We start from the raw sequence: 137,110 nt of genomic DNA, 5'->3' as shown, positions 1-137,110 counted from the left end.
TGGACGGGGTGCATGGGGTGGGGGTGGACGGGGTGGAGGGGGTGCACGGGGTGGACAGGGTGGGAGGGGTGGATGAGGTGCACGGGGTAGATGGAGTGCATGGGGTGCACGGGGTTGGGGGGTGCACGGGGTGGATGGGGTGCACCGTGGGCAGGGTGGTCAGGGTGGTGGGACAGATGGAGTGCACAGGGCAGATGAAGTGAACGGGGCAGATAGGGTGGACAGGGTGCACGGGGCAGATGGGGCACACGGGGTGGGTGGGGTGGACGAGGTGCACGGGGTGCATGGGCAGTGTGTAGCCAGCACCTCACAGAGGACTGGCCGCCCAGATCGGGTGCTGGGGGCCCGCAACACCTTTGCTCGCATCTGTTTGGAGCGAGATTTTCACTTTGTTCCCAGTGTCTCCCAGGGTCAGTGACAGGGGATGGGGGGTGGGGAGGGGCAGCTGCATGGCGGGAGGGGGCCTGGCTGGAGGTCAGGTGGGCCCAGTGCAAGGGACCGACAGGGTTAATGTGCAGCCTCCGCTCCCACCATTATAGCTCGGTCATTAAAACTCCATCTCCTGCCTGTGTCCTGGCCCTCCCGGGGCCTCCCGGGGCCTTTGTCTTACTTTCTAAGGCTCTGACAGGATCAGGGAGGGTGGGGGCCCCAGGAAGAGAGGGGGGCCTGTGGCATACAAAACCCCCGGCCCCCTGGCCCCCAGCCTTGGCGCCTCCTCTGCCAGGATGCCAGCCTGGAGCCACTCCCAGGATGCCCTCCTTGGGGGCTGGCACGGGTCAGGCTGGGCGGGCATCCCCTGAGCCTAGCCCAGGACAGATCCGCCCTGGCCGCACCCCACGGCCACCCCCGAGCTGTTCCCAGGCCCTGGGAGGGTGGAGAACCCCCCGCCTTCCTCGATTCCTCGTACTCGGCTGCAGGCTGCTAGGAGCCGGGTGGGGGTGGGGGGCATGTGGCCAGGCGGAGGATCCGGACAGGGGGCGGGTGCCCAGGGACAAAGCTCGCCTGTGATTAAGTCATCTGCCCGATGCACCCAGCCCAGCCAACCGCAGGTGAGAGCCTGCCCACACGCCTGGGCTACTGCCATCAGCCTGGCCCACTGGCCCTGCGGCGGGGGTCGGTCTACCCCACCGTGGTCGGGGTATCTGCCTCCCACTACCCTGCTGTGGCCTCTACTGCCCAGATGCCTGTCACCCTTTCACCCCTCCCAGGACACTTTGCCTCAGTGTACCCGTCTGTTCTAGGGACCACTGGAGAAGCATCTGACGTCCTCTCACCTCCCCCAGGCCTGAGGCTGACACCTGCAGCCCCTCCTACCTGCTCCTACCCTGAGCTCCTAGAGCTGGAGGGCTCAGGAGAGCCAGCTGGGGTGGGTGCAGGGTCACCCTGCTTACGCGCGTGGGAAGTCCCTGTGCCCTGGCTGCCTTTCCTGCCATTCCTGACGCTTCTGGGGGCCTCTGCTGGGCTGGCTCTGCCTGCCCCACCTCCTGGGAGTTGAGGGCTCCCAGGTGCCCCCCACATCACTTGGAGGGAAGATTCCAGCTTGGTGGGGACCCTGGGGGCATCAGGGTTGGGAGGCTGTCTGGGCACCTGAGGGACCTCAAGAAACTCGTGCTCTCTCACAGACCCCTAACACCAGGCCTCATGGGCTCCACCAGGCATTCGTGGGCTCCGACTCCAGCCACAGAAGAGCTTCCCAAACTCGGTGCCCTGGGCACTCTCCACTCGTGTTAGAGCAAATGCCAAGCGGAGAGGCCTCCGTGCTGGGTCAGCTCCTGGCCCCTCTGTCAACTTGTCCCTAAAGTGGGGGCATGACCCCCTCCAGTGGGGAAGGCTGAGGTGCAGTGGGAGGCAGTGGCGGCTGGAGGCCCAGGCCTGGCCCGAATGGGTGACTGGTGGGATTACAGCTGTCGGACTGTGGAGATGGGGTTTCAGGATGGGGCGGAAACTTCCTGAGATTTGTTGCTAATCAGGGCCCAGGGCAGCCACGGTTTATCTTTGCCTTGGTCACACAGTCACAGTCTATCTGGCCAGCATTCTGGGAACTGGGGAAGGGTAGGACAGCACCCTGGCGTGGGGCAGGGGCCCTGGAAACCCCACCCAGAAGGGCCCAGCTGGGCTGTTGAGAGCCTGGGCAGGCCCTTCCTTCTCAGGGAAAGGGCAGGGGGCTCTGTAGGCCCTGGGGGCCAGCCCGACCTCAGCTCTGGGGAGCCTGACGGGTGGTTGGAAACTGGCCTGACCGCCTCAGGGTCCTGAGTCCCTCTTCTCCCCAGTGAGCTGCCCTGTGACCTGGCGGACAGGTAGGCACCAATGAGACACACAGAGTGGGTGCCAGGGAGGGAGGGGCCTTCTCCCCACCTCCCGCACCCAACTCTGTGCCTACCCAGAGGGAGGGGAATGGAGTGGTGGGCCCGGAACCTCACCAGGACCCCACTTCCCATCCCAGGAGCCTGCTGCTCCCCCATGCTTGCTGGGGATCCCGGGCAAGCTTCTTGGTTTAAACTTGTGTTTCTCCAGTTCTATCTCAGCTGGCTGGGGCTACAGGGAGGCCAAAAAGGAGACTCTCCTCACCTGCCTCCGCCTCACACCCCACCATGTATCCTGTGGCCCAGACCCCAGCAAAGGAGCGCACAGGGCTGGCCTGGGGTGGATGCTGCCAGTGGCTGCTGACCTCCCAGGCCACCTGGGCCTTCCTGGCCTGAGCAGTCTCCCGGAGCTGCTTCCACTGGCCCAGGGCCTGGGAGTGCCCCACACTCGGGCAGGGCCCTGGCAGCCGAAGGGAGGGGCTTTCTGAGCCAGTGCCCTTGGGATGTGTAGGGAAGGGCTGTTGTACTGAGGTCACACGTAGTCTCCCTTCACCACCAGACAGGAGAGGCCTCCCTGATCGTGGTTTTGGACTCAGGGCTGAGGCGGCCTGAGCTATGCAGGATGGCTGGAGCTCTGTGGTGCTCACTGTGGCTAGATGTTGCTTGGTAGTGGCGGGCATCAGTGGGGCAGATGCTGGTGCCATGACGATGTCAGCTCACCTCCATTCACCTGCCCAGGCCTGTCCAGGCTGGGCATTCCCAGAGCCCTAGGCGAGGCTGAGGCACCCGGGGCTGTGCCACTCCCCTCCCCGCCCTGTTCCAGCCGGGGCCTGCCTTACACTCCCTGCCTCAGGGGTGGTTTCTGGAGGGGAACACGGTGTCCTCCGAGACCCACCAGGCCCAACAGATGAGAGCGCTGTTCCTTCCCACAGCCCATGCCCAGTGGCCCCAAGTGGGCCCTTAGCTTCCTCTTCTGGCTCTCAGACCAGCGCAGCATACGGCGGGTGCCCACGAGCTCCGACTGGGCTCCCTCAAGCCTTCTGCCCTCTTGCCCTGCTGCCCGCTGTCCCCACTGGCCCTTTCCTATCACCCTCCTGCCCCCCACATCACCCCCGATTTCATCAGAAGGCCCGTCAACACCAGCTGCTACCTGGCCTGTACCTCCTTCTCCCGGGGGCAGAGTGGGAGCTTGGTGAGAACGCAGCTGCGTCCCCAAATGCCTGGGACAATGAACGTGGTCGGTAAATGCTTATTGACAGACGGATGGACTGACAGACGGGAGGAGTGACAGAACGGGGCAGGGACTGTGGTGCGGGACTTGGGGCTGATGGGCAGGCAGGGAGCCTGCGGGGAGGGGCGCTCGGTCTGCCTGGGAGGATGGGGGCATCCGTGGTGGGTGGGAGGAGTGCCGAGGTGACCAGGCGGTGGCCGGAGGCCTGGAGGAGTCGAGAGGTATGTGGATGGCCGCTTGGTGTCCTGAGGGCGGAATGCTTATGCTTCAGGCAGGAGAAGGGGTGGGGTGGGGATGAGGTGGGAGTGGAGACAGGTGGGGTTTGGGTGGGGGTTGGGTGGGGGGATGGGGGATTATGGGGGCATGGAAAGGGTGGACATATGGAGGCTGGAGGGAGATGGGTGGATGGGAAGTGGGTGGGCAGGCAGGAGGCGGGGGCATGGAGCTGTGAGTTGAAATGGAAGTCAGCATCTCCCTGAATCCTGGGAGCTGGCACCTGGAAGGTGTGTGGGGTTTTCTGAGCGCCTTCTGTAAACGAAACCCCAAGGGCAGGCGGCCGGGTGTGGGAGGGGGACCCATTGCATCATCGCCTGTGCTGCTGGCATTAGTGATTTTTGGGGCCCCAGGGGTGCACTCAGGGCCAGAGCTCAGCCTCCAGGGTCCTGGCACAGGCGGCGTGCTGCCACCTCCCCCTGCCTGGAGCAGCGCTGGGGGCCGTGTCTGGCGGGACGGAGCTGGTCACCAGCCCTGGGGAACACGGTGTGAATGAGCACCCACGCCTGCCTCCAGGGGCCCTGTGGGCACCCCCACCCCTCCTGCTGCAAAGCAGGCTGAGGCCCAAGGATGAGGTCATGTCTGCTGTGGGTGCCCTTGGGCCAGCGGCACGGAGCCCAGGGCATCGCAGGTCCTTGCCCCTGCCCACCTCCACTCGCGTGGGTCATCTTGGGGTCACCAGGCGGGCACCAAGAGGAAGGAGGATGGCATAGAGACACCACTGGCCCACCTGCCCCGCCCTCAGGGACCCCTCCTTGGACAGCCTGGCCAGGACCTGGGGTATCCCAGTGCTCCCACACTGGCCATGGGGGCCGGGCTTTCCACAGGGCCAAGTTTGCCTCATCCCTTCAGTCCCTGTGGGGGCTTGCAAGGAGCAAGGCCAGGGCTAGGGTCACCTCTAGGTCTTTGGCTGCAGCAAGAGGTGGGGGTTTGTGGTGGATCATCACCCCCCGGAGCAGGGTCAGGAGAGAGAGAGAGCAGGATCTCAGTGCCCAGTGAGCGTGGCTCCTGTCCTAGACATGCCATACAGTCGCTAGACCTCTGTTCTGCTGTGAGCCCATTTTACTGTGGGGGCACTGAGGCAGGCAGTGGGTGGGTTAGGGCTGCCTGGGGTGCAGACTCCAGAGCCCTGAGCCCACTGCTCTATCCCAGGTCAGGGCCAGAGCTCCTGCTCAGGCTGGCGCAGAGGCAGGAATGGAGTCTCGGCTCCTCTCAGCCTTTGCTGCACCACCCGTGCTGGGTCCCCACGCAGGGCAGGGGCCTGTGGTTGTCCTGCCTCCACAGGACTCGTGCTCAGTCATCAGCCCCTCCTGGGGTGGGGGTGCAGCTTTGCTGGGGAAGGGAAGGGTTCCGGGCAGACGCCAGGCCTGCCACCACCACAGGAAGAGTCGGGAAGGCCGAGTGGGCAAATCTTATTAGCCAGCAGACTTCCGAAGGCCCCATCACTGACCGCCCAGCGACCTTCCATCTCTGTCCCTGGCTGTGAGTGGGAGCCAGGGGCCGCCATTTCTGTGCCTGTATCACAGCCCCCAGGGGCCACGTCTTCCCTGAACAGGTCGGGGAAGGCCCCCACTGGGTCGTTGCCTGGCCCAGTTTTCCCTCTGGCTGAGAAGGCTCTGGGGTTTCCCGGCCTGGATGGAGCTGAAGCATGGGGGTTGGGGGCCCAGTCCAGCTCTGGGGTTCCACTCAGCAGCCTGGGCCATTGTGGCCTCAGGGACGTGCCCCCCCACTTGCCTGGAGTGTGGCTAGAGCCAGCACCATGCCAGGGGCATGGCAGCTTGGCCCATCCATGGGCGTGGCATGACCTGGGCCCCTCCCCTGCCCCCAGGGCCTGGGTGTGTGACCCAAGGTCCTGGCACCCTGGGCTGTAGCTGGCTGGCCCCTGTTTTAGGGCCTGGGCGAGGCCACCCTCGAGATGTCCCAGCCTGGAAGGGCCTCCCGGTTGGGGCACTAGCCTCTCTGTTGGCGGTACTATCCCAACAAGTCAGCTCCTCCAAGCCTCAGTTTCCCCATCTGTAGATGGAAAGCATGACCAGTCACAACCTGGCTCAGCACTGACTCTGCGGTGAGTGCTGGGCGGGAGCCGCGTCCGGGGCCACTGTGGCCTCGTGGGCTGTGGCCTGTGCTCCCTTCCTCCCCCAGCCCAGGCCCTGCGGGCAGCGAGGCCCTCAGCGGGGCCCCCATCTGGAAATGATTGTGCTCATGGCCCTCAAATATATAATTAAAATATATTGGGTTTTATGCTCCTTCCTCAGCTGGGGCAGAATCCAGGCCGGTTATGAAATCGGACTGTGCTGATTGGGCATGGGGGCCGCGGACTTGGAGGGCGTCCGAACCCCCCCCCCCCAAGCTGCCTTCGTGGCTTCCCTGAAAGCTGGTGGCACAGAGGAGGCGGTGGGGACGAGTGCCCGGGGGCTTTGCTGTGCCCACTGCCCTGTGTTCTCCAGGGGTGTTGCTACATGGTGGGGGGCAAGGATTGGACCCAGAGCTGCCCAGGAGGAGGCCTGTTCCCACGCCTGCCCTTGCCCGGTTCCTAGGACATGCCTGACTCGTGTGGACCGCCCTGCTCTGTGCCAACGTGGCCTCTACTTCTCCGTCCTCCAGGCCCCGCCTCCCCCAGGAAGCCTCCTTGGTGGTTGCCCCCCATATGGCCCATCTGAGAACCAGCTGACAGTCACCCTGGCTCCCAGGGAGTGTGAGGGCCCAGGGCGGGTTTGGAGTTCAAGGGGACCCTGGAGGGTTGCCTCACGCCGTGGCTGGCTCCTGCCCGGCCCCTGCCCAGCCTAAGTACCTCTGCTGAGCCTCAGGCTTCAGTGGCTGAAGAAAACCACACCTCAGCCTTGGGAACTGGTGGCTGGTCTCCAGGCAGCCCTCTGACAGGTGTGGGGCAGGTGCTGGGTCCGGGACAGGGCCAGGCCATACGTGGAACAGCCAGCGGCAGCTCTCTCTCCCATCTGTGCCCCGCCTGGCTGTCTGCTGCCTGGAGGCTGCCCACACCTGCTCTGAGGCCTCTTAGCCTAAACACCTCCTCCAGGGAGCCCTCCACCCCTGCCCTAGCCTTCAGTGTCCGTCCCTTATCCTGTCCTAAAAGCTCAGGTTCCAAGTCATGCCCCCCTCCCTGGCCTCAGGCAGCAGCCACCTTCCCAGCCCCCCAGCACAGGGCTGTCTGTAGGCCTCTCCCTATTCTGGGGGATGGAGCCCAGGAGAGCCTTGCTCAGAGCAGCTCTCTTGTGCCTGAGCCTAAGGTTTCCCCATCACAGCCCCTGTCTCCCTTCAGGTCTCAGGACCTCAAGGAGCCCCAGTAAAGACATGCGGCCCAGCTCCATGGCCCGAGGAGATGGCAGCTTCTGCTGTAAGCCTGGCTGGGTGCCGGGTGCTAGGCTCAGGGCTCCCCCAGCCCTCCTCCCCAGGAACCTGGCTCTGGCTCGGGACCTTCAGCATATACCCCAGGATGGGCAGCTTTCCTCTCCCCAGCTGCCTGTCCCACCTCAGGACTGGTGACAGATCCTCACTGGCTCTCCCCTCCCGCCTGCCGGCAGCAGTGCCTGAAGTCCAGAGGACTCCAGGTGCCAGGCTCCCTCCGGGGAGGAGCACGGGGCTGGGCAGTCATCTGCCGGGGAGGAGCAGCCTGGCTGCTAGGGCACGTAACTCCGCGTGGTGTCACGCTGAGGGCAGCATGCCTGACCTGGCAGTGGCCCCGGTGACGGCTTGGTGTGGCCATGGCTGGGCTCAGCCCAGTCTTATCTGTGGAGGTTCAGAGACCAGTGGCCACTTCCCGGGGCTCTGGCGGTGGCGGCTTCCACTATGCCTTCCCCAAGCCAGTCTGGTGCCCACACCCCGGGCCAGGGGTCCCAGCCCCCTGTCATGATCCACAGCACAGGCCCCAAAGGCCACTGTCCAAGGCCACCCCCAGGTGCCCCTCGCCCCACACCTGGGCCCCTCCCGGGCTGGAGACTTGCTGCTTCTGACTCGGGTCCCAGAGCAGGGCACCCACCTAGGTCCCAGTGCCCAAGGGCTGCCGCCCACATGCTGAGCCCCTGATCCTGGAGTTTCAGGTCCCAACTGGAAAGTGGGGAGGGTGCCTGTCTCAGGCTTCCAGAGATCCCCGGGAGGGTGCCCTCCTCCACGTGGGCCCGGGAGCAGGAAGTGCTTGAAGGGGCTCCCAGGTGGGGCCAGCACTGCCTCATGGGTTTTTCCAGGGAGGGGCTCCTGGGATCTGAGGTCCTCTGACACCCCTCACCCTCAACCCTCAGCAGGTAGGGGCCCTGTCATGCTTCCCTGTGAGGTCTCCACAGGAGTGGGTGCAGGTCCTGTGCCTGTGCTGGAGGTAGGGCTAGGGCCTCCTGCACCCCCAGGTCACGGGTCTATGGCTGTCACCATCGGGTGGTGGCTGGCCTGGAGAGTGTCTTCTCGAAGGTGGAGTCAGGGGCCTGGGTTTCAGGTCTGGGGCTTGGGGACTTCAGTGGGAAGACAGGCCAGGACCTGGCCATGGACGAGGGGACAGCAGGAGAGAAGGGGGTGCCGCCTCCAGCTGGGGCTCCAGAGACCCCCACCTGGTTCTCATCTCCTCTGCCTCCTCCCCTTTGCCAAGAGGCCTCACCAGCAGCACCCCAAGTCCCCACAGGCTGGTGCCCTGTGAGGTCCCGGGCACTTCCTCCAGGAAGCCTTCTCCCACCACTGCAGCTCAGCCACACCCAGCGGCCCCCAGCCAGGGGAGGGGCACCTGGGGCCAGACAAGCCTGGGCTCGGGGCAGAGGTGCCTTCCTGCTTTCTGGGCGTGTGGGGAGGGGGTTCCCAGAAATGCCGAGGAGGCCTGGCTGGCAGCCCGAGGGGAGAGCCCCTGGTGCTTCCTGCTTGGCTAGGAGGCAGGCCTCTGCAGCCTGAGCTCAGAGAAGTAGGAAGAGCCAGTCAACGACGACAATCACCATCGCTGCCCTCCCTCCTCTTCCCAGGCCTGTGTGGAGGAGGGCACCCTCCCCGGGATCTCCAGACGCCAGACCCCTGGCTGGTGGGCAGGGCAGGCGTCCTGTGTTACCCCTGAGCCTGTGCCTGCACCGTGCCCATCCAGCTGCCCGGCAGGACCCTGCCCACTGTTCTGGGTTCCCGAATCAGAGCTCCTCTGGGCTGAGGGGGGGTCACATTCCCCTGCTGAGTGGATTACCTGGGGCAGGGCGGAGAGGCATGTCACCTGTGGGTTGGGGTCTGCCTTGCCCTACCCTGCCCAAGAGGGTGAAATGAGCTCATGTTCCTGGCAGAGGAGCCAGCACCTGGCGCAGAGGGAAATGAGCTGTGCCGTGGGCACGCTGGGGCGGGGGAGATCCAGTCTGAATCCGCCCAGCTTGAGCTGCCCTCCGGCCAGGTGTGGCCTCCCAGGGGAACGCTGTGGACCCTCTCGATAGCTGAGAGGTGGGGCAGGTAGGGCACTGACCAGGATTCCCAGCCTCCTCTAGGAGAAGGCCCAGCCTGGCCATGCTCCCTCCCACTCTGGGGCCCAGCTCAGGAGCCCCCGCCTCCAGGAAGCCCCTCAATACTGAGGGCCCGCCTCTGTCCGCACCCATGCTGGGCTGTCCAGAGTGCTGACCACACAGAGGCGAGTGAGCAGCATGGCCTTGTCCTGGGGCCTGCACCTCATTACCAGCACTGGGGGTGACAAAGGCCCCTGAGCTCTGTGGGTGTGGACCTCAAGGAGGCCCAGCTCCTCCAGGTCACAGGTTCAGGGTGGGGAGGGGACACTCGCCTGGGAGCAGCTCCCTGCTTGACAGGCACACCTTAACCTGGCGAGCCAGTGCACAGGCACAAGCCTCTAGGCCTGGATAGCCAGTGAGCCTGGCAGGATGGTGGGGACACAGATGGGCGTCCCCAGCAGGAATGGTGCGGGTGGAGGGAGGAGTGCCCGGCAGGTCCCTGCTGTCTGGGTCTGCTCTCTGGTGGCGGTGGGTGAGCGCCTGTGGGCTGGCAGCGTGGCACTGGGCTGCTTGGCCATGTGTTTCTGATTCCTCGAGGGCTCCCCAGTGCGGTGTGTGTGCGAGGCAGCCCCACCCTGGGCCCACTGTGTCCCGGGCTGCCTGGCCTGGTGCAGGACCACCCACCAGGCGGCCCCTGTCCATCTGGGGTGGGGGTTGTGAGTGGACCCTGGGGGGCAAAGAGACCACCTTCCTGGTCCAGAAGAGCCCCAGGGTTGCTGGGCCTGGGACAGAGAGGGCATGGGGCTGCCTGCGGTCCTAGAGGGGGCACAGAGCCAGGTCAAGCCCAACCACTGGCCTCGAAGAGTGGACACAGCTCCCATCTGCTCCCCGTGAGCTGGGCCAGTTCCGATGCAGCCCCCACACCTATGGGAAGGTAGGACCGTGCAGGCCAGCTCCACCCTGCCGAGCACTCCTGCTGCTCTGGCCTTGAGCTTGTCAGGGGCCCTGGCAGAGAGCATGACAGAGGTGGGTGAGCCCTCATTATGGGGTGGGGGCAGGGGACCCTGATGGGAGCAGCAGGACCCCTCTGAGGGGCATCTGGAACCCACGCAAGATGCTCACTCCCTCTCCTCCTCACCCTCCAGCCCCCCACGGCCTTGTCACCAGCCAGCATGTTCCACGGGAGTGGGTGTGTGTGCCCGCACCTGTGTGTTTACTGATTGCTTTACACTGCTGCTCCCCAGCCCGCCCCCAGCCAGGAGATTCTCACCACAGGCCTGTTGCGGCTGTTCTGCCCCTGCCATGCCCAGGGCCTGGAACAGTGCAGGGAACAGAGATGGTGCTCAGTACACATTTGACATGTGAACGAATGAGTGTGTGTGGAGAAACCTTCGAATCTCAAGGTGGTTCTACCTCCACCATGACCGATGGAGACACTGGGCTTCAGGGTGGGCACAGGGATGTCCGGGTGAGGGTCTACCCAGGGCCAACTGTATGGCCCCTGCCCCACTCCAGCCATGAACGATGGAGACACTGGGCTTCAGGGTGGGCACAGGGGCGTCCGGGTGAGGGTCTACCCAGGGCCAACTGTATGGCCCCTGCCCCACTCCAGCACTGCCCAGCACCAAGTGGGGCTTCTGCTATCAGGATGCTCTAGGAGGGGTGTGGCCTCAGCCACCGGGCATGCAGGGGGTAAGGGTGGCCCACATGCCCTGGGCAGAAGCCCTGGGCCTTCACACTCCTCTTTGCAGCTGGGCCCTGTGGGATGCTGGCGGCTTGGCCTCCCCAGCACTGCCCTGGACCCACTCCGTCAGGCTGGGAAGGAACTCCCTCTGGGAAACAGCAGCCCCGGCTCTGCCCATACCCCTGCACCCCTGCAGATGCCCCCTTGGGATGGTGCCCACACTGTGGCTCTGCCGGAGCAGCCTTCCACATCCCCAGTCCCTAAGTGTGGACAGACATGGGGCCTTTGCACACCAAGTGGCCAGGCCACCACTTAGCAGAGGCAGCCCCTGGCCCACACAGGAACCCTTTCTTTGAGGGTCCAGAGGCCCGGGGACTGAGTGTCTCATTCACAAACAGCCCTGCTCTGCCCGCTGTCCCTCAGAAGCAAACACGAGTACATCCCCCGCCCCCTCCTCTCTCTCTGCAGGGTGGGCTCCAGAGCTGCTGTGAGCTCAGCCAGGTGGGGCCGTCCGTGTCAGTGGGGTTTGGGGAGATGGGGGCGAATAGACATCGAGGGACAGAGGGGACACAGGGCAGGGGGCCCGCCACCCCCGATGCCTGCAGGGGCTCTAAGCCCTCACCTCACCCCTGCTGGCCTGGAGGGAGGGGCCTGAGTGGAAGGGGGACGGGGACCGTGGGGCAGAGACTGTGGGGCAGAGGCTCCTTGAGCCTGGACAGTTGTTCCTTCATTCATTTGACACACCTGCAAACCATGTAGCCTCAGCCTGGTATTTGGAACCCAGCTGGGGCAGGCGCGTTGGAGGGGCTGTTTATTGGAGTCCGGTCCATGCCTGCAGAATTGTAGAGTTGGGCCCAGTGAGTACCGCTGGTGGTTCAGGCTGTAGAGGTGCCGTATCCCCAGCCACCCAGTCACGGGGTGTGTTCCCAGAACCCAGCTGGGCAGGGTTGGGTGGGGAGGGAGGGGTTGGGCCTTGCCAAGGCCCCCCTGTCCTGCAGTCCCCCTATCAGGCTAGGCCAGACCCTCAGCTAGCAAGGGTGCCTGGCGTGCTGCCTCCAGCCCTGCATGGCCTGAAACCTCCCAGTCCCCAGCCCTGCCCTGCACAAACCTCCAGGGGTCTGATGAGTGTGCAGGGTCCAGGGAACAGAGGGGAGGCAAAGTCGCAGTGGGGGACTGGTGGGGAGGGGGCTAGTGAGGAGGGGGTGCAGTGGGGAAGGGGAAGATGGGGAGGGGCGATGCTGAGGAGGAGGCAGGTGGGGAGGGGGCAGGTGGGGAGGGGGTGTGTGGGGAGGGGGCACATTGGGTTGGGAGGGGGTTGTTGGGGAAGGGGCACGTTGGGTGGGGAAGGGGCGCAGTGGGGAGGGGGTAGAGGCAGTGTTAGAGGGGAGGGCGTGTTGGGGAGGGGGCACATTGGGTTGGGAAGGGGCGTGGTGGGGGGGTGCAGTGGGGAGGGTTTAGGGGGGACGGGCAGGTGGGGAGGGGTCATGGTGGGGAGGGGGCAGGTGGGGAGGGGGCCTGTTGGGGAGGGGGCATGTTGGGTGGGGAGGGGACGTGGTGGGAAGGGGGTGCAGTGGGGAGGGGGCACGTTGGGTGGGGAGGGGTCGTGGTGGGGAGGGGGCAGGTGGGGAGGGGGCAGGTAGGGGGGGGGCCTGTTGAGGAGGGGGCACGTTGGGTGGGGAGGGGTCGTGGTGGGGAGGGGGAAGGTGGGGAGGGGGCCTGTTGAGGGGGCACGTTGGGTTGGGAGGGGGCGTGGTGGGGAGGGGGCGCTGTGGGGAGGGGGCAGGTTGGGAGGCCCTGTGGGGAGGCCTGGTGTGGGCCGAGGTGGCTCCTCTCGCCCCAGGGTGGGGGCCCCTCCCGGAGGCCTGTGGCCAGGCGGTAGGAACGGCCTGTCAGGAGTGCGGTCGCGCCGGGTCTGCTGAAGGGGCTCCGGTGGCCCAATGGCGCCCCCTGCAGGCTACTGGGGTCCAAAGGCTCAGGCAGGAGCCCCGGGAGTTTGGTGCCCCCGCAGCTCCGGGGCAGCCAGGACGTACACGCTCCACCCCTCCAACCCATGACACAGGCGGCACGCGCACCTGCCACTTGAGCACACCCCAAGGAAGGCCTGGGTTCGGGCAGAAGCCCCTCCTTGGACCTCGTCCAGCCCCAGCCCTGTGGGGACAGGGCTTTTCCCCAACGTGCTCCAGCTTCCCGGGCGGCTGCTGGCCGGATCCTGCCCCTCACAGAACTCCCTGAGAGGGACAAGAGATGTGTGCTCGGCCCACCAGGGCAGCCTGGCGCCGGGGCTTAGTCCCCAGGCCTCCGGGGTCCTTCCCGGAAGGTGGAGTGATGGGCTGGAGGAGGGACCTCCGGCACCCACGTGGACTTGCAGGGACCCTCACTGGCCTGGACCTTGAGGCACCAAAAGGGGTCTGGGGTTCAGCCTGGGCTGGGGACAGCCCCTGAGTTCATGGGAGGGTGACCTGGGTCTGCCTGCGGGCCGGGTGAACTCCCTCCCGGGGCTCAGGTTGGCTAGGGCAGGGTGGGGGCTGCAGAGGGGTTGCCTGGCAGGGAACGCCCGGGCTGTGGTCAGCTCGTCCTGGCCTGTCTCCCTTCCCCCCAACCTCCTTTTCCATCCGGCCCTGTGGCTGGTGGCCCCTGGAGAGCACATGGGGGCACGGGAGTGAGCTTGGAGGGGCAGCCCCACCGACCCTGTTGAAAAGGTCTTGACCAGCCCAGGGAGGCAGCTGCAGGTTCCACTCCTGGGTGGCCTTAGAGGAGTGGGGGTGCCCCACAGACCTGGCTTCTCCACATAGGGCTGAGCCCTGCACTCGCCTCGGGATTCGGATATTGGCTGCAGGGGGAGCTGGGCAGTGGGTGGGCATTAGGCTGGACGGCTCCTGGGATGGTGGGGCTCATCCTGCCTGGGACCAGATGGCTTGCAGCACAGACACGTGTTTCCCCGGGTTCTGGAGGTGCCAAGTCCGCAATTAGGGTGCTGGCGGGTCAGTTCCTCCAAAGTGTTCTCCCAGCCTGCTGCCTTCCCACAAGGACACTAATCCCAGCAGACCAGGGCCTCACCCTCACGGCACCATCTAACCCTCACCCCTCCCTCCAATGGGGCACGTTGGAGGGTGTTTCTGAGCCCTGCCCTGAGCTGTGAGAAGGGCAGAGCCCAGCGCTGCCTCCATGACTGTGCATGAGGACTCCCATGGAGGCAGCCCCCAGGACAGCTCCTGTTTCCTTGAGCCCCCCATCCTGGCGGGAGGCCCACAAGGTGACTGAGTGGATGTGCAGGGGGTCTGGGGCTGCGGAAGTCTGGGCCACGGCTGCGTGCCCAGCTCAGGTCATGTTTACCAGGCAGGCCAGTGCCAGGGCCCCTGCCCGGCCTCGCAGCCCTGAGTTAACTCAGGCTCCAGGATAAACACCCATTCAGCCACACAAGGCCCCTTTGTCCTGGGAGAGGCTCCCAGCCCAGGATGCTGCCTGGTGGCCGGTGTCCTCGGCGCGGCCCCCAGGCCCGGCCGGGTGCCCTGACACGTCCAGCCGCCCTGCATGGCCTTCTCCGGGCAGGCTCTCGGCTTGGCTCAGAGAGGCCCCAGCGGGGGACAGGGCCCTGGGCAGCTGTTAGAGGAGCCAGAAGGCCAGACTGGCAGGGCTGAGTGAGGAGGACCTGGCAGCTGCCTTGTGTCCTGAGACCTGCAGAGAGAGGTGGGAGTCCTGTGGCCGGACGTGCCTGTGGGCAGTGGGGAGGCCGAGGCGGGCCGTGCTGCCCATGGGGCAGCTGGTGAGCTCTGGAGGCTCCAGGGCCCTTCTGCTCCCCCATATCCTCAACCCCAAGCAGGAGAGGGGGCCCCACACCCTGTGCTTGGCCCACCTCCCCCAGCCAATGACCACTGGTCTGTGGGCCTCAGTTTCTTGTCTGTGAAGTGGGTCATGGCAGGCTCTCAGAGGCCCCTCAGCCAGGGATTGCACCCTATTATTACCCAGGCTCAGGGCTGAGATGGGGGTTGCTCCCCAGGGGGGAGGGGTGTGATGGTCCTGGGAGGCCAGTCAGGAGGTGCTGCAGGAACACAGGTGGGCTAAGGAGGGCGAGGGGAGTGGCCCCCAGCCCCCCTCCCGAGGCTGGCCCAGTCCCTGCCCCAGCCATGACTGGTCACCGCCCGCTGTGGCTGTCTATCTCTGTGACAGGCTCCCTCCTCCAAATGTACTAAGAACAAACGCGCCCTCCTGCCCTTGGGGCACCCCACTGGCCACCCAGGCTGAAGTCCCCACTGGCTCCTCAGCCTCCCTGGCGGTTCATGCAGCTTCTTGGCACCGCAGCCCCGCCCCTTCAGGGTGTCACCCACTTGGTCCAGTCCCTGCGTGGCCCACGGCGGCAGTGACCCCTGGCGGCAGCTGGCGGTGTTGTTGCACCCACCTGAGGGCCAGTACTGGGGTGCTGCTCACCAGGGTAAGGCACAGACTTGCAGAGCCTTGGAAGCAGGTCCTGGGACTGCAACCCCCAGGCTCAGACACGACTGGGGCCAGTTGACTGCGGCCGGATCTCAGTCATCTGGGTCCCTCCCTATGTGGGGAGCCCCACTCTGCACTGATGGGAGAAAACGGCTCTTCTGTTTGGCGTGATCTGCGCACAGCAGCAGCGACCCCTGGGAACAGGTTACAGCATCAACCCTTGGTCCTGCCCAGCCCCTCAGGAGACCCTGGCCCTCTGGCTGGTGCTGGGGTCCTAGGTGCCATGGTTGAACCCAGTGACCAGCATCTCTCAACTTGGTGCCCAGGGCTCCTGGGATGGCCCAGCTGGGCCGAGCCTCTGCCTCGCAGGAGGGCTCCTGGCACTGCCCTGGGCTCCGGTGTGCCTGTCCGAGTTGGAGATCCGCAGGACGGGGCTGTGGGGTGAGGGTTGGGAAGGAAGCCCTGCCATGTGGAGACAGAACTTCTGCAGGGAAACCTGTTTTGCTCTGAAGCCTCCATGCCCCTGAGGATGACGGGGGCTGAGCAGCTGCACCTGCAGTGGCCTCCCTCCACACCCACACCTAGGTGAGCGCTCAGGTAGCTGAGGTTGCAGGCTCACCAGGTCGGCACCAGAATCAGAGCCACCAGCACGCACGCCTGGCTGTTCATGGTTTTTGTTTTCTATGAAAACTTCCCCATCTCTACTAAAAACACAAAAAATTAGCCAGGCGTGGTGGCGGGTGCATGTAGTCCCAGCTACTCGGGAGGCTGAAGAATGGCGTGAACCCGGGAGGCGGAGCTTGCAGAGAGCCAAAATCGTGCCACTGTAGTCCAGTCTCGGCTACAGAGCAAGACTCCATCTCAAACAACAACAACTTGAGTCAATCTGGACTTCGATGTGTGTACCTGAGGCCACAACCACGTAGCCAACCCGAGGTGGCCGGGGTAGACTGGGCAGACCTGAGCTTCCTCCAGTCACTGGCTGTCCCTGCCCTCAGCAGGGCAGCCTGAGCCTGGGGCAGGGACCAAATGGCCAGCTCTGAGGGAAAGGGACAGCGCCTGCAGATGGGCTCAGCCTCAGGCCAGAGCTGGGAAGCCTTTGCTTCAGCAAGACCAGAGCGGCTTCAGGGTTTAAACTGAAAGGAAACTTTTATTTAGTCATCTTTTCAAAGCAATCTAGTTAAAAAAAAAAAAAAAAAAAAAAAGTTGAAGACAAGACAGAAAAAAGAACACGACACCTAAGAGAATCAGACAAGACGACGGGCGGGAGCAGGGGCGGGACAGCGGCTCCCGGGAGGTCAGATCTTCTCCATCTTGGAGATGAGGTCGTCGCAGATCCTGGTCAGCTCCTCGTTCTCTTTAGTCTGGAGGAGGAAGATGAGTTGCGGGGGCTTCTCCCTGCCTGGAGGGAGTGGCAGGCCCAAGGGCCTTCTAGAAGGTGCTGTCAGCCGGCCCGTGAGCTGGGCTTCCCGCACCCACCTTCTGCTCCACTGTCTTCTCCAGCGACTGGATCCGCATCTGCTCCTTCCTCAAGCTGGCCTGGAGGGCCAACGCCTCCGCCTGGGCCTTGCTTCGGACTTGGGCGATCTCCTCATTTGCCCTGGACGGGTAGGGGCAGGGCAGAGGCTGAGCTGGGGCCCAGGTGCTCAGACTCTCCCTCCAGGGTGGGGGCCTCGCCCAGCACTTACAGCTGCAGCTTCTCCTCCGCATGGGCCTTCAGGGCTTGGTACCTCTGGCCTTCCTGGGTGATCCTCGCCAGGTAATCCTCCACACACTTCTTCAGTGACTCTTCGTTCTAGGAAGGGGCAGGCATTAGCTGTGGGTACCATGCCATCTGCTGGAGAGTACCCAGGCTTGGTGACTGGGGACCTGCAGACCCTCAAGGCTATCTGGGGCATCAGTCATGAGGCAGTACCTCCCGTTTTCCTTGTGGAAAAAGCCCCTCCACACAAGTTCCCAGCTCACCCCCTCTGGAGGTTCAGGACAGCCCTGGCTCTCCACCGTCTGAGACGCCAGGCCTCAACCTGGTGCCCTCATGGCTGCATCCGCTCCTGCCACACCTGTAGCTTCTGCTGGCACCAAGTGCTGCTGGAAAGTGGGATGCACCTGGGACCACTGACAGCCCAGCCCCTCCCCCTCTGGAGGTGGACCCGGTGCTTTGGGAACAGGCAAGGGAGGCCAGCAGGAGCCACAGGGTTACCCAGACCTGCCTGCTCCCCACAGCTCTGGGGGCACCTTCCGCTCAGTGACTGAGAAGCCCCAACTGAGGGGCTCCTGGGCCCCCGAGTGGCCTCTGCTTGGGGAAGGCTCAGCCCACCTGCCCTCTTCCTGCAGTGCCCCCAGCAGCCTCACAGCCCAGCCATCCCCACTCCTCTGCTGCAGCCCTGTATCCCAGGAGCACCCACCCAGCATGCAGCTCACAATGTCCTGCGGAGGTCACACCTCCTGGAAACCCACAGCCCTGTGTTTCTCTGCTGTGGAAAATTCCCAACTGCGTCTGTCTGGGAGGCGGCAGCTGAAAGCTCTCACGTCTACACAGGTCAAGCCTCCCGCCACAGCGGCGTCTCTCCCTCTGGCTCTGGGGGCTGCCGTCCGCACATTGGCTCCCAGCTCACCCTGCTTCCCTCATTTGACCTGTACCCTCTGAACTGCTAACTTTGTTAACTGTGAACCTGTTATAAATTTCCATTTGGTTCTTTTTTTTTTTTTTTTTTTTTTGTTGAGACGGAGTCTTGCTCTGTCGCCCAGGCTGGAGTGCAGTGGCCGGATCTCAGCTCACTGCAAGCTCCGCCTCCCAGGTTCATGCCATTCTCCTGCCTCAGCCTCCGAAGTAGCTGGGACTACAGGTGCCGCCACCTCGCCCGGCTAGTTTTTTGCATTTTTTTTTTAGTAGAGACGGGGTTTCACTGTTAGCCAGGATGGTCTCGATCTCCTGACCTCGTGATCTGCCCGTCTCGGCCTCCCAAGTTGCTGGATTACAGGCTTGAGCCACCGCGCCCGGCCCATTTGGTTCTTTTCTAGTTTTTTTTTTTTTTTTTTTTGAGACTGAGTCTCGCTCTATCGCCAGCCTGGAGTGCGATGGCGTGATCTCGGCTCACTGCAGCCTCCACCTCCCAATTCTCCTGCCTCAGTCTCCCGAGTAGCTGGGGCTACAGGTGCCTGCCACCATGCCCAGCTAATTTTTGTATTTTCAGTACAGACAGGGTTTCACCATGTTGGCCAGGATGGTCTTGAATTCCTGACCTCGTGATCCTCCTGCCTTGGCCTCCCAAAGTGCTGGGATTACAGGCATAAGCCGGCCTGGTTTTTCCGTAGTTTTTGTTTTTTAGAGACAGTCTCGTTCTGTGGCCCAGGCTGGAGTGCAGTGGCGCAATCTTGGGTCACTGCAACCTCCGCCTACCGGGTGCAAGTGATGATCATGCCTCAACCTCCTGAGGAGCTGGGACTACAGGCCTGCACCACCATGCCCCACTAATTTTTTTTTTTTTGAGATGGAGTCTTGCTCTGTTGCCCAGGCTGGAGTGCAATGGTGCGGTATCGGCTCACTGCAATCTCTGCCTCCCAGGTTCAAGTGATTCTCCTGCCTCAGCCTCCTGAGTAGCTTAGACTACAGGTGAATGCCACCATGCCTACCTAGCTAATTTTTGTATTTTTAGTATAGATGAGGTTTCACCATATTGGTCAGGCTGGTCTTGAACTCCTGACAGGTGATCCACCTGCCTTGGCCTCCCAAAGTGCTGGGAATACAGGCATGAGCCACCTTGCCCAGCCCAATGTTTGTATTTTTAGGAGACGGGGTTTCACCATGTTGGCCAGGCTAGTCTCGAACTCCTGACCTCACGTCATCTGCCTGTCTTGGCCTCCCAAAGGGGATTCTTTTCTAGTTTCAAGGTCTCTACTGAAGCAATACTCTTTTTTTTTTTTTTGAGACGGAGTCGCTCTGTCGCCCAGGCTGGAGTGCAGTGGCCGGATCTCAGCTCACTGCAAGCTCCGCCTCCCGGGTTCACGCCATTCTCCTGCCTCAGCCTCCCGAGTAGCTGGGACTACAGGCGCCCGCCATCTCGCCCGGCTAGTTTTTTGTATTTTTTAGTAGAGACGGGGTTTCACCGTGTAGACCAGGATGGTCTCGATCTCCTGACCTCGTGATCCACCCGTCTCGGCCTCCCAAAGTGCTGGGATTACAGGCTTGAGCCACCGCGCCCGGCCAGTAATACTCTTTTGAACACAGAAGGCAATTACTTTAAACTCTGCACTGGGTCCTCTGAGATGGGATTAGATGTGCAAAGAAGCCTCCATGAGAAAGTGGGGAGAGGTGGCCAGTGGGAGCTGAGGCACAGGCCCGCCCCGAGGAGAGGCAAGGCCAAGGCAGCTGCTCACACCACAGCCCAACCTGAGGGAAGGTCAGCAAAGCCACTCTGTCCTCAAGTCAGCAGCCTCTCCAAGCGTCTGTACTGGGCCAGACTATTGCACTCTGCTGCCGCAAGGCCCTTCCCATCTGCTCCCTACAGATCTGGGGCACTACCTGCTGGTGCCACCTCCAACGTCTGGGGCTTCTGTGGGTCTATCAACAGTTTTCTTTTTTTTTTTTTTTAAATTTTAGAGATGGGGGTCTTGGTCTATTGCCCAGGCTGGAGTGCAGTGATACAATTGTGGCTCACTGCAGCCTCGACCTCCCAGACTCAAACGATCCTCCCACCTCAGCCTCCCGAGTAGCTGGGACCACAGGCGTATATCACCATGCCTCATTCTATTAACAGGTCAGATTTTCACTCATGTTTCCTGTTCCTTTCACACTTGGTTATTCTGTGCCAGACACTAATTTAAAACTCTGTAGCAGCAATTTAAAGCGTTAAGATACCTTCTTCCATAGAGTATTCAGGCTTGCTTCTCTTAGGCAGCTGGGCCCCAGCCACTGACACCTACCTGACTTCAGGACTGCAAGGGCCACTGTTCTAGTTTAGTCTGACTCCCAGGGGACCCATCTGGTGTCCCCAACCCCTTGCACCAATGGTGACAGCCCCTCTTCCAGCTGCACCTCTACAGGAGACACTGAGCACCTCCGCTCCAACACTACTGCTGTGGGCAGAACCCTCTGGCGGCCTCGCAGGTCCCTTCCAGGCCTGCTCCGGGCAGATGGATGGTCCAGACACCCCTCCTTCCAGCAAGCACATGGGCCTTGCCCAGCACAGAAGGTGGAGGGCGCTTAGCGCCCTATGGCCAGGAGGACGCCAGGGTGACCTTGCATAGCCGTGACCACCTTTCTGTGGGCCTCCTGCCTTGGATACTGCATGCTCTGGGTCCCCAACCCTTGGGACCCAAGCGCTTAGACAGCCCAGGCTTGACGCCCTTTCCGAAGTGCTCCAGGCCCCACTGCACCAGCACTGTCTCAAATCTCACAGGTGTTTGATCATAGCCGAGTCGTCTTTCACATAACAGCAGAGCTCACTCTGCCTCCCACCACCCTCAGCTGCCTCGCAAACCGGCTGTGACTCCTGCACCCTGTCTCATTCACAGGTCATCCCACGCCCCCATGGCAAGGGGAGGCTTGGCCAAGGACCAAGGTGCAAACAGCAGCTTGTAGCCCCGCTGGCTTGGACCATGAGTCCATCAGCCTCCGAGGTGAGGACACCGGGGCGGTGGGGACATACCTTGCGGTAGCCCTCGATCACCTCCTTCTGTTTCTCAAAACGCTTGAAGAGTTCGGAGAAGGACTTCTCCATGGAATTCAGGTCTGTAGTAAGTTGGTCTTTTTCTTTTAGAACTTTCTGGATTTCAGCTTTGGCAAGTTCCTTCTGTTTCTGAACTTCCTCTTGAGAAAAGAAAAACAAACGTTCAGGATGAGGAGGCAACCGAGACGCTGGGTGCCAGAGACAGCCCAAGGAGTGAGGCAAGGTGCTTGAGTGCCAGGAGGAGAGGTGGACAGTGGGTGTGAACCTCAGCAGGGCAATGAGCCCCTCCACCCGGGTCTTCCTAGGCCGGAAGCAAGGCCCAGAAAACAGCTGTTTCCTCCACATCAGATCCATAGAGAACTGGAGCCTGGGCCAGGGCCCAGCAACAGAGGTCCCCGAAGAGAGGTGGCGCCCAACATCCTAGAGTCCAGGGTGAGGCCTGGGAGCCGGTATGGCGAACTCCAGGCTGTGGGTCGTGCTGTCGTGGTGGTCCTGCAGGGACTGCAAGGGCCAGGCAGTCACCTGTCCCCAGCTGACACTCAGCCTAAGACAGATCCCCACCGTAGCACCTCTAGGAGCCCAAGCTTTTGGGAGGCCAGGTGAGGCCTGGTGTTCCCGTCCTGCCAGACACCTACAGAAGCTGCTGCTAGACACAGCCACATGGTGAGGGCAGGGTGGAGTGGGGCAGGCCATGCGGGACAGGCTCTGCTCCCACCACAGCCCCACTGCTAGCTCAGCATCTGCACAACGTTGGGGCCTGACAAGTGCTGGCTCTGTGGGAGCCACCAGCCTCACTACCACCAATTCCCCACAACCTGCCTCAGCGGTTCCACGGCTGGGCCCATGTTGAGGTGACTCGTGTGTTAGGAAGAGGGGCCTCAGGAGGGTGCGGCCCTAGGCAGAGTACGGGGCAGGGCCAGGGCCACGGTGGGGCATAGGCAGCTCCTCCTGGAGGTGGGTGCCCTCGGCGGCCTGGGAACTCACCCATGGCCTGGTACACGACCTCTTCAAACCTGTCCATGATTTTCCTGTGGGAGGAGAGCAGACACACAGCCATGGCCTCGGGTGGCCAGTGGTCCCAGGCCAGGTGGGGATGTGGATGGGGACAGGGATGCAGAGGACAGGGATGGGGAGGACAGGGAGCGGAGCCTCCTTACCCCAGCTCCAGGTTCTTCCCGTGGAGCTCCTCACACCTGCTCCTCAGCTCCCGGTTCTCCTCCTGTGTAGCCTTTACCTGCTCGGGCCACACCCAAGTCAGCAGGCAGGCAGGCCAGACTGACTCTCCCAAGACCTCCCCACAGGATGGGGACACCCGAGGTCCTTGGAGCTACGTCCCAGAGCCACAGTTCCATGTAGCGCTTCTAGTGGGACCCTGGGAAACCCGTTGAGGCCAAGGCTGCCTGCTCCACATGCGCTCGACTGCTGGGGGCAGGAGGCGTGGGGCTGCGGGCTGTGATCCTGGGTGGAACCAGCAGGCACCCAACAGGTGTGTATCCCTGCACCCACCCCTGCAGCCCAGTGGCAGACACCAGCGGTCCTAAGTGTTAAATATAGTGAACCCCAAGTTTCTCTTCAAAGAATCAGTATGTTAGTATGTTCAGATCTTTTCTTTTTTTTTTTTTTGACACGGAGTCTTGCTCTGTTGCCCAGGTTGGAGTGCAGTGGCGCGATCTCCGCTCACTACAGCAGAAGGGGCTACCTACATCAGGAATGAGAACCCCTTCCCCTCCCTTGTTCAAGTGTGCTCTTGCCACTGTTCCATCTGCGAGGGGCACCCTTTCTGCAGAAAATAAAAACTGCCTTGCTGAGAAAAGTAGTTATATTCGAGTGCTCATTCTTTGTGGCACCAGGGAACAAGCATTTTGCATTTCTAACATAAATTACATGTAGGGGCCACCTGCCCCCGGAGTCCAGGCCTACAGAGGGGGGGGCTGGCCACGCTGTGGTCCCCAGCCCTGCTACTGGGTTCCTCGCATGGGCTCTGACACAGGGAGGGGGTTGTTGGGGAACTGAGTCAGGGCCACATCACATCGCAGTTGGGGCCACTGTGAGCAACACTGGTGTGGATGTCGGGGCTTGAACCCAGCCCTGCCAGCCGGCCTCTGGAGCCACCCTGTCCCCACCTCCCTGGGGACTGTCTGGTGGCAGTAGCTCACAGTGGTGCCTGCAGACACCCAGCCCCTTTGCGTGCCTACAGCTCTCTTATGGACACTTTAGGCCTGGAGTTCGAACAGGCTGAAGCCTGGCACGTGCAGTGAGGACGGAGGGAGACAAGGCAGGGGACCTCAGATGTGGGGCGGGTGAAGATGGAGCTTCCTAACCTGCCAGGAGATGTGTCTGGACTTGTGGGAGGGCAGCAGGAAAGGGGCACCACTTGGGTTTCCATCAGCGAGAACCAAACTCACTGCCGCCAAGGCCGCCGGAGGTGAACATTGCACCCAGGCCACAGAGTCCTGGGGAAGCTGCTGGTGGGCAGCTGACTGCGGGGACACTGGGTGGAAGCCTGGACCCTCAGCAACCTAGGCAGCAGTGACAGGCCAGGGGCTGGCAGCTCTCTGCAATTCCACCCTGACCAGCAAGGACAGGGATGGCAGGGATGGCTGGTCAGGCTGTTGGGACCCCACCCGTGCCCACTGTTGGCCAAGCCCCAGAGTGGCCTGCAGGTTCTGTGGAATAGCCACTACCTTCGTCCTTACCGCTGCATCCAGGTCCTTCTGGCTGTACTGGAGCAGGTCCACTATAGGCCCGGTGGACAGGGGTGGGCCCCCAGGTGCGGGGACACCTGGAGGTGGGCCTGGCACCTGCAGGAGATGGGGATGAACCAGGAACCCATTTTGCCCTTGCCTCCTCTTGCCTGTGACCTGGCGTGGGGGAGGAAAGGCCCACGCAGGCCAAGAGGCTCAGACAGCGTGGCGAGGGACCTGCGACAGCACCGTGGCCCCATGCCCCTGATGGAGCCAAAGGCTTCAGACCCCCAGGAACAGAAAACATAGAGCCTTACAACAACTCCTTTCCGCAGACCAGACAAGACAGTTCAAGAAGGACTGAAGGACTTACAAGAATGTCCAGTGCTCCCAGGAAATCGAGCTCCACAAGCCTGGCCTCCCGCGGACTTTCTGAGGAAGGCTCCTTTGCACCGTGCATGCTGTCACCAAGCAGAGGCGGCCTCAGTCACTCAGCTCCTCCCAGTATTGAGCAGGACACAGAGGACCATGTGGACAAGCTAACCAGGCTCTTTGCTTTTTAGTTTAAAACCGCTCAAGTCAGGGTCGTGGTAGAAAATGCAGACCCGCATCCAGCAGGCCTGGCCTCTCTGCTGCCCCATGCCCCCTTCCCTCACCTGCCTGTCCCATGTGGCTGCCCGTCCTTCTGGAGAGCACGGTGACACTTCGTGACCCACTGCAGGCTGAGTGGAGCTGGTGCTGCCTCATCAGGGGGCTGCTCGCAGCTCAGAGGCTCACTTTTTTTTTTTTTTTTTCCTTCTTTTGAGACAGGGTCTCACTCTGTCCCCCAGATTGGAGTCAAGTGGCACGATCTCGGCTCACCACAGCCTCTGCCTCCTAGGCTCAAGGGATTCTCCTTCCTCAGCTTCTCAAGTAGCTGGGATTACAGGTGCCCACCACCTCGCCTGGCTAATTTTTGTATTTTCATTAGAGATGGGGTTTCACTACGTTAGCCAGGCTGGTCTCGAACTCCTGACCTCCAGTGATCCACCCACCAGGGCCTCCCAAAGGGCGCAATTACAGGCGTGAGCCACTGTGCCCGGCCATGTGTTGGGATTCGAAAGCTACACAGCCTCTGTCACACTACTCAGTTCTGCCCTTATAGTGTGAAAGTTGCCAGTTTGCAAAGGAATGGGCATGGCTCTGTGACAATAAAACTTTATTTACACAAACAGGCAGCGGCCAAGTCTGGCCCACAGGTGATAGTTTGCTGACCTCTGTTTTTTTTTTTTTTTTTTTTTTTGGTGAGACGGAGTCTCGCTCTGTCACCCAGGCTGGAGTGCAGTGGCCAGATCTCGGCTCACTGCAAGCTCCGCCTCCTGGGTTTACGCCATTCTCCTGCCTCGGCCTCCCAAGTAGCTGGGACTACAGGCACCTGCCACCTCGCCTGGCTAGTTTTTTTGTGTTTTTTAGTAGAGACAGGGTTTCACTGTATTAGCCAGGATCGTCTCGATCTTCTGACCTTGTGATCCACCCCTCTCAGCCTCCCAAAGTGCTGGGATTACAGGCTTGAGCCACCGTGCCCGGCCGGGGTTTTTTTTTTTTTTGGAGATGGAGTCTTTCTCTGTCGCCCAGGTTGGAGTGCAGTGGCGCAATCTCAGCTCACTGCAACCTCCGCCTCCTGGGTTCAAGCAATTATTCTGCCTCAGCCTCCCAAGTAGCGGAGACTACAGGTGCATGCTGCCATGCCTCGCTTATTGTTGTATTTTAGTAGAGACAGGGTTTCAGTATGTTGCCCAGGCTGGTGGCAAACTCCTGAGCTGAGGCAATCCACCTCAGCCTCCCAAAGTGCTGGGATTACAGGCGTGAGCCACCGTATCTGGCTTGCTGACCTGTTTTAGAGAAACTACTTTTAAAAGATTTAAGTTTAGATCTTTAATCCACCTAGAACGGTGGCTATAACCAGCAAGGCAGCAGCCCTGTGACTGGAGGGTAGGCTGCCGTTGCTCCTGCCAGCCACACAAGACTGCTCTGGGCTTGCTGCCCTGACCACCCCTCCCAACAACTCCTTTCTAGTTCAGATCATCTCCCCCTGGTCTAGAAGCCTCTGTGCAGACACACACCTAGGAACAGCCTCCCGTCTTCCCACACTCAAGGCTTCACGCGTGGGGGAGGGCTGGCGCGCATACCTGCTGGTCTCAATGGCCACGGGCACTGGTCTACGAGGACTGTCCCTCAGCAGGGGGTCGAACTTGAGGTATAAGGACTGCTTCCTCAAGGCCGACTCCTTAAACTGGGGACAAGAGGGCAAGGGGTCAGGTCTGACTGCCGTCCAAACACACACAGGCGGGCTAAGGGCCAGGGAGGTCACACACACACTCCCACCGCTGGGCACCCGCAACCCTGCCCGAGGCACCACCATTCCCAGCAGCACAGCATGTCAGGGTTTCATTCTGGGCTAAGCGCCAGGTAGAGAGCCCTAGAGCCCTACCCCAGGACGCCACTTAGAGGAGGTGCTGCAGAGGGGGCCCTGGATTCAGAACCCGCCATGATGCCTGGGGCTGTGTGCAGCTGGGGGGACGTGGGCACCAAGGGGCGCCCTGGGGTAAAGACCTGCCACGGTTGCTCGCGGACACTGCAGGTGAGGCTTCGCGTAAGTGCCTGGTACCTACCGAGGAAGTTCCAAACTGCTCCAGGTAATCCACCTCTGCGCCCGTGCCTAGAACTGAGAGGGAGTGAGTCATGCCACCGCCACTGCCCCTCACCAGGGCCCTAAGGGCCGCGGGCTGGTGTCTCCCTCAGCACTCAGTGGGGCGGGATCATTCCAGCCAGCAGTGTCTCATGGAGACCTGGGGCCGAGGCCCTCTGTGGCACAGCAGGATTTCCTACCTTGCAGGTGTTGATGCCCGAGGCCTGACTGCTCTCTGTGGCAGGAGTCTCCTGGGCACCGCAGGGTGCTGAGCAGCATCCCCGGCCTCCACCCACTCCCTGCCAGCAGCACCCCCAGATGAGACAACCACAAACATCTGGGGGAAGGCAGGGGCAAAACTGCTCTGGTTGAGAACTATTAGTCTTTAAAATTACACTAAACAAGTCTTTTATTTTTTGATAATATAACTTATGGTTAAAACTAAGGGTGAATGCTAAAGCAAGTGGATTACTTGAGCTCAGGAGTCCAACGGGCAAAACCTTGTCTCTACAAAAAATACAAAAATTAGCTAGGTACGGTGGTGCACGCCTATTACAGGGAGGCTGAGGCAGGAGAACTGCTTGCGCCTGGGAGGTGGAGGCTGCAGTGAGCTGAGATTATGCCACTGCACTCCAACCTAGGCAATAGAGGGAAAACTCTGTTTCAAAAAAAGAAAAAAGGAAAGGTGCCTCATACCATATACTAAGATCAACTCAAAATGGATCAAAACCCTAACTGTGAGAGTTAAAACTATCATTTTTTTTTTTTTTTTTTTTTTTTGAGACGGAGTCTCTCTCTGTCGCCCAAGCTGGAGTGCAGTGGCCGGATCTCAGCTCACTGCAAGCTCCGCCTCCCGGGTTCACACCATTCTCCTGCCTCAGCCTCCCGAGTAGCTGGGACTACAGGTGCCCGCCACCTCGCCCGGCTAGTTTTTTGTATTTTTAGTAGAGACGGGGTTTCACCGTGTTAGCCAGGGTGGTCTTGATCTCCTGACCTGTGATCCGCCCACCTTGGCCTCCCAAAGTGCTGGGATTACAGGCTTGAGCCACCGTGCCCGGCCCTATCATTTTTTTTTTTTTTGGTAGAGGAGGAGTCTCGCTATGCTGCCAGGGCTGGTCTTGAACTCCTGACTTCAAGTGCTCCTCTGGTCTCGGCCTTTAAAACTATAAAAGTCTTAAACTGTGGCTGAGCACAGTAGCTCACATCTGTAATCCCAGCACTGTGGGAGGCCAAGGCAGGTGGATCACCTGAAGTCAGAAGTTTGAGACCAGCCTGGCCAACATGGGGAAACCCTGTCTCTACTAAAAATATAAAAATTAGCTGGGCCTAGTGGCATGAGCCTGTAATTCCAGCTACTCGGGAAGCTGAGGCAGGAGAATCGCTTGAACCCGGGAGGCAGAGGTTGCAATGAGCTGAGATCATGCCACTGCACTCCAGCCTGGGTGACAGAGCAAGACTCAGTCTCGGAAAAAAAACAAACCAAACCGGTCCTTTAAGACAGGGTCGCGATCTGGCTGAGATCCAGGCTGAAGCATCTCTAGCTTTGTCCCTCTCTTCATGCCTAGTAGTATTTGCTCATTTTCTCCTTTTCTCAATTAAACTAAAAAACTGTTGCCGATTATTTAGTCTAGCAAAGACTTGTAGGTCCTTCTCTGCTATGGCCTTTCAGTTTTCTTTTTTTTTTTTGAGATAGAGTCTCGCTCTGTTGCCCCGGTGGAGTGCAGTGGCGCAATCTTGGCTCACTGCAACCTCCGCTTCCTGGGTTCAAGTGATTCTTCTGCCTCAGCCTCCTGAGTAGCTGGGATTACAGGCACGTGCCAACACACCCAGCTAATTTTTGTATTTTTAGTAGAGACGAGGTTTCACCACATTGGCCAGGCTAGTCTTGAACTCTTCATCTCCGGTGATTCGCCCACCTCAGCCTCCCAAAGTGCTGGGATTAAAAGCGTGAGCCACCGTGCCCAGCTTTGTTGTCCATTTTCATTTCTGCCTTTTTTTTTCTTTCCTTCAGATAGGGTCTCGCTGTCTGTCGCCCAGACTGGAGTGCAGTAGTGCAATCATGGCTCACTGCAGCCTTGACCTCCTGGCTCAAGCGAGCCTCCTATCTCAGCTTCCCCAGCAGCTGAGACTATACGTATATGCCACCATGCCCAGGTAATTAAAAAAAAATCTTTTTTCGTAGAGATGAGGTCTTGCCATGTTGCTCAGGTTAGTCTCAAACTACAGGGCTCAAACAATCCTCCTGCCTCGGCCTTGCAAAATGCTGAGATTACAAGTATGGGCCCCTGTGCCTGGCCAAAAGCCAGTACTTTGAAACATCATCTGATAAGGGACTTTTTATTTTTTCCTTTCCTTCACTTCTTGAACGAAAGGGATTTACCTCTTAAAACTCAGTAATAAAAACATAAGTGGCTCAATGGGCAAGGGATCTCAACAGACACTTTGCCAAAGATATCCAGTGGGCACAAAGATGCTCATTGGCCGGGCGCGGTGGCTCACACCTGTAATTCCAGCACTTTGGGAGGCTGAGGCAGGCGGATCATGAGGTCGGGAGAAAGAGACCATCCTGGCTAACATGGTGAAACTGCCCCCTGGTCTCCACTAAAAAAATACAAAAAACTAGCTGGGCGTGGTGCCTGTAGTCCCAGCTACTCGGGAGGCTGAGGCAGGAGAATGGCCTGAACCCGGGAGGTGGAGCTTGCAATGAGCCGAGACTGCACCACTGCACTCCAGACTGGGCGACAGAGCAAGACTCCGTTTCAAAAAAAAAAAAAACAAAAGACGCTTGTTCAAGAGCCACCCAGGAACTGCAAATCAAAACCACAGCCAGATCCACTTCCCACCGCTGGAAGCCCAGGATCAACAAGACAGACAGGCAGTGCTGGTGAGGATGTGGAGAAACCGGAGCTCTCCTCTAACCGCTGGCGGGAATGGGAAATGCTCCAGCCACTCTGGAAGGCCACCTGGCAGCTAAAAGGTGAGCAGAGTTCCCGTGACCAGCGACTCCACTCCTAGGTATCTATCCAGGAGAAATGGAAGTATACGTCCACATAGAACTTACACCTGAACATTTGTGGCAGTACTACTCCTGACAGGGAAAAAGCAGAAACCAGCAAATCCATGAACAAATGGATCAAGACGACTTGAAGCCAAGCCACCACGGCAAGGACAGGAGCACCCACGCGGACAGGAGCACCCACGCGGACAGGAGCACCCACGCGGACAGGAGCACCCACGCGGACAGGAGCACCCACGCCTGCTCCAGCACGGCCAGGACTCGAAAACACACCTCCCCGAGGGAGATGCGGGAGACAGAAGGCCACGCTGTGTGATTCCACGGATCCTGTGTGAGGGTGACAGGCCCACCCCAGCTGAGCTGATATCCCCACATGGTGGAGGCCCAGAACCATCCTGTCAGTGACAAACCCTACATGCCACTCCAGTCTGCTGTGCCCGGGCTTTCAATTCTCCAAACTAAGATCTTACCCAGGTAGCTCTGTGTCCTTTAGAACAACTCAGCCATCAATTCCTACACCAAATGCACTTTAAGAACTGTTCCACCTTCCAATCTTACGGACAAACCATATTTAACTGCAGCCTGGTGTCTAAGGTTTAGGCTTCACATTTCATTATCACAGGGTTTTGGACCGGGTGTGGTGGCTTATGCTTGCAATCCCAGCACTTTGGGAGGCCGAGGCAGGTGGATCACTTGAGGTCAGGAGTTTGAGACCAGCCTGGCCAACATGGTGAAACCCCATCTCTACTAAAAGTACAAAAATTAGCTGGACATGGAGGCACATGCTTGTAATCCCAGCTACTTGGGCGGCTGAGCAGGAGAATCTTGAACCTGGGAAGTGGAGGTTGCATTGAACCGAGATTGCGCCACTGCATTCCAGCCTGGATGACAGAGCGAGACTCTCAAAAAAAAAAAAAGAAGGTTGTTTCCAGCAGTATTTCTGATGATCGAGTGCCCAGTTGTTGACTCTGCATTTGTATGTCATCGTGCCCTGCCTTGTTCACCTCTTCTGCTCATTTTCCTGAGTCTACAATTTCCATTTCTCGAAGTCTTTTATGTTAAAGGTAGCAGCCCTGTTCTCCTAACAGTGTCTAAGTTTTGGCAAACCAGAAATTTGTGCATGAGTCATTCAAAGTCAAAAGACCGAACAGCCTGCAGAATGAACACCTGCTGATGACGCAGGTGCATCAAGCTGCCCCAGTGCTCACGGGACCCCCTCCAGGCAGACTGCGTGTGACATCTGTGCCAGGCAACATACCCTCGGCGGGGTCTCTGAAGCTCTCCTCTTTCAGCTCCAAGGCGGGCTGCCCCTGCTGACGGGGGGGTACTGGCTCACTGCCCGGACAGCTTGTGGGAAGCGAGATGCTGGCAGAGTTCAAGGGTCCCTCCTGGAGGAACGGGCAGAGTCACCCTGTGCAGTGCAGTCAAGGTACTTGGGGTGTAGCTTTGCCTCCCCACAACCTTGTTGAAGTAGACTTGGGGGAGAGGGAGTGGGACATCCCACCCCATCACCCAAGATCACTGGGGGCTTCCACTGCCTGCTGCTCTTCTACACAACCAGGCCGGGAGCACAGGCACCCACACAGGCACCCCTTACCTTGCTCTCTGCTCTTGGGGTCTCAGCTGTCAACTGTACCACAGGTGTGTCCTCCGCTGAGGCTGAATGCAGCTGCCTGGGGAGACAGAGTCAGCAGAAGGTCCATGCCCCACACCCCATAATCCCGGCGTCCCCTGCTCCAGCACTGAGCTGCCACTGCCTTTCCCTGTACTGCTGTGCCGGCGACATGAACATCCAGGTAGAGTGCACCAGGCATGTGGCTGCCCCAAGCGACCTGGCCACAAAGCAGCCTCACCAACCTCATCCAGCAGGAACACACACACCTTGCCTGCCAGCTCTGGGAGAAGCAGGCTGGGAGCTCTAAAGTCAGCACAACGCAGCCCAAGGGACCACAAGGATGAGCACATTCCTTTCACTGTGAAACTGACAAAAGGCTTCAGGGGTGGAGGCTGGGGCAGGTGTGGGCAGCAAGCCACCCGCGGTGCCAAGGCAAGAGACTGAGGGCACAAGCTGTTCCAGTATAATAAATATATAGAATAAGATATTATGCTAGAAATAGATTATAGATATGATTACGTATGAATATCATTAACCATTAATTTGTAGCATTACTCTTTATTCCAATATTATAATAATCTCTGTTCTACAATTATAACCTAGGAAAAACCAGGCCATACAGAGATAGGAGCTGAAGGGACACGATGAGGAGTGACCAGAAGACAAGTGTGAGCCCTCTGTCACGCCCGGACAGGGCCACTAGAGAGCTCCTTGGTCTAGCGGTAACACCAGTGCCTGGGAAGGCACCTGTTACTCAGCAGACTGAGAAAGGGAGTCTCCCTTTCCCTGGGGGAGTTAGAGAAGACTCTGCTCCGCCACCTATTATGAAAGGCCTGACATGAGTCAGGCCTGTCCACAGCCATCTGGAGGCCTCGTCCTCCCTGTGATGCTGTGCTTCAGCGGCCATGCTCCTGTTTCACGTTCATGTTCCGCTCTGTACGCCTTCTAGAGAACAGTAGCAGAATTAGTGAAAGTACTAAAGTCTTTGAAATGCATAGAAAAAATAGGCCGGGCGCGGTGGCTCAAGCCTGTAATCCCAGCACTTTGGGAGGCCGAGACGGGTGGATCACGAGGTCAGGAGATCGAGACCATCCTGGCTAACACGGTGAAACCCCGTCTCTACTAAAAAATACAAAAAAAAAAACAACTAGCCGGGCGAGGTGGCGGGCGCCTGTCGTCCCAGCTACTCGGGAGGCTGAGGCAGGAGAATGGCGTAAACCCGGGAGGCGGAGCTTGCAGTGAGCTGATATCCGGCCACTGCACTCCAGCCTGGGTGGCAGAGCAAGACTCCGTCTCAAAAAAAAAAAAAAAAGAAAAAATAATGGCGTTAAGCTATCCTCTCTCTCTCTCCCCCACCAACTCGGCTGCCAAACAGGGAAAGGCCTGGTGGACATGTGACTCACGCGACCTTACCTATCACTGGAGATGGCTCACACTCCTTACCCTGTCCCCTTGCCTTGTATCCAATACATCACAGCGCAGCCAGGCATTCGGGGCCACTACAGTCTCCATGCCTTGGTGGTCATGGTCCCCCGGGCCCAGCTGTCTTTTCTTCTATCTCTTTTCCCTGTGTCTTTATTTCTATGATCTCTCGTCTCCACACGAGAAAAAACCCACAGACTCAGTAGGGTTGGACCCTACAGGCAGGACCATCTCCCTCTGAGCAACTCTAGGGGATGCAATCTAAGACTATTCAGCCAGGAGGCAGCAGACCCACGGTCAAGACTCCAGCAAGCAGTGGACGCCACCCCAGGCAGTAACAGGCTTTGCCTGGCTTTTGGAGTTACATACCCAAGTCAAGTTCACCTGAGGAGGGACATGACTGGGGGACAGGGTCCTGCCCAAGGTTGGCCGCATTTGGCTTCTGGCCTAAGCTCACCCTTATTGGATCCCTCCTTAGGCTGGGAGCACAAAAGAGATGCATGGTGCCAAGGCAGGGCCAAGGACCCTCAGCTGGGATCCACCTGAGCCGTTTTTGCCCAGAGGCCCCTTCTCGGGGGAGCCCACCTGGCCTCAAAGGAGTATCTGATGACACCTCTGGGTCCTTGACCACATACACTGCGGGGCAGCTGCCCCACACCACACTACCCACCCCATCCCCACACTTACTGGCTCAGACAGGTGCCTGGCTCTTCCGTGGCGGGCCCAGCACTCAGCTGTTCAGACACTGGCCGGCCCAGCCCGGTCTCAGGGCTTTCTGGGGGCTGGGCCTCTCTGCGACCAGACAGGGTGCCACCTCTGAACGGGTTGAAGTTTGGGTCATCCAGTTTGTCCCAGTCAAGGTGGTAAGAGCCCCGAGAAGCTGGCATGGCGGGGTCCTCCTCCACCTCCTGCTGCCTCGCTGCTGCTCTCCTCAAGGGAGGCTTGAGGCCGGATCTCTCTCCCAGTCTCCTTGGTGGGGGTGCCCTTTTGCTGGTGGCGCCATCAGATAAATCAAATTCTAGTTTTGTGGGTCCGCTCCTCGAGGAGCTGGGCATTTGGCACACAGCTGCTTCTTCCTGAGGACTCAGGGTCATGGCCCTGCCAGTCACCAGGTGGCTGGTTGGGGCTGTGCTCTCAGGACCAGAGGTGTGTGAACAGGGAAGGGCCTGAGTGTCATCTGCTGGCACGGGGGTGCCCATACCCACAGGGCAGGCCACGGCCTCACCAGGCAGACCCCCCAGGGGTGCTCCTCCGCAGGCTTCCTCAGAGATCGCACTAGGAGGCGAAGTGGCCACTGCTGTGGGAGCAGAGACCCCGCCGTGCCGGCGTTCTCCCTTGGCTCTGTGCGGAGTCTCTGCTTTGCGCTGGGGCTCTGTCCTGGAAGGGTCTTCTAGGGTCTCAGAGGTGGGTGTCTTCTTTCTGTCTAAGGAATAGGAACTAATAGTTTCCTCCAAGGCTTGCTCAGGGCTGCCAGACACTTTTTCTGGAGACATCATTTGGTTCTCAGAACTTCCTGGGCTCTGGGAAGAGCTTGAGCAGTCCAGGTCAGCCAGGGCACCCGGGCCAGGCTCGCTGGAGCTGCCACTCCCAAAGGCTGGGCTTGCATCCCCCAGGTCAGTGTCAGCCTCCGCTGGTTTCTGTAGAATTCCATGAGTAGTTTTGGCATCTACTTCCTTGATGAGCTGTTGGCTTTTAAAACAGACTTAGTCAACGTGAAGCAGCGAGTACTTGTGAGGTTAGGTGGCGTCGGCATCCATTCTCAACACAGGTTTAACTCTCTCACACCAGAAGCAGGGCTGAGTCACCCTTGGCACGGCTTCCCGTTCTCTACCCCCCACCCTAGTTCCTCAATGTGGTTCCTTCCTGTCCTCCCAGGGACCAGCTCCCTGTGGAACAGATGGACACAGCCACATGACGTCCTCGCTGACCCTCCCCTCCGCTCCACTTCTTGGGGGGTTCCAAGTTGCAGCGGTGCCTTTGGGCTGCTTGCCTGTTTTATTGTGCGCATCATGCACTTTGGCAAGTGCCGGACCCAGAGTCCTCCAGCAGCCTCTGCCACCCAAACAGCACTTGTCATCATGCACAAAGTCTGCACCCAGGCACCACAGCAAGGACGCAGCACAGGCTGCTGCCTGGGGGGTCAGAAGTGGGACACCACACCCAAATGCCTCAAGCTGATGCCAGAGAAAGAAGCTTGGAGGCATCTCTCCCACCTGGTAGACTGGGCTCCTCAATTTCCCACCACTTTCTTTATTTTATTTTTTTTTGAGACGTAGTCTAGCTCTGTCGCCCAGACTGGAGTGCAGTGGCGCGATCTCGGCTCACTGCAAGCTCTGCCTCCCGGGTTCATGCCATTCTCCTGCCTCAGCCTCCTGAGTAGCTGGGACTACAGGCGCCCGCCACCGTGCCCGGCTAATTTTTTTTTGTATTTTTAGTAGAGACGGGATTTCACTGTGGTCTCGATCTCCTGACCCTGTGATCCGCCCGCCTCGGCCTCCCAAAGTGCTGGGATTACAGGCGTGAGCCACCGCGCCCGGCCACTTTCTTTATTTTTATTTATTTATTTTTTGAGATGAATTTTTGCTCTGTTGCCAAGGCTAGAGTACAATGGCATGATCTCGGCTCACTGCAACCTCTGCCTCTGGGGTTCAAGCTATTCTCCTGCCTCAGCCTCCCAAGTAGCTGGGATTACAGGTGCCTGCCACCACGCCCAGCTAATTTTGCTTTGTATTTTTAGTAGAGACAAGTTTTCACCATGTTGACCAGGCTGGTCTAGAACTCCTGAGCTTAGGTGATCCACCCACCTCGGCATCCCAAAGTGCTAGGATTACAGGCAGGAGCCATGGCGCCCAACATCCACCACTTCCTGTAAAAAATCCATTCAAGCACCTGCCCGCCAGCATACAGTGACCCCACCCTACTCCCCGATAGACGAGGCTGGCTGCCACCCTCTCAGCTGTCCCCTGCCTGTGCTCCAGGGCCTGGCCCCAGTTCTCTGTGTGGCCTCCAGCCTGCTGTGGGCCTGTAAGTTAAAAGATCACTATTTCCGCCTTTGTTTCTCCTAATCACCGAAGGGTGTGCACCATCTTAATGACGCTGAATTCTAACATTAAGGGACCTGACAGCATTCCGATGACACTTTAGTCTGTGTGAAAACATCAGCTACAAGCAAAATAAGAAAGCTCAGTCAACACTGTCCTCTGGCTTAAGGACACTTTTTCTCCCCCACCCCCGACATGCCCCAGATCAGCCCTGGGGACGTGCAGGCCCCAGACAGCCAGCAGGGGCGTGGTAAACAAAGGTTTTCTGCCTGGATCTGCTTTCCCCTTCAAGTAGGGAACTGGCACTGCTGTGGCCAGGGACAGTCACAGCCTTCACTGAAGGACAAGGTTGAGGTGCACAATCCCACCTTCAGGCACAGAAGGGCCTGAGTGGCGTCTGCAACACCTCCCTGGATTGTGGCCACACTGGCGCAGCACCCACCTGCTACGGTGGAGCGCCATGGGTGCAGAGAACACCTTCCCAGGGACCCACCATTCCCAGGACACTCCCTGCTCAAAATGTGGGACTGCAGGGCACAGGGCCCCTGACAGAAGAGGCAGCTGTTGGGATGGCTGGGGCTCCACTACAACACAGAGAGCACGAACGCTGCATCACTTGTTCCCCGGCCTTCAGGTCCCTCAGAAGACGCAGGGTCATGTGCCAGTGCCTCAGATAAGGGGCCTGTTACCTGCCCTTCTCTTCCAACTCTTCTCTAAGTTTGAAGATGTCAAAACTGAGAAACTGAGGGTTAGGGACCTGTAGGACTGTTCACAACTCCTCTGCTGCCCAGCTGCCACCTCGGGGTGGCGTTCCCCTCACAGGCGGCTACTCAGCTGTCCTCGGAATGGTATGTGGGCAGCTGCACACAGCGGCTGCTCTTGGTCTCATCCCACTGACGTGGGAGCACCACAGCGACCACCACCTGGGCCTCAGCAGAGTTCCAGAAAGGAGATGGCAGCCACAAGCCCAAGCCGCAAGCTCAGAGTCACTCTAGCTGGAGCCCCTCAGGGCCACCCTCCCAAGCCTCTCCTAGCTCCTTTATACCCTCTGCCCTATGGAGGCTGCTGGGTGGCCCTGGAGGCATAGGGGAGAGGCAAGGGGATCTGTGGCTCTGGGACAGATTACACCCATGGCAGCTGGGAGACGACTTCTCTGCTGCTGGTTCTCCCCTCCTGCTTGGGGTTGTTGTAAACCAATGTCTGATTCACTCTCACTTCCTTTGACCAAATTTCAAAAGGAGCAAAAAACAAACTTGAAAAGTAGCAAGCAGATATGGCAAGAACTGCAAATTCAGGCTGGAGGGGTAGAGGGGAGACAGGCCCAGGGCCCAGAGAAGGACATAGGAAATGCTGCCTGCACTTACTGGTGACATTTTATCTCAGGGATTGAGAAGCATTAGTGGTATTGTGTTCCTTATGCTTTTCTTTGCACACCTAAAATCTGTTTAAAAGTTTTGGGCTAGTCAGGCATGGTGGCTCATGCCTGTAATCCCAGCACTTTGGAAGGCCGAGGCGGGCAGATCATTTGAGGTCGGGAGTTTGAGACCAGCCTGACCAACATGGAGAAACCCTGTCTCTACTAAAAATACAAAAAATTAGCCAGGCGTGGTAGCGCACGCCTGTAATCCCAGTTACTCGGGAGGCTGAGGCAGGAGCATCATTTGAACCCGGGAGGTAGAGGTTGTGGTGAGCTGAGATTGCGCCATTGCACTCCAGCCTGGGCAACAAGAAAAACTCCGTCTAAAAAAAAAGAAAAAAAAAAAAAATTGGCTGGGCATGGTGGCTCACAACTGTAGTCCCAGCTACTAAGGAGGCCAAGGTGGGAGGACTGCTTGAGTCCAGGAGGTGAAAGTTGCGGTGAGCTGTGATGGCACCATGGCACTCCACCCTGGGTGCCAAAGCGAGACCCTATCTCAAAACAGCAACAACAGTTACATCAGCAAAAAGCAGCAGAAAATCACGCCTCTGGGGTCCCTTCCCACCCTGGATGCAGATGAGGTGTTCCCAGGTGCCCAGACAGATTAGTTCAGCCGCAGAGTAAAGAGCTGCTTCCAGGGTCCTCCCTTTCTAGGCAAAGACAGACACTGCCTTGCCATCCGCTTGCAGTTAAGCATCAGGTCGGCCAGCAGACTGCCAATGCCAAGCCTAACCCAACACCCAGTGCCTGACAGAGGCCTCCAACCATGCACACTCTGAGGGGTGGATCACACAACATGGTTTCTTTGCCTACAAGTCTATCTGCTCTTTCCAAGTCCTAATAGAGTGGGCGGAATTCAAGATAAATGAAACTATGGATTGCCTTCCTGGAGATGGGGCCAAGACATTTCATCAAATTAGAGAAGCAAAGATCGAGGCCAATTGGTTGGCAAAGGCACAGCAAAAATGTGAAGTACGGGCTGGGTGCGGTGGCTCATGCCTGTAATCCCAGCACTTTGGGAGCCTGAGGCAGGTGGACCACCTGAGGTCAGGAGTTCGAGACCAGCCTGGCCAACATGGAGAAACCCCATCTCTGCTAAAAATACAAAAATTAGCCAGGTGTTGGTGGGCACCTGTAATCCCAGCTACTGGGGAGGTCGGGGTGGGAGAATCGCTTGAACATGGGAGGCGGAGGTTGCAGTGAGCAGAGATCGTGTCACTGCACTCCAGCCTGGGCAACAAGAGCAAAACTCCATCTCGGGGGTGCGGGGGAGTGAAGTATGAAGTTATCCAAGTATCTGATGATCGACTTTTCTGTTAGTGAACTGGCCACATGCTGCATACATTCAGTGCAGATTTCAGGAGAAATCCAGCCAAGGCCGGCCAGGTGCGGTGGCTCACACTTGTAATTCCAGCACTTTGGGAAGCTGAGGTGGGTGGATCACAAGGTCAGGAGTTCGAGACCATCCTCACTAACACGGTGAAACTCCGTCTCTACTAAAAAAATACAAAAAAATTAGCCGGGCGTGGTGGCGGGCGCCTGTAGTCCCAGCTACTCAGTGAGGCTGAGGCAGGAGAATGGCATGAACCCAGGGTGGGTAGAGGTTACAGTAAGTGGACATAGTGCCACTGCACTCCAGCATGTGCAACAGAGCAAGACTCCATCTCAAAAAAAAAAAAATCCAGCCAAGGCCTGACGGAACAGGACATCATGTTTCTGCAAGAGCCATCGCACAGAGAGCATGAAGCTCCAGCATGTCCAGTAGCATGAACACTTACTTCTCTTTCTGCGTCCACACCGGGTGACAGTTTTCCAGTCCAAGGGTGTCACACTGAGCCAAAGGAGCCTCAAGTTTGCTGGCCATGCTAGGACTCAGAATCTTGTGCGTCTGTGGATCCCGCAGAGGTGTCTGAAAAGTCACCTGTTGTGGAGAGAGGAGGAGAGCACCCATTCATTAGTTCAAGCTGTTACAGCCACACCAGCAGTGTCCTGCAGCTCAGAGATCACCAGGAAAGCAGGCCCTAGGGCAACTTGGCTAGCCACACACTGTAGAGGTCACACTTGCCTTCATAGCTTTGGCCACATTCTTGGGTGGCACATTTTCTTTCTGTGACACACGAAGAACAGATGATCTTCCGGTAACTTCTGGTGGGGAAAACAGGAAGTCGCAATTTTCTGTACTTTTTTCACTGCTGACATTTTTGTCGTTTAAGACCTGCAGACTCATTCTGGAAAAGCAGAACATGTTTGTGTCAGTGTGAGGGCAACACAACCACGTTGTCCTGACACAGACATGACAGCTGCCGCAGGGAGCACGACCCCTTCCGGCACAGGTGTGCTCATCGCTCTGGAGCTCACACCTCCCACACATGTCCTCTGCCAAGTGGGGCAGAGAAAGCCTCCGATTGAGTCCTCATCCTGCTTCAGACACTCACTCTCCAGCCTGGCCCAGGGAGCCATGGGCAGCACTGCTGCCTCCTGGGACCAACAGCTAAAGGGCCTTCAGGCTAAGATGGTGAGAAAGAAAAACCAAGATTGCATGATCTCTACTGCTGTATTACTACGTCAGGCAGAAGTCAGGAGACAGGAAAGCCCTGGCCTCTAAGAAACCCAGAAGAGCCAGAGGAAGCCGCGGTCTCCCCACAGGCCTTTGCGGGTGGCCTGAGGCAGGACCGGGCAGCAGAGGGCAGAAAAGCAGGACAGCGGCTCTGGTCTGCTTTCTCCCACAGGGCTAGACAAGACCAGGCTGGGGGTGAAGGCCCAGAGGAGGAGCTGGGAGACAGTGTGGGAACAAGGGAAGTCCAGAGCTGAGCAGCAGGTGCCAAGGAGCTTCCATATCAGGGCCTCCAGTCAGTCCCAGGTTCCAGGGCGGCCCAGGTCCTCACACCAGTCACCCACACACTTGCCACCCTTTCTGTCTACAGCGTTCCCAGTCTAGGGAATGACTAGGCAGAAAGGCTGCCAGAGAGAACCGAGTGTCGACCTGGGCAGGAACCCCACGGGCACCTGGTGGTGATGGGGGGACCTGGGGAGGCTTTGATTTGAAGAAGAGCAAAGTTGGGGAGGGTCCTGGAGAAGAGAGAGGGGCAGCCCGGGCAGGTCCGTGCTGCAGCTTGAGAAGCCCACTGTGGTGCTGTGTGTGGGTAGGGAAATAAGGGCAGGAAGAAAGCAGGGAAATCACATGCTTCGGCAGCCCGAGGAGTAGAGGCCAGACCAGACCCGGGCCTGGCCACTGGCATATATGGGACTTAAGAGACGACGCTTAGGTTTTTGGCCTGATTAACTGGGTACAGGGCAGGGGAAGGGCAGCTGGATCGCTGGGGGACACGCAAGCCTGGAACTCAGGGAGAAAGTGACTCGGAGGAAGCATTCCGGCGGCCTGGAGGAGCGCGGGAGAGCAGCAGACCGAGCCTTGGTCAGGAGGGGCCTTTACCGACTATGGAGCCCCAGGAGGGGCTCTGGGCAGAGAAGGGACCGGCCCCAGGCTGGTGCTTTGACGCTACTCTGGTGCACAAGTTGGATGCGGCGCGGGGTAAGATGGAGCGGCGCAGCAGGTGCGGGGAAGTGCTCGGGGCCCAGGTGTCCGCCGCAGGTGGCCCAAATGGAGTTGGCCCCAGGACGGAGGCCGGAAGGGACCAAAGAACCACAAGAGGGTCCGCTAACTGGGAGCCAACAAAGAGCCAGGATGGGCGGCCGAGAGGCAGGAGAGGGTCGAAGAGAGCAAAGCACCTCAGGGCGCCCGCTCCGCTGTCGGGCTCGGCCCAGCCCTAGCCGCCCCCGGCCACCGTCCAGGGGGCCCAGCCCGGTGGTCGGTCTAGGGCCGGGTCCCATGACAGGGCGCGGGACGGGCCCCGGCGGCCCGGGGAGGAGTCTTGGGGACGCTTCCCAGGGAAAGCTGCGGCCAGGGCGTAGGGCGAGGGCCGGGGGCGGGGCGGGACGGCCTCGCGTCCCCAGGACCCCAGCCTCCCCGCGCCGTGTAGCCGCTCGTCTACCTGCCTGCCCGCCCGTTGCCGGGCTCTGAGCCCGCGCCGCCGCCGCCAGGAAGGAGAGGTCTGGGTCTGCGTCTGCTCCGCGCCGGGGGCAAGCCTGGCTGCTGCCGCTGCCGCTGCCGCGCTTCCAGCCCTTGATGGCCGCCGACGCGCCCGAGTTTCAAACGCCGACGGTTGCCTTCGCGCGGCCAATCAGCACGCGGCCGGGGGCGGGACCGCAGGAGGGCGGGGGTCCAATGGGAAGCTGTGTCTCACCGGCCCCGCCCCCTCGTGCGCCGACGATTCCGTTTCCGAGTGGAGGGCCTGCCAGGGGTGTCTGAAGCTGAGACCTCTGGCTCGCCGTCGCCGCACGAATTTCGGGTTCTGCAGCTGACGCTACTGGGCGGGGCTTCATGGCCAGGCCCTGAGAGCGGCTGGCTCAGGCCTAAGTTTCCCCAGCTGTGCATTGAGACCAGGTGCAGTGCCGCCTCCAGGGCGGGCCCTGAAGAGAGGCCGCACCCTCACGGGGACTCCATCTCCTAGAGTGCCCTGCGGGCGGCCGGGCGGCGGCTGCCGCAACCAACAGGTCGGGGTCTGGGCGCTGCGACCTCTTCCCCGCGCAGGGGGCAGGGTCCTCGCCGGACAGCTTCCCGGCGGCGGCGCGATGGACAGCCCCGAGGTGACCTTCACTCTCGCCTATCTGGTGTTCGCCGTGTGCTTTGTGTTCACGCCTAACGAGTTCCACGCGGCGGGGCTCACGGTGCAGAACCTGCTGTCGGGCTGGCTGGGCAGCGAGGACGCCGCCTTCGTGCCCTTCCACTTGCGCCGCACGGCCGCCACGCTGTTGTGCCACTCGCTGCTGCCGCTCGGTGAGGCTGCTCTGGCCGGCCAGCCGCGTTGTCTCCTGCGCAGGGCTTGCTGGGAGGTCAGGAGGAGGCCTCCGCCAGTTCGCCCAGGCCCCGAAAGCGCCTGGGCACAGCTGGGGAGAGGCGCCGGTCCTCATCCAGAGGGACCGCGGCGTGGGCTGAGCGCTCTTAGGGGCGCCGCCGGCGCTGGCTTGCAGGTGACGGGAACCCAAGTACAGAACCTTGGGCAGGGGATGCCTCGGCTCACCAAGTCCTGAACCGTCACGTGCCTGGGGGTTGCAAGGCCAAGCAGCCTTTGCTTGTCGTGGTTGGGGGCAGTGGCCAGGAGAAGGCAACTGTTGATTGAGTCCAACAGAAGGGGTCAGAGGGGCTGTGTGGAGGGTGGCACTGCTCTAGGCCTTGGAAGGTGAGTGTACGGAGAACAGGCGGATTTGGAGGCAGTTCCAGTTTGGGGGCGCCACAGGGGCAGAGGCTGAGGAGGGCCTCTGTGGAGGTGGGACCCTCAGAGTTGCCCGGGGGGGTGTTGGGATGGGCCCCAGGTGCTAACTGGGGCTCTGGAAGGTCCTTGTCTCAGCTGGTTGGATGACGCAGAGGTGGGAGGTGGGGGGTGCAGTGGCTGAAAAGGGATTTCAAGGGGGGACCTCTGGAGGACACAGGGGCAGACGCAGGTCTGGGAGGACAAATGGCCAGTGGCTGGCCAGGTCTGTCGCTCTGGGGAAACGAGGGGTGACTCTCCACATCCCGGTGTGAGAATGCAGCTGCCTGGGCCCAGGGGAGCTGGAGGCAGGTGTGGGGTGGAGACGCCCGGGCCTGCCTCATGGAGAGGGTGGGCTGGGGGCCCACTTGAGAGATGGATGGGGTTGAGTGGGGCTAGGGCCCTGACCAGGCCGCTTTCGAGGGCTACTAGGTGGGATTCTGTATCCGTTCCAACTGCACCCTCCCCATTCACCACAGGTGAATGGTGGTGGCCACACCTGGAGCAGACAGCACAGCTGACCTCACAGCTGGATGTCAAGCTCTTTTTATTTTTAACTTAGTTTGAAAGTTTTCAAGCTTTATTAGGTATTAGTTATCTATTGATATTTATTTATTTATTTATTTATTTATTTATTTTTTGAGACGGAGTCTCACTCTGTCGCCCAGGCTGGAGTGCAGTGGATCTTGGCTCACTGCAACTTTGTTTCCTGGGTTCACACCATTCTCTTGCCTCAGCCTCCCGAGTAGCTGGGACTACAGGCGCCCGCCACCACGCCCGGCTAATTTTTTTGTATTTTTTAGTAGAGACGGGGTTTCACCGTGTTAGCCAGGATGGTGTCAATCTCCTGACCTTGTGATCTGCCTGTCTCGGCCTCCCAAAGTGCTGGGATTACAGGCGTGAGCCACCGTGCCCGGCCCCTAGTAACCTATTGTTACATGTCACGTTACCTTGAAATTCAGTGACTGGGCCAACTCCAAATGTGGACTATTACTTTTTGCCAACTGGAACCTGCTAGTGCAACTCCTCCCCGTCTCCATTGCTTATTGGACCTTCACATTGTCCCGGATCTGGCCAGCAGGGCCCTGAAGTTGGCTCTGTGTCCTCTGGGCGTGTCCCATCATTCTTTGACCCTTGCTTCCTTTCTCGCACACAACTTCTCAGCTCTGGGAAGGGCCACATTTGACCAGCCTTCTCAGAGCCGGTGAGATTGAGAGACCGAGATCCTGTCCAGGCAGCTGCCCTGAGCAGGCCAGGGGTCAGCTCTGCCTGAGGGGACACTTGATTGTGTTTATTTTTCCCTTTCTAGGCTTTTGTAGTTTTTTCAATATTTACATATTGTATGAAACTAAAGCAGCAAATTAAACACCTTTTCCCCTAATATATCCTGCCATTGCCACAGGCAGGGACAGAGTGGGCTGGCTAGGGAAGTGCAGAGTGGGTAAAACCCACTTACCCTGGGAGGTGACCCTGGAACCCGGGCAGAGGGCCAGGCCCAGGGCTGTGTGGGGGTGGACAGCGGCCTGGCACCCACTTTCTCCTGAGGCTCACCCTGTCCTTTGCAGGCTACTATGTGGGCATGTGCCTTGCGGCTTCAGAAAAGCGGCTCCACTTCCCCAGCCAGGCCCCTGAGGCCTGGCAGCTCTTCCTGCTGCTGGCCGTGACCCTCCCCTCTGTCGCCTGCATCCTGATCTACTACTGGTCCCGTGACCGGTGGGCCCGCCACCCACTGGCGCGCACACTGGCACTCTATGCCCTCCCACAGTCGGGCTGGCAGGCTGTTGCCTCCTCCATCAACACTGAGTTCCGGCGGATTGACAAGTTTGCCACCGGTGCACCAGGTGCCCGTGTGATTGTGACAGACACGTGGGTGATGAAGGTGACCACCTACCGAGTGCACGTGGCCCAGCAGCAGGACGTGCACCTGACTGTGACGGAGTCTCGGCAGCACGAGCTTTCGCCAGACTCGAACCTGCCCGTGCAGCTCCTCACCATCCGTGTGGCCAGCGCCAACCCTGCCATGCAGGCCTTTGACATCCGGTAAGAGTGTGGTGCCTGCGGGGGTGCAGAGGGGGTGCAGAGGGCACGCGGCAGGCCAGAGCCAGGCTCTGGCGCCATGACCCCTGGGAGGTGCTAGGCGTAGCCGGTGTGGACTCCAGCACTACTGGATTTGTGTGACACCAGGCAAGGTGTCCACGAGACACCAGTCACTGAGCCCTCCCGCATAGCCCTCCTTTGGGCCCCCCTGCACTCTTGGCCTCCTCTTCCACTCTCCCTGGAGCCGTCTCCCCCAGATTCTTGGGGAGCACTCAGGACAATGCAGCCCTCAGGCTGGATAGCTGCCTTGCTCCTAGGTCTGCCCCACGCCCAGGTTGGGCTGTCTGGCACTGGGTCCCTGGGCTCTGGCCTTAGCCATCTCTCCTGGTTGGTCCTGGTGCGACAGCTGCCCTTTCACTCCTTGGGGTATGGCCTCCATCTCCCCCTCCCTTCGCCCTGCAGAGGGGCCCAGCAGCTCTCCTCCCTGCAGGCTGAACTCCACTGAGTATGGGGAGCTCTGCGAGAAACTCCGGGCACCCATCCGCAGGGCAGCCCACGTGGTCATCCACCAGAGTCTGGGCGACCTGTTCCTGGAGACATTTGCCTCCCTGGTAGAGGTCAACCCAGCCTACTCAGTGCCCAGCAGCCAGGTGGGGGCCTGGGCCAGGTGGATGGGTGGGTGCCCATGGGTGTCTGCCTGGGCTCCTGGTGACACTCCACCTGCCTGCAGGAGCTGGAGGCCTGCATAGGCTGCATGCAGACGCGTGCCAGCGTGAAGCTGGTGAAGACCTGTCAGGAGGCAGCCGCAGGCGAGTGCCAGCAGTGTTACTGCCGCCCCATGTGGTGCCTCACCTGCATGGGGAAGTGGTTCGCCAGCCGCCAGGACCCCCTGCGCCCTGACACCTGGCTGGCCAGCCGCGTGCCCTGCCCCACCTGCCGTGCACGCTTCTGCATCCTGGATGTGTGCACCGTGCGCTGAGTGGGCTGGGCCTTGAGGTGACTGTGTCCCCCCAGCCACGGGGCGGGGAAGGGGGTGGCTGGGCCTCCTGGCTGGCAAAGGGCTCTACTTAAAGCACATGATCTGGAGCACCTCACCTCTGCCCTGGGTCTGCAGAAGGCTGAGGACTTTTGGTTAAAAGCAATCCTCATGAAAACACCTCACCCTGCTTGGCAGCGAGGGTACAAGTCCTGGGTACCTCCTCTTCGCCTCCCTTCTGCCCCCTTCCTGCTGCTGGGGGCAGATCCTGCACACACAGAACACAGCGTTTGCCCCCGAGCCATTCCTTGGAGACCCTGGGTCTACCCCAGGTGGTCGTCACCTGGGCCATTTGCCTTACTTCCCTGGAGCACACCCGCCCTCAGTTAGGTGCCAGACCCAGGTCCGCATTCTCCTGCCCTGTCCTGGATCTGGCCCCTGGCTGCCTGGAGAACCCTGGGTAGGTCCCAAGGGTGGGATAGAGAAGAGGGCACCGCTGTGGTGTGGGAGCAGTCCTGGGGCTTCCTGGTGGCTGTGGCCAGTTGAGAGCCATTCCTGGGTGGGGTGGCAATGGAAGGACAGGTCAGAGTGCCCTCATTTGTGGGGCTGCCCCTCAGGGGTTCTCATCCTGTCCTTGGTGCCTTCTGCTGCCCAACAAGTCCAGGGAAGGCCGAGGCCTCAGACTGCTGGGTGGGGGTGGGGGTTGAGGACCAAAGTGCCATAGTGACATCCAGAACACAAGCCCGCCAGGGGTCCAGCACAGGCTGCCCACTCCCCAGGGTCTCCCAGGCTCAGAAGGGGGTGCACGCCCCGTGTGGTCAAGGCTCTGGTGGGTGTCTTGCCCAGTTCCTGTTGGTTCAAGGGGAGGGAGATGTTGGCCAGGCCCCAGGCACAGCCCTGACACAACCCGCGGCCCCAAAGCCCCTGGGCTTGGCCGTTTCAGGCAGAGGTGATGGACTCAGGTGGCCTGACCCTTGGGATTTGGGAGGCTTCCTGGAGCACTCAGCAGGTGAAGGCAGCAGGGGCCATGGCTGGGAGCCAGACCTAGCCTTGATCCTGAGTTTTTTTTTTTTTTTTTAAGACGGAGTCTTGCTCTATTGCCCAGGCTGGAGTGCAGTGGCATGAACTCGGCTCACGGCAAGCTCCGCCTCCTGGGTTCACCCCATTCTCCTGCCTCAGCCTCCTGAGTAGCTGGGACTACAGGCGCCTGCCACCGTGCCTGGCTAATTTTTTGTATTTTTAGTAGAGACGGGGTTTCACCGTTGTTAGCCAGGATGGTCTCGATCTCCTGACCTCGTGATCTGCCCGCCTTGGCCTCCCAAAGTGCTTGGATTACAGATGTGAACCACTGCACCCAGCTGATCCTGAGTTTTAAGGGCTGCCAAAGAGGGGCAGTGGGTTGGGGTTGTTTTTACTACAAAAGAAGTAACTTAGTTTTGGGCCAGGTGCAGTGGTTCAAGCCTGTAATCCCAGCACTTTGGGAGGCTGAGACGGGTGGATCACGAGGTCAGGAGATCGAGACCATCCTGGCTAACACAGTGAAACCCCATCTCTACTAAAAAATAAAAAAACTAGCCGGGCAAGGTGGTGGGCGCCTGTAGTCCCAGCTAGTTGGGAGGCTGAGCCAGGAGAATGGTGTGAACCTGGGAGGCGGAGCTTGCAGTGAGCTGAGATCCGGCCACTACACTCCAGCCTGGGTGACACAGCGAGACTCCGTCTCAAAAAAATAAAATTAAAAAAAAAAAAAAGAAGTAACTTAGTTTTATAAAGACAAATCTATTGTAGCCAAATTACACCGTATTTAATAAAATGTACTCTGAAGTGATGTACTGTGTTTTGTGTGGCCCAATATTAAAACCAAACTTTTGTCATAGTTGGAGAATGGCCTGGGGGTGTTGGAGAAGCCACCTTAGAGGTGGAATTGTGCGCATGGCGTGCTTTGTTCAGAATAAGGAGGAAAAAACCCTTTGGTTGGGAGGCGGGTGTGGTAGGAACCTTCTCTGATTTCTAGTTTGGGGACTCTGGGGTCTTGACAACCCCCAACCCAGGGCCATCTGCAGGAGCAGGGTAGGAGGGGCAGAGACACATGCTGGGGGAAGTCACTGTGTGGTCGCCACTGTGGCTTCTTGCAGATTCAGGAACTGATGTGCGGACACGTGGGTAGCCAAGGAGCGAGCAGTCTTTCCGGTTCACTTATGTTTGCAGCTGCCTCCTGTGAGGACACCAGGCTGTCTCTACTGACCTCACTGTGGGTCACGGTGGCCCAGGAATTGCCAGCTAAGCACCTAGGGCAGACAAGGCGGCACCCGGGGTTCCCCACAGCACTGGGCCCTCGGGTGAGCACCCCAGCAACTGGACAGTGAGCGCTGGCTGCTGTTTTCCCCATTCTGCTTCTTGACTCACAGGACGGTTCTTGGGGAAACAGTACACGTAATCCTGTTGAAAGATATCACAGTGGGCTTTAGTTTCCTGTGCTCCGAGTGTCTTCCGATTCTTTCCAGTGTGGTGCTTTCACTAGCATTCTTTTGCATACACAACCAGGCACTGCTTTAACCAACAACAGAGACTAGTGAGCATCTACTGAGGGGCTGTTACAGACCCTGACTGTGTGCCAGGCCCTAGGGCTCCCAGGCACTTGGACTCTTTGGCTCTGTGCTGTTAACTTAGAGGAGACTATTTCTTCTGAAAAGTTACAGCCTGATGATGAGAATCGCTTGAACCCGGATAGCAGAGGTTGCAGTGAGCCGAGACTCCGCTCCACTCCAGCCTGGGCGACAGAATGAGACTGTCTCAAAAAAATAAAAAAGTTACAGCCTGCAAGGTGGCCTTCCCTGCAAGGAAAGCACAGCCTCTGGCCAAGACCAGAGACGGGCACTTCAGAGGAGGAGGAGGGGTTGGGGCAGGAGCTGAATGGGTTGGCTAAACATGCATATTCAGCAGGTGACAAGAAGATCTATGAATATTCATGAAGGCAGTCCTGACGCTTGCATCCTGAACAAACATAATCCACATTCATTTTGGGGTGGAGACTTAACATTTAAATGTATTATAATGAGGTTCTACACAGGCCAGAAGTGGTCCATCACTGTGGTCTCTTATCTGGACCAAGTTACTGAAATCAGTCGCCTGTTCAATGAAACCTGTAGTTCCAATGAAACCTGTAGTTCCAATGAAACCTGTAGTTATGGCTAGTGGAATAGGGACTGGGGGATCAGTTGGCATCTGGTGGAACTGCAAATTGGTTTTATTGTTTTGAGACGGTCTCACTCTGTTGCCCAGGCTGGAGTGCAGTGGCGCCATCTGGGCTCACTGCAGCCTTGACCTCCCCGGTTCAAGCAATCCTGCTTCAGCCTCTTGAGTAGCTGGGATCACAGGCACTCTCCACCACAGCCGGCTAATTGTTTTGATTTTTAGTAAAGAAGTTATGTTGCCCAGGCTGGTCTTGAATTCCTGAGCTCAAGCGATCCTCCCACCTTAGCTTCCCAAAGTGCTGGGATGATAGGTGTGAGCCACAGTACCTAGCCTTTTTGTTTAAGTTTTTTGTAAGACAGGGTCTCGCTGTTGCCCAGGCTGGTCTTAAACTCTGGACCTGAAGCAGTCCTCTGGCTTCAACCTCCCAAAGAGTTGGGATCACAGGCATGAGCCATCATCTCAGCCACTGCACTGTTTCAATACTGCTTATCTCAAGGCCAGTGCTTGTTGCGCTACTAAGAGGAAAAGAAAAGCAGTGTGACAGTAAGAATATAGTTTAAATGTAGGGTGTGTGACTTAACCCTTGCCTGGCATGACCTTAGGTCCTATTCATAATTTGGTATCTTATTGCCACTGGTGTCCAGTTGTTGAGGGCTTAGGATTTTAATTTTTTTTTGAGACAGAGTTTCACTCTTGTTGCCCAGGTTAGAGTGCAGTGGCATGATCTTGACCCACCACCTCCCGGGTTCAAACAATTCTCCTGTCTCAGCCTCCCGAGTAGCTGGGATTACAGGCATGCGCCACCACGCCAGGCTAATTATTTTTAGTAGAGACGGGGTTTCTCCATGTTGGTCAGGCTGGTCTCGAACTCCCGACTTCAGATGATCCTCCCACCTCGGCCTCCCAAAGTGTTGGGATTATTAGCGTGAGCCACCGCACCCTGCAAAGATTTTATTTTTAGTTTACAGTATTGAGGGTTATGGGATGCCCAGGGCCTGGGGAGGGAGGGGACAGGATGTGTCTCCTAGTCTTAGGATGACCTTTTCAGGTTCAAAAGGGGGCGGTGGGCACACCAAGGCACAGTCCTGAGGGCAGCAGGTGCAAAAGCCAGGCCCTCCCAGAGGTGTAGGGCCTGAGAGGGATCCCAAGCATCCTTGGGGCTCAGCCTCCTGGACCTGACCCCACTGCCCACTCTTTTGGCTGGTTCCACTCTCCCCTGCATCCCTCACGTTGTCCCCAACAGGAAGCTGTGGGAACCTGTTCCCAGGTGTATGTGCACCCCTGTTGGGGTTCTATTTGGCTGGATCCGCAGGGCCATCAGCTGCAACTGTGACGGCGGCGGGGAAGCGGGACGGATGGTGCGGATCTACAGGACCTCGCCTCCAGGTGGGGCCTCCCTGCTGAGCCAGGGATTCTTCAGGATACTTCAAGCCCAGTCAACTCCAGGCAGACAGTGGGAGCGTCAGGTACCGGCGACACAGTGGAGGACGTCACGGACGAGCAGGGAGGCAGCTGGCATCCGAGACTAGCGGCGGAGACTAGCGGCTCAGTCGGTGGCCGGTGTGCAGCTAACGGCCAGGGCAGTAGGACCAGAAAGACTCAGCGTAGTGGTCAACTATCGCTACCTAAAAGGTTCCTCCAAAACTTTAAGCGGCTCAAAACAACAGACCGCGGGTACGGGCCTGCAGCGGCCACGGGACCGTGGGGAGCAGTCAGTACTGGCCATAGGCCACGCCTTCCGGGTTCCGGGTTCCCGCCAGGGAGGAGACACGCCCCCACCTGGGCAGGGACCAAGCAGAGCCGCGCTCCACCCAGGCCCGGACCAATAGGAGATGCGTCACGACCCAGGCTGAGAAACGCGCTGCTTGCCCTTCCCCCACAACCTGCGCCGCGTCGCGCGCGGCCGAATCTCCCGCCAAAGCTGCCCCCGCCCGCCAAGGCGCGACCTATCAGCGTCGCAGCGGCCCGCGGCGGCCCGGCCGTCTCAATCCCGCGGGTGGAGCTCAACCTTTTCCTTAGGCCTTTCCTCAGCCCGCGGCGTCCCTCCGGCTCCCGAGCCGAGCGCCAGGCAGTCGGGCTTCGCGGCTGCCCGCGGTTCTGAGGTCTCGCCCCAGCCCCAGTCGGCTGGCGAGGCGCGCGCAGCCAAGTGGACCCCCGCGGCGTGACCCGATGGTTTCGCCCGACCCGGCGCGCGCGGGAGGCCGAGGGGCGGGGCCCGGAGCCCATATAAAGGCGGTTGGGGGCGGGGCGCGCAGAGATTGTGAGCGCCGGCGCGGGGACGCGGCTGACTGCTTCAGGTCCGGTTCTGCACTGCTCTGCGCGCCCGGCCCGCGCCCCCGCCGCCTCAGCCCCGGCCCCGGCCCTCCCCTGCGCGCGCGACCCGTGCTGCCATGGCCTGCCGCCCGCGAAGCCCGCCGAGGTATCAGAGCCGCGGCGACGGTGACGCCAGGTGAGGCCGGGCTGCGCGGCGGGCGAGGGAGCGCGTGCTCCGTGGGGCGGGGGTCGTGCGGGGCCGGATGTTGCGGGACGGGGGTCGTACGGCGGTCCCCGACTTCCCGAGCCCCGCCGACCGCGTTCCTCCCCGCAGCCCGCCGTCCCCCGCGCGATGGAGCCTGGGACGGAAGCGCAGAGCCGACGGCAGGCGCTGGAGGCCCGAAGACGCCGAGGAGGCCGAGCACCGCGGCGCCGAGCGCAGACCGGAGAGGTGGGCACGGGACCCGGGGGTCGGGGCGCGGTGGAGCCCTTGACGGGGCCGCGGGCTCCAGGCACCTTGTCGCGCTCTCTCGGTGCCGGGTTCGGTCAGGTCGGCGCCCTGCGTCCTTTTACCTTTGTCTCCGCGCGGCCCCTGCACTGGGGCGCCCGCACCAGGCCTGGCAGGCGCTGGAACACTCCGGAAGCCTCTTCCCAGGGTGGGAGTCTGCTGAACTGGTGTCAGCCCGAGTTGGCCAGTTAAGAGTCTGTGTTGTGCTCCCGGGAGAGGTCAGGGTCTCCGACGAGCTTCTCGTGAACACGTGGAAGTCAGGGGACACCCGAGTCCCGACGAGAAGTGAGTTTACCGGGTTCACCTGCTTGGCCATTTTCTAGGTTAGGTGGTGTGTAGGGAGGGTCGAGATGCGAGCGAAAGGAGGGCTTGATCTAGGGGTGGGACAGCCGAGGAGGGTCTGGAGGAAATAAGCAGGGATGCCAGTGGTTATAGTGGTGGGGCTTTAAGGGGCTATGGTTAGAGAAAACTTGTCGAGGGGCTTTGTGTGGGGTGGTCCGTCCCGCATTGGGGGCTTGTTGCTCCTAAGTTCCCTGACTTAGGAGCATGGTGACTTGGCCGAGATGGAGCAGTGAAGGTGGGAGGAAATGCATGGTTCAGGATAGACTTCTGAAGGCAGGACCTGTGAGACTTGCTGATGGGTTGGGGATGGGAGGCGTGAAAAGAAATAAAAACTCGGACCCAAAACCACTATGCCAAAAGGAAAAAATTAAGCTGAAGGCGGAGTCATGCAAGAAACTACCTTGGCGTTTCCTTTTGTTTCTAAGCTGATAGCTACAGATAAAAGATGAAATGTCTCCACGGGTGAACTCTGTTCACCTTAAGTGCCGACTTAACCGAGCGCACGAGGAATATAATTGACTATTCCACTAGCTGCTCGTTTTCTCTTGGAACGTGTGGATCCTTTCTTCTTCAACCTAGTCTTCTCTTTTAAAGATTGAAGTCCTCACAATCATCTTTGGAGAAAGGTACAAATCACAGACTCTTTCTGTAATTTCGTGTTCTTCTAGGCATGTCCTTAACAAGTTAGCTAAATTCCTAAAGTAATTGAGACCTGTCTCAGACATTTTTTGGTGTACAGAGGAAAGAGGCATCAAGAATGACTCAAGCCTTTAGGTCTGAACACTTGATTGTGGGGCCATTTGCCAAGATAGAGAAGATGGGCTGGAGCAGCTAGGCATGGGAAGTTGTGAGGCTTGAGAAACTGCTTAGAGAAGCAAAGGAGATGTCAAGAAAGGTAATGGAGTGTAGGCGTCTCCATGGGAGGCATCTTCAGGCGCAATGAGTTACCAGGGCATAGAGATGATATTGAAAGACTTGGGTCTAAGGGGCTGTGTGCAGCGGCTCCTGTCTGTAATCCCAGCACTTTGGGAGGCTAAGGCCGGCTGATCACCTGAGGTCAGGAGTTCGAGACCAGCCTGACTACATGGAGAAACCCCGTTGTTGGGGATCAGCCTCAACACCACCTGTAGGATACTTGAAGTCCGGTGGCGACAAAGGAATGAGAAGAGACGGGCTAAGAGTTCATAATGGTGGGAGCCAGGGGCCCAGTTGGAAAATGGAGGCTGCAAAAGGTCCAGAGTTCTGGTCTCCACACTATTTTATTGAGTGCAATCACTTAAATCTAAGAAGCAGACGTTCAGGGCAAAACAGTGAAAGAGAAGCAGTGCATCATAGACATAATTTATAGCAATAGCGGTTTAATTGAATCTTGTTTGTGCTCAAACAGCATATCTGTAACTTAGCGGAGAGTAGCTAGTGGGAGCGGCTTAACTAGGAGCCTGCATGTCTGTCCACATTCCAGTGCTTTAAAGGGGTGTCTTTCTCCTTGAACACAGTGTTTAAAAGATAAGAGAGCAGGTCTTGCTCTGAGCATGGGAACATGATGGCAGTTTTAGGAGGCTTTCTTCCTCAGAGACCTCTTGTGGCTTTTCACAACTTATTGTCCCATTTTTTTTTTTTTTTGAGACGGAGTCTCGCTCTGTCGCCCAGGCTGGAGTGCAGTGGCCGGATCTCAGCTCACTGCAAGCTCCGCCTCCCGGGTTTACGCCATTCTCCTGCCTCAGCCTCCCGAGTAGCTGGGACTACAGGCACCCGCCACCTCGCCCGGCTAGTTTTTTGTATTTTTTAGTAGAGACGGGGTTTCACCGTGTTAGCCAGGATGGTCTCGATCTCCTGACCTCGTGATCTGCCCGTCTCGGCCTCCCAAAGTGCTGGGATTACAGGCTTGAGCCACCGCGCCCGGCCGTTGTCCCATATTTTTATGGCCAGTTTATACAGGCACCCGATAAGCCTTTTTCCGAACACCCCCATCTGTACTAAATACAAAATACCCAGGAGGCTGAGGCAGGAGAATCCCTTGAGCCCAGGAGGGGGAGGTTGCAGTGAGCCAAGATTGAGCCATTGCACTCAAGTCTGGGCAACAAGAGTGAGACTTTGTCTCAAAAAAAAAAAAAAAACTTGGGTCTAGGGGTGGGTACAGAAGAGGCCCTAGGTCCAGATATGAAGGGAAGGTAATCAAACCTTATTGAGATCAAAGTCTGAACTCTCCAGTGGTCTCGTTTAGCTGAAGATAAAAATATTAAATCCTTACAGTGCTTTAGAAGTTACGGAAGTTTTTGGTATCCTCATTCCTCCAACTATAGGAATGCTTCTGTGCTAGGGCCTTTGCACTTCGTGTTTGCACATTGTGGATAAGGCCTGGAGGCACCTGACAAAATAGAGCCAGCTCGTTGATGGATAAGGTCTAGAAGTACTCCCTTTGGAAGGTTGTTAGCTTAGTGTGTAAAATTAGGCTTTGTTGTCCCAAGAGAGGGTAGATTGTGAATGTAACCTACTTAATCTAAGAAATGGACTTCAGGGTACCAAAATGTGGTATGTAGTATATGGTCATTCACATACACAGGCTTTACATTATTCTTGTAGGTCAGGAACTTGTTATACTGGGAGACCCAGACTTGAACCTCTTGATACACTAGTGAGGATGCTTGTATCCAATCCTGGACAGGCCTCTATTGAGTCAACTTAATTTTCAGTTAATTACCTAATTTGATTTCGTGCCTTTCTACCATTTTTAGAATCTGGAAATTTACTTTTAGAAATCCAATTTAAGTTTCTCGAGTTGTGTGACTGTAAGGGAAGAAATGATAATTACGTAAATATTATTCGTTAGTTACTGCAATTGTATTTTCCAAGTACAGCATTTGGTTTACAGCTAAAATAGGTTGCTTATTTGTTGTAATTAAAGTTAGTTATCTAGCTTATTTTTTTGTGATGGAGTCTCACTGTCATCCAGGCTGGAGTGCAGTGGCATGATCTCACCTCACTGCAACCTCTGCCTTCCAAGTTAAAGCAGTTCTGCTTTAGCCTCTGAGTAGCTGGGACTATAGGCATGCGCCACTACACCCAGCTATTTTTTTTTTTTTCTTTTTGAGATAGAGTCTTGCTCTGTTGCCCAGGCTGGAGTGCAATGGCATGATCTCACCTCACTGCTACCTCTGCCTTCCAAGTTCAAGCAGTTCTGCTTTAGCCTCCGAGTAGCTGGGACTACAGGCATGCGCCACTACACCTGGCTATTTTTTTTTTTCTTTTTGAGATAGAGTCTTGCTCTGTTGCCCAGGCTGGAGTGCAATGGCATGATCTCAGTTCACTGCTACCTGTGCCTCCCGGGTTCAAGCAATTCTCCTGCCTCAGCCTCCTGAGTAGCTGAGATTACAGGTGCACACCACCACGCCTGGCTAATTTTTGTATTTTTAGCAGAAACGAAGTTTCACCATGTTTGTCAGGCTAGTCTCGAACTCCTGACATAGCGATACACCCACCTTAGCCTCCCAAAGTGCAGGGATTATAGGCGTGAGCCACCATGCCCAGCCTAATTTTTGTATTTTTAGTAGAGGCAGGTTTTTGTGTGTGTGTGAGTGTGAGATGGAGTCTCGCTCTGTCACCCAGGCTGGTGACAGAGCTTGCTCACTGCAAGCTCCACCTCCCAGGTTCATGCCGTTCTCCTGCCTCAGCCTCCCGAGTATCTGGGACTACAGGCGCCTGCCACTGCACCTGGATAATTTTTTGTATTTTTAGTAGAGACGGGGTTTCACCGTGGTCTGGATCTCCTGACCTTGTGATCCTCCCACCTCGGCCTCCCAAAGTGCTGGGATCATAGGCATGAACCACCGCGCCCAGCCCAAGTAGAGGCGGGGTTTCATCATGTTGGCCAGGCTGGTCTCAAACTCCTGACCTTGTGATCCGCCTGCCTCGGCCTCCTAAAGTGCTGGGATCACAGGCATGAGCCTATGCACCCGACCCAGTGTCTAGTTTTAATATCAGTAATGACCAACAGAAAAACGGGGTAGAAAAAAAATGTGAGTTTATGTTTGATGTATAAATAAGATACATCAATTTGAACTGCCAGAATTTGGGGCATCAAGCCTTAAGCTTTCAAATTTCCTGATTTTTTTTAAAATTGTAATTATTATTATTTTTTTGAGGCGGCGTTGTCGCTCTGTTGCCCAGGCTGGAGTGCAACCTCCACCTCCCAGGTTCAAGTGATTTTCTTGCCTCAGCCTCCCGAGTAGCTGGGATTACAGGCACCTGCCACCACACCCAGCTGATTTTTGTATTTTTTAGTAGAGATGGGGTTTCACCATGTTGGCCAGTCTGGTCTTGAACTCCTGACCTCAGGTGATCTGCCTGCCTCAGCCTCCCAAAGTGCTGGGATTATAGGCGTGAGCCACCATGCCCGGACTATTATTTATTTATTCATTTATTTTTTGAGACAGGGTCTCTCTGTCCCCCAGGCTGGAGTGCAGTACGCGATTTCGGCTCACTGCAACTCCGCCTGGTAGATCACTGCAACTTCCACCTCCTGGGCCCAAGGGATTCTCCTGCCTCAGCCTCCCATGTAGCTGGGATTACAGACGTGCGCTACCACGCCCAGCTAAGTTTTTGTGTTTTAGTAGAGATGAGGTTTCACCATGTTCCCTGGCTAGTGTGGAACATCTGAGCCCGGGCAGCTGGCCTTGGCCTCCCAAGGTGCTAGGATTACAGGAGTGAGCCATTGCCTGGCCATAAATTTCCCGATATTGACTGAAGACTACCTTGAGCTTGAGATGGAACTGAGCTCCTGGATTTGGTTTAACTCAAGCGTAGGGAGTACTTTGCCAGTAGATGGAGTCCTGATACAGCAGGAACTCTGACTTATACTTACAGTTCTCCGTTCACATTGTAATCATAGTGTATGTAACATTCTGAATTATTAATCACATGCACCTGAAAGGTAAATGGCTATGTTAGCTATTCTGTATTTTTATTTATTTATTTTTTGAGACGGAGTCTCTTGCTGAGGCTGGGGTGCAGTGGTGCAATTTCGGCTCACTGCAGTCTCCGCCTCTGGGGTTCAAGCAGTTCTCCTGCCTCAGCCTCCCTAGTAGGTGGGACTACTGGTGTGCACCACTGCACCTGGCTAATTTTTGTATTTTATTTTATTTTTTTATTTTATTTTAACATGGTGGGGTTTCGCCGTGTTAGCCAGGCTGGTCTCAAACTCCTTATCTCGGGTCATCCACATGCCTCAGCCTCCCCAAAGTGCTGGGATTACAAGTATGAGCCACCGCCCTCTGCCACCATATATATTTTTTTGAGATAGAGTCTTGCCCTGTTGCCCAGACTGGAGTGCAGTGCCAGGATCAAGGCTTATCCAGCCTTGACCTCCTGGGCTAGAGTGATCCTCCTGCCTGGGCCCCCTACGTAGCTGGGACTACAGGCACGCCCCACTGTGCTCGGCTATTTATTTTGGAGATGAAGTTTCAACCTTTTTATTAAAATCAACTTCTCACAATGTGTAAATACTGCATATTAGCACACATGAAAAAGACAACTTCTAAGGTACCCAGAAATGTGTTCATAACGTTACAGGAGCATTCACAGAGTGGACAGTTTGCTCTAGACAGTCAGCATTGGATAAATCAGAAGATGATCATCCCTCAGTACTGTACCCAGTCTCAGTAAATATTTACAACATGGTGAGAAGGTGTCAGCTGTACCTGCTTTCTAATTCTATGAAGTACTCAGACTTACAGATAATTCAGAACTAAAGACTCTCCCATGATACTCTGGCAAAATAAAACAAGTAGTCTAAAGTCTTGGTGATTTTGGTGTGTGCTACATCCATGATCAAATCCAAACACTCCTGGGGTGGGCTGGATAAGTTTTTGGTAGCCTGCTTCATTATCAGAAGTTTGGTAATAAGCCTTACCAATAGAATACCATTTCTTCAGCATCAGTCATTTCTCAGCTGGTTAATGGATCAATGATCTCATCATGAATGAGAATGGAGAGAGAACTGAAGACAATTCTTCTCACACTTAACAGGAATTAGGATGGGTCAATGCAGTCCGGGTGTGGTGGCTCACGGCTGTAATCCCAGCACTTTGGGAGGCCGAGGCGGGTGGATCACCTGAGGTTGGGAGTTCGAGACCAGCCTGGCCAACATGGAGAAACCCAGCCTCTACTAAAAATAAAAAATTAGCTGGGCGTGGTAGCTCATGCTTGTAATTTCAGCTACTCGGGAGGCTGAGGCAGGAGAATCGCTTGAACTTGGGAGGCGGAGGTTGCAGTGAGCCGAGATCATGCCATTGCACTGCAGTTTGGGCAACATGAGCAGAGTGGGTCAATGCAGAACAGAAAGAGGCAGACATTTGGCAAGTGCAGGATCCTACTGTTTAGTATAGATGTGTCTGAAAAATTCTTCTCCTGGAGGTTCATATTCAGATGAAGGAGTCTACACTGGCCAGATAACCTGGAGGAATGCCAGACCTGCACTTTTTTTTTTTTTTTTTTTTTTTTTTTGAGACGGAGTCTCGCTCTGTCGCCCAGGCTGGAGTGCAGTGGCCGGATCTCAGCTCACTGCAAGCTCCGCCTCCCGGGTTCACGCCATTCTCCTGCCTCAGCCTCCTGAGTAGCTGGGACTACAGGTGCCCGCCACCTCGCCCGGCTAGTTTTTTGTATTTTTTAGTAGAGACGGGGTTTCACCGTGTTAGCCAGGATGGTCTCGATCTCCTGACCTCGTGATCCACCCGTCTCGGCCTCCCAAAGTGCTGGGATTACAGGCTTGAGCCACCGCGCCCGGCCCAGACCTGCACTTTTATGATATGGATACAGGCTTGGGACTCCACAGTGGAAACACCCACCTGAGAGAGTCTCAGTTAGAGACTTACCCTGCAGATCCTTCTCAGTTTGACAACAAATCCCTCTGTATGGCCAGCCAGGGGGAGCATGAGGTTGGTGGAAGTGAGTAGTTGCTCTGCACCATCAAGCATGCACATATCTGTCTAGATGTACCCACAATCTATGAAACTTGGGCTTTGTTAGAATAATGGAATTCTTTGGTCCTCGGTTTTATGAAAGGCAGTATTGTCACAATCCTGTCAACATTGACATTGGCAATGACTGCAAGCTGGGGACTAATGGCATAGGGACAAATTAAATACTAAATGGGAAACTCTACACTCTCTGAACTTCTCAGAGTCAGCTTCATGAGCTCCAGCATCAGGCTGGGTGTTGGATCAGTGAGATAAGGCTAACCCATAGAAATGCCAGAACTGAGGCTGAAAATTAGATACGAGTTTTTCTGACTGCCACACACACTGCAAAAATTTGAAGCAAATCTCCATCTTAATGTCTGATATGGTGACTTTATAAACACATACCAGAGATGAACCAAATAACTTGATTTTAGCCATAGGATAGCTCTGGACTACTGAAGTGTGGACACCCAAAAGGAATCATAATTTAGTTTGAAGTCTTAAATTCTAGTTGGTCTTATTAGACCTCTCAAACACAGTGGGCACGCTGCCAAGGAGCTCCGTGACTTCTGCTCTAGTAAGACAGCCCTGGATAGATTCAACTGATAGGTTCTGTTCTACATCTAGTTTGCTTTTGTCCTGCTAAACTCCAGTTTAATATGGCTTGATACAGATAGTTCACTGATATAATGCTTTTATTTTTTTGGGTGGGGGGCTAGAGATGAGGTGTCACTATCTTGCCCATGCTGGTCTTGAACTCCTGGGTTCAGGTGATCCTCCTATCTCGGTTTCCCAAGTGCTGGTATTACAGGCGTGAGCCACTGTGCCCCATCAGCCTTTGAATATTTCTTGACATACAGTTTGAAAGGAAACAAAGTACGTATCATGGTTCAGTAGCATTTTCGTTTTATTGCAGCTTTACCACTCCTGAAGGCCCTAAACCCCGTTCCAGATGCTCTGACTGGGCAAGTGCAGTTGAAGAAGATGAAATGAGGACCAGAGTTAACAAAGAAATGGCAAGGTACACATCTTGGACTACTTTGAAGTGTTAATCTGTGGCGTTTTCAGTAACACATTAAATTTGATATATGTCTTAGAACAGTGGTTCTCAAAGGTCTGGGCTCCAGACCAAAGGCATCAACATTTACTGGGAACTTGTTAGAAATACAGATTCTCAGGCCAGGCGCGGTGGCTCAAGCCTGTAATCCCAGCACTTTGGGAGGCCGAGGCGGGTGGATCACGAGGTCAGGAGATCGAGACCATCCTGGCTAACACAGTGAAACCCCGTCTCTACTAAAAAACACAAAAAACTAGCCGGGCGAGGTGGCCGGCGCTTGTAGTCCCAGCTACTCGGGAGGCTGAGGCAGGAGAATGGTGTTAACCCGGGAGGCAGAGCTTGCAGTGAGCTGAGATCTAGCCACTGCACTTCCAGCCTGGGCGACAGAGCGAGACTCCGCCTCAAAAAAAAAAAAAAAAAATACAGATTCTCAGACCCTTCCCTGGGCCTGTGAATGGGGTGGGGCCTGGCCATCCTGTGAAAAGCCCTCCAGGTGAGTCCACTCTTTCAAGCTTAGAGACCACTGTGTTCTTGGTGGTAATCCTTCTGAGAGTGGAAGTAGGTGCACAGTGGTGGTACTGCTGGATTGCAAGCTGGAGGACTATCAGAAACTTTCCTTTTTTTTTTTGGAGATAGAGTCTTGCTCTGTCATGCAGGCTGAAGTACAGTGGCAAGATCTTGGCTCACTGCAAGCTCTGCCTCCTGGGTTCAAGAGATTCTCCTGCCTCAGCCTCCTGAGTAGCTGGGATTACAGGCACACACCACCACGCCTGGCTAATTTTTGTATTTTTTGTAGAGATGGGGTTTCACCGTGTTGGTCAGGCTGGTCTTGAATTCCTGATCCACCTACTTCAGCCTCCCAAAGTGCTGGGATTACAGGCATGAGCCACTGTGCCCGGCCTAACTATCAGGAACTTACTACAGTCATTTGTTACCATCGACCTTCTGTGTGTGGTGCTCACAGAAGGAGTGCTCTCTCCAGATGAAGGAATACATTGACACCGGCTCAGGCAACAAACACAGCTCAGAAATGCCAACATACAAGGAAAGGTCTTAAACTTGGATTCTGTGAACCTCTTGCAGTTGTACACAAGATTGTGTGTGTATCCAGGTTACTGCAAACTAAGCTACGTCCTCTTCGTTGACTCATTACCTAATGCATCCTTAACCACTGTTTAATCTCCCTTGATTATCAGTGTGTTGGTCCTTTCTCTTTTGATGAGTTGCCTAACTCAAACCCAGTTAAAATGTGGCTTATAATTAGTTGAAATATTTTACAAGATAATTGTAGCCAACAGGTGGCTGATAAACAGGGTCTCGAGAAAAATGTGTCTTGCGTGTCAGCCACGGAATCACACCTAGACTACTTGTTCTCATTTTGGCAGCCAGTGATGGCATTTATAGCTGCCTCCTTTGAAAAGGGATAGGAATATGTGGGAATTGGTTATTGAACATTTGGGGGAGTTACTTGTAATTTCTTCTGGTATCAAAATGTTTGGGTGGATAGTATGCCTTGGTAAAAGAAATGAAGTAGGAGTTCACAGATGTGAGTACCAATGTTTTTAGTGAATTACTGTATTTATATAGGTCTTCACTTTCTCAACTATAAAATTAGAATGTTAGCCGGGCGCAGTGGCTCACGCCTGTAATCCCAGCACTTTGGGAGGCCGAGGCGGGCAGATCACGAGGTCAGGAGATGAAGACCATCCTGGCTAATACGGTGAAACCCCGTCTCTACTAAAAATACAAAAAATTCGCTGGGCATTGTGGCGGGCACCTGTAGTCCCAGCTATTCGGGAGGGTGAGGCAGGAGAATGACGTGAACCCGGGCGGCGGAACTTGCAGTGAGCTGATATCGTGCCACTGTGCTCCAGCCTGGGCAACACAGCGAGACTCTGTCTCAAAAAAAAAAAAAAAAAGAATGTTGACTTAACCTGTATAGTTTGTGTTGCATTCACAAGTCTTTAGAACAGTTCTTGCATACCTATAGCCTAGTTGCTCCCTCAAGTCACCCCTTGCCAGGGATTATCTGCAGCTCATATTCAGGCATAGTCTACCTGTCTAGATTGTCCTGTGAGTGGATCCCTATTTATTCTTCAGATATCTCATGAATCTGTGCCTAAAAATTGTCTTGCTTTAGAAAACAGCACTGTTTGGACTACTCTGTTGATTATACCCTTTGTGATGGAAAGCTATGGCTTTTATTTATTATTATTATTTTTTGAGATGGAGTCTTGCTCTGTTGCCCAGGCTGGAGTGCAGTGGTGCAATCTCGGCTCACTGCAACCTCTGCCTCCCAGGTTCAAGCTATTTACTGCCGCAGCCTCCTGAGTAGCTGGGATTATAGCCATGTGCCACCACATCCGGCTAATTTTTGTATTTTTAGTAGAGGCTGGGATTCACCATGTTGGCCAGGCTGGTCTCAAATTCCTGATCTCAGGTGATTTGCCCACCTTGGCCTCCCAAAGTGTTGGGATTATAGGCGTGATCCACCGTGCCCAGCCAAAGCTGCGGCTTTTAGTGCGACCTGTGTGATTTAAAACCTGGCCCTTTAGTGAACCATTACCGGCAGGCCAGCTTACTTCCCAACAGTAAGAGGGGTATGAAATGTCAGCTTACTATGCTTTAAGGAGACTAACAGACTACAAACTAGCAGTATAAGAGTATGAAAATGGATTTGTGGCATGGCACGGTGGCTCATGCCTGTAATCGCAGTACTTTTGGAGGCCGAGGCTGGTGGATCACCTGAGATCAGGAGTTCGAGACCAGCCTAACATGGAAAAACCCCATCTCTATTAAAAATACAAAATTAGCTGGGTGTGGTGACTCATGCCTGTAATCCCAGCTACTTGGGAGGCTGAGGCAGGAGAATCACTTGGACCCGGGAGGCGGAGGTTGCAGTGAGCCAAGATCTCACCATTGCATTCCAGCCTGGGCAACAAAAGGGAACTCCATCTCAAAAAAGAAAAGAAAAGAAAATGGATTTTCATCATACCTGAAACCAGTCTTTCTCATCTGTGGCACTGGAGAGAATGAGGCCCTGTAGCACATGATTTGCAGGACTAATCTCTGAATCATACAAAGATGGTGTTATATAGCTAGTGCTACTCTAGATAGGAGATGGCACAGGAGATAATTACTTCATTACCTTCTGGTGTCCAAGCTGCACTGAACACCTCAGCAAACTTGGGTGGATTTTGGATTTTAAGAGGAGGCACAGTGATACATGACATAATTTAGATGCCTGCGTGACAGGCCAGGCGTGGTGGCTCACTCCTGATCTCAGTCCTTTTGAGAGACCGGGAGGATCGCTTGAGCTCAGGAGTGCAAGAGCAGCCTGGGCAATATAGACCTCCATCTCTCCAAAAAAAAAATTTTTTTTGGAGATGGGTATGGCGGCACTTGCCTGAGTCCTAGCTGCTTGGGAGGCTGAGGTGGAACGATTGCTTCAGCCCAGCGGTATGAGGCTGTGGTGAGCCGCCATGATCGTGCTGCTGTACTCTAGCCTGGGTGACAGAGTGAGACTCCATCTCGGAAAAAAGATACCCACAGGAACTTGGAGCTCAAGGGAGTTCATGGTTTCAACGTTAGATGGCGCTAGACTCCTTTTGGAGATGTCATACTTCTATTTTTTTGCAAAGCTGTGTTCTGGTAATGACTGCAATAGAAAGCAGATGCCTCGGGAAGTTCATGAGGAACAAGACAAAAGGGGGCGCGTTTGGTTTCCAAGATTGGAGAAGGTATGCAGTGCCCAGTAGGCATGCAGGTCCCATTAGTAAGTGTGGTGTTTTTAAAATAAAAATACATTTCAAGTATGTTTTCTTTTTCTTTTTTTAAGGCGCTAAGTTTTTGGGGATGTACATTTTTGTTGTGTGGATCTCACTACTTAAACTGAACCTGACGAGGATTTCTTTTGGCCCAGGGAGCTTCTGGATTGCATAGGATGGTGTGCCTGAGGGTATCAGGGTGGAGCTTCCTCAGACCTGGCTGCTTTATTTTTTTATACCTTTTTTAAAAACAGCAATATTTATTTTGCCCTCAGATATAAAAGGAAACTTCTTATCAATGACTTTGGAAGAGAGAGAAAATCATCATCAGGAAGGTAAAGGCTGTGTAAATGATTCTTTTCTAATTTGATAGACCTGTAATTTGTTTAAAAAAAAAAAATTTGGGACTGTCAGAAATGCTGATTGTCACAGTTGCATTTTATTAATACTTTCTTCACTGATTTGAAATACTATATCTGTTGTGTACTAAATTCCCATACATGCAGTCTCTGGACTGTTGAGGATTAATATGGTTGGGAATCTCGAGTGAATCCTCCATTACTGTGTTTTGACATTTTCTTAGCTTACCTTACATGGTGATCTTAATTGCAGGGCTTATTCTGTTAATCTGTTGTTTTTTCAGTTCTGATTCAAAGGAGTCTGTGTCTACTGTGCCGGCTGACTTTGAGACAGATGAAAGTGTCCTAATGAGGAGACAGAAACAGATCAACTATGGGAAGAACACAATTGCCTATGATCGTTACATTAAAGAAGTCCCAAGGTAGTCTTCTCTCAGTGGCACGTCTTGAACAAGCCATGTAGCATTGCATTTCTAAAGAGTTGCTTAGATGGCAGTACAAGTGATGCTGGGGATAGTTCACACCTACTAAGAGCTATTTAATAGAGACTTACTGGGACGTAGGATGTTAATAAAGAATGGATTGGCAACTAAAAAGCTAAAGACATGAAGATTTTAAAAATCATTTTCAGGGCCGGGCGCGGTGGCTCAAGCCTGTAATCCCAGCACTTTGGGAGGCCGAGACGGGCGGATCACGAGGTCAGGAGATCGAGACCATCCTGGCTAACACGGTGAAACCCCGTCTCTACTAAAAAAATACAAAAAATTAGCCGGGCGAGATGGCGGGCGCCTGTAGTCCCAGCTACTTGGGAGGCTGAGGCGAGAGAATGGCGTAAACCCGGGAGGCGGAGCTTGCAGTGAGCTGAGATCCGGCCACTGCACTCCAGCCTGGGCGACAGAGCGAGACTCCGTCTCAACAAAAACAAACAAACAAAAAAATCATTTTCAGAATTTTGAATGTTAGATAACATTTTATTTCTTAGGAGTCAGCAGTTATATAGATGTAAACTTATTAAAATACGTGATGGGAAAAAGAAGTTCAAGTTAAATACTGTAAAATTCTGCCGGGTGCGGTGGCTCAAGCCTGTAATCTCAGCACTTTGGGAGGCCGAGACGGGCGGATCACGAGGTCAGGAGATCGAGACCATCCTGGCTAATACGGTGAAACCCCGTCTCTACTAAAAAATACAAAAAAACCTAGCTGGGCGAGGTGGCCGGCGCCTGTAGTCCCAGCTACTCGGGAGGCTGAGGCAGGAGAATGGCGTAAACCCGGGAGGCGGAGCTGGCAGTGAGCCGAGATCTGGCCACCACACTCCAGCCTGGGCGACAGAGCGAGACTCCATCTCAAAAAAAAAAAAAATAGTGTAAAATTCTAATTGGAGAAAAAAAACTGGCATTGCCCTATTTCCTTTTCTTTTCTTTCTTCTTTTTTTTTTTTTTTGAGACGGAGTCTTGTTCTGTCGCCCAGGCTGGAGTGCAGTGGCCGGATCTCAGCTCACTGCAAGCTCCGCCTTCCGGGTTCACGCCATTCTCCTGCCTCAGCCTCCCGAGTAGCTGGCACTACAGGCGCCCGCCACCCCGCCTGGCTAGTTTTTTGTATTTTTTAGTAGAGACGGGGTTTCACCGGGTTAGCCAGGATGGTCTCGATCTCCTGACCTCGTAATCCGCCCGTCTCGGCCTCCCAAAGTGCTGGGATTACAGGCTTGAGCCACCGTGCCCGTCCTGCCCTATTTCCTTTAAGCAGCATGTTCTTGCCTATCTTGCTCCATCAAACACACAGACACGAAAGAATATAAAGAAAGCTTTAGTGTTTTCCTGAACTTCTTGGCAGGATTGGGGTTGAAATTTAGTTTTCTGGGCCAGGTGCAATGGTTCATGCTTGTAATTCCAGCACTTTGGGAGGCCAAGAGGACCACTTGAGGCCAGGAGACTAGCCTGGGCAATACAGGGAGACCTCATCTCTACAAAAAATTTTAAAATCAGCCAGGTGTGGGCCGGGCGCGGTGGCTTATGCCTGTAATCCCAGCACTTTGGGAGGCCGAGGTGGGTGGATCACGAGGTCAGGAGATTGAGACCATCCTGGCTAACACGGTGAAACCCCATCTCTACTAAAAATACAAAACATTAACTGGGCGTGGTGGCGGTTGCCTGTAGTGCCAGCTACTCAGGAGGCTGAGGCAGGAGAATGGTGTGAACCCGGGAGGCAGAGCTTGCAGTGAGCTGAGATCGTGCCACTGCACTCCAGCCTGGGCAGCAGAGTGAGACTCGGTCTCAAAAAAAAAAAAAAAAAAAAAAAATAGCCAGGTGTGGTGGTTTGCACCTATAGTCCTACCTACTTGGGAGACAGGTGGGAGAATTGCTTCAGCCCAGGAATTCAAGGTTACAGTGAACCATTAATCACACCACTGCACTCCAGCCTGGGCTGCAGAGTGTGAGACTTTGTCTCTTAAAAAAAAATTTTACTTTTGGCCGAGTGCAGTGACTCACACCTGTAATCCCAGCACTTTGGGAGGCCGAGGTGGGTGGATCACGAGGTCAGGAGATTGAGACCATCCTGGCTAACACGGTGAAACCCCATCTCTACTAAAAAATACAAAACATTAACTGGGCGTGGTGGCGGTTGCCTGTAGTGCCAGCTACTCAGGAGGCTGAGGCAGGAGAATGGTGTGAACCCGGGAGGCAGAGCTTGCAGTGAGCTGAGATCGTGCCACTGCACTCCAGCCTGGGCAGCAGAGTGAGACTCGGTCTCAAAAAAAAAAAAAAAAAAAAAAAAATAGCCAGGTGTGGTGGTTTGCACCTATAGTCCTACCTACTTGGGAGACAGGTGGGAGAATTGCTTCAGCCCAGGAATTCAAGGTTACAGTGAACCATTAATCACACCACTGCACTCCAGCCTGGGCTGCAGAGTGTGAGACTTTGTCTCTTAAAAAAAAATTTTACTTTTGGCCGAGTGCAGTGACTCACACCTGTAATCACAGCACTTTGGGAGGCTGAGGCGGGCTGATCACGAGGTCAGGAGATCGAGACTGTCCTGGCTAACACGGTGAAACCCTGTCTCTACTAAAACTACAAACAGTTCGCTGGGGGTGGTGGTGGGCGCCTGTAGTCTCAGCTACTCGGGAGGCTGAGGCAGGAGAATCGCTTGAACCTGGGAGGAGCAGGTTTCAGTGAGCCAAGATTGCACCACTGCACTCCAGCCTGGGTAACAGAGCAAGACTCCATCTCAAAAACATTTTTTTTTTTTTTTTTTTTTTACTTTTTTGGAACATAGATGGCAAAGGAATAGTAAGATTCAATGTGATGGTGCTTTTTTGTTTCCTCCTGAGTCTTGCTCTGTTACCCAGGCTGAAGTGCAGTGGCATGATCATGTCTCACTGTGTATTTATTTTATTTTTTTGAGATGGAGTCTTGCTCTGTCGCTCAGGCTGGAGTGCAGTGGCACAGTTTCAGCTCACTGCAACCTCCGCCTCCCGGGTTCAAGTGATTCTCTTGCCTCAGCCTCCTGAGTAGCTTGGACCACAGGCGCACGCCACCACACCTGTCTAATTTTTATATTTTCAGTAGAGATGGGGTTTCACCATATTGGCCAGGCTGGTCTTGCACTGCTGACCTCATGATCTGTCTGTCTCCGCCACCCACAGTGTTGGTATTACAGACGTGAGCCACTGCGCCTGGCCATCATGGCTCACTGTAGTCTTGAACTCCTGGCCTCAAGCAATCCTCCCACATCAACCTCCTGAGTAGCTGGGACTAGCAGTGCATGCCACCATACCTGGCTAAATTTTTAAATTTTTGTAGAGATGGGAGTCTCCCTGTGTCACCCAGGCTGGTCTTGAACTCCTGGCCTCAAGTAGTCCTCCCAAAGTACTGGGATTACAAGCGTGAGCCACTGTTCCAGGTGGATAGTGCTTATTTTGAGACGAAATTTTGTTGTAGTTGTCCAGGCTGGAGTGCAATGGTGCAATCTTGGCTCACCGCAACCTCTGCCTCCTGGGTTCAAGAGATTCTCCTGCCTCAGCCTCCTGAGTAGCTGGGATTACAGGTGTCCACCACCACGCCTGACTACTTTTTTGTATTTTTAGTAGAGACGGGATTTCACCATGTTGGCCAGGCTGGTCTTGAACTTCTGATCTCAGGTGATCTGTCTGCCTCAGCCTCCCAAAGTGCTGGGATTACAGCGTGGACCACTGTGCCCGACTTTTTTTTTTTTTTTAAGGTGGAGTCTTGCTCTGTTGGCCAGGCTGGAGTCGCAGTGGCATGATCTAGGCTCACTGCAACCATTGCCTCCCAGGTTCAAGCGATTCTTCTGCCTCAGCCTCTGCAGTAGCTAGGACTCCAGGCATGAGCCACTATGCCTGGCTAATTTTTGTTATTTTTAGTGGAGATGGGGTTTCATCATGTTGGCCAGCCTGATCTCAGACTCCTGAGTTTAAGTGATTTGCTGTGTCCAGCAGGGTTTTTTATTTTTGAGATGAAGTCTCACTCTGTTGCCCAGGCTGGAGCAACACGAACTCGGCTCACTGCAGACTTCACCTCACTGGTTCAGGCGATCCTCCTATCTCAGCCCCCCAGTAGCTAGGATTATAGGCACAGGCCACCATGAGCGGCTGATTTTTGTATTAGTAGAGGCGGGATTTTGCCATGTTGGCCAAGTTGGTCTCGAACTGCTGACCTCAGGTGATCCACCTGCCTTGGCCTCCCAAAGTGCTAGGATTATAGGTGTGAGCCACTGCGCCCAGCCCCTAGCTGTTTGTTTTTTGTTTTTGTTTTTTCTTTTTTTTTTTCAAGACGGGGTCTCGCACTGTCACCCAGGCTGGAGTGCAGTAGCACAATCTCGGCTCACTGCTACTTCCATCTCCCGGGTTCTAAGCAATTCTCCTGCCTCAGCCTCCCAAGTAGCTGGGACTACAGGCGCGCACCACCAGGGCCAGCTAATTTTTGTATTTTTAGTAGAGACGGGGTTTCACAATGTTGGCCTGGATGGTCTTGATTTTTTTTTTTTTTTTTTTTTTTTTTTTTTTTTTTTTGAGACGGAGTCTCGCTCTGTCGCCCAGGCTGGAGTGCAGTGGCCGGATCTCAGCTCACTGCAAGCTCCGCCTCCCGGTTCACGCCATTCTCCCGCCTCAGCCTCCGAGTAGCTGGGACTACAGGCGCCCGCCACCGCGCCCGGCTAGTTTTTTGTATTTTTAGTAGAGACGGGGTTTCACCGTGTTAGCCAGGAGGGTCTCGATCTCCTGACCTCGTGATCCGCCCGCCTCAGCTTCCCAAAGTGCTGGGATTACAGGTGTGAGCCACTGGCGCCTGGCCTTTTTTTTTTTTTCTTTTTTTTTAAAATAGAGATGAGGTCTCACTGTGTTGCCCAGGCCTCTTTTGAATTCCTGAGCTTAAGTTATCTTGGCACGACCTCCCAAAATGTTAGGATTACAGGCGTAAGCCACCACGCGTGGTAATCTATAATTTTTAAAATAATACTAATCTCGTAGTTTGGTTAATCTCCGAGCTAATGTGGAAATGTGAGTGGCATGTAGGCATGTGCTAGAATAATCTTTCTCCTGTAGACACCTTCGACAACCTGGCATTCATCCCAAGACCCCTAATAAATTTAAGAAGTATAGTCGACGTTCGTGGGACCAGCAAATCAAACTCTGGAAGGTGGCTCTGCATTTTTGGGATCCTCCAGCTGAAGAAGGATGTGATTTGCAAGAAATGTATGTCTTTATTGCATTCTTGTTCTGTGATTCTCTGATTGGTCCGGTGACGGCAGCAGCTGTGCATCACTGAGACATGAGGTTCTGGTGCCACGTTCCCCAGCAGCTGTTGGGGAGCAGAGCAGCTGTGGGGGAGCAGAGCAGCTGTGGGGGAGCAGAGCAGCTGTGGGGGAGCAGAGCAGCTGCCGCTGCAGCTTGGTGCCAAGCTCTTCGGTGCTGGGTGGGAGGCAGCCGGAAGGAGGAGTTTGCTTCCTGGATTGAATTTAGTGTTTCAAGCACAGTCATTCTGGGAATACAGGTTTTGTTTATTGTTTTGCTGTTTTTATTGTTGGAGTTATTTTTCCCCTAAAGTACAGCAGTCTCTGGAATTTGTTTTTTAAATATAAATACCCTGAAAAGTAGTTGTCATTTCTGTTCAACCATGAAAATAAAAGTTCTTAATTAAGGAAGGCTTTCTTTCCTTGTTGGCTTTTTTTTTTTTTTTTTGAGATGCTCTGTCACCCAGGCTGGAGTGCGGTGGTGCGATCTCGGCTCACTGCAACCTCCACCTCCTGGGTTCAAGTGGTTCTCCTGTCTCAGCCTCCTGAGTAGCTGGGATTATAGGCACGCGCCACCACGCCGGGCTATTTTTTGTATTTTTAGTAGAGACAGGGTTTCACCATGTTGGTCAGGCTGGTCTCAAATTCCTGACCTCGTGATCTGCCCGCCTCAGCCTCCCAAAGTGCTGGGATTACAGGCGTGAGCCACCGCTCCCAGCCCTGTTGGCTTTTAAACTTGTGCCTAGTTGAAATATCTCAGGCCTGAACTTTTGCTGCATCATGGGAATACCTGCTGACCAGGAAGATAGAGAGAATGATCTTGTATCTCCCTCTTTCTATGTGGGGTTTCTTCTGAGCTCCCCTCTGGTCCTGAGCCTCTCCTTTCCTCAGACACATTTTTTTTTTTTTTTTGAAACGGAGTCTCGCTCTGTCGCCCAGGCTGGAGTGCAGTGGCTGGATCTCAGCTCACTGCAAGCTCCGCCTCCTGGGTTTTACGCCATTCTCCTGCCTCAGCTTCCCGAGTAGCTGGGACTACAGGCGCCCACCACCTCGCCCGGCTAGTTTTTTGTGTTTTTTAGTAGAGACGGGGTTTCACCGTATTAGCCAGGATGGTCTCGATCTCCTGACCTCATGATCCGCCCGTCTCGGCCTCCCAAAGTGCTGGGATTACAGGCTTGAGCCACCGCGCCCGGCCCACATTTTTAATTTTTTTTATTTTATTTATTTTATTTATTTATTTATTTATTTATTTTTTTGAGGTGGAGTCTCGCTCTGTCGCCCGGACTGGAGTGCAGTGGCCGGATCTCAGCTCACTGCAAGCTCCGCCCCCCGGGTTCACGCCATTCTCCTGCCTCAGCCTCCCGAGTAGCTGGGACTACAGGCGCCCGCCACCTCGCCTGGCTAGTTTTTGTATTTTTTTTAGTAGAGACAGGGTTTCACCGTGTTAACCAGGATGGTCTCGATCTCCTGACCTCGTGATCCGCCCGTCTCGGCCTCCCAAAGTGCTGGGATTACAGGCTTGAGCCACCGCGCCCGGCCACATTTTTTAAACAAACAATTGTGTTTCTCCTCTGTGCTGGGAAACTTATATTAGAGACTGGCATCTTTGAAATGATTTGTAAGTGACTTTACCAGTTTATCCTGATAGATGTCATTCGGGTTTTTTTCCCCAGTGTGACACTGTTGTCCCATTCTCTGAGTAGAAACTTGGAAAAATTAGTGATGATGCATAGTATGTTCACAGTGCTTGTTTCTCCCCCTCAACAATTGGGCTTAAGAGTGCTTCTGTTTCCAAGGATGCTTGTGTGGTGAGGCCAGCAGATATTGCTGTTTCTCATTGCCAGCAGCTTTCTCTGCTGGATTGATCGGGCCAGGGTTAAGTCTGTCAGATAGTCACTGAAAGCTGGCCCCTCAGGGAGCCTAGGGGACACTGTCAGTGTCGCGTCTCCTAGGCTCACACAACATTTGTGGCTGTACCATAGGGGTGGGGTTTGTCTGTAGCGAACAGACTTGAAGAATTCAGCTGCGCCCCATCTCCTGGGTTTGTTAAGTTAGTGCCTGATGCACCTATTGGATTTCGTTTAACAGACACCCTGTAGACCTTGAATCTGCAGAAAGCAGCTCCGAGCCCCAGACCAGCTCTCAGGATGACTTTGTAAGTACTTTCTTTGGATGAGTCTTTCAGCTTGGGGGTTGCAGGTGAGTTGTTAACACATGCTGCCTTACACACTGAAGTGTGGCCGGGTGCGGTGGCTCACGGCTGTAGTCCCAGCACTTTGGTCGGCCAAGGCGGGCAGATCACCCAAGGTCAGGAATTCAAGACCTGGCCATCATGGTGAAACCCTGTTTCTACAAAATACAGATGTTAGCCAGGTATGATGGTGGGTGCCTGTAGTCTCTGCTACTCAGGAGGCTGAGGCGGGAGAATCGCTTGAACCCAGGAGGTGGATGTTTCAGTGAGCTGAGATCGCACCACTGCACTCCAGCCTGGGCAACAGAGCAAGACTGTCTCAAAAGAAAAAAAAAACCGTCTGCTGGGAACGGTGGCTCATGCCTGTGATCCCAGCACTTTGGGAGGCTGAGGCCAGCAGATCACCTGAAGTCAGAAGTTCAAGACCAGCCTGGCCAACAATGGTGAAAGCCCGTCTCTACTAAAAATACAAAAACTAGCCGAGTGTGGTCATGCAGGCCTGTAATCCCAGCTATTCAGGAGGCTGAGGCAGGAGAATCACTTGAATCTGGGAGGCAGAGGTGGCAATGAGCCGAGATTGCACCACTGCCCTCCAGCCTGAGTGACAGAGTGAGACTCTGTCTCAAGAGAAAAGAAAACCGTTTTAAAATGTATGAGTTTAAATGCTGTCTCCTGTCCTGAGACAGCCACTATTTGTGGTTTTGTCTAGGCTTTTAGAATTCTCTCTGTGCTTATAAACTATGTACATGGCCAGGTGCAGTGACTAGTGACTCCTTCCTATAATCCTGGCACAATGGGAGGCCAACCAAGGCAGGAGGATTGCTAGAGCCCAGGAGTTCGAGATCAACCTGGCCAACGTATACTCCATCTCTACAAAATAAAAATAAAATGTGTGTACATCTAAACTTCAGTGTCTTGTAAATAGTACATGTGGTTTCTCTTTGCAGTGTCATTTTTAAAATCTCAGTTGCACGTGAAGTGTACACCTTGCTGTGCATTACGTCACATGATTTACCACATAAGCTGTGGGGGTGTAGGAAGTGGTCCTTGTTTTCAGGGTGAGATGAATGTCAACTGACCCATGCGTCTGTTTTCCAGGACGTGTACTCTGGCACACCCACCAAGGTTAGACATATGGACAGTCAAGTGGAGGACGAGTTTGATTTGGAAGCTTGTTTAACTGAACCCTTGAGAGACTTCTCGGCCATGAGCTAACTGCCACCTGGCAGCCAGGAAGAGAAACAGCTCCTCCCCGACTAGGTGGAAGGCTGGCCAGGCACCAAGCATGTGTGTGCACTTACACCTGGTGGTTTCTCTGTTAGTAGTCCATTATCTCATGATGAATTATTTTTGCCTTACTTTCTTAAGAAACGTTAATTTTATGTATAGTGAGTGTATTTTGCATGTTTTAAATTGTAAATGGCGCTAAATCCAAGAAAGTATACTTGAAGCAATCTTCCAGCAAGCTTAATTGCGTAATCCCTGTTGTCCTCCAGGGTAAGCTGACAGGTCTACTTAACTGGTTTTCCACAGGCACTTCCACTTGCTGCTTGTCAGATGGACTGTTTTGGATTTCACCATGTAATCCATGGGACCAATTGAGAGTCAGCTCCTTTTATAGGCATCAAAGTATTCTCAGACACCTTTAATATCTTTATGGAGACTTAATTTTTGGCCTTTTATCAGTATGTCATAACAGCACTCTGAAGTCAGACATTGTTAAATTGAGCTATTAAACTAATGGGTTTTATGTAAGTTATATGGTCTTAATTTGGTACTTGTAAATAGCACTAGTTAGATTCTTTAGAATACTCCAAGAGTTAGGGCAGCAGAGCAGAGCGATTTAGAAAGAACATTTTAAAACAGTTAATTTACCATGTAAAATTGCTGTAAATGATAATGTGTACAGATTTTCTGTTCAAATATTCAATTGTAAACTTCTTAAGACTGTTATGTTTCTATTGCTTTTGTATGGGATATTGCAAAAATAAAAAGAAAATAACCTTCTTTAAGTGACTGAGGGTGTTGCCAGGTGGGCCAGCTGCCATGAGAGCGAGGGTCAGAGTTGTCTGCCTTTGTTGTGTCTGAAGTGAGTGGCACTGGGTAAAGGGCCTTTATTTTTTTAATGTTAGTTTTTGATAGAGTTTTGCTCTTGTTGCCCAGGCTGGAGTGCAATGGTGCAATCTTGGCCCACTGCAACCTCGGCCTCCTGGGTTCAAGCGATTCTCCTGCCTCAGCCTCCCAAGTAGCCAGGATTACAGGCATGTGCCACCACGCCCAGCTGATTTTGTATTTTTAGTAGAGATAGGATTTCTCTAGGTTGGTCAGGCTGGTCTGGAACTCCCGACCTTAGGTGATCTGCCTGCCTCAGCCTCCCAAAGAGCTGGGATTACAGGTTTGAGCCACCGCGCATGGTCGGGGCCGCCTTTCATAGGTGTCACATGTCATACTTGGTCTGATGCTTATCAGCACTGGAATGGCAGCCTTCCCTGTCTCCTGGGACAGACCCTGCGGCAGGACAAGCATCAGTCTGAGGGCGCCCCACCCCCACTGTCTTCACCCTTGGACCCTGGCTGCTGCCTGCAGACATGACCACTGGCCCACACCACAGCCACATGTCCCGGAAATCCCTCCAAGTGATGCTGGGCTGGTCTCAAGCCAAGGGTGGGCTCAGGTCATGTTGTTCTAGGAGCTTGAAGAGGGCAGAAGCCCTTGTTTACTTAGCTTGTTTATGGAGACCTCAAGCAGTGTCAGGTGGAGGGTGGTGGACACTGGGGTTGTAGCATGTGCCCTGGTGAAGAGACCCAGCTTTTTCAGGGTGGTAGGAGGTGCCTGATAAGGTGGCATTTGGGGAGGGCAGCAAGCAGAGGCCCCGAAGTGGGAGCACTCGGCATTGACTTTGAGAGTCCTAAAACGTGGGAGGACCGGGCATGACTGCAGGCCTCAGCCTTGAGGAGGCAAAGGTGAAGGTCCTCGTTACGTGGTGACAGTTCAGGGGCACTGTGGCCTCCATCATGACTACGATGAGAGAAACTCCGGATTTGTCGCTAAGGAGCTGCTTCCCCTAAGCTGCGAGCAGGCCCTTAGCGACGAGCGGCACTCGGTGCTCTTAACGGCCAAAATTCAGTGGCTTCCAAGCAAATATGACATCCAGAAGACAGCCGGAAAGGTGATCTAAGCTCAAGCTGAGGGTGTGGCATGAAATCCTCTGTTACAACCTTAGAAAGTTGAACCTTTTCTCTCTTTTTGAGACGGAGTCTTGCTTTGTCTCCCACACGAGTGCAGTGGCACAGTATCAGTGCACTGCAACCTCCACCTCGGCTCAAGCAGCCCTGCCTCAGCCTCCTGAGTAACTGGGATTACAGGTGTGAGCCACCACACCTGGCTAATTGTAGTTTTAGTAGAGATGGGGTTTTGCCATGTTGGCCAAGCTGGTCTCGAACTGCTGACCTCAGGTGATCCACCCTCCTCGGCCTCCCAAGGTGCTAGGATGACAGGTGTGAGCCACTGTGCCCAGCTGTTAGAACCTTTCTTTCCCGCAATAAGGCTTCTTGCTCCTCTGCAGGAGCCCAAGATGGTGCTATTCTGAAAAGCCCTGCGGGTGTGGCTTCTAATGAAATGAACCCTGGTATCACAGAATTACATGGGCGGAAGCTGCTGCCAGGCTGGACTGAAAGGGCCAGGCAATACAAGAGGCCATGGACTCTAGTTGTACCAGCGGGAAGTAGGAAGATAAAACTCTCCAGCTGCAAACACAGGCTGCCTTTCGTGAAAAGGAAGTGGGTGGAGCCAGGAGCCTGGAGGACTGAGGCTGGCCTAGTCAGGGGACTGCCAGGTGATGTATGCCTAGCGGGATTTCAGACTTGCTGTGGGCCAGGGACTCCTGGGAGCATCTGCAGCAGGTGTCCTAGGTCTGTCCCCACTGTTCATTGGGGGTGTGCGCGTGTGTGTGTGTGTGTGTGGTGGGGGCCAGGGACAGTCTTTACATGGAAAAGGGCTCAACACAGGAGCTGTCAGGAGCCTCCTCCACAAGGGAACGGATTCAGATGAGATTCTGGACTTTGGGTTGATGCTGTGGTGGGGTGAAACTTGGAGGCCTTGGCAGGCGATGAGCGTGTCTTGGTTTTGGAGGATTGTAAATGAGTTGTGGCCAGAGGGTGGAGTGTAGTGATCTGACTGCTGGAGCAGGGGAGAGGCACAGGGTCAGGGGAGGGTGCTGTGAGAAAGGCAGCAGCTGTGCTTAAGTATAGTGGGCAGCCAGGCGTCTTGGGCAAGGGTGTGATTCCCGTTGTAGAAGAATACCCCGGACTACTAGGTTTTGCTTCACATTTGCATTTTTGAAATGCTCTTTTTGTTATTTTGTTTTTTGAGATGGAGTTTTGCTCTTGCCCAGGCTGGAGTGTGATCTCGGCTCACTACACCTCCACCGATTCTCTTGCCTCAGCCTCCCGAGTAGCTGGGATTACAGGCACCCGCCACCACGCCTGGCTAGTTTTGTATTTTAGTAGAGACAAAATACAAAACAGGGTTTCACCATGTTGGTCAGGCTGGTCTCAAACTCCAGACCTCAGGTGATCCACCCACCTTGGCCTCCCAAAGTGCTGGGATTACAGGCGTGAGCCACTACGCCCGGCTAAAATTCTTGGAATGCTCTTAAGCACTGAGGAAATAAATTTTCAGACTTTAGTTCTTGCCTCTCTTAACTGCCGTTAACATAATCTAGTATTTTCTTTTTTTTTTTTGAGACAGAGTCTCACTCTGTCGCCCAGGCTGGAGTGCATTGTGCAATCTCGGTTCACTGCAACCTCCGCCTCCTGGGTTCAAGTGATTCTCCTGCCTCTGCCTCCTGAGTAGCTGGGACTACAGGTGCCCGCCACCACGCCCGGCTAATTTTTGTATTTTTAGTAGAGATGGGGTTTTGCCACATTGGCCAGGCTGGTCTCGAACTCCTGAGTTGGTGATCTGCCTGCCTCAGCCTCCCAAAGTGCTGGGATTGTGGGTGTGAGTCACCGTGCCCAGCCAACATTATCTAGTATTTTCTGTATGAGTGTTACAAATAACCAATGGGCTTGGATTGAGTTGTCTTTATTCTTGACTCTTCTACATTGAAACAAGCGTCAGAACTAAATTAAGTTTGCCCAGCATGATTAATTCTTCACAATCCCACACTGATTGCTTGCTATCTCATCCCCATCAGTCAGTCATTTTCTTGTCTTTCCACACACAGCTGGGGTCAGCTTATCAGGGCTGTCATCCCACATCCCCTGACTGACTTTTTCCATGTATTATGAAGCTGTTCTTACTTCCTGCTGGCCTGTCAGGAACCTGTCCTTCGGGTTCTCTTTTTTATCAATTCTGCCACCAAGTTGCTGACTCCTCCGTCCCTGTGGGAGGAAGATGTCAGTGGAGTCTCCCAGGAGTCAGCAGCCTCTGCTGAGCCCAAAGTCCAGCCACTTTTGGCTTTCTGGACCCGTGAGGATGGCTCTTATGATTAACTGGGTTTCAGGATATTTTATTTAATTTAATTAATTATTATTATTTTTGATACAGAATTTCACTCTTTCGCCCAGGCTGGAGTGCAGTGGCGCAATCTCGGCTCACTGCAAGCAACTTCTGCCTTCTGGTTTCTTTTTTTTTTTTGAGACGGAGTCTCGCTCTGTGGCCCAGGCTGGAGTGCAGTGGCCGGATCTCAGCTCACTGCAAGCTCCGCCTCCCGGGTTCCTGCCATTCTCCTGCCTCAGCCTCCCGAGTAGCTGGGACTACAGGCGCCCGCCACGTCGCCCGGCTAGTTTTTTGTATTTTTTAGTAGAGACGGGGTTTCACCGTGTTAGCCAGGATGGTCTCGATCTCCTGACCTCGTGATCCGCCCGTCTCGGCCTCCCAAAGTGCTGGGATTACAGGCTTGAGCCACCGCGCCCGGCCCTGCCTTCTGGTTTCAAGTGATTCTCCTGCCTTAACCTCCCAAGTAGTTGGGATTACAGGTGCACGCTACCATGCCCGGGTAATTTTTGTATTTGTTTTTTGGAGAGACAGGGTTTCACCACGTTGGCCAGGCTGGTCTCGAACTCCTGACCTCATGATCCACCTGCCTCGGCCTCCCAAAGTGCTGAGATTATAGGCATGAGCCACCGCACCCGGCCCTAATTTATTTTTTGAGACAGAGTCTTGCTCTGTCACCCAGGCTCAAGTGCAGTCACTCGATCTCAGCTCACTGCAGCCTCCGCCTCCTGGGTTCAAGCAGTTCTCCTGCCTCAGCCTCCTGAGTAGCTGGGATTATAGGGGCCTGCCACCACACCTGGCTAACTTTGTATTTTTCGTAGAGACGGGGTTTCACCATGTTGGCCAGGCTGGTCTCGAACTCCTGACCTCAAGTCATCCACCCGTCTCGGCCTCCCAAAGTGCTGGAGTTACAGGCGTGAGCCACCGCGCCTGGCTGTGTTGCAGGATGGTTTGTTTTCCACAGAGGCAAATTTGAAAGGTCCGCTAGGTGAAGTCACGTTTCAGTACCTGGCAAACTGAAGGTGCCTGGCACACTGGCGTGTTGGCTTCTACTTTGAACCTTGGTTGGTTTGCAGGGAGAAGCATGCCTATTTGATCACCTGTCAGCATATAATTGTACATTTAAGGATCTTGGCTGGGTGCAGTGGCTCACACCTGTAATCCCAACACTCTGTGAAGCTGAGGCAGGTGGATCACTTGAGGCCAGGAGTTCAAGACCAGCCTGGCCAACATGGGGAAACCTCATCTCTACTAAAAATACAAAAATTAGCCAGATATGGTGATGCATGCCTGTAGTCCTAGCTACTCAGGAGGCTGAGGCGTGAGAGTCACTTGAACCTGGGAAGCAGAGGTTGTCGTGAGCTGGGATCGTATCACTGAACTCCAGCCAGGGCGACCCTGCCTAAAACAAAAAAAGAAAAAAAAAAAAAAACTTGGTTTGTTTTTCTTTGTGCTCTGTTTTGTTTGCATTTTAATGTGCAGATGCAACCCAAGCCAGTTGGTAACAAACACACTGCGTAACGTTTTCAGGAAAAGCCACTCTCAGACTCAATAGCTGAGGTTCCAACAAAGACGCTGTGTAGGATATTCGTGGCACCTGCTGCCTGGCCTGGCACTTTCCCTGTGGTGGTGTGTGGAATGCAGACCTGTCATCTCATCCCAGTTCTGCTGCTTCATAGCTGCATGACTTGGCCTTCATGTTCCGTCTGTGAAACGTGTATAATAGCATCTACTGCAGAGGATGGCTCTAGGGGCTAAACGAGTGGGGGTGGGATGCCAACCGCATAATAATAATAATGCAAGACAACAGTAGCTGTTGTTGCTGAGGGCCCTACTCATCCCTTAATTCCTCAGGCTACACTAATAGGCTGAGGTCTTCAGGCAAGGATAACAACAGCAGGCACTTAGGAAGCGTGATGTTCATGGGGGCATCCGCACTGCTTCGTGGAGGCTGAGAGGGGACAGTTCTGCCCAAGGGGATCCCGGTCACCCCCTGCCAGGCCTCTGGAACCCAGTCCTCATTGTGAACATGAACGTGGGGGCGTGCAGCATCCCCTGGTGGTGGCCCCTGATGCGGTTTTGAGAGGGGTTTCCAGGTGTGACGGCTGATAGCACTGGCTATGGGGTCAGAGAAAAGGCAGACTGAGTTTCCAGAGGCACCCCCACCCCTTGGGCAGAAGTGCCGAGGCAGAGGCCTGCCACGGATGCAGGCAGGCAGCATGAGCCCACGTGAGTCATTAACGCTGCGTAACAAATCACCCCAAAGCTTAGTGGCGTATGAAACGGTCTTTACTATCTCAGTTTCTGGGGGCCAGGAACCTGGGTGTGGGTTAGGAGGGTCCTCCTTCCAACTCCCACAGGCTGCACTCAAGCTGCTGGCTGAGGCCAAGCCCTCATCTCAAGGCCGGGCCAGGAGGACCCACTTTGAAGCTTGTGCATGTGGCTGCTAGCCTAAGTGGGCCCTCGGTTTCTGGCTAGGTGGGCTTCTCCGCATGGCAGCTGTGTCATCATCCTGAGCAGAGGGCACAGGAGGGTGTGAGCATGAGGGAGTCCTGGCCTTGTACAGCCTGATTTGGTGGCAATGGCCTATCTCTGCTGTTGGTTAGAAGCAAGTTAGGCTGCTGTTGGGGGAGGGGATTACACCAGGGTGGGAATCCTAGGAGGTGGATTGCTGGAGGGCCTCTTAGAAGCCTGCCTCCCACAGAGGCCCTTGTGCTGCTGCCCAGCACCTTGGCCTCCTGAAATCTCACTGCTTCCTGATTCCAGCCTTTGGAGGGCCCCTCGAGCTCCTTGAGGGGAGGGGGACAGCAGCCCTTGACTCCGTGGGACAGGGTGGGCCTTCTCTGCCATCGAGCCTGGAGCCGGGGAGGGCCCGTCTGGGGCGCTGCTTATCTCTCCTGCCAGGACTCCTCACCCCAGAAACTCCAAGATATGCCCTGGCCTAATCCTCTCCTTGGTCTCAAACCTGTCAATCCAGCTGCAAGCAGACAGCCCTGCTCAGGGGCGGGCAGGTACTTGGAATGCACAGAGTGGGCCTGCTCCGTGCCTGGCCCCATCCAGTCTAACTGTGCTGCTGTCAGCCTGACCTCCAAAGCTCACCCAAACCCAGGGATCTGGGCGGGGCACCAGCTTCTAGCTCTCTCCAAATCCCCAAAGAAAAACAGGCAGGGTGGCAAGCCCAGGCTCTCGTGGACAATTATGACCAAGCCATGTGACAAGATATTTTCACAAAACCCAGATGCAAGTGGTGGAGCAAACCCTTGACAGCCCCATGGCCTGTGTGGCAGCGGAAACTGGCGGGGTAGAGGGAGGCGGTGACCCAGAGGCTGAGGCCCTAAGAACAGGGGAGCCCAGAGGAGCTGTCCACGTCTCTGGAAGCCCCTCAGGCTGGTGTGAGAGGAGCAGCCGTGCCTTTGCCCTCTCCATAGGGTGAGTGAGGGCCATGGGAGGAAGACACACGGGCTGGAGCCATCCAAATCCTGGGAGGTCCCCGAAATGACCACCAGGATGATCCACTTTCAAGCTTCAGCATGTGGCTGCTGGCCTAACTGGGCCCAGTGCTGAGTGGAACCAAAGGGGCGAGAGGGACAGACAGCCCAGTCTCTAAGAAGCTTTACAAACGCAAAGGAGAGGTAACTTGGGGAAGGTGGACACTTTCCTGAGACGCATATGGTCCTGAAGGTTAAGAAATGTGAGTAGAAAAATGTCCTGGTCAAATCCCATGCAGCATGACTATAAGAGAAAACAGACTGCAGAGCAGGATGCCATGCCTAAAAATATTTTTTTTAGGCCGGGTGTGGTAGCTCACACCTTTAATCCCAGCACTTTGGGAGGCCGAGGCAGATGGATCACTTGAGGTCAGGAGTTTGAGACCAGTCTGGCCAACATGGTGAAACCCCACCTCTACTAAAAATACAAAAATTATCCGGGTGTGGTGGCGTGCACCTGTAGTCTCAGCTACTTAGGAGGCTGAGGCATGAGAACTGCTTGAACCCGGGAGGTGGAGGTTGCAATGAGCCTAGATTGTGCCACTACACTCCAGCCTGGGCAACAAAGTGAGACTCTGCCTCAAAAAACAAAAACAAAAGGCCGGGCGCGGTGGCTCACGCCTGTAATCCCAGCACTTTGGGAGGCCAAGGTGGGCAGATCACTAGGTCAGGAGATCGAGACCATCCTGGGTAATGCAGTGAAACCCCATCTCTACTAAAAATACAAAAAATTAGCAGGGTGTGGTGGCAGGCGCCTGTAGTCCCACCTACTCGGGAGGCTGAGGCACAAGAATTGCTTGAACTCGGGAGGTGGAGGTTGCAGTGAGCCTAGATTGTGCCACTACACTCCAGCCTGGGCAACAAAGTGAGACTCTACCTCAAAAAAAAATTATATATATATTTATTTAAACTAGAATACTTAGTTTCAAATCTAACAAAACATGTATGGGATCTGTATGCTGAAAACTGCACAACACTGATGAAATAAAGATCTAATATGTGGAGAAATGTAACATGTTCATGGATTGAAAGACTCAATAAAGATGTCAATTCTTGGGCCAGGCACAGTGGCTCACACCTGTAATCCCAGCACTTTGGTGGGAGGCTGAGGTGGGCAGATCACCTGAGGTCGGAGTTTGAGACCAGCCTGACCAACATGGAGAAACCCTGTCTCTACTAAAAATACAAAATTAGCTGGGTGTGGTGGTGCATGCTTATAATCCCAGCTACTGGGGAGGCTGAGGCAGGAGAATTGCTTGAACCCGGGAGGTAGAGGTTGCAGTGAGCCAAGGTCATGCCATTGCACTCCAGCCAGGACAACAAGACCGAAACTCCATCTAAAAACAAAAATAAATAAAACATAAAAATAAAATTAGCCTGGTTGGGCATGGTGGCTCACACCTGTAATCCTAGGACTTTGAGAGGCAGAGGTGGGTAGATCACTTGAGGTCGAGAGTTTGACACCAATCTGACCAACATGGAGAAACCCCATCTGTATGCAAAATTAGCTGGGCGTGGTGGCGCATGCCTGTAATCCCAGCTACTTGGGAGGCTGAGGCAGGAGAATTGCTTGAAGCTGGGAGGCAGAGGTTGCGGTGAGCCAAGATCGCGCCATTGCACTCCAGCCTGGGCAACAAAAGTGAAAGTTGTTCTCAAAAATAAATAATAAATAAAATAAAAATTAGCTGGGCATGGTGGCACAGACCTGTAGTCCCAGCTACTCTGGAGGCTGAGGTGGGAGGATCCCTTGAGCTCAGGAGTTTGAGGCTGCAGTGAACTGTGATCACACCAGTGCAACCCATCCTGGGTGACGGAGTGAGACCCTGTCTCAAAATAAATAATAATAAATAAAAACTTTTGTTCTACCAAATACCCTGTTAAAACAATGAAAAGGGCCGGGCATGGTGGCTCACGCCTATAACCAGCACTTTGGGAGGCCGAGGAGGGCGGATCACGAGGTCAGGAGATTGAGACCATTCTGGCTAACAGAGACGGGTGAAACCCCATCTCTACTAAAAATACAAAAAAATTAGCCAGGTGTGGTGGTGGCCACCTGTAGTCCCAGCTGGTGGGGAGGCTGAGGCAGCAGAATGGCTTGAACCTGGGAGGCGGAGCTTGCAGTGAGCCGAGGTAGCGCCACTGCACTCCAGCCTGGGGACAGGGCGACACTCCATCTCAAAATAAATAAAGAAAGAAAGAAAGAAAGAAAGAAAGAAAGAAAGAAAAGACAAGTTACAGATTAGGGGAGAATATGTGTAAAGCCACAGGTGCCCAACCCTTGGGCTGGGGACTGGTACCAGTCCGCGGCCTGTTAGGAACCAGGTCGCACAGCAGGAGGTGAGACAGCATTACCGTCTGAGCTCCACCTCCTGTCAGATCATCAGCAGCATGAGATTCTCACAGCAGCGTGAGCCCTACTGTGAACTGCGCATGTGAGGGATCTGGTCCTTATGAGAAACCAGCTAATGTTTGATGATCTGAGGTGGAACAGTTTCATCCTGAATCCATCCCCACTCTGTCTGTGGAAAAACTGTCTCCCATGAAACCAGTCTCTGGTGCCAAACAAGTTGGGGACCGCTGGTGTAAACCACATACCCAACTGAGGACTTGTATCTTTTTTTTTTTTTTTTTTGAGACGGAGTCTGGCTCTGTCGCCCGGGCTGGAGTGCAGTGGCCGGATCTCAGCTCACTGCAAACTCCGCCTCCTGGGTTCCCGCCATTCTCCTGCCTCAGCCTCCCGAGTAGCTGGGACTACAGGCGCCCGCCACCTCGCCCGGCTAGATTTTTGTATTTTTTAGTAGAGACGGGGTTTCACTGTGTTAGCCAGGATGGTCTCGATCTCCTGACCTTGTGATCCACCCGTCTCGGCCTCCCAAAGTGCTGGGATTACAGGCTTGAGCCACCGCGCCCGGCCAGGACTTGTATCTTTATAATTTTTTTTTTTTTTTGAGACAGGTCTCACTGACTACAGGCACGTGCCACTGCACCCAGCTATCTTATAATTTTAAAGTGCACAGTTCAGTGGCATTATGTACACTTACATTGTTGTATAACCATTATCACTACCTATCTCCAGTCCTTTTTTTTTTTTTGAGATGGAGTCTTGCTCTGTCGCCCAGGCTGGAGTGCAGTGGCATGATCTCGGCTCATTGCAAGCTCTGCCTCCCAGGTTCACACCATTCTCCTGCCTCAGTCTCCCGAGTAGCTGGGACTACAGGCACCCGCCAGCATGCCCAGCTAATTTTTTTTGTGTTTTTAGTAGAGACGGGGTTTCACCATGTAAGCCAAGATGGTCTCAATCTCCTGACCTCCTCATCTACCCGCCTTGGCCTCCTAAAGTGCTGCGATCACAGGCGTGAGCCAGTGCGCCCGACCTTAAATTTTTTTTTTTTTTTTGAGACGGAGTCTTGCTCTGTCGCCCCAGCTGGAGTGCAGTTGCGCGATCTCGGCTCACTGCAAGCTCCACCTCCCGGGTTCCCGCCATTCTCCTGCCTCAGCCTCCGGAGTAGCTGGGACTACAGGTGCCTGCCACCACACCTGGCTAATTTTTTGTATTTTTAGTAGAGACAGGGTTTCACCGTGTTAGCCAGGATGGTCTCAATCTCCTGACCTCGTGATCCGCCCGCCTCCCAAAAAAAAAGCCAGCTATGGTGGCACACACCTGTAATCCCAGCTACTCAGGAGGCTGAGGCACAAGAATCATTTGAACCTGGGAGGCAGAGGTTGCAGTGAGCCGAGATTGCACCAGTGCACTCCAGCCTGGGTGACAGAGTGAGACCATGTCTCAAAAAAACCAAACCAAAACAATTACTCCAGAACAGTGGAAACAAGTAAACAAGTGAGAAAGAACAGATACAATACATAGAAAAATAGAAAAAAGCAAGGTGGCATATAATCAACTATACTGATAATCACATTAAATATAGATGGTCTAAATACTCTAATAAGAGTCAGAGACTGTCAGACTGGATAAAAAAGTAAGACTGGCCGGGCGCAGTGGTTCACGCCTGTAATCCCAGCACTTTGGGAGGCCGAGGTGGGCGGATCATGAGGTCAGGAGATCAAGACCGTCCTGGCTAACAAGGTGAAACCCCGTCTCTACTAAAAATACAAAATAGCCGGGCGTGGTGGCAGGCACCTGTAGTCCCAGCTACTTGGGAGGCTGAGGCAGGAGAATGGTATGAGCCCGGGAGGCGGAGCTTGCAGTGAGCTGAGATCCGGCCACTGCACTCCAGCCTGGGTGACAGAGCAAGACTCCGTCTCAAAAAAAAAAAAAAGTAAGACCCATGCTGTCAACATGAAACCCATTTTCAATATAAAGGCATATATAGGTTCAAAGTATAAGGCTAGAAAAAGATACACTGCATTAACATAATGAAAAGAAAGCTTGAGTGGGTATATGGTATATTAATATTAGACAAAGCAGGTTTCAGAACAAGAAATGTTAGTAGGGAGAAAGCAATTTCCTAGTGATAAAGGTGTCATTTCTGCAGAAAGATTAGCAATCCAAAATGGGTACACACTTGATAACACAGGTTAATAACACAAAATAAAAGGCTGATATGTCAGATGAAAAATAGACAAATCCAGAATCATATTTGGAGATTTCAACACTGCTCCCTCAGTAACTGATAGAACAAGTAGATTACAAAAATCAATAAGGTCCGGGCATGGTGGCTCACGCCTGTAATCCCAGCACTTTGGGAGGCTGAGGCTGACGGATCACAAGGTCAGGAGATCGAGACCATCCTGGTTAATACAGTGAAATCCTGTCTCTAATAAAAATACAAAAAATTAGCTGGGCGTGGTGGTGGGCGCCTGTAGTCCCAGATACTTGGGAGGCTGAGGCAGGAGAATGGCGTGAACCTGGGAGGCGGAGCTTGCAGTGAGCCAAGATCGCGCCACTGCACTCCACTCCAGTCTGGGCCACACAGCAAGACTCCATCTCAAAAAAAAAAAAAAAAAAGGATATAGGTCTGAGCCACCTTGCCTTTAATTTTTTTAAATGGTGAAAGATACATGAGGTGTACAGAAGAGTATGGAAAATAACATAAAGCCTATGCACACATAACCAGTTTTGTCAAATCTTTGCCAAGATGGCTTCCAGATCCTTTTGTTATTTTATTTTATTTTTTGAGATGGAATCTTGCTCTGTCACCCAGGCTGGAGTGCAGTGGCACCATTTCCGCTCACTGCAACCTCTGCCTCCTGGGTTCAAGAGATTTTCCTGCCTCAGCCTCTGGAGTAGTTGGGATTACAGGCGCCCACCACCATGCCCGGCTAATTATTGTATTTTTAGTAGAGACAGGGTTTCACCATCTTGGCCAGGCTGGTCTCGAACTCCTGACCTCATGATCCACCTGCCTCAGTCTCCCAAAGTGCTGGGATTACAGGCGTGAGCCACCCTTGTTAGTTTTTATGGAGGTGAAATTCATATAAAATAAAGTACTTAAAACATATAACTTAGTGGCATTAATACATTCACAATGTTGTGCGGCCACTCCCTCTATCTAGTTTCAAAACATTTTCATCACCTCAAAAGGAGACCCAGTACCCAGTAGGAAGTTGCTCCTCATTCCTCCCAGACCCGCTAATCCACTTATTTGCCAATTCCGGACATTGCATGTAAATGGGATCATCCAGCATGTGACCTTTTGTGACAGTGTTTCTTCAGTCCCACAGTCAGGCAAAGGAGACTTAGTCAGGCCCGTCCTAGGGTCCCTGCTACCCAAGCCAGCCCCATCCCAGTGGCTCCAGGGAACCTGCCCAGAAGAGCCGTGCAGCACCAGAAAGGTGTGGGCACCAGGCCAGCCCCGCCCTTCCCTTCAGGGCTTCATCAGCACCAGGCCACCATGGACCCAAGACAAGGCGGCTTCTCCTGGATGGGAGCATTCCCAGAGGGCCATCAGGAGAGAGGGTGGTGGCAAAGCCACAGACTGTCACTATGGTGGGACAAATCCCTTTGTTCTGAGGCTCAGCTTCCTTAACTGTAAAATGGGGAGCATTCCAACACCTTCCCATGGGCTAGTCCACAGCAAGGGCTAGATAACACGGCACTGTGATGACGGGCCCTCAGCCAACACAGGCCAACTGCCCCACAGCAGCCTGAAACATGGCCCTGATCCGACTCCTCCCACATGAGGGAGGGGTCTGAGCTCTGAGATCCAGCAACCATCTCTGGCCTGCAAGTGTTTCCCTGCAACCTGCCCTGTAGAGGGCTTTGAAATGCTTTTCGGTTTTACTGGAGATCATCAAGTCAAATGGGACATTACTTTAAAGGGGCACAGCCTCTATTTCTTTTTTTTTTTTTGAGAGAGTTTCGCTTTTGCCCAGGCTGGAGTGATGCGATCTCGGCTTACTGCAACCTCCGCCCCCCAGGTTCAAGCGATTCTTCTGCCTCAGCCTCTCAAGTAGCTGGGATTACAGGTGACCGCCACCACGCCTGGCTAATTTTTGTAATTTTAGCAGAGACCGGGTTTCCCCATGTTGGCCAGGCGGGTCTTGAACTCCTGACCTCAGGTGATCCATCCGCCTCAGCCTCCCAAAGTGCTAGGATTACAGGCATGAGTCACCGCGTCCAGTCGACTCTATTTCTTAATCCACAAAAAGCCCTTAATAATTACCCAAATAAGGGCTGAGAGGGGTGGGTAATATAACTGAATCAATCACACAGCTTTGACCTTTGTGATTTGAGGTGGTTGTCTCCGGTCCAGAGGGGCCAGGACGGAAACCAAGCTCAGGAGGGGCTGCCATGGGCAGAGCCTCGCCCCGGGCACAGTTGCCCTCATCCTGTTCTGGCCACTTTCTGCTCTGGTCCAGGTCATAAAGACAACTTGTCCTTGGGTAACCTGGTCAGCACAACCTAACTGTTGCAGGTGGCGATCACCGGACCCCAGCAGAGAGAACGGCCTGGACGCCTGCTCCAGCCCTTCTCCCCTCCCCAGCCCCGCTGGGACTCCCGCTCTTCCAGACAGGTGAGGCTCTTTCCAGCCCATCCTGGTGTCAGCTGGCCTGGCTTCACAGCCTGCACAGGACTAGCCTTACCAGGCCCAGAAAGTGTTGGAGGCCCCAGCCTGACCCCTGGGAGCCCCGATGCCTCCCCCAACATCCAGCCCCAGGGGTGCTGCGTGGCCTCACCTAAGCCTATTCCCAGAACCAGTAGGCCTCCATGCATCTGTCTGCCTCAGTGTCCACTGTGGGACCCGGCCATCGAGCACCACCGTGGCCAAAGGACACAGGTAGCTCTTTCTCCCGTTAGACTACCCCTTCTCACCACCCCCACCGAACCCTCAGGGCTTGGGGACGCACACGGGGAGGCACTGGACTGCAGGGTCCCTCAGGCCCCTTCCACCCCAGGGACCCCTCTCCAACGGTGGGGAGCATTTTTCTCCTGCACCTTTGAGAAACCATCTGGTCTGAAATCCCACCCTACCTCAGTGGAATCTCCAGAGTCGGCGGATATCCACACAGCCCAGGGCCAGCACACCTGGCCGTCAGAGGCCCGCCCTGGGTCAGGTGGCTCCTCTCACCCAGGACACACCTGACCCCTAGCAAAAGAGGCTGGAGAGGGAGGCAGGGACCCCCTTCCTGGGAGTTTGCTGCTGGAGACTGCGAGAGCGGGGCACGGCCTCCTCCCGCTGCCCGCTACCCTCTCCTCCGCAGGGTGCTCATCACCAGGGACCCTCAAGAGTCCGGTCTCCCTGGGCCTGCTGTGCTCAGACGGAACCAGGCCCCAACCCCGCCTATCGCCAGAAGGAGCCCTGCAGCACGGTCCCCCCGGGTGCCTATAAGCGAAGGCCTAATTCACACTGTGCCGGTGCAGAAAAGTGCGACCCAAGAGGGCGAGTGACCTGCCCACGGCTACACAGCGGGCAGACGGCAGGCGGGAAGGCGGTGGCGGCGAGCCTCGGGCTCCGAGACTGCGCGCTCCGGGATGGGCCACCGCCTGAGCCACGGCTAGCGCCGGCCGGGCCCTCCCGGCTGCGCGTCCTTCCCCGCTGCCTCAGGTCGCCGCCGCCACCAGTCTTCCCTTCTCGGCCGGGAGAACGCAGCTGAGCGCCGGGCACGCACGCGCGCAGGGGGCGGGGCGTCGACCCGGGGGCGGGGCCAAACCGGCGCACAGGACGCGCTCCGGCCTCGGTGGGCGGTGCGGAGGCTGGACGCCTGGAAGCCCCGCCCCCTCCGTCGGCGCAGCGCGGCGCGGCTGAGGGCCGGCGTGGAGAAGGCGGTGGCTGACGGGTTCGCGGCGGCGGCGGGGCGCGCGGCCAATGAGGGCGGCCGGAGGGGGCGGGGCGGCGGCCGCGGTTTTGTTCCGCCGCGGCTGAGGCGCGTCGCCCTGAGCGAGCGGGGCCTGGGCGGCCGGCTGTCTTCTTACTCCGCCGCCCCGCGGCCGCGCTCAGGTACCGAGCCTGGGCGGAGCGCGCCGCCGCCACCTCCCCTCTTGTCCACGCCGTCCATGCCTCGGCGCACCGGCTCCGACCGTTGCCCGCAGCACGTGGAGGGCGCGGGCGGTCGTGGGCGCGCGGCCCTGCGCTCCGAGCCCCAGCCGTCCGCGCCGCCCGTCGGAGCGACTTCCCCGCACGAGGCGAGGCCCGGCCTGGTAGCTCCGCGCCGTGGTTCGGTGGCGCGAGAGGCGGGGAGTCGCCGCGGTAAACGGGGCCTTGGGGCGTCCCGAAGGGGACCCGGACGCGGGAGGCCAGACTTACCCGACGACCCAAGGAGGGGACTTGCGGCGGATTCCAAAGCCGCTTTTTCTGCGTAGCCTGGAGGGTGTAAATCGCCGAGATTCTCCCGTGTGGAGAAGGCGCCGGTGCCCGCCCGCTGCTGCCGGACCCTAGAGGGGGGTCCTTTTCCCTTAATCTGAGCGCAGTCGCGGAGCCCCTGTTTCCCACGCAGCCCATGTTAAGTGGCCTCGTGAGTTTTCGCACGCCATCCTTGGTGCCTCTTCTTTGAAGCTAAGCTTCTATAACTTTAAAGCACTTTTCGTTTTAAACTCAAAGCAGACTCACACTTAATGTTTCTATGATGATCTCCCAAGTACGAAGAACTTTGTAAGATGGATGAGTTTGGCTTCAAGAATGTGCTTGTGGCGGGTGCCAAGGGAGTGAGTTGTCTCTGTTGCTTGTTCAGTCCGTTACAGATCGAACTCCGTGTTCCACTCTTTCCCCCTTCTCACTGCTACACTTGACTAGTCTTAACACAAAAAAGGAACGTAATGGGCTTCCGTTTCACAGTATTTAAGAAATTTAACCTGAGCATATTGATGCTGCTTTAAACACTCTCCTGTGGCCTGAGCTTGTCCCTCATCAGAGTGGGTGCTAGAAGGGAAGTGCAGCCTTGCTCCCCGAAGGTAGAAGGCTGGGAAACGTTTTTGATTTATTTGAAGCTCTTGAATGTTACCCCAACATGGAAATTGGCATTGTTTAGAAACAGTGGCTTTTCTTTAAATTGGGTTAGTTAGCGCAGGAAAACTAGGTGGTAGTTCTTTCAGACAGTTGTAGTTTTCCCTCGTCCGGCGCCATTGTCCCCCTCGTTGAGTCGTCCTTGTGCGCTGGGCACTGGCAGTCCTGATCCCCTGCTGTGGCTTGATAGATGATTGCCCGTGCTGTCCCTTGAGCTTGGAGCCTGGTTCTGCAGCTTCGTCCCTCTGTTGTGTTCTGTGTTGCGACTTTGACGGTCACACTCACTGAGGCCTTGGTAATGGTTCCGCCCCTTTGGATGGCTCCTTATGTTTCCTGACTTAGGTTGGACGTGAGGACCACAGAACGTTTTTGTTACTATTTGAAGTATATAAGAGAAAATGCCAAAGTAATTTTTCTTTTTTTTCTTTTTTTTGTGCATGCTTTTGAGGTCTTTCTAGTTATAGAGGTAGTTGCTCATATGCAATGGTGTGCACAGGAAACAGAAATAGGAAGAGGCTCTAATCTGAGAGAGTACACATTTTTAGTTGGTAGATAAAAGAATGAAGAAGGCCGAGAGCGGTGGCTCACGCCTGTAATCCCAGCACTTTAGGAGGCCGAGGCGGGCGGATGACGAGGTCAGGAGATCGAGACCATCCTGGCTAATACGGTGAAACTCCGTCTACTAAAAATACAAAAAATTAACCAGGCGTGGTGGCGGGCGCCTATAGTGCCAGCTACTCCGGAGGCTGAGGCAGGAGAATGGTGTGAACCCGGGAGGCGGAGCTTGCAGTGAGCCGAGATCATGCCATTGCACTCCAGCCTGGGTGACAGAGCGAGACTCCATCTCACAAAAAAAAAAAAAAAAAAAAAAGAACGAAGGAAACACTTAGGTATTTTATTTTATTTAAGACGGAGTCTCGCTCTGTCCTCCAGGCTGGAGTGCAGTGGCCGGATCTTGGCTCACTGCAAGCTCCGCCTCCTGGGTTCACGCCATTCTCCTGCCTCAGCCTCCCGAGTAGCTGGGACTACAGGCGCCCGCCACCTCGCCCGGCTAATTTTTTTGTATTTTTTAGTAGAGACGGGGTTTCACCATGTTAGCCAGGATGGTCTCGATCTCCTGACCTCATGATCCGCCCACCTCGGCCTTCCAAAGTGCTGGGATTACAGGCTTGAGCCACCACGCCCGGCCCACTTAGGTATTTTAAACCGGTGTATTGGGAACAGGGAAATTTTTTTTTTTTTTTTTTTTTTGAGACGGAGTCTCGCTCAGTCGCCCAGGCTGGAGTCCAGTGGCCCGATCTCGGGTCACTGCAAGCTCCGCCTCCCGGGTTCACACCATTCTCCTGCCTCAGCCTCCCGAGTAGCTGGGACTACAGGCGCCTGCCACCTCGCCCAGCTAGTTTTTTTTTTTTGTATTTTTTGGTAGAGACAGGGTTTCACAGTGTTAGCCAGGATGGTCTCGATCTCCTGACCTCGTGATCCGCCCGTCTCAGCCTCCCAAAGTGCTGGGATGACAGGCTTGAGCCACTGCGCCCGGCCTGTTTCTTTTTAAAAAAGGAATTAAGGCTGGGCGCGGTGGCTCACACCTGTCATCCCAGCACTTTGGGAGGCTGAGGCGGGCGGATCACGAGGTCAGGAGATTGAGGCCATCCTGGCCAAAATGGTGAAACCCCGTCTCTACTAAAAATACAAACAATAGCTGGACGTGGCGGTCATGGGCGCCTGCAATCCCAGCTACTTGGGAGGCTGAGGCGGGAGAATCACTTGAACCCAGGAGGTGGAGGTTGCAGTGAGCTGAGATCGCGGCACTGCACTCCAGCCTGGTAGCAAAAAAAAAAAAAAAAAAGGAAATTAAAAATTTTATATAAACCCTTTTGGCATTTTCCACAAAGATATTAAAGAAAAATCGAACTTCAGTCTTTTAAGCATTTGTTGTAAGTGGTCATAATTTTAAAGGTGTGTCAGGGACTCAGGAACTGTCACGTGTTATTTAGTTTAATCTGATTCCTTGAAGCCTCATGAAGTGGGTGGTTTCTTCTCATTTTCAGTTTCCAAGGAACCTAGGCCCGGAGAGGTGAGGTTACTTGTCCAGGTGAGGTTACTTGGCCTGGCTAGTGAGTGGGTCCAACTGGTGTCTGAACCCGGGGCTTTGTGCAGCTGTCTAGAGCTCACCTGTGTTCTTTAGCTCACAAATTACTTGGCACAGTTTGTCTTTTTCCATGTGGTGATATGGTGCAGCCTGTTCTCACCAGTGGAATGGTTACAATGATAATCTTCATTTTACAGTTTGAATTACTTGGCTAGGCTTGGTGGCTTACACCTGTAACCCCAGCATTTTGGAAGGCTGAGGCAGGAGGATCACTTGAGCACAAGAGTTGGAGACCAGCCTGGGCAATATAGTGAGACCCCCATTTCTACAAAAAAAAAAACCATAAAAAATTAGCCGGGTATGGTGGTGTGCACCTGTAGTCCTGGCTGCTTGGGAGGCTGAGGTGGGACGATTGCTTCAGCCAGGGAGGTGGAGGCTGCAGTGAGCCTAGGCAACAGAGTGAGGCTTCATCTCAAAAGAAAAAAAAAAAAAGATTTGAGTTTCTTCTCCTTTGTTGGGTTGCAAAAGGAATACTTCACATGTGGTTTCAGTGCACTTAAAAATAGCGAGTTCAGCAGGGCACGGTGGCGCACACCTGTAATCCAGGCACTTTGGGAGGCTGAGGCAGGCAGGCCACCTGAGGTCAGGAGTTCAAGAGCAGCTTGGCCAACATGGTGAAACCCCGTGTCTACTAAAAAATACAAAAAATAGCTGGACGTGGTGGTAATGGGCACCTGCAATCCCAGCTGCTTGGGAGGCTGAGGTGGGATAATCACTTGAACCCGGGAGGCTGAGGTTGCAGTGAGCTGAGATCGCACCATTGCACTTCAGCCTGGGCAGCAACAGCGAAACTCCATCTCAAAAAAAAAAAAATGGAGTTCCTAGACACTATACCTTCTGCCCCCACACATACAGGGCCTCCTGCATGACTAGCGTCCCCCACTGGAGTGGTGCATTTGCTACAGTTGATGAACCTATATGGATACATGCTTATTATCCAGAGTCCATAGTTGACTTCAGGTTCACTCTTGGTGTTATAGTCTATGGATTTAGACACGTGTAATGACCTTTGTCAACCATTATAGTATCATGCAGGATAGTTTCACTGCCTTAAAAATCTGTGCCCTGCCTCACCTCTGTCTACCCCTGGCCCCTGGCAGCCACTGTTTTTTTTTGTTTTTGTCTCGTTAGTAGTCTCTACAGTTAACCTTTTCCAGAATGCCATATGGTTGGAATCATACAATATGTAGCCATTTCAGACTAGTTTCTTTCACTTAGTGGTATGCATTTAAATATCTTTATATTTTTTGGTGGTTTGATAGCTCATTTCTTTTTAGTGCCAAATAATATTATACTGTCTGGATGTATCACACTTTATCCACTTACCTACAAGAAATCTTGGTCGTTTTTAAGTTTTGGTACTTATAGATACAGCTGCTATGGGCGTCTGTGTGCAGGTTTTGTGCGGACATAAGTTTTTGGTTCCTTTGGGTAAATACCAAGGAGCAGGATTGCTGGGTCGTGTACACAGTTGCTCCACATCCTCCTCAGCACTTGGTGTGGTCAGTGTTCTGGATTTTGGACACTCTGATGGGTGTGGAGTGGTACCTTGTGTGTAGTGGGTTTTTGTTTTGTTTTGTTTTTTTTGAGACGGAGTTTCACCCTTGTTGCCCAGGCCGGAGTGCAGTGGTGCGATCTCAGCTCACTGCAGCCTCTGCTTCATCCTCCCGAGGAGCTGTGATTACAGGCACCTGCCATCGTGCCCAGCTAATTTTTGTATTTTTAATAGAGACGGGGTTTCGCTATGTTGGCCAGCCTGGTCTCGAACTCCTGATCTCAGGTGATCCACCTGCCTTGGTCTCCCAAAGTGCTGGGATTACAGGCATGAGCACCATATCCGGCCCCAGTTGGTTGAGGTGTCTGTTAAAGTCTTTGCTCCACTTTTTTAGTTGGGTTGGTTTCTTTCTTTTTTCTTTTTTTTTTTTTTTTGAGATGGAGTTTCGCTCTTGTTGCCCAGGCTGGAGTCCAGTGGTGCTATCTTGGCTCACTGCAACTTCTGCCTCCCGGGTTCAAGGAATTCTCCTGCCTCAGCCTCCCGAGTAGCTAGGATTACAGGTAACTGCCACCATGTCCGACTAATTTTTGTGGTTTTAGTAGAAATGGGGTTTTACCACATTTGCCAGGCTGGTCTCGAACTCCTGACCTCAGTTGTTCCACCTGCCTTGGCCTCCCAAAGTGGGATTACAGGCATGAACCACTGCTCCTGGCCTTTTTTTTTTTTTTTCTTTTGTGGAGACATGGTCTGACTCTGTCACCCAGGCTGGAGTGCAGTGGCGTGATCTTGGCTCACTGCAACCTCAGCTTCTGGGTCCAAGTGATTCTTCTACTTCGATCTCCCGAGTAGCTGGGATTACAGGTGTGTGCCACCATGCCCGGCTAATTTTTGTAGTTTTTTTTGTAGAGATGGGGTTTCACCACGTTGACCAGGCTGGGGTTGTTTTCTTATTGTTGAGTTTTAAAATATCTTTCTATATTTTGGATAATGGTTCTTTGTCAGATAAGTCTTTTGCAAATATTTTCTTTCAGTCTGGAACTTGTTTTTTATTCTCTTGACAGTGTCTTTTGCAGAGCAGATATTTTTAATTTTAATGAAGTTCAACTTAACAATTCTTTCTTTTATGGGTCATGCTTTCAGTGTTGTATCTGAAAAGTGATCGCCAAACCCAAAGTCATCTATATTTTACTCCTGTGTTATCTATCTTCTAGGATTTTTATAGTTTTGCCTTTTGCTTTAGGTCTGTGATCCATTTTGAGTTAGTTTTCGTGAAGGGTGTCCATACACTCCATGTCTTTTTTTTTTTTTTTTTTTTTTGGGATGGAATCTTGCTCTGTGGCCCAGGCTGGAGTGCAGTGGTGTGATCTCAGCTCACTGCAACCTTCACCTCCCGGGTTCAGGTGATTCTCCTGCCTCAGCCTCCTGTGTAGCTGGGGTTACAGGTGCACACCACCACACCCAGCTAATTTTTATATTTTTAGTAGAGATGGGGTTTCACTCTTTTGGCCAGGCTGGTCTCAAACTCTTGACCTCAAGTGATCCACCCGCCTCGGGCTTCCAAAGTGCTGGGATTACAGGCATGGGCCACCACACCTGGTCTCATGTCTTTTTTTCTTGTGGATGTCTAGTTTTTCAGCAGCATTTGTTGAAAAGACTGTCTGTCCTCTATTGTATTGCCATTGCTCCTTTGTCAAAGATCAGTGACTATGTGGTTCTGTATCTGGGCTCTCTATTCTGCCTGTTCCATTGATCCAATTGCCTATTCTTTTGCCCGTCCCACACTATCTTTTTTTTTTTTTTGAGACAGGGTCTTGCTGTGTCACCCAGGTCGGAGTGCAGCAGTGCAATCATGGATCACTGCATCCTCCACCTCTCCGGCTGAAGCAGTCCTCCCACCTCTGCCTTCTAAGTAGCTAGGGTTATAGGCACGCAGGTAAATTTAAAATTTTATGTAGAGATGGAGTCTCGCTATGTTGCCCAGGCTGGTCTTGAACTCCTGGGTCCGAGCGATCCTCCTCTCTCAGCCTTCCAAAGCACAGGGATTACAGGTGTGAGCCACTGTGCCTGGCCACACACTGTCTTGATTACAGCAACTTTATAATAAGTCTTAGAGTTGGATGGTGTCAATCCTCCAACTTTGTTCTTCTCCTTTAATGTCATATTGGCTATTCTGGGTCTTTTGCCTCTCTCTATAAACTTTATTTATTTATTTATTTATTTTGAGATGGAGTCTCCCTCTGTCACCCAGGCTGGAGTGCAGTGGTGCAATCTCAGCTCACTGCAACCTTCGCCTCCCGGATTCAAGCGATTCTCCTGCCTCAGCCTCCTGAGTAGCTGGGATTATAGGTACTTGCTACTGTGCTCAGCTAATTTTTGTATTTTTAGTAGAGATGGGGTTTCACCATGTTGGCCAGGCTGGTCTCAGGGTGAGTTCTCTTGCCATCTGAACGGAGGACACAGCCACCGCATCCCTCTGCAGTGAGGCAGCACTGCTCTTCCCTCTGTGTGTGAATGGAGAGCCAGAATGAGCAACATCAGAGGAAACTTCCAGCCTGAAAGCAGAAGCCAGGAAAAGCAGGGAAGACTGAGGGAGCTGAGATACAGAGTGCAGGGACCAGAAAAAGTAATTTAAACGCCCCTGTGAAAAGCAGCCTTGTATATAGGCTTAGAGATAAGCGTGAAGATGGGTCCCGACATGGGCATTTGGAGAAGAGGAGGGAGCCCTTGCGTGTGAAGCATATGCACGTCACTGGAAGGGTTGGAGGAGTGGAGGACAAATCCTAGAACAGCAGCAACAGCAGCAAGCGTTGGACACGGAGTCCAGGAACAGATGGAGATGCAGACCAGGGTGGAGCGCAGAATGTGCCATGAGCCAGGCTGGAAGGATGTGGTCTCCGGACCAAGGAAGACCTTGCTTGAGGTGCCTTAAGCATTTTCTTTTTTCTTTTTTTTGAGACAGAGTCTCGCTCTGACGCCCAGGCTGGAGTGCAGTGGCTGGATCTCAACTCACTGCAAGCTCCGCCTCCTGGGTTTACGCCATTCTCCTGCCTCAGCCTCCCGAGTAGCTGGGACCACAGGCGCCCGCCACCTCGCCCGGCTCGTTTTTTGTATTCTTTTTTTAGTAGAGACGGGGGTTTCACCGTGTTAGCCAGGATGGTCTCGATCTCCTGACCTCGTGATCCGCCCGTCTCAGCCTCCCAAAGTGCTGAGATTACAGGCTTGAGCCACCGCGCCCGGCCGCCTTAAGCATTTTCTAAAGCTGGGGCGAGAGAAGACCCTGAAAGCTGAGCAGGCATCCTGGGAGTGGGCTCCTTACAGAAGTGGAGGAGAGAAGAGGTGTGGTCTTCACGTGCCCCCTTCTCAGGAAGCTGCAAGATGAGGGTGAGGGGTGCCCCGAGTGGGCTAGAGCACACCCCTGCCAGCCCTGAGCACAAGGCAGGACTAGGAGCAAAAGGGCTGAAGGTGTCCTGATGTCTTTCACCAAAGGGCTCATTCCTAGGAGGTTTATAAATCTGCTGGGGAGTTTGGGGCAAGAGTTTATACTGGGCAGAAACTTTGCATTCGTAAAAAGGATGGAATTATGAACTTTGGAGAACAGACCCCACTGTGTGGCCTAACTGGAAACACTATTTATAGTGACGAGATAATGTCAGCGATGACTTGACAAAAGGCTCACACAGCCCTTTTGGGAGGTGCGGAGCGGGGCTGTGTTGGCAAAGAGACCCACCCTGACGTGCCTTCAAGCCAGCAGCTGATGCTCTGAGCGGTGCGCTGGGGCACAGTCCAGGAGCAGCAGTGCCTGCGGGCTGTGTGCGTAGGTGTAGTAAGTACCCGAGGACAGGGCTGAGGGATGGAAGTGCCCACTGCGGAGTGGCAGGGGTGAGGCCTCTGCACGCTTGGGAGTCGCTCAGTGTTGGTTTGTGAGCCAGCACCCTGTGTGTGTTGCCGTGGGGAAATAAAATACAGCTGGTTATGGGCTGAATGACGTCTGCCCCCAAAGTCACACATGGAAGTCCTGAGCCCCCAGTACTTCAGAATGTGCACTTACTTGGAAATAGGGTTGTTGCAGGTGTAATTAGTTAAGATGGGGTCACACTGGAGCATGGTGGGTTCTGCCCCAAAATGACTGATGTCCTTATAAAATGGGGAGACTTGGACACAGGCACACACAGGGAGAATGTGGTGGGAAGATTGTAGTGACGCCAGAGCCAGGAGGGAGGCCTGAGCACATCCCTCCCCAGAGCCTTCAGAGGGTGTGGCCCTGCTGACATCTTGGTCTTGGACTCCCAGCCTCCAAGGACAGCTGGTTAGTTCATTTCTGTCGTAAGCCACCACTTTGTGATACTTGGTTATAGGAAACTAATTCGTGGCTCTACAAATGCTGTATCTGACTCCATATGGATCGAGTTAAAACACAGAAAAATAGAAACTGCTTTGGTGCGTTTTTGGAGGATGGAGTCCTGGAGAATGACAGTGGCCAGAGCCGCCAGCCGTGGGCATTTTGCCACTGTCCCGTGAGGCGGCCATATGAGTGGAGTGGGGGCTCCGCTCTGCTGCCCCCGTGGAACTCCAGCTCTGCGTTTGATGGCCTGTGGTGGGGGCTCGTCCCTGCTACCCTGTGGAACTCCAGCTCTGCGTTTGACCCTCCTAGGGGTCTGCAGGGCACTGGTGTGGCCAGAACCCGGGGAGCGAGTGGAGACGATGGGGTAGTTGGGGGATCAGGGTGAGGATTTTGGCCTCTGTCCTAAGGGCTGAGGAGGCTGTTTCTGGGGGCCAGAGTGCCATGATCTGCTTTCTGTTGAGGTCAGGCCAAGGGTTGCCCAGTGGATGGGAATGGGTGTAGGCTGCTTCGGCCCTCCAGACCTTGAGGATCAGGCTTGAGCTGGGTGCAGAGGTGGAAGGAGAGGCAGGGAAAGCCCCTGGGATTGTCGGCTAAGTCACCAGTGCGGTTACAAGGAAGGGAGTTACAGTGCGGTTACAAGGAGCCTTTGGGAGTGAGGACGGCGACTTAGTGCAGGAAAAGTGGAAGTGAGTTCGTTGTAGCCGTCCTCTGAAGTGAGCCCACTTAGTGTGGGGAGAAGGCATCGCCTGGGCTCAGGGCGGTGCTCGTGGTCTTGGGAGGGACCGCTTCCTGTTCAGAGGGGCCGGTGCTGAGAGGTCCTGGAGTAGGGGCGAGGGATGGCCAATGCCGGCTGTGCCTCCCGGAGCTCAGGTTGTGGTCCTCTCCACTGGCTCCCACTCCTCACCTGTTGGTGGCAGGGATAGTGAGTTCCAGCAGCTGGAGCCAGGTTTCTCTCACTTCCCACGTCTCTTCTACATCTACCTCGAACCCAGAGGTCTGTTTTCCCACTTGTCCTGGCCTTTGTCTCCTTTTCCAGGCCCCTCTTGTTTAGCTTTCAGTCCTGGCTCCAATGTCACTGCCTTAGAGGGACCTCTCTGATCGCCCCTCGAAAAGGCTGTCCTGCCATGGTGGGGTCCTGCGGCATCCTCACCACCACCATCCGTCCCAATTTCCATATCTCTGGGCTTTCCCAGCTCTGGCAGGGGCTTCCTCTGGTCCTGAGCTCCTCCTTCCCCAGACTTCCCCCATGCAGACTGGTCTCTGAGAACCGCCAAGCGGGAGGGACTTGCTGTCCATCATGCCTCATGACTGGTGCTGCATCCTCGTGTCTCAGTTTATTTTAACCCCCAGGAGGTTATGTTCAAGTCTGCACCCCCAATACCTGCAAATGTGACTTTATTTAGAAATAGAGTCTTTGCAGATGCTATTGTAATTTATTTATTTATTTTTTTGAGATGGAGTCTCACTCTCTTGCCCAGGCTGGAGTGCAGTGGCGCGATCTCGGCTCACTGCAAGCTCCGCCTCCCGGGTTCACGCCATTCTCCTGCCTTAGCCTCCCAAGTAGCTGGGACCACAGGCATGTGCCACCACACCCAGCTAATTTTTTGTATTTTTAGTAGAGACAGGATTTCACCGTGTTAGCCAGGATGGTCTCGATCTCCTGACCTCGTGATTTGCCTGCCTCAGCCTCCCAAAGTGCTGGGATTACAGGCGTGAGCCACCGCGCCCGGCCAGATGCTATTGTAATTAATGTAAATTAAGATGAAGTCGTATGATTAGAGTGGGCTCTCACCCAATTATTGGTGTCCTTCTAAGAAGAGAGTGATACAGAGACTTATGGCAATGGGAAGAAGGCTGCAGGGTGACAGAGGCAGAGATTGCAGTGGTACAGCTACAAGCCAGGAAATGCTGAGGACTCCTGGAGCCACTGGAAACTGGAGTGAGGCTGGAACCGGTTCCCCCTCAGCCTCCAGAAGGAGGCAGCTGTTGATACCTCCGTTTTGGACTTCTGGCCTCCAGAACTCTGAGAGTAAACTTTTGTTATTTGAAGCCCGTCAGTTATGGGAGATTGGTATAATGGCCCTGCTGGCATCTTGGAAGCCAACACACGTGTCGGTGACGACCTGAGTAATGCCTTCCTTCCTGCGGGAAACGTGTGTTCCACAGGAGGGTCTCCTCCCCTCCCTGCGCAGCACTCACAATCCCTGTCTCCTGGACTCCCGGCAGGGAGCTGCTGTTGGCAGCAGACATGGTCCCTCCTGTGCTGCATGCACCTCTCGTGTGCCAGAGCTGCTGCTCGGACACCGCTAGGTGTTCCGCATTGGCGCTGCTGGACACTTGCCCTGGCTGCTGCTTTGGAAGCACACTTTATCTGATTTTTTTTTTTTTTTTTAAGCGGAGTCTCACTCTGTCACCACGCTGGAGTGCGGTGGTGTGATTTCGGCTCACTGCAACCTCCGCCCCCCCGGGTTCAAGTGATTCTCCTGCCTCATCCTCCTGAGTAGCTGGGACTACAGGTATGTGTCATCACACCCAGCTAATTGTTTTGTTTTGTTTTTTTTTTGAGATGGAGTCTCACTCTGTCGCCCAGGCTGGAGTGGGTGGTGCGATCTTGGCTCACTGCAAGCTCTGCCTCCCGAGTTAATGCCATTCTCCTGCCTCAGCCTCCGGAGTAGCTGGGGCTACAGGCGCCCGCTACCACACCCGGCTAGTTTTTTGTATTTTTAGTAGAGACAGAGTTTCATCGTGTTAGCCAGGATGGTCTCAATCTCCTGACCTCATGATCCGCCCGCCTTGACCTCCCAAGGTGCTGGGATTACAGGCGTGAGCCACTGTGCCGGGCCACGCCCAGCTCATTTTTATATTTTTAGTAGAGATGGGGTTTCACCACATTGGGCCAAGATGGTCTCAATCTCCTGACCTCATGATCCACCCGCCTTGGCCTCCCAAAGTGCTGGGATTACAGGTGTGAGCTACCACGCCCGGCCTGTCTGATATTTTAAAGTCTATGAGTTATGAGAGTGTGACTCTTTTTTTTTTTTTTTTTTGAGACAGATTCTTGCTCTGTCGCCCAGACTGGAGTGCAGTGGCGTGATCTCAGCTCACTGCAAGCTCCGCCTCCCGGGCTCATGCCATTCTCCTTCCTCAGCGTCCCAAGTAGCTGGGACTACAGGCACCCACCGCCGCGCCTGGCTAATTTTTTTTTTATTTCTAGTAGCGACGGGGTTTCACTGTGGTCTCGATCTCCTGACCTTGTGATCCGCCTGCCTCGGCCTCCGAAAGTGCTGGGATTCCAGGCGTGAGCCCCGCGCCCACCTGCGAGTGTGGCTCTTGCACACACGTGTCATCGTTTCTCTATCGAGGGCGTGCAGACCCTCCAGGCGTTCACATCTCACGTGACCACAGGCAGTAGTCACAGCCAGGACTGCGGCGTCAGTGTGGCGTGGTGCTGGCATCTGATGGTGCTCAGGCAGATTTGGGACATGTCCTCCCTGCCCTTTTTCTGACCCAGGGTCACGTGCTACATTGGGACCCCCCCCCCCCCCCAGTCTGGGCGGGGCCTCCCCGAGCTCTTTCCTGACCCGATGCTTCTGAAGGTTTCTGGCTGGTCATTTTGTAGAGTTGGCCTGTTTTGAGATTGTCTGACATTTCTTCAGAATTAAATAATCAGGTTCCAGGCCAGACGTGGTGGTGATACATGCCTGGAATCCCAGCACTGTGGGAGGCTGAGGTGGGCGGATCACCTGAGATCAGGAGTTTGAAACCAGCCTGGCCAACATGGTGAAACCTTATCTGTACTACAGATACAAAAACTAGCCGGGTGTGGGGGCGTGTGCCTGTAATCCCAGCTACTTGGGTGGCTGAGGCAGGAGAATCGCTTGAACCCAGGAGGCGGAGGCTGCAGTGAGCTGAGATCGCACCACTGCACTCCAGCCTGGGCGACAGAGAAAGACTCTGTCTCAAAAAAAAAAAAGGGGAAACTCAGGTTCCTGTGTTTGCGGAAGGAGGCTCGGGGTGTTCACATTGATCGCTGGGTTCAGGTGCCTGCCGGGTACCCCTGCTGTTACTGTTTTTCCTTGGTGACTGCCGAGCATCTTTTGGGGGTCACTTTGAGGCCGTGAGCTCTGTTTCTCGCCATATGTTCTCTGCGGGTCCAGCATCATGGATGCATCTTGCCTGAGACTGTTGTGTTGGGATGTTGGTCAAGTGATGGTTTTAAAGCACTTCCCTCATTCTCTCTGCACTCACTAGTGGCTCCCCACCGCCCCGTGAGGAGGTGCTTTCCCGCCACCCCCACCTCACCTGGGTCCGTGGGTTCCTGGGTTCCTGGGTTTGTGGGTGCCTAGGTTCGTGAGTTCTTGGGTTTGTGGGTTCCTGGGTCTGTGGGTTCCTGGGTCTGTGGGTCTGTGGGTTCCTGCGTTTGTGGATTCCTAGGTTTGTGGGTTCTGGGTCGGTGAGTTCCTAGGTTCATGGGTTCCTGGGTATCTGGGTTCATGGGTTCCTGGGTTCCTGTGTTCGCTGCCACTTGCTTTGCTCTGTGTTACCGGCAGGCTACTGGGGAGCCATCCTCACTTCCTGCACCTCGACAGGCTCCAGCTCTTTTCCCTGCCCCAGCCCTGCAATCAGCCATTTCTACACAGACTGTGAAGCCTGTTTTTAAAATAAAACCCTAGTTATTATTTTTTCAAGTTATAGTGTGGCTGCTGTCCCCTTTCTAAGGTTGTGTGTGTGCTTTGTGCAACCAGGAGGGTTCAGAAGGTGGGTGTGCAGCCCCTCGTGGTGCACGGTGTGAAGGGAGCTGGCCCTCGCCCTGCAGGAATGGTTGGTGGGATTAGGGAGGGAGGCTGACTTGTCAGCCATAGAGCCGTGTCCTGTGAGGGCTCTGAAGCTGAGACAGAGGTGAGTCGGGCCGTGGCTGTGAGCTGGGGGCGCTGAGCTGGGACAGAGGTGAGTCCGGGCCGTGGCTGTGAACTGGGGGCTCTGAGCTGGGACAGAGGTGAGTCCGGGCCGTGGCTGTGAACTGGGGGCTCTGAGCTGGGACAGAGGTGAGTCCGGGCCGTGGCTGTGAACTGGGGGCTCTGAGCTGGGACAGAGGTGAGTTCGGGCCGTGGCTGTGAACTGGGGGCTCTGAGCTGGGGCAGAGGTGAGTCCGGGCCGTGGCTGTGAACTGGGGGCTCTGAGCTGTGACAGAGGTGAGTCCGGGCCGTGGTGTGAGCTGGGGGCACTGAGCTGGGACAGAGGTGAGTCCGGGCCGTGGTGTGAGCTGGGGGCTCTGAGCTGGGACAGAGGTGAGTCCGGGCCGTGGTGTGAGCTGGGGGCACTGAGCTGTGACAGAGGTGAGTCCGGGCCGTGGTGTGAGCTGGGGGCACTGAGCTGTGACAGAGGTGAGTCCGGGCCGTGGTGTGAGCTGGGGGCACTGAGCTGGGACAGAGGTGAGTCCGGGCCGTGGTGTGAGCTGGGGGCACTGAGCTGTGACAGAGGTGAGTCCGGGCCGTGGTGTGAGCTGGGGGCTCTGAGCTGGGACAGAGGTGAGTCCGGGCCGTGGTGTGAGCTGGGGGCACTGAGCTGGGACAGAGGTGAGTCCGGGCCGTGGTGTGAGCTGGGGGCTCTGAGCTGGGACAGAGGTGAGTCCGGGCCGTGGTGTGAGCTGGGGGCTCTGAGCTGGGACAGAGGTGAGTCCGGGCCGTGGTGTGAGCTGCACCCCAGTTGCTGGTGGCTTTCCCCAGCTGACATTGACCAGCATTGGGTGTGCAGTGTGACTGGCTCTGATTTGTGCTGCTTAGTTTGAGACAATTTGAATGGAGCCGCTGCTGCGGGGAGACCCCCTTCTGAAGCATCACAGTGGGCCCGGCTGACCGTGACCCAGCGCAGGACACCCCTCTTGGAGTCTGGGGCCCTTGGCTGTGGGCTGGAGATGACAGTGGTGGCTGCCGAGGGTGGTGGGAGTGGTCAGTCCTGAGCGCGTGATTTCAGACCCAGTGAGCCAGGTGGGCACAGCCTTTAGCTGATGTGTTATGTCCCCTGGCCTGGAACAGCCCCATGGGTGGGTGGCACCTATCAGGACCTGTGTACAGACCCTGCCTGGATTTGGTCTGCCCAGTCTCCTGGACCTGGCAGCAGCAGGGCTGTGCCTGGTGACGGGAAGGCTCTGAGCCAGGCCGGGTGGCCCACTGTGCACGTAGCTGCTGTGTTGGTGGCGCCTTTGCCCTGGCCCTTGTTCAGGAAGATGCTGGCTTTTGGACTCTAGGGAAGTGCCTATTGGTTTCTGTCGAGAGTAGTTGTATGTGCACATTTTAAGTGTGGAACGCAGGTATTGAACCGGGTTGAAACCTTTCCAGCGTTGGCAGAAGTGTGCGTGTGAGTCTCCTTTGCCCTCTTACTTTACTGGCAGGTAGCGTGGCCCAAGTGGCTGGCGGTCCTTCCGATGGGGCGGCCCACGTGCCTCCCACATGCCAGGCTTTTGGGGCAGATGCTTGTGAACACTGCTGCCTATGGGTTGCTTTCGTTGGTGGAGGTGAGGCCTCAGCTTTGGTGTCCTGTCAGCCCTTAATCCTTGCCTAGGAGCAGTCTGTGGGCCCCAGAAGACTGGCCGGAAGCTGGAGCTGGGCGGCAGCTGAGGACGCACACCTTGGAGGTTGTGTGGAGGTTCCGTCACTGCTGTCTTAATTCCCAGGCACTCTTCTTTTTCTCGGGACATTCCTTTTTAAGGGTGTCCTGGTCTTCATGGCGGTGCTGTGTCACTCCGAGGGCAGAGGGCTGCTGCTGAGGAAGTCCTTACCCTCCCACCTAGGGCTCTTCTCCAAGTTGCCGGTTTGGCTTGTTTGCCCCTTGTCTGTTTTGGCCTCTGTTGGGTCTGAACTAGGTGGCCTTGGCAGCTCCTCACACCCAACAGTGGGAGCCTGAGAAGGGTCAAAGCTGGGGCAGATTGGGGACATGCTGGGTGCAGGGCCACCTTGCTGGGCACCTCGGCCCGTTGGTGTCTATTGGGAGCAGCCCTGGGGCAGCCACGCAGCCTCTGCCGGCCGTACAGACAGAGCTGTCCATTCCTGGGGCTGAAGAGCTAAGGGCCTAAAAGACCCCCCTGAACCCTCGCCCTTTCTCTGCCGGCCCCTTGCTGTCAGCAGACCAGGTGCAGACCCTGGTAGGCTTCCTTTGCCCCAGCTTCAGTGCAGAGCGCTTGCCCAGCTGGCTGGCGTGGGAGTGGGAGGGGTGTTTGGCCACTTGGAGCAGAAGAGGGTGGATAGTCAGGGTTTCTGCATTCCTGGCTTGATACTGGCTTTCCAGCAGCTTCCCAGCTTCCAGAATGTCCTTGCCATCATCTCCCATCCTATTTCCCCTTTTTTGGAGCAGGAGACTGGGGTGGCCTGTCTTCTTCTTTCAGTTGAGGCTTCCAGGGGGTGAGATGGGTCTAACATGTGCCTTTGCCTTTAGCCAAGACCACCGTGATTAGATTTTCCAGAAAAGAACTTGCATGGTAGTTTTGAAAATGGGAGGGTGTTTGTGAGGCAGGATATCAGAAATACTTTATACACAGGGAACCTGGCATGTAACAGAAACATCAACAAAATGATTTTACGTATAATCACGTGGTGATTTATCTCTTCTGAGAAACAGGCACAAATCCTGAAGAGCCTGTCGGCACAGACCGCTCGTTTGTAAGGAAAGTGGAGACATGACCTTGAGATTTGGCTCAGAACTAGCAATGCCGGGGCCTTCGAAAGTCTGATGTTCCAGCACTCCAGTGCCTGTTGGTGTGGACGGAGGACACGGGGCCCCAACCATGGTCACACTTATCACTGAGAAGCTACAGAGCCAGAGCCTGGACGACCTCACCTGCAAGACCGAGGCTGGTCCGGTAAGCAGCTGCGGGTGGCACGAAGCTGGGTGCCCCTCCCCCGTGCTGTCACAGGGGAATGGCCACACTGGGAGGTGGAGGTGAGGGCTAAGTTCTTAGGGGCCTGGGAGGCACTGCCAGGCCAGGCATGGGGGTGTCTGGTGCACAAGTGGGCCCCAGAGCCCATCAGTGTCATCACAGCGGATTTTCATCATCATTTAAAAAAAACAGACTCATTAAAAATGCCAGCCGGGCACAGTGGCTCACGCCTGTAATGCCAGCACTTTGGGAGGCTGAGCACGCAGATCACTTGAGATCAGGAGTTTGTAACCAGCCTGGCCAACATGGTGAAACCCCATCTCTACTAAAAATACAAAAATTAGCTGGGCGTGGTGGCAGGTGCCTGTAGTCCCAGCTACTCGGGAGGCTGAGGCAGGAGAATGGTGTGAACCCGGGAGGTGGAGCTTACAGAGAGCTGAGATGGCGCCACTGCACTCCAGCCTGGGCAACAGAGCGAGACTCCATCTCAAAAAAAAAAAAAAAAAAAAAAAAAGAAATGCCTTGAGTTGCTATTTAAAAAGATAAGGTTTTACTGAAAGGCTGACTTACACATGGAAGCTGGAGCCCCAAGCGCAGGTGTGCCTGTTACATCCAATCAAGCAGCAGCATGTGCCCCACTGGCCTCCCTGTCCCTCCCCTCCTAGCTCCACCTCCCAAGGGAGCCTCTGTCTTGGATTTGATCACCACATTAGCTTCCCACAGGCAGATTAGGCAGATTGATTTTCCTACAGTCATGGTGAAGTGAACTTTGGATGTGCCACCTTCGGGAACACCCCCCCCGCTGTCCTGGTTAGAGGGCATATCTAGAAGGAGGTGGCTGATGTCTAGCCTGGAGGGTCTTGCCAGGCCCTCAGAGCCAGCAGGGGTGCTTGGAACACCTGCCTGTCCTGGGCCTGGCTTGGCCGTGGCTCTGGAGGCGTGAGCACGCTGCATTTGTAGCCCCGTGCATGTTATGGAAATGAGAGGGTGAAGAGAAAGCTGTGGGTCTTAGGCCTTTGGGCCGGACACGTGTGACCCATGTTCACCGCAGGGGGTTCCAGCAACTGTCTGAGGGTCCAAGCTGAAGCCTCTCCTCCCGAGAGCTGGCGAGCATGGGCGTTGGGCTGTGGGAGGTGCCATGTGGCCTGAACCTTTGCAAGCACTGCTTATGGGGCCTGGCGCTCAGGGCCACTATGACCGAGGTGACTGTGGCAGTGCTGGCTGTGTCCTGTAGTCAGTATGTTTCTGGCTGTCAGCCCACGGGTAGGGGTGGCTGAGGTGAGGAAGGCGGTGCTTGCCTGATGTCTCAGTGCCTTGCTGGCTGCAGAGCCATGTTCTTTCCAGACACCGTAGCCAGTTCCCATTTTTTCTTTTTTTTTTTCTGGAGACAGTCTTGCTTTGTCATCCACGCTGGAGTGCAGTGGCACCATCTCAGCTCACTGCAACCTCTGCTTCCCGGGTTCAAGTGATTCTCATACCTCAGCCTCCCGAGTAGCTAGGGTTACAGGCACACGCCACCACACCCGGCTAAATTTTTTTTTTTTTTTTGAGATGGAGTCTTGCTCTGTTGCCTAGGCTGGAGTGCAATGGCACAATCTTGGCTCACTCTAACCTCTGCCTCCCAGGTTCAAGCAATTCTCCTGCCTCAGCCTCCTGAGTAGCTGGGATTACAGGTGTGTGCCACTAGGCAACGCTAATTTTTATATTTTTAGTAGACAGGGTTTCACCATGTTGGTCAGGCTGGTCTCGAGCTCCTGACCTCATGATCTGCCTGCCTTGGCCTCCCAAAGTGCTGGGATTACAGGTGTGAGCCACCGTGCCTGGCCTAAATTTTGTATTTTTAGTAGAGACAGAGTTTCACCATGTTGGCCATGTTGGCGAGGCTGGTCAGTGATCTGCCCACCTTAGCCTCCTGAAGTATTGGGATTACAGGTGTGAGCCACCGCGCCTGGCACATTTTTCCTTTTGATTAAATGGAGAAAATGTTTTTAAGGAATCTCGAACCAAGACCAAAGGATACAGAGTGGCACATGCCTGTCAGATGGCTGTGTGCCTCCGAGGACATTTAGGCAAGTGGATGTCAGCCAGGGCGTGGGCAGCTTTCCAGGGAGGTGGCTACACAGCTTGGCTGCTGGGCCTGTGAGATGTCTGGACAGATGTCCTGGTTTGGAGTGACCCACGGGCCCCCACATCCTCTGTGCTTTAGGTGGCCACTCTTCACCTCTTGTTTTCAGCTTTGATTTTAGATACAGGGGGTACATGTGCAGGTTTGCCCCTTGGGTGTATTGCACTCGGGTTGTGAGCATAGTACGCAGTAGGTAGCTTTTCAGCCCCTGCCTTCTTCCTGCCTCCTGTTCTTCATCTCTTTACGGAGCACTTGTCCGTTGACAGAGAGAAGGCAATGTGGGCAGTTCCTCGGTCAGCCTCAGCCTTGGGACAGGATCCCTGGGGGCCCTGCAGGGTGAGTGGTCATGAGGGTTCCATCACAGCCTGCTCCTGCTCCTGCTCCTGCTCCTGCTCCTGCTCCTGCTCCTGCTGACCCGGCTCTATTAGTGGCCAGCCAGGGCCACTGTTGAGTCTGTTGCTGTCGAAGATGGTTTTTCCCAGTGACTCTTGTTTTCTTAAAACATGGCCTGTGAATATGGCGGTGGTTTCTTTCTGAAATGGGAGGACAAACCTTTTTATCCCTAAATGTAAACCTTTTTACTTTTTTTTTTTTTTTTTTGAGATGGAGTTCTTGCCCTGTTGCCCAGGCTGGAGTGCAGTGGAGTATTAGCATGTCATTGCAACCTCTGCTTCCAGGGCTCAAGTGATTCTCCCGCCTCAGCCTCCTGAGTAGCTGGGACTACAGGGGTGTGCCACCATGCCCAACGTATTTTTTAATTTTTAATTTTTTTTGAAAGGGATGGAGTCTTGCTCTGTCGCCCAGGCTGGAGTACAGTGGTGCAGTCTTGGCTCACTGCAAGCTCTGCCTCCCGGGTTCAAGTGATTCTCTTGCCTTAGTCTCCCGAGTAGCTGGAATTACAGGCACCGCCACCATGCCCAGTTAATTTTTTTTTTGTATTTTTAATAGAGATGTGGTTTCACCATATTGGCCAGGCTGGTCTTGAACTCCTGACCTCAAGTGATCCACCCACCTCAGCCTCCCAAAGTGCTGGGATTACAGGCATGAGCCACCGCGCCCAGCCTTTATCAGGATTTTAAAATTTTATTTATTTATTTTCATTTTTTTTTTTTTTTTTTTTTTTTGAGGCGGAGTCTCGCTCTGTCGCCCCGGACTGGAGTGCAGTGGCCGGATCTCAGCTCACTGCAAGCTCCGCCTCCTGGGTTTACGCCATTCTCCTGCCTCAGCCTCCCGAGTAGCTGGGACTACAGGCGCCCGCCACTTCGCCCAGCTAGTTTTTGTATTTTTAGTAGAGACGGGGTTTCACCATGTTAGCCAGGATGGTCTCGATCTCCTGACCTCGTGATCCGCCCGTCTCGGCCTCCCAAAGTGCTGGGATTACAGGCTTGAGCCACCGCGCCCGGCTTATTTTCATTTTTTAGATGGAGTCTCACTCTGTTGCCCAGGCTGGAATGTAGTGGCGCGATCTCGGCTCACTGCAACCCCTGCCTCCCGGGTTCAAGCGATTCCCCTGCCTCAGCCTCCTGAGTAGTTGGGATTACAGGCACATGCCACCAAGCCCAGCTAATTTTTGTATTTTTAGTAGAGATGGGGTTTCACCATGTTGATCAGGCTGGTCTTGAACTCCTGACCTCAGCTGATCCACCCAAAGTGCTGGGATACAGGCCTGAGCCACAGCGCCCGGCCGGGTTTTTGATCTTTGTGATGAGGACAGTGTGATTGCCTGTGTTGAAGAAACCCAGTTACTCAGTGATAGATTGTTTACACGTGAGACCAGCTCGCCCACGTAACTTGTGAATATCTAAACACAAGTTACTTCTAACATTCATGGAAACAAGTCAGTATTTTAGATAGCCAATTCATTGTATAAAAATAGAAATTGATGTTTTCTTTTTTTTTCTTTTTTTTTTTGAGGTGGAGTCTCGCTCTGTCGCCCAGGCTGGAGTGCAGTGGCGCAATCTTGGCTCACTGCAAGCTCCGCCTCCTGGGTTCACGCCATTCTCCTGCCTCAGCCTCCCAAGTAGCTGAGACTACAGGCGCCCGCCACCTCGCCCGGCTAGTTTTTTGTATTTTTAGTAGAGACGGGGTTTCACCATGTTAGCCAGGATGGTCTCGATCTCCTGACCTCGTGATCCGCCCGTCTTGGCCTCCCAAAGTGCTGGGATTACAGGCTTGAGCCACCGCGCCCGGCCAGAAATTGATGTTTTCAAAGGTGACTTAAAATAGTATTTTTATGAAAAATAAGTGTAGCCGGGCGCGGTGGCTCAAGCCTGTAATCCCAGCACTTTGGGAGGCCGAGACGGGCGGATCACGAGGTCAGGAGATCGAGACCATCCTGGCTAACACGGTGAAACCCCGTCTCTACTAAAAAAAAAGTACAAAAAAATTAGCCGGGCGAGGTGGCGGTCGCCTGTAGTCCCAGCTACACGGGAGGCTGAGGCAGGAGAATGGCGTGAACCCGGGAGGCGGAGCTTGCAGTGAGCTGAGATCCGGCCACAGCACTCCAGCCTGGGCAGCAGTGCGAGACTCTGTCTCAAAAAAAAAAAAAAAAAAAAAAAAAGAAAAATAAGTGTAGACAGTTGTACAGAGTAGAAACTCAAACATTCATGTGTGAGTTTTTGTGTGGAAGTATGTCTTCATACATACCCACGGCCCGGCCTCAGTGAGCAAGTGAGGCAGGTGCCGTTAGCTCAGGGCTCCTTGTTTGATCTGTGCCTTCACCCAGTCCCCTCCTGCCATGATTTCGTAGTGCATTCTAGACCTACTTTCTCTGCAGATATCTCATTCTGTATTTCCAAAAGAGAAAGACTTTAAGACACATGACCAGAATGTCATTTTCACACCTAAAACCCTCAGAGATTCTTTAATATCTCTAAATATCCTGTCAGCGTTCAAACTTCCCCAATTGTCTGAGTTTAAGAATTTGTTCAGGGAGTCCAGATTCAGGGCGTCTCATGTCCCTTTTCGCCGTAGGGTCCCCCTTGGAGCTTGTGTGTTGAGGACGCAGCTGCTTGTCCTGGAGTGTCCAGGCTGCATGCCCCGGCTGGCGCCTCACGCGCTCCCCTCCCATGTTTGTTCCAGAGTTGCTGGTTGGAGCCAGTGCTGCCCTGCCTCCTATGGTTCCCTCTAGTTGCACATGGATTTTTAAACTGAAATTAAAATTGATTTAGTGATTTAGCTTTTTTTTTTTTTTTTAGACGGAGTCTCGCTCTGTCGCCCAGGCTGGAGTGCAGTGGCACGATCTCAGCTCACTGCACTCCACTGGCTCACTGGGTTCATGCCATTCTGAGTAGCTGGGACTACAGGTGCCCGCCACCACGCCCGGCTAATTTTTTTTTTTTTTTTTTTGTATTTTTAGTAGAAACGGGGTTTCACCGTGTTAGCCAGGATGGTCTCAATCTCCTGACCTTGTGATCCACCCGCCTCGGCCTCCCAAAGTGCTGGGATTACAGGCGTGAGCCACCGTGCCCGGCCTTTTTTTTTTTTGTAAAGACAAAAAAAAGGGTGTCACTAATTTGTGAGTGTATTTGGTAGAGACGGGGTCTTGCTGTGTTGCCCAGGCTAGTCTCTAACTCCTGGTCTCAAGTGACGCTCCTGATGTGGCCTCCCAAAGTGCTTAGATTGCAGGCGTGAGCCACTGCGCCCAGCCTACGGTTTGTTAAAGTAGAACCCACATAATGCTGTTTCCCTCTTGGACCAGACATACTGCTAGTGCTCACTGTCTCTGGGTGGCTGGTGGCTGCCGTGGTGGACAGCACCGGTATGGACAGCCTGTTGGCTGTCCCTCACCACAGAATGTTCTCGCAGGTGGTGCTGTGAGGCTCGAAGGCTAATCAGGTTTGCGTTTTGAGAGACCACCATTTGCTCATCCGTTTCTCTGTTTTTGGACCTTTGGGTGGTTTCCATATTTTAGCTATTAGGGATAATGCAGCTGTGAACATTCATGTGTGAGTTTCTGTGTGGAGGTTTCATGTGTGAGTTTCTGTGTGGAGGTTTCATGTGTGAGTTTCTGTGTGGAGGTTTCATGTGTGAGTTTCTGTGTGGAGGTTTCATGTGTGAGTTTCTGTGTGGAGGTTTCATGTGTGAGTTTCTGTGTGGAGGTTTCATGTGTGAGTTTCTGTGTGGAGGTTTCATGTGTGAGTTTCTGTGTGGAGGTTTCATGTGTGAGTTTCTGTGTGGAAGTATGTCTTCATTTCTTTTGGGTGCAAACCTAGTTGTGGAATTGCTGGATCGTATGGAAATTCTGTGTTTAACATTTTGAGGAACTGCCAAGCCGTTTTCCACAGTGTCTGTACCATGTTCTGTTCCACAGCAATACATGAGAGTTGTAATTTCTCTCACTCTCATCAACGCGTGTTATTGTCCATTTTTTTGATAAAGGCCAACTTCATGGGTGTGGAATGGTATCTCATTGTGGTTCTGATTTTCATTTCCCTGTGGTTAGCTATGTCGAGCATGTTGTCACGTGCTCATTGGCCATTCGTATCTCTTCTTTTGAGAAATAGCTAATGAAATCCCATTTTTACTTTAAAATTGGGTTATTTCTCTTTTTAGTTTTGAGTTGTAAGAACTTTTTTTTTTTTTTTTTGAGACAGGGCCTTGCTCTGTTGCCCAGGCTGGAGTGCAGGGTCTCAATCACTGCTCACTGCAGCCTCGACCTCCTGGGCTCAAGTGAGCCTCCTGCCTCAGCCTTCTGAGTAGCTAGGACTACAGACATGTGCAACCACACCGAACTTTTTTTTTTTTTTTTGAGATGGAATCTTGCTCTCTTGCCCAGGCTGGAGTGCAGTGGTACAGTCTCAGCTCACTGCAACCTCAGCCTCCCGGGTTCAAGAGAGTCTTCTGCCTCAGCCTCCTGAGTAGCTGGGATTACAGGCATCCGCCACTACGCCCGACTATTTTTTATATTTTTAGTAGAGACGGAGCTTCATGTTGGCCAGTCTGGTCTTGAACTCCTGACTTTGTAATCTGCCTGCCTTGGCCTCCCAAAGTGCTGGGATTACAGGTTAGAACCACCACGCCCAGCCCACACCCAGCTATTTTTAAAAAATTTATATCTTTTAGGCCGGGCGCGGTGGCTCACGCCTGTAATCCCAGCACTTTGGGAGGCCGAGGCGGGTGGATCACGAGGTCAGGAGATCGAGATCATCCTGGCTAACACAGTGAAACCCCGTCTCTACTAAAAATACAAAAAATTAGCCGGGTGTGGTGGCGGGCCCCTGTAGTCCCAGGTACTCAGGAGGCTGAGGCAGGAGAATGGCATGAACCCGGGAGGCGAAGCTTGCAGTGAGCTGAGATCGTGCCACTGCACTCCAGCCTGGGCAACAGAACGAGACTCCGACTCAAAAAAAAAAAAAAAATTGTATCTTATAGAAAGGGGGTCTCACTGTGTTTCCCAGGCTGGTTTCGACCTCCTGGGCTCAATGGGTCCTCCCGCCTCAGCCTCCCAAAATGCAGGGATTACAGGTGTGAGCCACGACACATGGCCAGTAAGAGTTTTTTATAGTTTCTTCCCCTGCTCTGTCATTCTGTCATCTCGCGAATGGTCTGTAAATGGAGTGACACAGTGCGCAAGCATTTGAGTTCTGCCTTTCCATCAGCATGCTCCCCTAGAGGTCCTTCCAGCGGTTCTTCTACGCCACCAAGAGGTGCTCTGTGGCATGGAGGTGCGCTCTGTGTGACCATGCGGAGGAATGCCACAGTCCTAATACAAATCCTAACGTGATTTTTAGGGTTCTGTCGTCATGGGGGGCCTACACAGACGACCAGTGGCCACAGGCATGAGGCGGTGGGAGGGCAGTGGGCATGGGTGCCTTGCTGAGCTGTCCGAGCAGCAAAGAGGATTTGAGGTGTGATGGCAGCTGAGTGCTGGAAGATGGGCAGGATCTTCATGTTGGGGTGGGCAAAGACCATCGGGGGCCACAGGGAAGGGGACATGGTGGGTGGGTGGGGCCAGCATTACACTGCTCTGGCTGGGGCTTCCCCAGAGAGCCCGGGGCAGCAGCCAGGAGACGGCAGGGCCTGAACGTCGCGTGTGAAGGTCATTCAGTGCGTTGGGGTGTCCCCACTGCACTGGCTGTGCTGGGTTAGCAACATGGAGCTCACTTCCTGCAGGGAGGCGGGTGGGAAGCGGGTGACTGAGGAGTCGTGATGGTACATTAGGAAAAAAGTAGAGCCCAAGGGGTGCTGGGAGTTTATATAGGGCGCCGGGCTGTGACTCCCGGGTGGAACTGGAAAGTGGGTGATGAGCCGTATGGACACCTGGGGAGAGTCAGCCAGGCAGAGGTTCCCATGGCCGTGGGAGGCTGTGAAGGTGGGAGCCTGGGGGCATAGGCACCTGGGATCTGACTCTCAGGAGTCCAGAGGGCAGAGTAGAGGGCCACAGCCAGGACCAGAGCGGCAGTTCCCGGGCTGAGGGGCGGACAGCAGGGAGAGCTGAGAATGTCAGGGTGGAGGAGAGAGGAGGTGGTGTGATGGGGCTGTGCTTGGGGCCGTGGGCACAGGGAAGCGTACTGTGCCACCAGCCTAGCGGGCATGGTGTGAGTGGGTGGCGAGCTGTGGTGTCCTCCAGCTCTGTGCCGCTGTGCAGATACAGGCTGGGATTGATTGGTAGAGCGTTGGTTTTTAAAAACTTTTAGTTTTTTTTTGTTTGTTTGTTTTTTGTTTTTGAGACAGAGTCTCGCTCTGTCACCCAGGCTGGAGTACAGAGCCGTGATCTCTGCTCACTGCAAGCTCTGCCTCCCGGGTTCACACCGTTCTCCTGCTTCCGCCTTCCGAGTAGCTGGGCCTACAGGCGCCCGTCACCACTCCCGCCTAATTTTTTGTATTTTTAGCAGAGATGGGGTTTCACCGTGTTAGCCAGGATGGTCTCGATCTCCTGACCTCGTGATCTGCCCACCTCGGCCTACCAAAGTGCTGGGATTACAGGCATGAGCCACCGCGCCTGGCCTAAAAACTTTTAGTTTTTTAAAGACAGGGTCTTGCTGTGTTGCCCAGGCTGGAGTGCACTCATTCACTCCCTGCAGCCTTGATTTCCCCAGCCCAAGCAATGCTCCCACCTCAGTCGCTCACTGCAGCTTTGACCTCCCCAGCCCAAGCAATCCTCCTAGCTCAGCGTCTTGAGTAGTTGGAATCACAGGCTCATGCCATCACATCTGCTCTTTTTTTTTCTTTTGTAGAGACCAGGTTTCCATGTGTTGCCTGGGCTGGTCTCAGACTCCTGGGCTCTAGTGATCCTCTCCTCTCACGCTGGCCTCCCACAGTGCTGGGATTCCCTGTGTCCAGCCCTGAAGTCCAGATTTCTTTTTTTTCTTCTTCTTTTTCTGAGACAGAGTCTCGCTCTTGTTGCCAAGGTTGGAGTGCAGTGGTGTGATCTCAGCTCGCTGTAGCCTCTGCCTCCCGGGTTCAAGCGGTTCCCCTGCCTCTGCCTCCCAAGTAGCTGTGATTACAGGCACCCACCACCACACCTAGCTAATGTTTGTATTTTTAGTAGAGACAGGATTTCACCATGTTGGCCAGGCTGGTCTCAAACTCCTGGGCTAAGCAATCCTTCCGCCTTGGCCTCCCACAGTGCTGGGATTCAGGTGTGTGTTCCTGTGCCCAGCCCTGAAGTCCAGATTTCTTGAGGCTTAAGGGGTGCATGTTCATGTTCCCCGAAATCCATATGTTGAAATCCTCACCCTCAAGGTGATGGGATGAATATTTGGAGGTGGGGCCTTTGGGAGGTGATTAGGTCATGGCGGCAGTGCCTGATGAATGGAATTAAGTGCCTTTATGAAAGAGGTATCAGAGAGGAAGCTGGCCCCTTCGACCATGCATAGATACAACCGGAAGAGCCATCTGTGAGCCAGGAGGTGGCCTTACCAGACACTGAATCTGACTATCCCTTGATCTTGGACTCTGCCTCCAGGACTGTGAGGAATAAGTGTTTTTGATAAGCCTCCGTCCTGAGCCTATGGGACCTGGCTGCCCGGCCTCTCCCGGCTCCCGGGGACCCTGGCTCTGTTTGTCTGCCGTAGGCACATCCCACACGGCCAGCACCACTGGGAGAAGCTGCTGCCCCTGGCGTGTCTTTGCACAGAGGTGGTCACATCTGGGGCCATGCAGGCTTGTGGCTCCTTCAAGCTGCCTGTGAGAGCCGTCTGTGCCGGCTGGGATGGGAAAGTCCTTTCCTTGCTAGACATGTTTCCGTGGTCGTGTCCGGCTGAGTGCTATTCATGTGACCCTGGGGATGGGTGCCATGCAGAACAGGAAGAGAGTGAGGTCCTGGTGCTTGCTGGGGGAGGCCCAGAGCTGGGAGGATCTACAGCAGCAAGTGTCCTTGTGGCGTGAAAGCCTTCAGGTCCTCTAGCAGAGCTGCCTGTCCTCTCTACCATCGGACTTGGGTTCCAGGGTGGGAGAACCTGGAGGTCATGTGGTTCTCGTGCCCGCACCAGGCCCCGTCCTCATGGTGTGGCCAGGTGCTCACAGCTCGACACTGCTGTGTTGGCTGAGGTGGGACTGCGTGTGTACGCGGCCTGTCTGTGGATGGGTGTCTTTTTTCGGGGTCACAAACCCAACTTTTAACTTAATCCCTTTATGGGAAGCAGCGAAGGATTTCCTTTTAATTTTATCGTGTTTGGAAATGTTATCACAGGATGCAGTGCCGTGGACTTCAGTGTTAACTGAGAGGTTCTGAGGTGTGGCAGAGGAGCCCTAGAACTCTAAGGCAGAAAAGCAGAGGGGCTGCTGTGCCTGGACCCTGCGGGACAGCCATGTCCTTGTCACAGGGTGGCCTTTTGTGTTCTCACAGACCGGGAGGCTCTGGGAGGTTGGGGGGCTTGTCGGGTACCTGGCAGGACACCCCTCCTGTGCCCCATCCTCTGCAGGGCCCTGTGTCCCGCCTGCACGGGCCAGCGTGTGGAAGCAGACACATAATGGCCTCCAAGCCGCGATCTGCCAAGCAGCTCCCTGAGATTTCATGGGGCAGGGAAGAGAGCCCTGTGGCATTTCCCTTAGTGCCCTCCCTACAGACCCTCAAGTTGCCACCATGCCCAGTGGCTTTCCTGCTTCCAGGGAGGGAGACACTGCCCTCTGGATGTCTCCCTGGACCAGCGCCACACTCCAGAGCTGGGCTTAGGGGCTCAGGTCCTGTGTCAGAGCTGTTGCAAATGGGAAAGGGCCCCTTGGGTCTTGGCTGAAGTTCTTGCTGAAAAGTAAGTAAGTGGTGGTGAGGTTTGCAAAGATGGCTGCAGTTGAGGCTGCCGAAAGGCAGGAGGGCCTGAGCTTCAGGAGCAGGGACAGGATGCGTGCCTGTGGCTTGGAATAAAAATGTCTGAGGCCAGGCGAGGTGGCTCACGCCTGTAATTCCAGTACTTGTGAGGCTAAGGTGGGCAGATCATGAGGTCAGGAGATCGAGACCATCCTGGCCAACATCGTGAAACCCCGTCTCTACTAAAAATACAAAAAAAAAAAAAAATTAGCCGGGCGAGGTGGCGGGCGCCTGTAGTCCCAGCTACTGGGGAGGCTGAGGCAGGAGAATGGCATGAACCCAGGAGGCGGAGCTTGTAGTGACCTGAGATAGCGCCACTGCACTCCAGCCTGGGCAATAGAGCGAGACTAGCTCTTTTAAAAAGATAAAAAAATTTTTTAAAAATTTAAAAATGTGCATTTACTCAGTTGAATTTTGTTAGGTTTTAATACAACTGTGCTTATTTTAATCACTAGAAAGAAAACACCGGGGAAAGGTAGAATGCGCTACAGTGATGAAAATGCAGGGATATTATTGCCGAATTCTCATGTGTCAGTCACAATATTGAAACTTCTCTTTCCTGTCACTTGCAGTATTCTGCCGAAACCCTGAACAACAGCGGTCGTCCGTTCCCTTCAGAGCTCAATGGTGAGTGCTTTAGGAGCTGTGGCTGGAGGCCTGAGCAGGGCTGGGACCAGGCTCCTGGGCTGGGAGGGTCCTGGATGCAGAACATGAGCCTGATCTGTGGAAGCCAGGAAAGTGTTCGTGTGCTCTGCACTGGGGCATGGAGTGGTCCCTGCTGCTGTCCTCCCACAGCTGGGCCAGTGGTCAAGAGTAGTCTGTGAGCAGGACGGCTCGTGTAGAGTGCAGGCCCAACCAGGTCTCTCCCTCCTCAGCTGGTGGGGCCCAGGGGTCTGCTGCGCCCTTTCTGGAAGGTGCAAGGCCCACCCTGTGGCCACTAAGAGAACAGGACGGGGTGGCCGGCAGGGCTTGTAGTGTCAGCTGGAGTGTGCCATGGCATACTGGGCGGCCCACCTGCTGTCCGTGCCGTGGAGGGCGTGGCTGTGCCTGGCTCACCTGCAGGTGGGCCCTTCACTGATGGGGAGCAGGTGCTCCGAATATGGGGGCTGGCGGTATTCATGGGCCAGGTAACCCTGGGGTCCCAGGTCCTCCCCCAGTGAAGGTTCTGGGGCATCTCTGTTGGCCCTGCTGACCCGACTGTGACGCACCCAGCATCCTGTGTCACGCAGAGTAGGCCCGTTAGGAGGCTCACCTTGCTGAGCGCCAGATTACCAAAGTGAAGGTGTTTTACCAGATTCTTTTACAAGTAGAAGGAAGTAGGAAGTGTGAGGCCCCAGATGGCTCGAGCCCCACCCTCTGCCCAGCCTGTGGTGTGATGTCCTCACGTCAGCCTCCTGGGGTTCATCCTGCACACGGGGCCAAACCAGCTACCTCCATCCTGGCTCGGAGCCCCGCAGGGCTTCCTACACTCCTCACCTGGCCGGCCGCTCTCCTTGCCTACACCTCCACACCTCCTGCCCACAGCCCCCATCTCTCTCCTGGCCGCCCCAGAGTCACCCTAGGGCCTTTCCCCAGAGGCAGGTCTCACAGTCTCCACTCCAAGTTTCTCGGCTGGCCAGTGACTTCACAAGCCACTGGGGGAGTCCTGGGGGTCCAGATGACCCCGCCCAGGCGGATTCCATGCCAGGCCCATGCACCTGGCCTTGCTCTCAAGGCTTCTCTGAACCAGCAGGCGGTGGCAGAGGGGCTGGAGAGCACATCAGGCAGGTGGCCCCAGGACAGTTGCACAGGAAGTGAGACTTGAGGAGGGGCTCCAGGCCTGGACCTGGTGGCTCTGAGGTTTTTGAGGAGTTTCTGGGGCTCAGACTCTCCCTGAAGACCCTGGCAGCAGGTGTGACCCTGTGTTGCCCATGTTACCGAGGGACCTGAGCTGCTTTAAGAAGGGGCTGTGGAGAGTTCTGGCCAGGGAAGCTGCACATCCTTGAGATGCCTGGTCACAGAGGGAGGGGAGTGTTTTGAGGATGCAGGAAGAATGTTTTAGCAAGGCTGTTGGGAGAGCAGAGCCATGCGGTTGTTCTCAGGGAGGCACTGGCGGGAGACTGACACCTCCTTCAGACACAGCGTCCCCTTAAAGAAGCGAGCCGAGCCCTGCAGCTAACCTGGCAAGGGCAGGCAGGGCTGGTGCCCACTGTGCGCCGTGGACATCTCAGAGAAGCACGCCCGGGGTGATGGCAATGGGCTGTGCCCTTGATGGCTCTGCCAGGCTGTTTGCCAGGACAGACGTCGCCCCACATGGTGGGAAGAGGCTGGGCCTGCCCTGTGGCTCACCTGTCTCTTCCACGGCCTCTTTGTGTCTTTTCTGGTAGACCAGAGTCCCTGGAAGGTCTTAAGTGGAGGACGGCCCGTTGGAAGCCAGGCAGCCACGAGACCTGATTTCTGCTTCCTGCCAGGCCTGTCTGCTGCTGCTCACACCATGGGTCTTCAGTGGCGGCCAGAGTCCCCGGGCCCAGGTGTGGGCCTGGGTGCAGCCAGCACTGTGGACCCCAGTGAAAGCACAGGCTCGTCCACGGCCCCACCAACCAAGCGACATTGCCGGTCCTTGTCAGAACCTGAGGAGCTTGTGCGCTGCCAGTCCCCCTGGCGCCCTGGCAGCTCCAAGGTCTGGACTCCAGTCTCCAAGAGGCGGTGCAACAGCGGTGGGAGTGCAACACTGCAGGGAAGCCCCGGTGCCGTCCTGCCGAGGAGTGCCGTGTGGTTGACCGGTGCCACCTCACCCGCCACGCCCCGGCCGTCCTCGGCCAGCAGCGGCTTCGTGGACAGCAGCGAGGGCAGTGCAGGCTCAGGCCTGCCCTGGTGTTCCGCAGAGCCCTACTTGCTCTCCGTGAGGCGACGCCTGTCCCTCTCACAGGAGCAACTCGCAGGTGTGGGCACTCCCCTGCCCTCGGCCAGCAGCAGCCCCACGTCCACGCCTGAGCTAGGCCGGCACTGCGGGCTGCTCCGGTGCCGCTCACAGCCGTGCGTGCTCAGTGGGAAGAGGAGCCGGCGCAAACGGAGGCGTGAGGAGGACGCCAGGTGGACACGCCCATCCTTGGACTTCCTAAAAATGACCCGGGTGAGGCTTTCTTGTTTCCAAGGGCTCAGAGGGGCATAGATCTGGACATGGCAGTGCCGGGGTGAGGCTGGCTGATTCTCTGGGAAGCAGCTGCTATCATCCGGCTGGTCTCCTCTGGGCTGGGAGGAAAGGAGTGAGGAGAGCCGTCCGGAGTGGGTGGGAGTGATCAGGGGCCTGTCCCAGTGTCAGAACACCCAGCTCACCCTGCCTGCCCCTGCAGAGGCAGAGCCCCACACACGGCCCAGGGTGGGCCGGCCAGGCTCGCACAGTGTGGCCTGGGGGAAGCAGCAGAACAGAGCTGTGGGTTTCTGGCCTAGCTAAGCCACCCGCCTCAGCTGCTGGGGAGCCCCCTGACTTTTTCTGGTGTGGTGATGGCTCAGGAAGTAAGAGGCTGTCCTGGGAGCCCCATTCGAGGCAGAGCCCGGGGTCCTCTCTTGTGGGAGCCGGTGGGTGTCCATGCTGCAGCTCAGAGCCCAGCAGCGCCTGTGCGCCTTGGGACTCTACAGTCACCTCCTGCAGAAACTGTCTGGATGTAGGAGAGAGCCTGCACCCACTTGAAGATTCTCAGTGCAGCCCACCTGCTCACTTCTCCACCCGCCATCACAGGCTGTGGTTGGCACAGAGTTAAGGAAGGGAACAGGACTGAGGAGGCTTTCCCAGGTCTTGCTCTGTGTTACTAAGGGGATGCATTCACCAGAGACCTCTGGGGGCCCTGGCAGCTCTCGGGGAGGGAGATGGCAGAGCCGTGACAGAGTAGGGTGGGCTCTGTGCACACTCACTGGGTCGTCTGTGTTGGGGAGCTTTGGGCAGTGGCAGAAATTAACAGGACTTCCCGATGCCAACTCTGAGTGCAAGCCAGGACTGAGTGGGGCTGTGGCTGGGGTGGGGTGCGATCAGTGTCAACCTCTCTCCTCAATGACCTGTGGCCTTGGCAACCCCCCGACCTCTTGCCCCCAGCCCCATCCTCTGGGCCACAGGCCTGCCCATGCCCTGCCTCTGGGGAGAGTGGATGTGGGTGGAGCTGTGCACAGCGCGGCTGCACTGTCTTGCTCGGGTGGGCTGGACCTGGGCACCCTGTGGGGACAGTAACTGGAGAAGGGGCACAGATGGCCCACGTCCTCCTCAACCTGGCCACAGCTCAGGGCTGGAGAGCAGTGTGGCTGGCATGCTGGGTGGGATCCTCAGGGTCCTCCAGGACGCTGGTGCTAGGCCACACCGAGGGCACTGTGAGCTTTGCCTCTTCTCATCAGTGGGTTCTCCAGTCGATTCTTCCGGGGGACTTGAGGTGAGTTGAAAACCCGGACTTCCCTGCTATGAAACATTTCTGCAGAGAGCAGGGTTTAGAGAAGAAGGCTCTGATCTTTTGCTATGAGATGGGCTGACCTGGGGAAGCCAGTAGATGCTGGAAAGCTGGTGGCGAGCTTTGGACATAGCATAAGCAGGCCGTCCCTGCTTGCCAGGGCTTGGGGTGTGCACAGCGTGGGTGTCAGTCCCCGCGGGGACCAGGAGGGACGGGAGCGGAGGAGGGAGCTGCCGGCTCAGCACGTTCTGGGGCGGGGAATGATGGTGCAGGGGCCTACTGATGACCAGACAACAGTCCTGCTGTGGAGGCAGCCCTGCGTTTCTCAGGTGCCTTGGGAGACAGACCAGGTGGTCGGCTGAGTCGGTGATCAAGGACCCTTGGTAGAGGCTGCATGGGGCTCAGTCTGGAGATGGGGTACCCCCGGCAGACTGTGAGGTGTGGGTAGCAGCAAGGACTCGCCAGACCCGGGACCAGGGCTCATGGGCACCCAGGGTGTGTGGTGTGTTGGGGAGACTGGTGGGAGGAGGGCAGGGCTGCCGTCAAATACTGAAGAGTGTGTGTGTGTGTGTGTGGCATGTGTCTGGTTTATGTGGTATGTGTGTATCTGGTGTGTATGGTGTGTGTGGTGTGCGTGTGACTGAGGTGTGTGTGATGTGTGTGGCATGTGTGGTGTGTGTGTGGTGTGTGTGGTGTGTATGGTGTGTGTGATGTGTGTGTGACTGGTGTGTGTGTGTGTGGCATGTGTGGTGTGTATGGTGTGTCTGGTGTGTGTCTGGTGTGTGTGGTGTGTGTGAGTGCATGGTGCGTGTGTGATGTGTGTGATGTGTGGCCTGTGTGTGGTATGTGTGATGTGTGTGACGTGTGTGGTGTGTGTGGTGTGTGTGTGTGTGTCTGATGCATAAGTGGGTGCCTGGTTTCTCTCTAGGAGGAGAAACCTCCGTTGTGTGGGAACTGGAGCCGTGACCCCCAGGACTGGGGCTGCACGGGGTGTCCCATCTCTCAGATCCATGTAGCCCTGGCTTTGGGCCCCTTGCTGAGACTGCCTGTCCCTGTCCATGCAAGTGCTGGTCACCCAGGCTGGTGTCCCGTCCTCTGGATGTTTCTCCAATTCAGTCTTCGTTCCTCTTGACCCCAGTTGTTCTGCCTCAGGCCTTGATAACCTTTTCAGCTACTGAGACATCATCCTAGTTGGCTTTGTTGCCTCTAATCTCTCTCTCTTTTTTTTTTTTTAAGACAGAGTTTTGCTCTTTTTGCCCAGGCTGGAGTACAGTGGCACGATCTCGGGTCACCGCAACCTCCACCTCACGGGCTCAAGCAATTCTCCTGCCTCAGCCTCCCGAGTAACTGGGGTTGCAGGCATACACCGCCATGCTTGGCTAATTTTTGCATTTTTAGTAGATAAGATTTTACTATGTTGTCCAGGCTGGTCTTGAACTTCTGACCTCAGGTGATCCACCTGCCTTGGCCTCCCAAAGTGGGGGGATTACAGGCATGAGCCACCGTGCCCAGCCCTCCCTTAATCTTTTTTTTAGAGACGGAGTCTCGCTGTGTCCCAGGCTGGAGTGCAATGGTGTGATCTCGGCTCACTGCAACCTCTGCCTCCCGGGTCCAAGGGATTCTTCTGCCTCAGCTTCCCAAGTAGCTGGGATTACAGGTGCCTGCCACCACATCAAGCTAATTTTTGTGTTTTTAGTAGAGACGAGGTTTCACCATGTTGGCCAGGCTGGTCTTGAACTCCTGACCTTGTGATCCGCCTGCCTTGGTCTCATTTGAGGTCAGGTGTTTGAGACCAGCCTGGCCAACATGGTGAAATCCCATCTCTACTAAAAATACAAAAATTAGCTGGGCATGGTAATGGGCGCTTGTAATCCCAGATACTTGGGAGGCTGAGGCAGGAGAATCGCTTGAACCCAGGAGGCAGAGGTTGCAGTGAACTGAGATCACGCCACTGCACTCCAGCCTGGGTGACAGAGTGAGACTCTGTCTCAAAACAAAAACAAAAACAACAAAAAAACCCAAAACCAAAAACCCCCACGCCTGCGCCACCTCACAGACAGCATGCCTGTGCCACCCACAAACACCATGCCTGTGCCACCCACAAACACCAGGCCTGTGCCATCTCACACCACGCCTGTGCCACGTCACAAACACCACACCTGTGCCACCTCACAGTCAAACACCATGCCTGTGCCACCTCAGGGGTCCAGGAGGCCGGTGGGGAGGCTCTGCTCAGGCCTCCTTGGAGCTCAGTCAGGAGACTGGTTACCTGGAGGCTGGACCAAGGCTGCTGGACCTGCTTCTAAGTTCACCCATGTGGCTTTTGGCAGGAGACCTCATTTCTTTGTCACATGGGCCTCTCTGAGGGGCAGCCCGAGTGTGTTCACGATATGGCAACTTGATTTCCCATAGTGAGTGACCCCAGTGAGTGTGAGTGGGCCCCAAAGAGCCCTATGTGAACTGGTCCTCACCAGCTGAGGTTTTGTCTGCTCCTTGACTCTGTGTAGCCCTTACTCAGTGGGAGGAAGATCGGGCTCCACTTTTTGAAGGGAGTGATTTTAAAACCTCTCTTCTCCATAAGGAGTGCCGGTCAGGAACGGTGCTTGTGGAATGGTGTTGGCGTTGGTGCTGGTTCTGGTGCCCCCACCCTCCTTGTGCTGGAGTTTGGTTGGCCACAGACAGGTAGGGGCTTACAGAGAGGATAGGCAGGTGCAGAGCTTTCTTTCTTTCCTTATTTCCTCCTTTCTTTCTCTTTCCTTTTCTTTCCTTCCCTCCCCTTCCCTTTGCCCTTCCTCTTCTCCTTCCCCTTCCTCTTCCCTTTCCCCTTCCTCTTCACCTTCCCCTTCCTCTTCCTCTTCCCCTTCCCCTTCCTCTTCCCTTTCCCTTTCAGTTTTGCTCTTGTTGCCCAGGCTGGAGTGCAGTGGCATGATCTCAGCTTAGTGCAACCTTTGCCTCCCAGGTTCCAGAGATTCTCCTGGGTCAGCTTCCGAAGTGCCTGGGATTATAGGTGCCCACCACCACACCTGGCTAATTTTTGTATTTTTAGTAGAGATGGGGTTTCACCATATTGGCCAGGCTGATCTCAAACTCTTGGCCTCAGGTGATCTGCCTGCCTTGGCCTCCCAAAGTGCTGGGATTACAGGCGTGAGCCACCGCACCTGGCTTGCCCCATTTCCTTCAGTGACTTTGTTAATGAGCCAGAACAGTAATGTGGGTGCTGCACACCCCATTCTGCTCCTGGGACTCAACCCCATGTGAAATAAAAGCTTTTCGTTTATTTGCTTCTTGCAGGGGCCAGGTGATACTTGCCTGCCCTGGAGTGTGCGCTGCCTTAAATTCAGCCGCTTCGGTCTGCTTGCTCACCAGTGTCATCAGTGTGATAGTAGTCATCACTTTCTGGTAAAAAGAAGGTTTATAGGGAGAGGGCCTCATCAAATGTCAGCGAAGCCCCTGAGGAGACAGGCAGTGTCTTCAGGGGCCACATCTGCAAACCCAGAGCCCTGCTGACCGCGGCTGCGGAGGACGGCGCCAAGACTCCCGAGGGGCCAGCGCTGCCTGCTGTCCCTCTTTCCAGCTCTTTGCTCATCCCATCCAAAAACTGGCTCCCACCTTTCTCCTTGTCCCATATCTGCCGTCTTGCACCCTCTCCCTGTCAGCCAACCAGTCTTCACCCACACCCACCTGCCCCTACCTGCGTCATACCGCCTGAACAGGTGGTCCCTTTGGTGAACAGGTGGCTCCTAGCCTGGGTTACCTGTCAGTTCTTGGTTTGGTTTTGTTGTTTTGGAGACAGGGTCTCTTTCTCTCTGTTGCTCTGGCTGGAGTGGAGTGGCATAACCACAGTTCACTGCAGGCTCCATCTCCTGGGCCCAGGCGATCCTCCCACCTCAGCCTCCTGAGTAGCTGGGACCACACGTGCACACTCCTGTGCCCAGCTAATATTCTTAATTTTTTAGAGACAGAGCCTTACTGTGTTGTCCAAGTTGGTCTCAAAGTCCTGGGCTCAAGCCATCCTCCTGCCTCACCTCCCAAAGTGCTGGGATTTCAGGTGTGCACCACCAGGCCCAGGCTTTGCCACTTCCTGTTTGTGTCAAGCTCCTGTCTACCTCAGGGCCAAAAAGAAATGCTCTGATTTTTCTCTACAACTTTTATAATTGTGTATTACCGGACAATTAGTCCTGACTCTGGGTGGCACACCCACACACACCATGCACACTCACCCCCGCGCTTATGTGCACACTCAGGTGCGCACCCCCCCTCAAGCGCACCCCTGCACGCTCATGGTCACTCACACCTGCACCCCGGCTGTGCTGTGCTTGCACCTGGTGGACTCGGTATGTGCAGCCCAGCTCCAGTCCGGCGTCCCTGGCGTGTGTTGTGCAGTCTGCGTGCACTGCTGGGACGGTCTGGCGGTCATCCTCAACCCCCCGCTACCCCCTGCCATCTGCTCTGAGTCTAGGCTCACACCAGCTTCCCCAGGTGTCAGAGGGCTGCTCTCTTCCTGAGCAGAGTGCAGGGGCACTGCCTTCCCTGCCTTTCCCTTGGAGACAGTGCGTGTTTTCACAGAAAACATTTAGGATTTTCTGCTTTATTTTTTTTTCCCCCGAGATGGAGTCTCGTTCTCTCACCCAGCCTGGAGTGCAATGGCGCCATCTCGGCTCACTGCGACCTCTGCCTCCCAGGTTCAAGCGATTCTCCTGCCTCAGCCCCCTGAGTAGCTGGGATTACAGGCGCACACCACCATGCCTGGCTAATTTCTTGTATTTTTAGTAGGGATGGGATTTCACCATATTGGCCAGGCTGATCTCGAACTCCAGACCTCAGGTGATCCACCCACCTCGGCCTCCCAAAGTGCTGGGATTACAGGTGTTAGCTACCATGCCCGGCTTTTACTGGCGAAGCTACGTTTTCTGTTTTTATTGGCAAAGCTATGTGTTCAAAGCTGAAATTAAAATATGACGACTGAAAATATGTACATCAGTTATGGTTCCAGCAGAGTGTGGGAGCAGCTGCTGGTTTCTATAAAAGTGTGTGCTTTTAGGGCTTTGCAAAGCTTTTGCCACGTAGAGAAGGCGCTCAGCCGCCTCTAGATAGACCGAGGCTGCTGCAGAGAAAGAAACAGCTCCCTGTGTGGCCCTGCAGGCGGGTCACCTAGAACCTGAGGAGTTCTTCAGACAGGCAGGCAGCTTCGGGGCCAGCAGTTACCTCGCAGGCTAGAACCTAAGAACAAGCTGGAGGTGCGTGTGGCTGTGTTTACACCTTCAGGCCCACTGCGTTTTTGGAGGTCTTGGGTTTAGTGAGCAGATGGTGCCTTCCATAGCCTCAGTCACAAGGGCACGAGGCTTGTCCTCCATGGGAGCCTCTCCTGCACCTCCTGAGCTGTTTTTTTTGCGCCTCCTGGATGAAAACTGAAAAACCAAAAGCTTAGAGCAGCTCCTCGTACCAAGAAAAGGACTGACTTCGTTCGTTTGTGCTGCTGTAACAAAAGACGACTGACGAGGTCACTTGTAAATAAGAGAAATGTATTTCTCCGAGTTCTGGAGGCTGGGAGCCCAAGAGCCAGGCCCCAGTATGTCTGGTGTCTGGTGAGAGCCTGGCCTCTGCTTCCAAAATGGCCCCTCGGGGCTGTGTCCTCACCTGGCAGAGGAGATGGAGGACGCGGAGGACTGAGGCTGGTTCCCTCCAGCCCTTTACGAGGCACTCGTGTCCTGTGTAGGCCTGCAGGACCTGATCACCTCCCAACACCATGGTAGAGATTTGGAGGGACATGTTCAAACCGTAGCAGGGACCATCAAGAACACGGAATGTGGCCGGGCGTGGTGGCTCAAGCCTGTAATCCCAGCACTTTGGGAGGCCGAGAGGGGCGGATCACGAGGTCAGGAGATCGAGACCATCCTGGCTAACACAGTGAAACCCTGTCTCTACTAAAAAAAAAAATACAAAAATCTAGCCGGGCGAGGTGGCGGGTGCCTGTAGTCCCAGCTACTCGGGAGGCTGAGGCAGGAGAATGGTGTAAACCCGGGAGGCGGAGCTTGCAGTGAGCTGAGATCCGGCCACTGCACTCCAGCCTGGGCGACAGAGCAAGACTCCGTCTCAAAAAAAAAAAAAAAAAAAAAAAAAAGAACACGGAATGTTTGAGACAGCACAGACTGAAAATCTGGAATTTTGCAGCTGCTGATTTTTCTTGCTCGTTTTCTCAGACCTTCTCTCCAGGAGCCACGCCCAGGGTGGTCAGAGGTGGTGAGTGAGGTGGTGGAAGCGAGTGCTAGGCAGGGGACATACTGCTGGGCACGCACTCCACACCTCCTGACGGGCACCGGCTGCCCCATCCGCCTTGGGGTGAGGAGCCCACGCCATCAGTGGCTGCACGGTCGGGACGGAGAGTCCCCTCCTCCTGCCTCTGTGTGGAGGGCTGGGGAGACAGGGAGGATCTTTGGCCTCCAGCTTCCTGGCTTTGTAAGGCTGTGCACCCCTCACAGCCCAAGCAAGTTGTCTGAGCAGGGCTCACTCAGCCCGTTTTTTCATGTGCCGTCGGCCAGCTCCCCTGTCTAGAATGCTCCAGTCTGTACTTTCCTAATGAACCTCTCTTCTGCAGGGTTGGGAGGGGCTCACCAGAGGCAACAAGGGGTCTAGGGTGTCAGTTCTTCTCACACTGGCCTCCTCGCCTGACATGTGCACGGAGCTTGCTGTGGCCATCTCTGTCCCTGCGCCTGCCATGGACATTCCTGCGCCCTGTGGGCCTCTGTTGCTTGACTTGGCTGGCCTGTTCCTCCCTTTGGCAGGCGGGAGGTGCTTGGCTCTGCTTGGCTGCCTGTTTCAACACGCACTGTGCTGTGCTCCAGGCACTGGCCAGGGCCATGGGCAGCCCTCTCCACCCTTGACTACTGCCTGGCCCTGCTGCAGAGTGGCCCAGCGGCCAGGGCTGCCTTGGCTGTGAGGGGACCATGTGAGCCCCACCCACACGGTGGAGGGAGCTTGCGCTTTCACAAGAGTAAACCGGTGTTTCAGTTTGGCAAAAGCCAGAGGCTTTGGCAAGGGGTAGGTACAGATGTGGCTGAGACAGGGCCTGGATGTTTGCTGAGTGACATCAGGTCAGCTCATAGGAGGCTTCCCTGACCTTCCAGGGTCTCACCGGCTTCTGGTAGCTGAGTTAACCCACTTCAGATGCTGGAGGCCCTCCTGCTGTCAGCTGAGGCCCCTGCACTCCCCAGACTGACTGAAGGGCTTCGCACAGTTTGAAAGGCCTCTGCGCTTTGGAGCCTGATTTAGAACTTGAAGGCTTGACCTTTATGTTTTGGACAACTGTTTTGTGTTTAACCTCAGATGGAGGTGACCATCAAACCAGCGTGATGGTAGCAGGAGCTGGGACGGAGCCCCGGGGCTGGTGCCAAGGGACAGGGGGCATGAGGCGGACGGGCGGCGCAGTCCAGGCCAGCACCGGCCCCATGGGCCTTGGTTTCCATGGTCTCTACGGTATGGGTGGCCCCTTCAGCTCCATGTGGCCTTCGCTAGTGGTGTTGGGCGCTTAGTTCTGCAGCTGCCGTGTCTGTGGGCAGCAGTTGTTTCTCCTCCACCGACTGTCATCCAGAGGCATTCAGAGCCTGCTGTTTTCACGCACTAGCCGCACAGCTGCGCCCGCGAGTGCGAGTCCCGTGTCCGAGGCCTCGCGTGGCTCTTGTGCCATCTGTCAGGTCAGAGCATTCGGTCCAGAGGGTTGACCCTGAATCAAAACAAAATGTTGTGGTTTGAAATGGAAGGAGACCTGGCCCACGAAGGTGTGTAGCGTCCCAGCCACCTCTGGTGCATGCGTAGTGCAGCCTGGCGGTGCCGTGGGTTGGAGGCCATCCTGAGTGGGCAGCACGGCAGCCAGAGTCTGCAAGGTCATGGGTGGCACCAGACCTAGCCAGTGAGACCCGGGCCTCCACGCCATCCAGCAGGGGCCCAGGAGACCAGCCACATCCTCATGCCGGCCCTGGGGTTTGTATGTACAAGTGATGTCATGGGCTAATTCACTTTGATTTGAATGAAAAAGAAATTATGCATCCTTATTTTCTGACCAAAGCATGTGGCCACTTGTATCTTTAAAGATTTGAGTGGGGCTGGGCGTGGTGGCTTATGCTTGTAATCCCAGCACTTTGGGAGCCTGAGGCAGGAGGATTGTTTGAGCCCAGGAGTTTGAGACCAGCCTGGGCAACAAAGTGAGACCCCATCGCTACAAAAAATACAAAAATTAGACCGGCATGATGGTGTGTACCTGTTGTCTCAGCCACTTGAGAGGCTGAGGTGGGAGAATTGCTTGAGCCTGGGAGGTTGAGGTTGCAGTGAGCTATGATTGCACCACTGCACTCCAGCCTGGGAACAGAGCAAGACTCTGTCTCAAAAAAAAAAAAAAAAAAAAATTATTCTTTAGAATTTTACTTCTCAGTGATTCACTTTTTATAGTAGAACCACAAAGACAGAAAATATGTCAATTTGTCTTTTATTTATTTATTGATTTATTTGTTTTTGAGACGGAGTCTGTCGCCCAGGCTGGAGTACAGTGACCTGATCTCGGCTCACTGCAAGCTCTGCCTCCCAGGTTCACGCCATTCTCCTGCCTCAGCCTCCGGAGTAGCCGGGACTACAGGCGCCTGCCACCACACCTGGCTAATTTTTTGTATTTTTAGTAGAGATGGGGTTTCACCGTGTTGGCCAGGATGGTCTCAATCCCCTGACCTCCTGATCCACCTGCATCGGCCTCCCAAAGTGCTGGGATTATAGGCATGAGCCACCGCGCCCAGCGTCCATTTGTCTTTTAGAGTCCAATAATATCCTTAGAAAAAAGGAGCGCTGTCCCCGAGGGCCATGTGCTTTTATAAGAATCAGTCGCTGGAAGTGTTTCCAGGAAGTATTTGAGGTTCCTGTCTGTAGGGCATTTCCTTGCTCTGGACGAAGGTGGTTTGGGGAGTTTCTTGGGTCCTGTGGAATTGGTGAGCTTGTGCTCTAGGTCATAACTTTAGGTGGCCGAGGTTGCTGTGTCATTGCAGTCTCGTCATCGGCATTACAGCGCCCCTGTGCCCTGCAGGTGTGGTTGATGGCATCCACGTGCCCTCACCCATGCGTCCTCACAAGCCAGAGCCATGAGGTGAGGTGTCTGAGGCCAGCGTGGGTGTGGTCCAGGAGGGGAGCCTTGACCCTGAGAAAGCCTAGAGGTGACCGGGGAGGTGGGGCTGGGTAGGAAGGCTGCTCCCAGTGGCAGTGGACAAGTGGCGTGGACGGTGCTGGGCACCACAGACAGGGGACTTGAGGCAAGGACTGGGAGGTGGCAGGGGGTGGGGGCCCAGGCGTGCTGAGGGGCTGCTGCCCTGGCCATGGCCATGGACTCATGCCCCAGCTGGACACACCTGCTGGGTCTCAGGGCCCTGGAGACGCCCAAGAGAGCACGCCGAGGTGGATGGAGACTGCCTGCCGCTCAGAGCGCTCCAGTTCGGGGGTGCAGCCTGCGGGGACCCCTTATCCCTAACAGGCCTTGGGAAGGGGGGCAACTGAGTGATTGACTGGGGGGCAGAGTGAGAAGGGGGTGGTGGCGGCACCTCTGGAGAGCAGAGGGAGGGCCGGAGCCTGGAACTCAGGAACCTGCTGTGGACAGGCCTGGGCGTGGCATGGAGGTACTGGAAGCTGCCCGCCTGGGACGAAGGTGGGCCTTGCCCAGGGGAGACTCCTGTGTGTGCACCTGTCTGTTGCAAGAGAAGGATTTGCATGCGTTTCTATTAGAGTAACTATTAGGAGAGGAGGTGCAAGGATAGAGAAGGTGGGAGCTGCATCTGGCGGGCCCCTGAGGACATCGACGAGGTGGGGTTCCAGGGGCCTTATGGGGGCAGGTGGAGGAGAGACGGAGCCACTGCAGGGCCTCAGAGGTGGCTGTGAGGTGCTTGCTGAGAGCGGCCCTGGGTGGGGCTGTTGTCGGAAGTGGAGGCACGAGGCACCCTCCCTGGCCAGGCCACCTGCCGATGACAAGACTGGGACAAGGCTGTCCCCTGTGAGCCCCTGGGCGTCTTGAGACTTGCTTAGGTGTCAGGTGCCCACCAGCCTGGTCCATTGGGTCTGGGCAGGGCCAGGCTGTGCGTCTCTGCCCACATCAGCTGGGCAGGGGCCAAGGAGGGCTGAGGGGCCAGCTGGTTGGGCCAGGGCGCGTGTGGGCAGGGTCTGAGGAAGGGGCTCTGCGAGCTGTGACTGGTGTACAGGGGACAAGCCCCTGCTTTGTGTGGTCTTGGGGATGGCCAGAGCTCCAGCACACCGAGCCCTCGATGGGTTGGCGGGACGCTGCCTCTCGAGTGACCTGCTAGAAATGCTTTAAGCCCATATCTTTTCTATTGCAGACTTTAAAAAATTCAAAAAGCCTTTGCTCCCTCAATTACGAAGATGACGATGAGGATGACGCCCCAGTGAAGATGGTTCTGTCCTCCCCGTGTGAATCCCGGGGCCTCCCTGGCATCACCATGCCTGGCTGCAGCCAGAGGGGCCTCAGGACCAGCCCTGCCCACCCCAACCTGTGGGCCTCAAGGGAGTCGGTGACCGGTGATGGCTCGAGCAGGAGCAACGGGGACCCCAGTGATGGGGACAGCGCCGGGGAGGAGGGTGTCTTCCTCCGGGCCCGCGGGGAGCTGGACCTGGAGCAGATCGAGAACAACTGAGGCTGGCGGGGGCTGGTTTGGGCCACTGCTGCCACCTGCACCTGCCCTGGGGCACAGAGTCGGTTTCATGTGACTTAGAACATTGAGGCATAATTTTGATTCAGTTTTTCCTGAAGAAGTATTTTGCATTTTTATGGCTTTGGCAGTTTGAGAGAAAGCTTCTCTATTTTGGATGCATTTCAGAAGGGCATTTTATTAAACATGAATCTGCAAACAGATTAACACAGGTCTGTGTTCCTCATGAAAAGTCTGCCGTGCAGGGCGCCTTGAGTGCTTTAGTTGCTAGGAAACCCCAGGCGCTGGTGGTCAGGGCCCCACTGGCCCTGTGTGTTCCCTCCCTCCCGAGGGGTCACGGTGCTTGGGGCTTGTGCATGGGCATCTGTGGCCATGAACCTTGTCACCCACGTGCCAATGAACCGCCAGCTGGTGGTCGCCTGGTTTTCCACTGATGGCCTTTGGGGCAGGCTGAGCTGCTGTGAGTCCATGCTTCCTGTGGCCTGGGCGGGCCCTTGCGCCTTCGGGTGGGGAGTGGTGCCGGCAGCTCCCGTCAGCACCCACTCTGTGAGTTTAATACAAGGTGTTTTATTTGAGTGTGTGACTTCTGATTAATTTTCGTTTCCACCACCTGAAGTGGGCCTGGCTGCACCTCGGGCCTCTGGTCTCTGGCTCAGAACCAGACAGGGCAAGGGATTTCCTGTTTTTCATTCCTGCACTTTTAATAAAATTGTAGGAGTTTCGAGTTTGTGATAGCAAAAGAAATCATTAATAATTTTTTGAAATTTTCTTGATTTTTTTTTTCCCAGTAAAATTCATGAAAGATCATTTAAGTTAATCAATGCCACTTTCTTAACTGACATGGGCCACAGATCAAAGGTGGGCAAAGGTGGCGAGTGATGTGAGTGATGTAGTTTTTTCAGATCAACTTTCCTGAGGCCGAGCTGCTTGGGTGAAAATGGGGTTCTGGCTCTCAGGTGACCCTCCTGCCTCTGCCCTGCAAGATGGGGGATAGGGCTGGGGAGTTTGGGGCCTTAGCAAGTGTGAGCCCCCTCCCTGGCCAAGCCCTGCCCTCCTCCGTTGGGGCAGTGCCTACTCTCCTGCTGTGCTGGCCTGGGTCAGGAGCCCCCCGTCCTTGGCAGGCCCTGGGTGGTGCCTGTGCTGGGACTGATGGAACAGGGGCTCTAGAGAGTGTCACCTGCTCCCCCAGAGACACCCCAGGCCTCATGTGGAGGGAAGGGAGGGCCCCTGGCATTGGACTTTGACACAGTTGCCAGACTGCACAGGAAAGTTGTGTTTTGGGTTAAATTTGTGGAGATTAGCTCCGGGTAGTTTAGCAAAAGCCACAGTCACCTGCGTAGTCAGGTCACCATCCAGGTGCTGGGATTTGGGGTGGGGTGGGCGGTGCTCTGAGATGACTTAGTACAGGGCAGGATCCCTCAGGTCAGACGCTGGCTGAAGGGCCAGAGTGGCCTCCAGGGCACTGGCCACTGGCCTGCAGGACACGGCAGCCTGGACAGTAATGAGAGACGGGGCTGTGGGGCTGGCATGGTGGTGGTGTCAGACCTGCCAGGGTCCCGCTGGGCCCTCTGCTGCAGGCCGAGGAGGGTGTCAGAGACGAGGCAGGGCTTGTGGCCGTGGCTGCAGAGGACCCCGAGGTCCCCAGCCAGGCCTGGATGCCCTGGAGACAGGTGGGGCCTCGCCCTCTCCCTGCAGTCACTCTCCAGGGCACGGCTCTGAGTCCACCCAGTGTCCCTTCCAGCTGGATGGTGACCCAAGTTTGGGAGATCTGTCCACTGTGTCACCTGGAGTCTGGAACAGTTCCCAGCCAAGTCCCCCTACCTGAGTCCCCTTCAAGGACAGGCAGGAGGAGGGAGACCAGTGACTCTGCTCCTACCCCAGCCCAGGTCCCTTGGGGCCCCTCAGCAGCTCTGAGCCTGGCCTGGGTGTATGGGAGCGAGGGGATGTGGGGTGAGCTGGGGTTTACGTGTGGAGTCACCAGCCCCCCTCTTACCCCTCCGACGCTCCCCTTCCCTTGATGGAGCCTCTGGTCCTGCCTGCAACCTTTGGATTTGCCACCTTCCCCCAGGGCTTCCCCACCTCTCTCACCTCCTGCCCTACCTCATCTCCTCCTTCCCCAAACCTCTGGCTCTCCTGGGCAGAATCCTCCCCGCTGGCTGGTTAGTGGGGCTGGAGGCGCCTCCTGTGGGTTAGTGGGGTTGAGGCCCCATGGCCATTCCCCTCGGTGTCCTTGACATAGGGTGTCTGGTGGGTGGGGCCCTCGGCGGGGCGGGGCAGCCAGTTCTTCTGCAGTGCCCACCTGCTGTGTCCTCTGCGGGTGGGGAGACTGAGATGGAAGGTTCAGGGCACCCATGGGTCCCCCGTCTGCCTGGCACAGGGTGGCGTGTGTGTGGGAGTGGCTTGTCCCCAGGGCTGTATTTTCCCCTGGGCGTGTCTGTGTGTCTCCTGGGATGGGGGGCCAGGACCCTCACCAGGGGCATTTGAGACCCTTGGTTGGCCCTGCGGGGTCACCTGCCTGAGGGCGGGGGCAGCCTGGGGGGTTGGCCTCCTGCCTCGGGTGGATGCTTGGCCCCTTGGGGATGGAGAGAGGCTGCTGCTGAAGCTGCAGGAAGTGCTGGTGGGGTGGGGGCTGCTCAACTGTGTCACCCACGGTGGGCCTGTACTTGGTCCTTCCTCGACTGGCCACAGGCAGGGGGTCCCAGGGCCCTCTGCGGGGGGACCCCAGAGCCGCAGACAGGTGAATGGAGGGCATGGGGGGGCTTGCAGCACAGCACAGCCCCTGGGTTCCTGGGACCTGCCTTGGGCACCCACCTCAGTGGTCAGTCCCTGCAGGATCCACTGGGCTGGGCAGACATGGTGGGAGGGCCGGGGTTGTGCCTGGTACCCTGGGACAGCTGCCGGAGGCCTGTGAGGCCACTCCTCAGTCCCAAGGCTGGGATCCTCCAGACAGGCCCCTCCCTGCCCCTAGCCCCCAGCACTGCTGCAGCGGCCCACCCCCGCCGGGCTGCCTTGAGGCTCCCAGCCCTCCCCCTTTCCTGGGGGCTTCCTCACTGCAGGACTTTTGTCCCCGTGGAGGGCTCCTGAGGGGAAGGGGCTGAGGCGAGGTGGGGCAGGGATACCGGGATGAGAGGCATGGCTTCCCCATCCTTCCCTGGGCATCCACACCTGTGTCTTCTCCTGAATACGCCTCCATCCTCCCCCAGGCTCCCTCTGCCCCTCGAGGGCTGTCCTCACCCTACTGTTCCCTCCAGCCCTGCCCAGAGCCTCTGAAGACCCGGGGAGGTGGGGATGGCCTGGCTGGGAGCCTCCCTGGCAACCTGGGGTGGCAGCCTCTGTGCCAGGACCTCAGAGCCAGCCAGCCCCCTGCGGTTACAGGCCCCGTGCTTGTCCAACCTTTTGTTCCTTGTCCTGGGCCTATTCTCTGGCCACCCGGCCCCGAGCGTGGGTGCTGGAGGAAAGGCAGCCCAGCCCAGCTGAGAGCCCGGGACCTCCCTCTGCCGAGAGCTTGTCTGCCCAGGTACTCCCCAGGCCCAGACGGTTGTGGCTGCGGAGGCAGTGGCGGTGGCCCTCACCAGGAAAAGGGCCTGCCCGTCCTCTGGTGCAGCGGGAGCTCCTCGTTCTCGCGCTCGCCGCTGCATGTGCAGCTCAGCCAGTGCCCTGGAGGGAGGAGGGGCAGATGCTGGGAGCATGGGTGACACTGGAGGGGCACCGTCGCTGTTCCAGCCCTGCAGATGGGACCCCCACCCCCAGCAAGAGCAGGAATTTCAGCTCTCCCCTTGGCTGGCCTTTGGGTGGAGAAAGGGAGGTCTCCCTTGAGGACCCTGAGCCCCATGCTGGCCCTGTGGTCTCCTGATGCCTGGCCTGGCAGACGTAGAAACGGACCCCTCTGTACCAGAAAACCCCAGGTCTTGGGCAAGCATGCACTTTCTTCTCTGACAGAGGTGGATTGGCCAGTTCTTGGGTGCTGCTCTAGACTCAGGAGGTGAGGGCATGGGATCTAGGAAAGTAAGTGAGTTCCACTCAGGACAGCCAGTGTGAAGGCCCGGAAGGTCCAGTGAGCCAGGTGCCTGAGGCCGTGGGCTCAGGTGGAGGGCGTAGCAGTGAGTTCACATGCAGCGGGAAGCTTGACACGCGAGGACGGACGGGATCAACACCATGAAGTTAGCTGTTTCCAAAAGCCATAAGCTGCAGCAAAACCCAGCCAACTGCAAGGAGAAATTCACAAACCCACCATCCTAGGCAGAGGGCTCGGTAATCCTCTTAGTGGTTAATCGGTCAAGTAGACTCAAAAGGAAACAATAAGGATACCTGAGGTTTGACGGTGCTGGTTCCTGGGCTTGAGTGGAGGGACGTCTATGGAATGGGGCTCACCCACCTGGGAAATCACATTAGTTTCAGGCACACATGGAGCCTGTCAGAATAGGCCAGAAAGCAAATGCCAGTACATTTCAAAGAATTAGTGTCATGGCCAGGTGTGGTGGCTCACGCCTGTAATCCCAGCACTTTGGGAGGCTGAGGTGGGTGGATCACGAGGTCAGGAGATGGAGACTATCCTGGCTAACAGGGTGAAACCCCGTCTCTACTAAACAAAATACAAAAACTAGCCGGGCGTGGTGGCGGGTGCCTGTAGTTCCAGCTACTTGGGAGGCTGAGGCAGGAGAATGGCGTGAACCCAGGAGGCGGAGACTGCAGTGAGCTGAGATCATGCCACTGCACTCCAGCCTGGGCGACAGAGCGAGACTCCATCTCAAAAAAAAAAAAAAAAAAAAAGTGTGAGTGCCATACAGATCCTATCTTCTGACCACAACTCAATACCAAAAAGCAAACAAAATCTCAT

The 137,110-nt window shown here is 55.2% G+C and overlaps 4 protein-coding genes and 1 long non-coding RNA gene across 15 annotated transcripts; 3 read left to right on the top strand and 2 right to left on the bottom strand.

Moving 5' to 3' along the window:
- Positions 1 to 16,457: 16,457 nt before the first annotated feature.
- Positions 16,458 to 41,033, bottom strand: TACC3 (transforming acidic coiled-coil containing protein 3). Of its 4 annotated transcripts, none has more exons than XM_033213445.1 (16): positions 40,852 to 41,033; positions 38,925 to 39,087; positions 38,638 to 38,780; positions 33,089 to 34,090; positions 30,962 to 31,037; positions 30,623 to 30,752; positions 26,332 to 26,384; positions 25,849 to 25,952; positions 24,054 to 24,141; positions 23,681 to 23,797; positions 22,154 to 22,230; positions 21,981 to 22,024; positions 20,976 to 21,136; positions 17,016 to 17,122; positions 16,807 to 16,927; positions 16,458 to 16,691 (listed from the first exon to the last, which is right to left on the bottom strand). In XM_033213445.1, the coding sequence occupies exons 2-16, from the start codon at positions 39,084 to 39,086 to the stop codon at positions 16,626 to 16,628; spliced, it is 2,451 nt and encodes an 816-aa protein (XP_033069336.1). In that variant the 5' UTR covers position 39,087; positions 40,852 to 41,033; the 3' UTR covers positions 16,458 to 16,625. The 4 variants fall into 4 exon arrangements, with proteins under 4 accessions (XP_033069336.1, XP_033069339.1, XP_033069338.1 ...); XM_033213448.1 differs by having other exon boundaries at positions 23,693 to 23,797; XM_033213447.1 differs by having other exon boundaries at positions 40,856 to 41,033.
- A 111-nt stretch (positions 41,034 to 41,144) lies between these two features.
- TMEM129 (transmembrane protein 129, E3 ubiquitin ligase) lies at positions 41,145 to 46,317 on the top strand. Of its 2 annotated transcripts, XM_033213449.1 has the most exons (4): positions 41,145 to 41,696; positions 43,734 to 44,208; positions 44,696 to 44,855; positions 44,936 to 46,316. In XM_033213449.1, the coding sequence occupies exons 1-4, from the start codon at positions 41,492 to 41,494 to the stop codon at positions 45,182 to 45,184; spliced, it is 1,089 nt and encodes a 362-aa protein (XP_033069340.1). In that variant the 5' UTR covers positions 41,145 to 41,491; the 3' UTR covers positions 45,185 to 46,316. The 2 variants fall into 2 exon arrangements, with proteins under 2 accessions (XP_033069340.1, XP_033069341.1); XM_033213450.1 differs by lacking the exon at positions 44,696 to 44,855 and having other exon boundaries at positions 44,936 to 46,317.
- A 591-nt stretch (positions 46,318 to 46,908) lies between these two features.
- Positions 46,909 to 50,112, bottom strand: LOC117085038. The gene is made up of 2 exons (XR_004437771.1): positions 49,749 to 50,112; positions 46,909 to 47,617 (listed from the first exon to the last, which is right to left on the bottom strand). It is a non-coding gene; the product is annotated as an uncharacterized LOC117085038 (long non-coding RNA).
- Positions 50,113 to 50,207: 95 nt separating this feature from the next.
- SLBP (stem-loop binding protein) lies at positions 50,208 to 73,558 on the top strand. Of its 2 annotated transcripts, XM_033213451.1 has the most exons (8): positions 50,208 to 50,822; positions 50,961 to 51,077; positions 59,349 to 59,453; positions 63,532 to 63,591; positions 63,900 to 64,037; positions 69,173 to 69,322; positions 71,449 to 71,515; positions 72,650 to 73,558. In XM_033213451.1, exons 1-8 carry the CDS (start codon positions 50,764 to 50,766, stop codon positions 72,764 to 72,766), a joined length of 813 nt encoding a protein of 270 aa, XP_033069342.1. In that variant the 5' UTR covers positions 50,208 to 50,763; the 3' UTR covers positions 72,767 to 73,558. The 2 variants fall into 2 exon arrangements, with proteins under 2 accessions (XP_033069342.1, XP_033069343.1); XM_033213452.1 differs by lacking the exon at positions 50,961 to 51,077.
- Positions 73,559 to 88,639: 15,081 nt separating this feature from the next.
- Positions 88,640 to 132,476, top strand: FAM53A (family with sequence similarity 53 member A). 6 transcript variants are annotated; one of them, XM_033213439.1, is made up of 6 exons: positions 88,951 to 89,451; positions 89,576 to 89,641; positions 105,540 to 105,780; positions 117,746 to 117,800; positions 119,540 to 120,285; positions 131,944 to 132,476. In XM_033213439.1, the coding sequence occupies exons 3-6, from the start codon at positions 105,706 to 105,708 to the stop codon at positions 132,256 to 132,258; spliced, it is 1,191 nt and encodes a 396-aa protein (XP_033069330.1). In that variant the 5' UTR covers positions 88,951 to 89,451; positions 89,576 to 89,641; positions 105,540 to 105,705; the 3' UTR covers positions 132,259 to 132,476. The 6 variants fall into 6 exon arrangements, with proteins under 6 accessions (XP_033069332.1, XP_033069331.1, XP_033069330.1 ...); XM_033213441.1 differs by lacking the exons at positions 88,951 to 89,451; positions 89,576 to 89,641 and adding an exon at positions 88,640 to 88,776; XM_033213440.1 differs by lacking the exons at positions 88,951 to 89,451; positions 89,576 to 89,641 and adding an exon at positions 88,802 to 88,937.
- The last annotated feature ends 4,634 nt before the right edge of the window (positions 132,477 to 137,110 follow it).

This window comes from Trachypithecus francoisi, unplaced genomic scaffold (assembly GCF_009764315.1).
Source record: "Trachypithecus francoisi isolate TF-2019V2 unplaced genomic scaffold, Tfra_2.0 Lachesis_group1, whole genome shotgun sequence".
NCBI lineage: Eukaryota > Metazoa > Chordata > Mammalia > Primates > Cercopithecidae > Trachypithecus > Trachypithecus francoisi.
The sequence above is the reverse complement of the archived record's forward strand: the minus strand, read 5'-3'. Positions and strand labels throughout refer to the sequence as shown.

Coding starts and splice junctions, on each gene's coding strand:
- TACC3 (XM_033213445.1), bottom strand. CDS start 39,086: ATGAGTCTGCAGGTCTTAAACGACAAAAATGTCAGCAGTGAAAAAAGT. Junction 23,798..24,053: donor TGGGAGCACTGGACATTCTT/GTAAGTCCTTCA, acceptor CATCTCCTGCAG/GTGCCAGGCCCACCTCCAGG. Junction 16,692..16,806: donor AGAAGACAGTGGAGCAGAAG/GTGGGTGCGGGA, acceptor TTCCTCCTCCAG/ACTAAAGAGAACGAGGAGCT.
- TMEM129 (XM_033213449.1), top strand. CDS start 41,492: ATGGACAGCCCCGAGGTGACCTTCACTCTCGCCTATCTGGTGTTCGCC. Junction 41,697..43,733: donor CCACTCGCTGCTGCCGCTCG/GTGAGGCTGCTC, acceptor TGTCCTTTGCAG/GCTACTATGTGGGCATGTGC. Junction 44,856..44,935: donor ACTCAGTGCCCAGCAGCCAG/GTGGGGGCCTGG, acceptor ACCTGCCTGCAG/GAGCTGGAGGCCTGCATAGG.
- SLBP (XM_033213451.1), top strand. CDS start 50,764: ATGGCCTGCCGCCCGCGAAGCCCGCCGAGGTATCAGAGCCGCGGCGAC. Junction 50,823..50,960: donor CGCGGCGACGGTGACGCCAG/GTGAGGCCGGGC, acceptor TCCTCCCCGCAG/CCCGCCGTCCCCCGCGCGAT. Junction 51,078..59,348: donor GCCGAGCGCAGACCGGAGAG/GTGGGCACGGGA, acceptor GTTTTATTGCAG/CTTTACCACTCCTGAAGGCC.
- FAM53A (XM_033213441.1), top strand. CDS start 105,706: ATGGTCACACTTATCACTGAGAAGCTACAGAGCCAGAGCCTGGACGAC. Junction 105,781..117,745: donor GCAAGACCGAGGCTGGTCCG/GTAAGCAGCTGC, acceptor TGTCACTTGCAG/TATTCTGCCGAAACCCTGAA. Junction 117,801..119,539: donor GTTCCCTTCAGAGCTCAATG/GTGAGTGCTTTA, acceptor CTTTTCTGGTAG/ACCAGAGTCCCTGGAAGGTC.